Below are 143,229 nucleotides of genomic sequence, written 5' to 3' on the forward strand. Positions count from 1 at the left end.
CACGTGAAGGCGCTGGTGTTTGAGCTTTGCTGTAATGATGAGACAGACGAGGATGTGGAGGTGCCGTATGTACGTTACACTATCCGCTGAGGGGCCCCCGGGAGCCAATGCTGGAGCAGCCACAGGCACTGGAGCACATGGGGGCACAAGGAATTGCAATGACTGATCTACTGTTCACTAGTGGCCCCCACTGCCTGAGGTTAAACATCGTGTGTGTGTGTGTGGGGGGGGGGGGGTGCACGAGCCTCATGTGTAACTTGACTCCCCACATGTGCCCAGTACAGACCCCCATCCAATTTGCTTCATGTTAATGTCTCGTTGGCTTCCTGTGCCCCCCTCTGCTTTCAGCACATGCATGGGGGGGTAGTTGGGGTGCCAGCGCCCCTGAGTAGCAGGAAACTGCTCCTCATCTTTACAAACCTTTCTTTATACTGGCTTTCAATTCTGACAACAAATTAAAGTGACACAAACCCTTTTGGTGCTGTAGCCAATGATTTTCTGGGCTGGGGAGACTGCTGGCCAATCACTGCATTTCACTTGCTTAGATATTGGAGAGGGAGCCAATGGGCAGCCTGTAGCCTCAGTAGCAGCTGCAACACAATTGGAAATGAGTCTGTATTTGTGCAAGCCCTGCCCCATACCTTGCCCCATACCTTGCCCCATACCTTACCCCATACCCTGCCCCATACCTTGTCTCATACCCTGCCCCATACCTTGCCCCATACCTTACCCCATACCTTGCCCCATACCTTGTCTCATACCTTGTCTCATACCCTGCCCCATACCCTGTCTCATACCCTGTCTCATACCCTGCCCCATACCCTGCCCCATACCTTGTCTCATACCTTGTCTCATACCTTGTCTCATAACCCTGTTCTCCATACCCTGTTCATACCTGTCTCATACCCTTCTCATACCTGTTCTCATACCTGTCTATACCTTGTCCTATTACCTTCGTTCATACCTTGTCTATACCTTGTCTCATAACCTTGTCTCATACCCTGTCTCATACCCTGTCTCATACCTTGTCTCATACCTGTCTCTACCTCTGTCTCAATACCCTGTCCTCATACCCTGTCTCAATACTTGCTCCATACCTTGTCTCATACCTTGTCTATTATAACTTGTTCTCATACCTGTCCAATACTGTCTCATACTTGTCTCATACCTGTCTCATACCTGTCTCATACTGTCCTACCCTGCCCATACCTGCCCCATACCTGCTCATACCTGTCTATCCTGTCTGCATACCTGTTCATACTGTCTCATACATTGTATCATACCCGTCTCATATACCTTGTCTCATACCTTGTCTCATACCCTGTCTCATACCTTGTCTCATACCTTGTCTCATACCCTGCCTCATACCTTGTCTCATACCTTGTCTCATACCTTGTCTCATATCCTTGTCTCATACCCTGCCCCAATCTTGTCTCATACTCTTGTCTCATACCTTGTTCATACCCTGTTCTCATACCCTGTCTCATAACCTGTTCTCATACCCTGTCTCATACCTTGTTCATACCTTGTCTCATACCTTGTCTCATACCTTGTTCATACTGCCCCATCCTTGCTCATACCCTGCTCATACCCTGCCCATACCTTGTCTCATACCTTGTCTCATACCTTGTCTCATACCTTGTCTCATACCCTGTCTCATACCCTGTGTCTCATACCTGTCTCATACCCTGTCTCAACCCTGTTATACCTTGCCCATACCTGTCTCATACCTGTTCTCATACGTCTCATACTGTTCATACTTGTCTCATACCTTGTCTCATACCTTGTCTCATACTTTCTCATACCTTGTCTCATACCCTGCCCATACCTGCCCATACCTGTCTCATACCCTGTCTCATGACCCTGTCTCATACCTTGTCTCATACCCTGTCTCATACACTTGTCTCATACCTTGTTCATACCGCGTCCATTACCTGTCTCATACCCTGTCTCATACTTGTTCATCCGTCTCATACCTTGTCCATACCTTGTCTCATACCTGTGCTCATACCTTGTCTCATACCTTGTCTCCTATACCTTGTCTCATACTTGTTCTCTGTCTCATACCTTGTCTCATACCGTCTCATACGTCTATACCTGTCTCATACCCTGTCTGCATACCCTGTCAACCCTGTCTCATACCCTGTCTCATACCCTGTCTCATACCCTGCCCCATACCTTGTCTCATACCTTGTCTCATACCCTGCCCCATACCTTGTCTCATACCTTGTCTCATACCTTGTCTCATACCTTGTCTCATACCCTGTCTCATACCTTGTCTCATACCTTGTCTCATACCCTGTCTCATACCTTGTCTCATACCTTGTCTCATACCCTGCCCCATACCTTGTCTCATACCTTGTCTCATACCTGTCTCATACTGTTCTCATACCTTGTCTCATACCTTGTCTCATACCTTGTCTCATACCCTGTCTCATACCTTGTCTCATACCCTGTCTCATACCCTGTCTCATACCCTGTCTCATACCCTGTCTCATACCCTGCCCCATACCTTGTCTCATACCTTGTCTCATACCCTGCCCCATACCTTGTCTCATACCTTGTCTCATACCTTGTCTCATACCTTGTCTCATACCCTGTCTCATACCCTGTCTCATACCCTGTCTCATACCTGTCCCATACCCTGTTCATACCCTGCCCATACCCTGTCTCATACCTTGTCTCATACCCTGCCCCATACCTTGTCTCATACCTTGTCTCATACCTTGTCTCATACCCTGTCTCATACCCTGTCTCATACCCTGTCTCATACCCTGTCTCATACCCTGTCTCATACCCTGTCTCATACCCTGTCTCATACCCTGTCTCATACCCTGTCTCATACCTTGTCTCATACCCTGTCTCATACCTTGTCTCATACCTTGTCTCATACGCTCATACGCCCATACTTGTCATACCTTGTCTTAATACCGTTGTCTCATACCCTGTCTCATACCTTGCCCCATACCCTGTCTCATACCTTGTCTCATACCCTGTCTCATACCCTGTCTCATACCCTGTCTCATACCCTGTCTCATACCTTGTCTCATACCTTGTCTCATACCCTGTCTCATACCCTGTCTCATACCTTATCTCATACCCTGTCTCATACCTTGTCTCATACCTTGTCTCATACCTTGTCTCATACCTTGTCTCATACCCTGTCTCATACCGTTCTCATACCCTGTCTCATACCCTGTCTCATACCCTGTCTCATACCCTGTCTCATACCCTGTCTCATACCCTGTCTAATACCCTGTCTCAACATGGCTCATACCTGTCTCATACCCTGTTCATCTGCATACCCTGTCTCATACCTTGTCTCATACTCTTGGCCCCATAACCTTGTCTCATACCCTGTCTCATACCCTGTCTCATACCCTGTCTCATACCCTGTCTCATACCCTGTCTCATACCCTGTCTCATACCCTGTCTCATACCTTGCCCCATACCTTGCCCCATACCTTGTCTCATACCTTGTCTCATACCCTGTCTCATACCCTGCCCCATACCCTGCCCACCACAACTTGGCAAGATTGCGCCTCTGATCAAAGCTGCTGTCTGTCTGTCTGTCTGTCTGTCAGTTGTTTGTGGCGCTAACAAAGCAACGATTGGTCCAATCCCTTTACTGACTGACTTCATTAGCGTTGCGTTGTGAGTGAGAAGCAGCAGTGCAGAGAAGATGTTGTTACACACAGACAATTGCACATAAGTACTGACCATAGGGAATGAGGGGACACTGGCCAATTGCTTGGAATCTTCTTTCCTCTTGAAGGTTTTGGGGTGAGGGTATAAAATAATGGGAAGCCCTTGTTAGTGTGTGTGTGTATATATATAATACATACGTGTGTGTCACATGATCCCGGGGATCGCAGAGGTTGTTGGACGCTGCAGCTGTACGTGAGGGGGAGCCATTGATTGAGTAAAACACGTCATGATGTGACTTAGTGTTGTGTGTGGGTGACACGTGCAGTGATTAGTACAGAGGGGGGCGTGTCCCGAGTATTCCCCGCCCCCAGCATGCAGCCAATCCGTGAGTCGCTAATGCCCCACGTGACAGACACACCGCTCCATGTGCAGTAACATTGTGGGATTGGGATAAAGTTACTGCGGGCGCTCACACTGGGATATGTGTGTGTGTGTGTGTGTGTGTATACATAGAGAGAGATGTACAATACGGAGCTGCTTCAGCTCTTCCCCCGGTCACATGACCTTCCCAATGCGGAATTACGTCAGGGGAACTACTTCCGCTTTTCGCCATCTTTGTTTGGGGCGCAGAATGTTCACTTCAGGCTTCTCCTCCTCCCGGTAGTTTCCAGTGAGTGCACGTGGGGTGGAAGCAGCGCTGAAATGGTAAGTGATGCCTCGGCCGCGGATAACAGGAATGCCGGTTACTGGCTCTCTACTCCCGCCCCTTACACTCAAGGACTGCCTCTGCAGGGCGTGTCCCACCCGTTCTGACCAATGGGCGAGGGCTGAGGATCACGTGGGGAGGAGCCGGTCGCTGTTGTGTTTCAGGATTAGTGGAAGAAAGTGCAGGAGGCGGAGTGTGTGGCCCCTGCTCTTGCTCAACATTGGGACTAGGACATTGACTTTGTTGCTAAAGCTCTTTGGCACAGGCCCTATGGGGTTAACTTCTCCTAAACTCTGGGGGCAGGACAAAGAATGAATGAATTCTTAAGCTCCTCCTCTTCCTCAGTTGTCTGGAAAGTGTGTGAGGAGACGTATAAGAGTAGATAGACCAGGGGTCCCCAACCTTTTTTACCTGTGAGCCACATTCAAATGTAAAAAGAGTTGGGGAGCAACACAAATAAAAGAAGTCCCTTGGGTGCCAAATAAGGGCTGTGATTGGCTGCTTGGTGGCCCCTATGTGGACTGGCAGCTACAGGAGGTTCTACTTGGTTGGGGATCACTGAGATAGACTAACTCTGCACAGACAGTACTGGCCTACTATACACACACTAGACTCCATTCCTTTTATTCCTCCCGCCCCCTGGCAGGAAGAGGAGGAGCTACAATATTGAGGCCTCAGAGCTGCTGGCGGCTCCTTTAATAATGTGTGCGAGCAGCTAATGGGTAGGAAGTGACGAGCAGGTGGGAGGGCTCAATAACGTCCCGGGCAAGAAGGAGGAGTCACAATAAGATGATTCCTCATGGTCCTTACCCCCCCCCAGTCACACACAGTCAAGATCAACATGAAACACAGGACAACACTGGCATTTAATAGGCATATTCAGTGTTTCTTTCATAGTAACCCCTTCTTGTACAAGTCGTGTTCTGTTTTACACCCCACACTCATTTTCTTTAGTGGAAGATGAGAGCAAACTGGCTCTTTTGATGTCAGTGAAGGTCGCTGACCCCTGCTCTGGTCTATACACTGGGGCAGCACTGAAGAACTGAGGAGGGGCCGCTGGTCACATGATGGGACACGAGTCATGTGACATCATTTAGCAGCTTGGTGGGGGCGGGGTAGATCCACACTGACTCCCTTGTGACTCATCACAGAAGCAACTGATCCCCACGGGTCGCCGACCCCACACAAAGAGCTAGACTCTAATGATGAACAAGGAGAAGGTGAGTGTGGATCTCAGAAACACAAGAAAGGGTTAAATAGCCACAAACACAAGCTCCCCATTCCTTGTGCCTCCAGGGGGTGACGAGTTTTGGCTACGTGCCCCCCAGAGTGTGCAGAGGATTCATGGTGGGGCAAATCAGAAATGTTCATCATTCCCCCCACGTGGGCTGGGGTGGAAGAGCCCAACATCATGATTCCAACATGGAGGGACTCCGGCTCAAGATATTTGCCAAGGTGAGAGTTTCAGTAGCCCTTCTCCCTGCACCAGTTTGCCCACACTTGTATTGGCTCTCACTGTCTGCCCTGCAGGAAATGCCACTGATCTTCCCCAATGGCCAGCGCATGAACAGGGGCAAACACTGGGGCCACTGCTACAAGCCTGCGGGGCTAATCATGTCACTGCTCTCCTCTTTGTACTGAGCCACCTCCCTCCTCTTCCTCACCGCCCTTCACTGCTGCCCCCCTGTACTCACCTATAGTCGCCTGTACTCACCTATAGTCGCCTGTACTCACCTATAGTCACCTGTACTCACCTATAGTCACCTCTACTCATCTGTAGTCATCTGTACTCACCTATAGTCACCTGTACTCACCTATACTCACCTATAGTCACCTCTACTCACCTGTACTCACCTATACTCACCTATAGTCACCTCTACTCACCTATACTCACCTATAGTCACCTCTACTCGCCTGTACTCACCTATAGTCGCCTGTACTCACCTATAGTCACATGTACTCACCTATAGTCATCTGTACTCACCTATAGTCACCTGTACTCACCTATAGTCACCTGTACTCACCTATACTCACCTATAGTCACCTCTACTCATCTGTACTCACCTATAGTCATCTGTACTCACCTATAGTCACCTGTACTCACCTATAGTCACCTCTACTCACCTATAGTCGCCTGTACTCGCCTATAGTCGCCTGTACTCACCTATAGTCACATGTACTCACCTATAGTCATCTGTACTCACCTATAGTCACCTGTACTCACCTATAGTCACCTGTACTCGCCTATAGTCGCCTGTACTCGCCTATAGTCGCCTGTACTCACCTATAGTCACATGTACTCACCTATAGTCGCCTGTACTCACCTATAGTCACATGTACTCACCTATACTCACCTATAGTCACCTCTACTCACCTGTACTCATCTGTACTCACCTATAGTCATCTGTACTCACCTATTGTCACCTGTACTCACCTATACTCACCTATAGTCACCTCTACTCACCTCTACTCATCTGTACTCACCTATAATCACCTGTACTCACCTATACTCATCTGTACTCGCCTATAGTCGCCTGTACTCACCTATAGTCACCTGTACTCACCTATAGTCACCTGTACTCGCCTATAGTCACCTGTACTCGCCTATAGTCGCCTGTACTCGCCTATAGTCGCCTGTACTCGCCTATAGTCACCTGTACTCGCCTATAGTCACCTGTAATCGCCTATAGTCACCTATAGTCACCTGTACTCGCCTATAGTCACCTGTACTTGCCTATAGTCACCTGTACTCACCTATAGTCACCTGTACTCACCTATAGTCACCTGTACTTGCCTGTACTCACCTATAGTCACCTGTACTCGCCTATAGTCACCTGTACTTGCCTGTACTCACCTATAGTCACCTGTAATCGCCTATAGTCACCTGTAATCGCCTATAGTCACATGTACTCACCTATACTCATCTGTACTCACATATAGTCACCTGTACTCGCCTATAGTCACCTGTACTTGCCTATAGTCACATGTACTCACCTGTACTCACCTATAGTCACCTGTACTCATCTATACTCATCTGTACTCGCATATAGTCACCTGTACTTGCCTATAGTCACATGTACTCACCTATAGTCACCTGTACTCACCTATAGTCACCTGTACTCACCTATACTCATCTGTACTCGCATATAGTCACCTGTACTCACCTATAGTCACCTGTACTTGCCTGTATTCACCTATAGTCACCTGTACTCACCTATACTCATCTGTACTCACCTATAGTCACCTGTACTCGCCTATAGTCACCTGTACTTGCCTATAGTCACCTGTACTCACCTATAGTCACCTGTACTCACCTATAGTCACCTGTACTCACCTATACTCATCTGTACTCACATATAGTCACCTGTACTCACCTATAGTCACCTGTACTTGCCTATAGTCACATGTACTCACCTATAGTCACCTGTACTCGCCTATAGTCGCCTGTACTCGCCTATAGTCGCCTGTACTCACCTATAGTCACATGTACTCACCTATAGTCGCCTGTACTCACCTATAGTCACATGTACTCACCTATACTCACCTATAGTCACCTCTACTCACCTGTACTCATCTGTACTCACCTATAGTCATCTGTACTCACCTATTGTCACCTGTACTCACCTATACTCACCTATAGTCGCCTCTACTCACCTATAGTCGCCTGTACTCGCCTATAGTCGCCTGTACTCACCTATAGTCACATGTACTCACCTATAGTCATCTGTACTCACCTATAGTCACCTGTACTCACCTATAGTCACCTGTACTCGCCTATAGTCGCCTGTACTCGCCTATAGTCGCCTGTACTCACCTATAGTCACATGTACTCACCTATAGTCACATGTACTCACCTATAGTCGCCTGTACTCACCTATAGTCACATGTACTCACCTATACTCACCTATAGTCACCTCTACTCACCTGTACTTTCCTGTACTCACCTATAGTCACCTGTACTCGCCTAAAGTCACCTGTACTCGCCTATAGTCACCTGTACTCGCCTATAGTCACCTGTACTCGCCTATAGTCACCCAGGAACATGATATCAGTGCTGCATTTCATGAGCCAATCAGGGAGCTCCCTGCTCTTCTTATTTGCCTGAATGTAAATGTATTGCCCCCACAGACGGCCTTATTGCCTCCACGAGACACAACATCTATGATCTGACCGCCCAGGCCTGTCCCCACTCGTCTTCCACAAGTTCTCGGCTCGGCCAAAGGGTAAGTGGCACACGGCTTTCACATGGCGACATTCTGTTGCCTCGACTAATGGCTGTTTGGCCCACAGCTGGGCAACATCAGCAACTATTTCTTCCCTGTCCCATAAGATAAAAGCAAAAGGCTGGTAACGTTGGCTAATCAGGTGTATATGTCGCCTTCAGCTGCCCCCGACCTACCTATATGTGTGTGTATATATAGGTTCCTAATGGTTTCTCCCTTCCTGCAGTGAACATGATAAAGCTGACACTCTGCACAATGATGGCCCAGATGGAGAGGAGATGGCACCCCTGCACCAACACCACCAACAAAAGGAACTACCTCATCACTCAATGGGCCACGTGTCTCATCACTCAATAGGCCATCTTGGAGAGACTGCTTTTGTGTCAATCAACCTTTTGTAACTAGTTAGGGTTAGTACTTTCTATGCCAGTACTAGGCTCCTCCCTCCTTCTAGGAGGGAGGAGCCTAGTACTGGAATAGAAAGGCAGATTGTAAGCTCGTTGGGCTGCACACACACAGGGACATGCAACTTTCTTGTTGCTACTTGGGCATCACATGGATCTTCTCCAGGAAACACGAAAAAGAATCCGGGATCCCCCAGTCCGGCCACAAGACAGACTAGAAATGGCTGATCTCACGGGACTCCTGCACAAACTCCTCCTGATATTGCTCTTTCCTAAACTTTCTCTAAATACACTGTTTATAAAGGAGTACACTGTTTATTCTAAGCAACGTTTCAATTGGTCTTCACATTGTTTTCTATTTTGCTATACCACCATCTAGTGGCCAAACAGCTGCAGTGCAATGAGCAAAAGCAGATACTCACTACACTTGTTACTGTAGAACCTGTGTTACCCCACATAATGTCACTCTGTTACCCCACTAGAGGGCCACACAGGCCCAGGACACATTCGTACGTGATCCCTCTTACTTCCTTCAATGGCACCCTGAATTTTCAGTACATAATCTCGGCATTTACTCTGTAACAGTATGAATGTGTGATTAATGTCTCACTGCTGCCCTCCTGTGGCACAAGCCTGTAACAGTATGAATGTGTGATTAATGTCTCACTGCTGCCCTCCTGTGGCACAAGCCTGTAACAGTATGAATGGAGGATTAATGTCTCACTGCTGCCCTCCTGTGGCACAAGCCTGTAACAGTATGAATGTGTGATTAATGTCTCACTGCTGCCCTCCTGTGGCACAAGCCTGTAACAGTATGAATGGAGTGAATTAATGTCTCACTGCTGCCCTCCTGTGGCACAAGCCTGTAACAGTATGAATGTGTGATTAATGTCTCACTGCTGCCCTCCTGTGGCACAAGCCTGTAACAGTATGAATGGAGGATTAATGTCTCACTGCTGCCCTCCTGTGGCACAAGCCTGTAACAGTATGAATGTGTGATTAATGTCTCACTGCTGCCCTCCTGTGGCACAAGCCTGTAACAGTATGAATGGAGGATTAATGTCTCACTGCTGCCCTCCTGTGGCACAAGCCTGTAACAGTATGAATGGAGGATTAATGTCTCACTGCTGCCCTCCTGTGGCACAAGCCTGTAACAGTATGAATGTGTAATTAATGTCTCACTGCTGCCCTCCTGTGGCACAAGCCTGTAACAGTATGAATGTGTAATTAATGTCTCACTGCTGCCCTCCTGTGGCACAAGCTTTTAACAGTATGAATGTGTGATTAATGTCTCACTGCTGCCCTCCTGTGGCACAAGCTTTTAACAGTATGAATGTGTGATTAATGTCTTACTGCTGCCCTCCTGTGGCACAAGCCTGTAACAGTATGAATGTGTGATTAATGTCTCACTGCTGCCCTCCTGTGGCACAAGCTTTTAACAGTATGAATGTGTAATTAATGTCTCACTGCTGCCCTCCTGTGGCACAAGCCTGTAACAGTATGAATGTGTAATTAATGTCTCACTGCTGCCCTCCTGTGGCACAAGCTTTTAACAGTATGAATGTGTGATTAATGTCTCACTGCTGCCCTCCTGTGGCACAAGCCTGTAACAGTATGAATGTGTGATTAATGTCTCACTGCTGCCCTCCTGTGGCACAAGCCTGTAACAGTATGAATGTGTGATTAATGTCTCACTGCTGCCCTCCTGTGGCACAAGCCTGTAACAGTATGAATGGAGGATTAATGTCTCACTGCTGCCCTCCTGTGGCACAAGCCTGTAACAGTATGAATGTGTGATTAATGTCTCACTGCTGCCCTCCTGTGGCACAAGCCTGTAACAGTATGAATGTGTAATTAATGTCTCACTGCTGCCCTCCTGTGGCACAAGCCTGTAACAGTATGAATGTGTGATTAATGTCTCACTGCTGCCCTCCTGTGGCACAAGCCTGTAACAGTATGAATGGAGGATTAATGTCTCACTGCTGCCCTCCTGTGGCACAAGCCTGTAACAGTATGAATGTGTAATTAATGTCTCACTGCTGCCCTCCTGTGGCACAAGCCTGTAACAGTATGAATGTGTGATTAATGTCTCACTGCTGCCCTCCTGTGGCACAAGCCTGTAACAGTATGAATGGAGGATTAATGTCTCACTGCTGCCCTCCTGTGGCACAAGCCTGTAACAGTATGAATGGAGGATTAATGTCTCACTGCTGCCCTCCTGTGGCACAAGCCTGTAACAGTATGAATGTGTAATTAATGTCTCACTGCTGCCCTCCTGTGGCACAAGCTTTTAACAGTATGAATGTGTGATTAATGTCTCACTGCTGCCCTCCTGTGGCACAAGCCTGTAACAGTATGAATGTGTGATTAATGTCTCACTGCTGCCCTCCTGTGGCACAAGCCTGTAACAACATGAACATATGATTAATGTCTCACTGCTGCCCTCCTGTGGCACAAGCCTGTAACAGTATGAATGTGTGATTAATGTCTCACTGCTGCCCTCCTGTGGCACAAGCCTGTAACAGTATGAATGTGTAATTAATGTCTCACTGCTGCCCTCCTGTGGCACAAGCTTGTAACATAGTGAATGAATGTTGTGAATTAATGTTCAAGCTCACGCTGCCCTCCTGTGGCACAAGCCTGTAACAGTATGAATGTGTAATTAATGTCTCACTGCTGCCCTCCTGTGGCACAAGCTTTTAACAGTATGAATGTGTGATTAATGTCTCACTGCTGCCCTCCTGTGGCACAAGCCTGTAACAGTATGAATGTGTGATTAATGTCTCACTGCTGCCCTCCTGTGGCACAAGCCTGTAACAACATGAACATGTGATTAATGTCTCACTGCTGCCCTCCTGTGGCACAAGCCTGTAACAGTATGAATGTGTGATTAATGTCTCACTGCTGCCCTCCTGTGGCACAAGCCTGTAACAGTATGAATGTGTGATTAATGTCTCACTGCTGCCCTCCTGTGGCACAAGCCTGTAACAGTATGAATGTGTGATTAATGTCTCACTGCTGCCCTCCTGTGGCACAAGCCTGTAACAACATGAACATGTGATTAATGTCTCACTGCTGCCCTCCTGTGGCACAAGCCTGTAACAGTATGAATGTGTGATTAATGTCTCACTGCTGCCCTCCTGTGGCACAAGCCTGTAACAGTATGAATGGGGATTATGTCTCACTGCTGCCCTCCTGTGGCACAAGCCTGTAACAGTATGAATGTGATTAATGTCTCACTGCTGCCCTCCTGTGGCACAAGCTGTAACAGTATGAATGTGTGATAATAAAAAAAAAAAAAAAAAAAAAAAAAAAAAAAAAAAAAAATGTGCCCCCTGTGGCACAAGCCTGTAACAGTATGATGTGTGATTAATGTCTCACTGCTGCCCTCCTGTGGCACAAGCCTGTAACAACATGAACATGTGATTAATGTCTCACTGCTGCCCTCCTGTGCACAAGCCTGTAACAGTATGAATGTGTGATTAATGTCTCACTGCTGCCCTCCTGTGGCACAAGCCTGTAACAGTATGAATGGTAATTAATGTCTCACTGCTGCCCTCCTGTGGCACAAGCCTGTAACAGTATGAATGTGTGATTAATGTCTCACTGCTGCCTCCTGTGGCACAAGCCTGTAACAGTATGAATGTGTGATTAATGTCTCACTGCTGCCCTCCTGTGGCACAAGCCTGTAACAGTATGAATGTGTAATTAATGTCTCACTGCTGCCCTCTGTGGCACAAGCCTGTAACAGTATGAATGGAGGATTAATGTCTCACTGCTGCCTCTCTGTGGCACAAGCCTGTAACAGTATGAATGGAGGATTAATGTCTCACTGCTGCCCTCCTGTGGCACAAGCCTGTAACAGTATGAATGTGTAATTAATGTCTCACTGCTGCCCTCCTGTGGCACAAGCCTGTAACAGTATGAATGTGTGATTAATGTCTCACTGCTGCCCTCCTGTGGCACAAGCCTGTAACAGTATGAATGTGTATTAATGTCTCACTGCTGCCCTCCTGTGGCACAAGCTGTAACAGTATGAATGTGTGATTAATGTCTCACTGCTGCCCTCCTGTGGCACAAGCCTGTAACAGTATGAATGTGTGATTAATGTCTCACTGCTGCCCTCCTGTGGCACAAGCCTGTAACAGTATGAATGGGGATTAATGTCTCACTGCTGCCCTCCTGTGGGACAAGCCTGTAACAGTATGAATGTGTAATTAATGTCTCACTGCTGCCCTCCTGTGGCACAAGCCTGTAACAGTATGAATGTGTGATTAATGTCTCACTGCTGCCCTCCTGTGGCACAAGCCTGTAACAGTATGAATGAGGATTAATGTCTCACTGCTGCCCTCCTGTGGCACAAGCCTGTAACAGTATGAATGTTGATTAATGTCTCACTGCTGCCCTCCTGTGGGACAAGCCTGTAACAGTATGAATGTGTGATTAATGTCTCACTGCTGCCCTCCTGTGGCACAAGCCTGTAACAGTATGAATGGGATTAATGTCTCACTGCTGCCCTCCTGTGGCACAAGCCTGAACAGTATGAATGGAGGATTAATGTCTCACTGCTGCCCTCCTGTGAGGCAAGTGGCCATCGCCCTGTCCAAGCTGTAAGTATGAATGGGGATTAATGTCTCACTGCTGCCCTCCTGTGGCACAAGCCTGTAACAGTATGAATGTGTATTAATGTCTCACTGCTGCCCTCCTGTGGCACAAGCTGTAACAGTATGAATGGAGGATTAATGTCTCACTGCTGCCCTCCTGTGGCACAAGCCTGTAACAGTATGAATGTGTAATTAATGTCTCACTGCTGCCCTCCTGTGGCCAAGCTTAACAGTATGAATGGGATTAATGTCTCACTGCTGCCCTCCTGTGGCACAAGCTGTAACAGTATGAATGGATTAATGTCTCACTGCTGCCCTCCTGTGGCACAAGCCTGTAACAGATGAATGGGATTAATGTTCACTGCTGCCCTCCTGTGGCACAAGCCTGTAACAGTATGAATGTGTGATTAATGTCTCACTGCTGCCCTCCTGTGGCACAAGCCTGTAACAGTATGAATGGGATTAATGTCTCACTGCTGCCCTCCTGTGGCACAAGCCTGTAACAGTATGAATGTGTGATTAATGTCTCACTGCTGCCCTCCTGTGGCACAAGCCTGTAACAAAATGAAGGATTAATGTCTCACTGCTGCCCTCCTGTGGCACAAGCTGTAACAGTATGAATGGGATTAATGTCTCACTGCTGCCCTCCTGTGGCACAAGCCTGTAACAGTATGAATGTGTGATTAATGTCTCACTGCGCCCTCCTGTGGCACAAGCCTGTAACAGTATGAATGTGTGATTAATGTCCACTGCTGCCTCCTGTGGCACAAGCCTGTAACAGTATGAATGGTGATTAATGTCTCACTGCTGCCTCCTGTGCACAAGCCTGTAACAGTATGAATGTGTGATTAATGTCTCACTGCTGCCCTCCTGTGGCACAAGCCTGTAACAGTATGAATGGAGGATTAATGTCTCACTGCTGCCCTCCTGTGGCACAAGCCTGTAACAGTATGAATGTGTGATTAATGTCTCACTGCTGCCCTCCTGTGGCACAAGCCTGTAACAGTATGAATGTGTGATTAATGTCTCACTGCTGCCCTCCTGTGGCACAAGCCTGTAACAGTATGAATGGAGGATTAATGTCTCACTGCTGCCCTCCTGTGGCACAAGCCTGTAACAGTATGAATGTGTAATTAATGTCTCACTGCTGCCCTCCTGTGGCACAAGCCTGTAACAGTATGAATGGAGGATTAATGTCTCACTGCTGCCCTCCTGTGGCACAAGCCTGTAACAGTATGAATGTGTAATTAATGTCTCACTGCTGCCCTCCTGTGGCACAAGCTTTTAACAGTATGAATGTGTGATTAATGTCTCACTGCTGCCCTCCTGTGGCACAAGCCTGTAACAGTATGAATGGAGGATTAATGTCTCACTGCTGCCCTCCTGTGGCAGATGCCTGATACTGCTAATTCCCTGGCACAATATTACTGACCTTGCAGCAAACGTGCTGGTGTTTTTGCAACACCCATTGCAAAGCAGCAATACTTCTTACTGCAATTCTTGTCTAATCCACAATGTGGCACGCATGTCCATTTCAACTGCCTGTAGTTAACTCCTAATAAACCTCATGAATGAGCAATGAGGGGTTCGGTCACAAGGAGGAAGCCGAGCACAACAACTTGGCTACAGAGTGGTCAGTACTGTGTCTTGCAAACAGGCTTAGCTTTAATATAATCAGTACAGTCACTGAGACCCAGCACCCATCAATGTCAGTAAGCATGTAGTGGGGGGTGGCAGATTAGGGGGGGTAGAAGGTAAGGAGATGCAGGCTGTAGACTCCACTTAAAGAAGGGCAAGCCATTGTCCCGAAACGTCTGATTGTAACCCTTGTGTCATGAGCACTTCAATAAATCCTGGAACACCCCACTTTTGACTCCGGTATTGGCAATTATTTTTCTTTCTCTAGTCCAACCAGGGAAAAACACTGCACATGGGATAGACAGAACATCACCTCCACCAACAGCAGCACCATTCTTCTCAATGTAAATTCATCCTCTTGACCATGGAAAAGAGAGCAGTCCAGAAGCAGGAGGAAAAGGAATCAGAGCTCAGTACCTGGGTGCGTTAAGTTAGCAGCACTCAGCCCTGGGGACACTGGATCTCTAATAAGCACAAATGAACAGTCAGAGAACATGTTGGCACAGATTTGGAGACTGGTGGGGGGAGCAGGGGGTATCTCATTCACCCAGCTCCAGGCTGGCTACATTTCTGTTACTTCAGATCAGGTGTGGAGGCTTGGAAAGGTCAGCTCCTCTCATAGTGCTGGGGTAAAATAATGCTGCTGCTGCTTTAAACCCAAATCCTATCATAGCATTGGTCTGTGATCCTTTTGAAGTGCTACCAATATACAGCCAGACAGAATGGAGAGATTATATCAAGTGCTCGGATAGCACAGTGGCTACGTGTTCTGTTTCCTTCACAAAGGTTTTGAGTTTGATTCCTGCCAAAGAACTTTGGTAAATGATACATTTATAGTACTGGCTTATTGTGTTTGAACAATATATTTACAAAGAATGGAGGCTTCTTCCTAATTGCTTAGATAGCACAGTCCCTAGGTGCGCTGTTTGGTACATGAAGTTTTTGAGTTTGATTCCTGGCAAAGAACTTGGGTAAATAATAAATTCAAAATATTGTGTTTTAACTATCTATTTACACAGAAATGAGAGTTGGGTAAATGATACATTTATAGTACTGTCTTCACGTGTTTAACTATATATTTACACAGAATTTGCGATTTTCTACCAATAGCTGCAATAGCGCAGTCGCTAAGTGTTTCGTTTGGTGCGTGAAAGTTTTGAGTTCGATTCCGGCCAAAGAAGAGTATTGTCTTATCTAAATATTTACACAGAACTGAAAGTTGGGTAAATGATACATTTATAGTTCTGTCTTCAGGTGTTTAACTATATATTTACAAAGAATTTGCAATTTTCTACCAATATCTGCGATAGCGCAGTCGCTAAATGTTTCGTTTGGTGCGTGAAAGTTTTGAGTTCGATTCCCGCCAAAGAAGAGTATTGTCTTATCTAAATATTTACACAGAATCGAAAGTTGGGTAAATGATACATTTATAGTTCTGTCTTCAGGTGTTTAACTATATATTTACAAAGAATTTGCAATTTTCTACCAATATCTGCGATAGCGCAGTCGCTAAATGTTTCGTTTGGTGCGTGAAAGTTTTGAGTTCGATTCCCGCCAAAGAAGAGTATTGTCTTATCTAAATATTTACACAGAATTGAAAGTTGGGTAAATGATACATTTATAGTACTGTCTTAATTTGTTTAACTATATATTTACAAAGAATTTGCAATTTCTACCAATAGCTGCGATGGCGCAGTCGCTAAGTGTTTCGTTTGGTGCGTGAAAGTTTTGAGTTTGATTCCCGCCAAAGAAGAGTATTGTCTTATCTAAATATTTACACAGAATCGAAAGTTGGGTAAATGATACATTTATAGTTCTGTCTTCAGGTGTTTAACTATATATTTACAAAGAATTTGCAATTTTCTACCAATATCTGCGATAGCGCAGTCGCTAAGTGTTTCGTTTGGTGCGTGAAAGTTTTGAGTTCGATTCCCGCCAAAGAAGAGTATTGTCTTATCTAAATATTTACACAGAACTGAAAGTTGGGTAAATGATACATTTATAGTTCTGTCTTCAGGTGTTTAACTATATATTTACAAAGAATTTGCAATTTTCTACCAATATCTGCGATAGCGCAGTCGCTAAGTGTTTCGTTTGGTGCGTGAAAGTTTTGAGTTCGATTCCCGCCAAAGAAGAGTATTGTCTTATCTAAATATTTACACAGAACTGAAAGTTGGGTAAATGATACATTTATAGTTCTGTCTTCAGGTGTTTAACTATATATTTACAAAGAATTTGCAATTTTCTACCAATATCTGCGATAGCGCAGTCGCTAAGTGTTTCGTTTGGTGCGTGAAAGTTTTGAGTTCGATTCCCGCCAAAGAAGAGTATTGTCTTATCTAAATATTTACACAGAACTGAAAGTTGGGTAAATGATACATTTATAGTTCTGTCTTCAGGTGTTTAACTATATATTTACAAAGAATTTGCAATTTTCTACCAATATCTGCGATAGCGCAGTCGCTAAGTGTTTCGTTTGGTGCGTGAAAGTTTTGAGTTCGATTCCCGCCAAAGAAGAGTATTGTCTTATCTAAATATTTACACAGAACTGAAAGTTGGGTAAATGATACATTTATAGTTCTGTCTTCAGGTGTTTAACTATATATTTACAAAGAATTTGCAAATTTTCTACCAATATCTGCGATAGCGCAGTCGCTAAGTGTTTCGTTTGGTGCGTGAAAGTTTTGAGTTCGATTCCCGCCAAAGAAGAGTATTGTCTTATCTAAATATTTACACAGAATTGAAAGTTGGGTAAATGATACATTTATAGTACTGTCTTAATTTGTTTAACTATATATTTACAAAGAATTTGCAATTTCTACCAATAGCTGCGATAGCGCAGTCGCTAAGTGTTTCGTTTGGTGCGTGAAAGTTTTGAGTTCGATTCCCGCCAAAGAAGAGTATTGTCTTATCTAAATATTTACACAGAACTGAAAGTTGGGTAAATGATACATTTATAGTTCTGTCTTCAGGTGTTTAACTATATATTTACAAAGAATTTGCAATTTTCTACCAATATCTGCGATAGCGCAGTCGCTAAGTGTTTCGTTTGGTGCGTGAAAGTTTTGAGTTCGATTCCGGCCAAAGAAGAGTATTGTCTTATCTAAATATTTACACAGAATTGAAAGTTGGGTAAATGATACATTTATAGTACTGTCTTAACGTCTTTTAACAATATATTTACAAAGAAGCAAGAGTTTCTATCAATTGCTGCAATAGCACAGGCGCTAGAGGTGCGTCTTCCATCGTAGAGGTTCTGAGTTCAATTCCGGCCAAGGAGCTTTAACAAATAATTACTTTAAAGTGCTGTCTTAACTTGTTTTAACTATACCTTTACAAAGAATGGAGACTTTGCATCCAGCGCTGTGATGGCTCGGTGGCTTAGTGCGCTGCTTAACATACAAAGAATTCCAGGTTCAATTCCTCCAGATGTCCTTAACATAAGTTACTCAAAATGTCAGAATTCCAGGTTCAAAAATGGCCGAGTATAGAATGTCCAGGTTCCAAGATGGCTGAGTACAGAAGTTCAAAGGTGGGCGTGTACAGAAGGACAAGGTTCCAAGCTGGGCGTGTACAGAAAGTTGAGGTTCCAAGCTGGGCGTGTACAGAAAGTCGAGGTTCCAAGCTGGGCGTGTACAGAAAGTCGAGGTTCCAAGCTGGGCGTGTACAGAAGGTTGAGGTTCCAAGCTGGGCGTGTACAGAAGGTTGAGGTTCCAAGCTTGGGCGTGTACAGAAGGTTGAGGTTCCAAGCTGGGCGTGTACAGAAGGTTGAGGTTGCAAGCTGGGCGTGTACAGAAGGTCGAGGTTCCAAGCTGGGCGTGTACAGAAGGTCGAGGTTCCAAGCTGGGCGTGTACAGAAGGTTGAGGTTCCAAGCTGGGCGTGTACAGAAGGTCGAGGTTGCAAGCTGGGCGGGTACAGAAAGTCGAGGTTCCAAACTGGGCGGGTACAGCAGGCCGAGGTTCCAAGATGGTAGAGTACAGACAGTCCAGGTTCTGAAATGCTGAGTCTAGAAAAGCCAGGTTCCAAGATGGCGTGAGAAGATCTTTTAATTTCAAATTTATTTGAAAAAAATACAATAAAAACCACATTTTTCACCTCTTGCACTCCTCACCCTCTCTCCCACCTGTGTTCCTCACACCCTCGCTCTATCCTGCCTTCCGCACAGTCACACATTGGAATCTCTTGCCTTCTCTCACCTGCCTGTGATCCTCACAGTCAGGATTTGAACTCTCGCTCCCACCTGCCTGCGATCCGCACAGTCACAGGTGGGATTTGAACTCACGCCCTCTCCCACCTGCCTGCAATCCGCACAGTCACAGATGGGATTTGAACTCCCGCTCTCACCTGCCTGTGATCCGCACAGTCTCAGATGGGATTTGAACTCAGGCCGACAGGTTCTGCTACCCAGCAGTGCTACTCCATGAGCCACCTGTCCGCACAGGGTCCTACATTGTTTTTGGTAAATTTATCATGGATTATGTTGTTTGTTTAGCACTTTAAAGGGAAAAGACATTTCTCAATCGCTGCTGCAACTGGATTCGAACCCAAGTCCCAAGCGATCCAAGCCATGGGATTTGAAGTCAAGCTCACAGGTACTGCTACGCATTGAGCCACCTTGCCGCCCTGTAGTCAGCACTTGTCTTTCGTATATTTATAATCAATCATGTTTATTCAACACTTTATATATACATACATACATACATATACTTATATACTTATATATTTATTGTTCTTTCCCCACTACGTGTTACCCTGGTGTGTAGCTTGACATGCAGCTAAACTTCTTCCTTTATTAATCCACTGACACCAGATTGGAAAGATTCTGATTTTATTAACAAGGGGAAGGTGTGAAACTGGGGAACAGAAAATGATTTATATCATAACACAAGTACATAGACAGTGTGGAAAATAGCCGTATAATGCATAAAGGATGAGAGGCATCTGGATGCAAGTAAAGCCTAGAAGCCTGGGTATACAGCAGGACTATGAGGTGGCTGCACAAACATAACAGCTTATAAAACGTGTATAAAATGACAAAACAAGAAAATAATGGTATGGATTTATAAAGCAGGCTTTGTAGATCATTAACACCTAACAAGAATACTACCACAAGGCTGGATGGGGTAGGATTACTGCACATGATGTTGGGCAGTGACCAGTATAAAGATGGCAGCTACACTGATCATTTCCTGCTGTTACACATGCAAGTAGTGGAGGGCCAATAATGGAAGCCAGTGTTGATCACCCCCTCTCTTTTTAAACCACACCCATGTCATTTTAAGACATACCCTTAAATCCATATACCCCTTCACCCCCAGCACATAATTAAACACCTTAGGGGCCGCTAACACTAATTTATTTTAAATGCTAACAAACCCTCAGAACAAATACCAGGCTAATGTTCCACAGACAGAGCATGTCACAGACACACACACACACACACACAGAGCATATCACACACACACACAGAGCATGTCACACACACACAGAGCATGTCACACACACACACACACACACAGAGCATGTCACACACACAGACAGAGCATGTCACACACACACAGAGCATGTCACACACACACACACACACACACAGACAGAGCATGTCACACACACACACACACAGAGCATGTCACACACACACACAGAGCATGTCACACACACACACAGAGCATGTCACACACACACAGAGCATGTCACACACACACACACACACACAGAGCATATCACACACACACACAGAGCATGTCACACACACACACAGAGCATGTCACACACACACAGAGCATGTCACACACACACACACACACACAGAGCATGTCACACACACAGACAGAGCATGTCACACACACACAGAGCATGTCACACACACACACACACACACAGACAGAGCATGTCACACACACACACACACAGAGCATGTCACACACACACAGAGCATGTCACACACACACACACACACACACAGAGCATGTCACACACACACAGAGCATGTTACACACACACAGACAGACAGAGCATGTCACACACACACAGACAGAGCATGTCACAGACACACAGACAGAGCATGTCACACACACACAGACACACAGACAGACAGAGCATGTCACACACACACAGAGCATGTCACACACACACAGACAGAGCATGTCACACACACACAGACAGAGCATGTCACACACACACACAGAGCATGTCACACACACACACACAGAGCATGTCACACACACACACACACACACACAGAGCATGTCACACACACACACACACACACAGAGCATGTCACACACACACACACACAGAGCATGTCACACACACACACACAGAGCATGTCACACACACAGACAGAGCATGTCACACACACAGAGCATGTCACACACACACACACACAGAGCATGTCACACACACACACACACACACACAGAGCATGTCACACACACACAGACAGACAGAGCATGTCACACACACACAGACAGAGCATGTCACACACACACAGACAAAGCATGTCACACACACACAGACAGAGCATGTCACACACACACACAGACAGAGCATGTCACACACACACAGACAGAGCATGTCACACACACACAGACAGAGCATGTCACACACACACAGACAGAGCATGTCACACACACACACAGACAGAGCATGTCACAGACACACAGACAGACAGAGCATATCACACACAGGGAACATAGGGAAGGCAGAACAGAGCAAGAGACAATGAAAACTGCCAGGAGCAGTCTAATATGTACTACATACAGTGACACAGTGCTGGGGCCCCATTAGCATTTTGTATAAAGTGTGAACAGGTGAACAATGTGGCAGTTTCAATCTGGGTCTCAGGTAGAACAGTACAGGATTTTAGGGGAGTGAACAATAGAGGTGTCACAAGTGTGAACAATGCAGGGGGATCACAGGTGTGAACAATACAAGGTATGTTTAAACAATACAGGGGCCAGTTCATCTCTGTAGTGAAACCATTTAAATCTTACACATGGTAAGCAGACACAGCAGGTAGGTGGGGGAGCCACACAAAGGGGGGGGGGTCGCCAGTTGGACAGCCCTGTCCTAGGCAAACATAACCTGTGATGATCCATCTGAGGTCTAGCTTCTGTGCATAAGGTGCATTGTGAGGCCTATTTATCTGGTCCCTTGCTTTGTTGAACTGTAGGATATCTCTTCCAAGAAGAAGCATAATCTGGGCCTTGGGGTTGAGTTCAGGGATTAAGTGCATTGTATGTTTTAAATGCACATGGTGCATAGCCAGATCTGGTGTAAGAATTTCAGATCTATTATCAGGAACACGATTGCATTCGATCACAGTTGGCAAGGGCAAGCATATTTGTCCATATGGACTCCACTTGATAGTCACAGTATGGGGTGCTTGGGCCTTTGATATTGAATACATCAAAGAAAGATGGACAGGCTGCAGATCTGTTGTTCTGATCATCCATGATTGCATAAAGCTTAATGGCGTTATCATAGGAGCCTATGGCTCCTTTGCAGACTTTTGTGCATTGTGAAGTGGGCTCTGGTTTGGTTGTAGCAGTGTCATCTTCCTCCCTGTCAAGCTCACATGGACTTTATCTTGGTGTAAGATACAGTCCATAGGGCTGGCCCAAGGTGTAAAGCTGTGTTGTCATGTGTGCTGTCACATTCTGTGCATTTTACACTGACCTTACAGTCCTTGGCAAGATGAGATATAGTTGAGCAGCACTTGCAGCAGATGTTGCTTTCCTTTAAGAAGGCTTTGCGTCCACTATGGGCTTTTCTCTGAAGGCTCTGCATTTCAGAAGGGAGTGAGGCTTCCGTTGTAGGGGACACTGCTTACCAGGGTCTTTGTTCTTTGTCTCCTGGTGAGAGATGTCAACTGACCTGTAGGAAGAATCTGCAGAGAAAACATTTGTTTTGTGAATTGTTACTGCTATTTTGCAAGCGTTAGGTACTGAAAGGGTAGAACGTGGTAGAGTGATATCAAAACTGGCATCTTAGCTTGTCGGTATACAAAGTCTACAAATACGGTGAAGGGAGAAAATGGAACATCGTGCACCTCTTTGTATTGTGACCCATGTGCCATCCACTGCTCTTGTAAATTGTAGGGCAATTTTTGCACTATGGGGTTAACACCTCTGGCTGTGTCAAGGAATGCAAGCCCTGGTAAATCCCCTTCGGCTTTGGCTACTTGTAGTTCCATTAACAAGTCCCTTAGTTCCCTAAGTTTTTGGTAACCTTTATTAGATAGTTTAGGGATGTCACTGATTCTTTTAAAAAGTGTATTTGCTACTACCTCTCCCGAGCCATAGTAGTCGTTAAGTATGTCGTTAAGTATGTGCCAGATCATTCAGAGACCAGTCTCTTGGTGATTTATGTTGTGTACCCTGATCCCTTTGGCATGCTCTGCAGACTCAGTTTGTAGGTATTTGAGTAGGAGGTCTAACTTTATAAGTCCTTTTGTGACTAACTTGCTTCATACAAGGAACTTGGCAAAGACCATTGTGGCCTGGTTGGCACCAGGATAGGTAGTTAGATGAGTGTATTAGTGAGAATGTGGTGCATAGTCATACCTGTCTGGAGGTTCTCCTTCCAGCTGCTTTGTGACATACCTCTTTATCATAGCAGAGGGGGCAGTTGTGGGGATACCCCTAGGCTTGGATAGTTGGCTGGTGTGGTGACTGTATGCAGGTTCACTTTGCTCAGCATTGCCCTTTTGGTGCAGTTGTGACTTGCTGTTGGCGTGTGGAGGTGTATGGCATCCTTGGTTTGGCTATGGGGTAGCGTGTTGACCTGTTCCTTGTGCTAAAACACCATTTGGAGTGCTGCTAGACTTATGCAGACGTACACTGGGTCTTGGGGCTCAACCTTCAGATCAGGCACCCTGCTGTGTTTTGCGTTGTCAGGGTATGTGATTGTCTCCTCAGCAGCTTCCCTATCTATGCCCAGATTTTTTAGAGATGCTTCTAAGCGTGAGCTCTTCACTTTCATTTCTCTATTTTTGCTTCCATCTCCTTTTCAGCAAAGAAGGCCCGTGCCTTAGCCACTTCTGTAACAAAGGAGCACTGAGAGGAACCAGCAATTTGTCATCTAGTCAGGTCCGGATTTGTTGAGAGGCCACCAAGGCCCAAGTATAGGGCAGCAGGATCTGCCGAGATACAATCGTTTTTAAAATTTCCTGTGCACCCATCCTCATTGCTCCTGTCCTGATTATGCAAATGTGTGCGAATAAAGGGGAGGGGATGGGGGCGACAAATGGCAGCCGGCCTAGGGGTGCCCTGGATCTAGTTGTTAATGAAGGTGACATTATGTGACAGTGGATTAGCCTTTAGCCTGCTGTAGCTGTTGTGACTTCTCTTGGCTACTGTCACTTAGTAGCAGTGGCTGAATGTGGATCGCTGTCCTAGAATCTTGCCTGTGCAGTGTGATTTGCTCTGACTTTGTTTCACTGTGCATGCAGTAAAGCTACAGTTTGATCCACCTGCTTGATAACCATTGTTTTACTGTTCTGTCCTCACTACCTGTTACCCTGGGGTCGTGTGTAGCTTGACATGCAGCTAAACTCCTTCCTTCCTCAATCCACTGGCACCAGATTAGAAAGCTTTAGTTTTCAATAACAAGGGGAAGGTGTGAAACTGGGGAACAGAAAAATGACAGTGTTTAGTGAAACTATACAATATATATCATAACACAAGTACATAGACAGTGTGGAAAATAGCCGTATAATGCATAAAGGATGAGAGGCATCTGGATGCAAGTAAAGCCTAGAAGCCTGGGTATACAGCAGGACTATGAGGTGGCTGCACAAACATAACAAGTTATAAAACGTGTATAAAATGACAAAATAAGAAAATAATGGTATGGATTTATAAAGCAGGCTTTGTAGATCATTAACACCTAACAAGAATACTACCACAAGGCTGGATGGGGTAGGATTACTGCACATGATGTTGGGCAGTGACCAGTATAAAGATGGCAGCTACACTGATCATTTCCTGCTGTTACACATGGTCACATGGTAAAGGTACAGGAAGCAAAGAAAGTCATTTTTATAGCAATGCACATAAACCACTGACTAAACCACTAGGTGGTGCAAACAAACAATAAAATGATGCTGGAGGCAAAACATATATCATTATCATATCTATTCAGCACTTATAAGAGAAAAGACAGACAAACAAGGCTGGATTCAAGATCCCACCCCAGAGCTCATAGCCCTAACGCACTAGGACACGTTCACTAACCCCTATCCCTTATTTATATGGTATCGACCCAACACTCCAAACACAAAGAAGAAGGAGCAAACACTGCCAACCATGGCGTCTGTGAGCTGCTCACATATGTTACAGCAAGAAAACAAGCGACTTCTCCAGCCTTCAGCTTGGGTTGCTCCTGGTGGCACCACAGTCAGGAAAATCCCAGCTCTACGTGGCACAGTTGGGAATATTTTTGGCCTGGAAATGATTGCTCCCTTACAGAAGAACCCACATGTTAGTCATCCATAAAAAAGCTGAATGTGTGGCAATGGAGAGCCATGAGCAGAGAGTCACTGAGAGGATGGCTTTAAAGGGGCCTCCAGAGAGGCTGCTCTGTATGTTTCAATCTGCAAGTGCTGGATTCCCTCCTATAACAACATCTGCAATTACAGCAGGACGGGGCAGAATATGTGCAAGAGGAGCAGAGAGACCCACCACTGGATTGTAAGCTCTTCACACTAGTTCTTCAAAAAATATTATTCCTGTGAAGCACTGATTAATGATTATTTGACTTTTTGACTGTTGCTCACACCAGATATATATATTTAGGTAAATATGATTGGGGTTATGATTAATGGCTTACATGGTACATATTTTAACTTAGAGGGGTGTTTCACCTTTAAAGCGATACTTATACATTCCTATAAAAATCATAGGAACATGTTCATATCAATGAAGAGATGCTGCACGCCAAATATTTGCAACCAAAGGTCACGCCCAGCCCAGAGAACCTTAGTGAATCCGACCCTCCGACACAGCTAAGGGATCTTCTGCGGTTGGTTCGGTCACGCTGGGGCTGGGGGCGGGTGATCCTTCCATAGGCTGGAGCCCTGATTTCAGACATAGGGATCCAATCATTGGACCCTAGGGCCCACAATCGGATCAGCCCAATATCGCCCATTCAAGGTGGGTTTACCAGGGCAAGATACACTCATTGGGCAACCTCTCCAAACACGCAGATATCACAGGTATCGACTAGTGACTGAGTCTCACCAGAAGTTCCAGCTCAAGTTTTAGATCAAATGTTACTACTTATTAACAGTGAAAAAGGGACCCTATTACCTTACTCTCTACCCCCCAGAAATATTTGCAAGCAACAACATGTACAATCATTAGCGTATACTCATGACTCCCAGATCAGTGTATTTCAGCCAGTGGAGAAACACTTGATACCCCTCTGTGCCACCTGAACTATTGCCACATTGCAAGAAAATAGGTCTGAGTATTTTGAAACCAACTGTCACCTGTGATGTAATTGTGGGGATAGTCGCCCGCATTTGTACTACCAACAGTGTAGGAAATTGGCATCTTGGTTTTGTTTTCAGGGTAAAATGAGGTATTGTTGAGGCAGAACGGAGGCACGGGCAAAAAAATCACTGGGGCTCATGAAGGGGGAGGTTGACATATTTGAATATGCAAGAAGGAAAGTGGCAGTAAGGTGCGGTGTATGGAGGAAGGGGGCCACCATCCTGAGGTTGGCTAATGCAAGCATAAGGTGCTGTTAAACACATTCCGCTGGAACTTTACAAATTGGAGTCTGTATAAGCCTTATCTTTACTTGACTTATATCCAACCAGCACCGGGAGCATGTGTGGCCAATACATCATTGAGTAATATGGAGAGCAGAACTGCAGAATTGCACTATAGCGATTGCTATCCCGTCCAACATCTAACGGGACTGAACAGTTTGTTTCTGCCTTATGCACATGTTTGATCACGGGCCATTACACTTCAACTCCACGAATGATGCTTCAAATAGCACACTAGACAACACCAGCACCAGTAAGATTGCTTTGGATGACATTTAACCTGACCTCAGCCGCTGAATATATCTTACGGAACACGCTACATTCATTATTGTGCACCACAAGGAATTTACAACTTGGGAATTAACCCCTGCACACTAACATCGGACTAACTGGATTCACGTTGGCTTACTAACTTTGTTATGCTCATTAAAAAAGTGGCTATTATGCTCACTAACACATTGTAGCATGAATTTTAGCGAGCTACCAACACAGCGTTAAGTTCAAGTCCACACCATTCACTTCTCTTACATCTGGTTTCATTTATTAGGTGGTGTAGTCTAGGAACCTCAAAAAAGGGGAGGGGGATCCCTCCTTTCAGATGCAGTACTGCTTGTTTTTAACATGATTTTATATATATTTTCATGGCATGGTTGTGAATAAATATTGCCTTTTCATACTATATTGATTTATCTGTTGTCATATTGCATTACCCAGCAGCAGGAGTCTTTGGGGGTTAAGTCCCAATTTTGGCCTATTTATATTTCATTAATTGTTTGAGGACACCCCAGCCACTCCAGATCCTGGTTACTTCTTAATTGAATTTGCTCTGCTTGAGTTTCAGGTAGTTGGTAAAGTGGCAGTAAGCTGTCAGGGGGATAACAGTTTTTCTGTAGTCACAGGAGGTAAAAGCGTTTTTCTTCCACAAGAACGAGCACCAGTAAAAAGCTTTGACACAGGAACCAAAAGAAATTCCTTTCGAGATAGGAAGTTCCCCAGAGAGAGACGTCAATTTAGAGACGCAAGACAAAACAAAGAACAATTATTGGAGAGGAGGTCAAAGTTCAATTGTCAAGACACAAGGAAACAGGATTAATCCAAAAAGCGGTACTGAGGTCGAGGCCAATACCCAGAAGATTAGAAAAATTTGTAGGAGTCTGGACAAAGTCAGTAAAAGTTCAATGGGTAATCCAAATGTTGAGAAGAGGATATCTTTTGGAACTTGAGACTTATCCAAAGTACAGTTTGTTCCAATTATCAAGAATTCCTGGTCAGACAGACAAATGAAAAGTACTAATAAGTTACATTCGGCAAATGTTACAGGATGCAGCCATAATTGCGGTACCACAAGAAGACAGAGGGAAAGGTGTTTACACAAAACTTTTTTTACTGAAAAAGAAGACAGGAGACTTACGCCCAGTGTTGGATTTGAGACCAATAAACTCATTTTTAAAGATAGAGAGATTGAAAATGGAATCGATCCAATCTATAATTGCACAGATAGAACAAGGAGACTGGATGCTGTCATTAGACCTCAAGGACACATATCTCCACATACCAGTGGCTCAGAGACATCAAAAGTTTCTAAGATTTGCGATGGAACAAGACATGCATTACCAGTTCACATGTTTACCATTTGGTCTAGCAACATCACCTCGGGTGTTCACGAAGGTTTTGCAAACACTAATTGCAGAAATAAGAAAAACAGGAATCCAAATGTATCACTATTTGGACGACATACTCTTAAAGGCCAGAGAGCCGAAAGTTTTACACAAACACAGAGAGTTTGTGATACAGTTTCTTTGCGAACACGGATGGGAGATAAATCAGCAGAAGAGTCAATTTGTTCCAACACAAGATCTGATTTATTTAGGAGCAAGGTTTCTAACGAAACAAATGGTGGTTACATTGCCAGTACAAAAGAAGGAGAAAATAAAAGCCACACTAAATCAATTACTGAAGAAATCTACAAGAACGGCCAGAGAGATGGGCAAGATGGCACATAAGACCATTGCAACAGTGCTTCCTACGACAGTGGGAGAGACCAGAGGCAGATTGGGAATAGAAAATAATCTTGACACAAGAAGTAAAACAAGAATTGAATTTGGACAGAGGGGTATCTCTCAATCAAACACGTTGGACGATGTTAACGACAGATTCCAGTCCTCAGGGCTGGGGAGCCCACGTGAATCAATCCATTCTTCAAGGCACTTGGAGAAAAGAAGAACAAGTCTTGACAGCCAATGTGCTAGAACTCAGGGCAGTGTGGAGAGCGATGCAACAACTAGATCGCGGGTTAACAAGAACAGGCCTGTTCATAGGCGGAGGGTGCATTTTGTGTTTGGGAAGGCTAAAATTGACCACTCTCTAGCTGACTAAGGGCTCTTACACACGGCTGGTTTTTGGTGTGCTCCCCTGCGGCTGAACGGAAGAAAGTGCAACGCAGGGGAGTGCAGGAATAGACACACTCAATTATTGTGAATGGGGCTGTACTAGCAGGTATGACGCAGCATGTTGCGTTTCACCTGCATTCGGCACATACATGTGTCTGTGTGAGTACAGCCCCCGTCACAATAATTGCGTACGTCTAATCTTACGCTCCCCTGCAGCTGAACGGAAGAAAGCGGAACGCAGGGGAGCGCAGCAACAAACGCCTGCGTGTAAGAGCCCTTAATGCTAATGTCAGATATAGTATTAGATGCTGCTAAAAAAAATTAACCCTCGCAACTACCTTGTGCACATCCCACTGATTTCAATGAGAACCGTGCAGAAGGGCAGGTGAAAATGCTTTTCCAACCCAAAATGCTCAGGATGAGTTTACAGATGTTCCCCTTAATTCTGCTCATCCATGTTAGGCGACCTACTTTAAAAGGAAGGGGCTTTTTTTATTAATTTTTAATTTATTAATTTATAAATTGAAAATGTGCTGTAGACTAAAAATTGGTTGGTTTATTTTCATGGGTTTCGATGGAAGATTGAAGCATGTTGTCTTAGGTAGGTTAGCAAGTTTCACCTTTAAACTAAATTTTAGTATGATGTAAAGAGTGATAATCTGATTATTATTTGTGGTTTTTGAGTTATTTAGTTTCTTATTCAGCAGCTCTCCAGTTTGCAATTTCAGCAATCTGGTTGCTAGGGTCCAAATTACCATAGCAACCATGCACTTATTTGAATAAGAGACTGTATAATGGATAAAAGAGGATCTGAATAAAAATATGAGTAATAAAAAGTGGAAATAATAATTATCAGACGGGTTCAGTGAACCCCATTTGAAAGCTGGAAATAATCTGTTAATGCTTTTCAAAGTGGCTGGGATGATTTCTTGGACAGACAGACTATCAAAGGCTATTGTAATACTAAACTCTATAGTTAGTATAGATATGGGTATATATCATTTGTGTGAGTATATGGAGGGATCAGTGTGTACGTATGGATGCTGGGTTTCATTTGTCAGCAGGCATGAACTAGGATTCAAAATAGGCCTAATCACCAGCCCACTAAATAGTCACAGACTATGGCATTTTACAGCAGCCCTTTTGGCATTTGCCAGAAGCCACAGATTGTAAGTCTGGGTTTGACTTTAAGGTAGTGGATATTGACACTTTCAGTGGGTACTGGCACATCAGGTATTTAGGCAGGGTGCTAATACTGTAACATTGCCACAGAAACACTTGTTTATTTTTCAATATATACATAAACAAGCCTCTATACTTTCCCTTGTACAAAAAAAACAAAACATGTATTATCTATTCTGCACACTGCTCTTGTAGCCACATGTCCCCTTCTGCTCTCACTCTATTATCCTGCTTTTCATTTAATGTCACCATTATGCCTGTGTTAACCCTGTGTTTGCCAGACATGCAGTCTCGTGAGGACTCCAAACAAACCAGTTAAAAAAACTTTAAAAAAAAAACCTCAAGTGCTAAAAACAAAACAAAAACAAAACAAAAACCAAACACATAAACCCAAGCTCCTTTTTGACAGGAAAAGGGTTAAGCAGCCTCTAGAACATGTGCTGCTAATTGCAGTAAGAGATTTTTTTAACTTTTTTCTAGGTGCCAGCGAGGTTTGGGGAGGCTTAGCTTCCCCTAGCCTTATTGAAAGTCCACCCATGAAGGGGGAACTCAGAGTACAAATCTGTTAAGGGAATTACATCCCATCATGAATTGGGCAGAGACTCATTTGCAGGATTTAACAACCCTACACATCCCTGGGAGATGCAATCAGATAGTGGACTTTTTGAGTCGAAACTCCATTTGAACCAATAGAAACGGTGTCAGAAAAAAAAGTGACTTTCAGCGAAAGAACCGGATACAATTATACAGGCAGATAAGGTCTGTATGAGAACAGTGGCAGCATTTTTACCAAAGGTGGTATCAGAACAACATTTGAATAAAGAAATTGTGTTGCCAGCTTTTTTTCAGAATCCTGATTCGCAACAGCAAAAAGAATGGCATAATCTAGACACTGTTGGATGTCTAACGGTCTGTTTAAAGACAACGAATACGTGGAGAAAAACGAATAAATGATTTGTTATCCCTACAGGAAGTAGGAGAGGACAAGCAGCTGCAACCTCGACAATAAGTAGATGATTGTAAGCTGTATTTAAATGGCTTATGAAGAAAGTGTAAAATGCTTACCCAAAGGGGTGAAGGCACATTCCACAAGGGCAATCAGTGCTTCTTGGGCATTCCAGGCTGAAGTACCAATGGGGGAAGTATGTCAAGCAGCAACTTAGTGTCACGGCCGGCACCCAATACCAGAACAGGTGCCAAGTACCCTGGTCTCGGCTCGGCTTCACCAGTAGTGTGACCACCGTTGGGCTTCGGGAGGAGCCCTCAGCTTACTTGGGTGCCACCTGGACTTAACGAGGGGTACAAGGCGAGATGTTCTGGCTAGCAGAGGGGCACGGCAGGTAGATAGTCTTTTGGGCCGAAGGTCACGGTACAAATGCAGCAGGCAAGAGAATCGTCAGACAGGCAGGGTCGAGGCAGGCAGATATCGAGAATCGTCAGGCAGGCAAGGTTCAAACCGGGTAATCAAACAGATGGGGTCAGGCAGAAGAGTAGTCGAGATGCAGGCAAAGGTCAGGATTCGGATATCAGAATAGTCAGGAAAAGGCAGGGATCAAAACCAGAATAACAGATACAAGTTTCACAGGAACAGACAGCACAAGGCTTCAGGAACCACCAGAATCAAGATTCTATCACGGGCACTGGCTGGGAGTAAGAATGGGCCTTAAATACCTCCAAATTTCACGCCAAAACGTGCCCAATGCGCGCTGGCGTAATCGCGCCAGCGCGCCTATACCTTTAAGAGGTGCACAGGCGCGCCCTAGAGAACCAAGATGGCGCCGGCGCTGGAGGCCGGAACAGGAGCGCGGCGGCGTGGCGGCCGTCCACGCCACCGCACCACTAGACCACCAGGTAATTTTATTACATTACTCCCCCCTCTAGGGGGGGGCCACTGGACCCCCAGGCTTCCCAGGAAATTTTTTATGGAATTTCTTCCTGAGTTGATCAGCTTTGATATCATCGACTGAAACCCAGCCCTTCCATAGCCCTTCCACTTCATAAGATACTGGAGCTTACCCCGTACCAGACGAGAATCGAGGAACTCCTGGATCTCAAATTCAGGCTGACCTTCGACTAACACTGGGGGAGGAACAGGAATATGACGGACTTGAGTGGCTGGTTTTAGAAGAGAAACATGAAAAGAATTAGATATTTTAAACTCTGCAGGTAATTGGAGATGAACAGAAGAAGAATTGATTATTTCAGTTATTGGGTATGGACCAATAAACCTGGGCCCCAGTTTGAGAGAGGGGACCTTCAACTTAATATTTTTGGTAGATAGCCAAACAGAATCTCCCACCTTGTATTGAGGAGCCCCTCTACGAGATCTATCTGCAGCTTTCTTTTGAGCAGAGGAAGCTGCAGAAAGAGAATGATGAACTTGGGACCAAACTTTAGAAAAGTGATTGACTGAGGAATTAGCAGAGGGTACAGAGGAATCTAAACCAGAAAAAGAAAATACTTTTGGATGTAGCCCATTTACAATAAAGAAAGGAGACTCCCCAGAAGAGGAGTGAGTGGCATTATTGTAGGCAAACTCTGCCCAGGGCAACAATTCCGCCCAAGAGGACTGGTTATCAGATACATAACACCTGAGATATTGCTCCAGGGATTGATTCACTCTTTCCGTTTGTCCGTTGGTTTGGGGATGGTAAGCAGTTGAGAAGGATAAATCAATACCAACTAAAGAGCAGAAAGCTCTCCAAAACTTTGAGACAAACTGAACACCTCTGACAGACACAATGTTAACAGGAAACCCATGTAACCTGAAAATATGAGAGATAAACAGATCGGCTAAGGTTTTGGCAGAAGGGAGGTGTGGAAGGGAAACAAAATGGCTCATTTTACTAAACCTATCCACCACCACCCAAATTACATTTTTATCCTGAGAGGGAGGCAGATCTACAATGAAATCCATCGAAAGATGGGACCATGGCCTCTCAGGGATTGGTAACGGATTTAACAAACCTTGTGACAATTGACGAGAGGTTTTTGACCTTTGACAAATTGGACAAGAATTTACGAAAACCTTAGCATCCTGTTTAAAAGAAGGCCACCACACATGACGGGCTAACAAAGAAATAGTTTTGGCAATGCCAGGATGCCCAGCCATTTTGGAGTTATGAACCTCTTCGAGAACTTGTTCCCTCAGCTCCTCAGGCACAAACATTCTCCCAGCGGGAGAATCTGCTGGAGCAGAAGATTGGACAGGGGACAACAAGGTGGAGAGGTCAGAATCCAATGCGGCTACAATCAACTCCCTAGGAATGATGGGGATGCACTCACTCGAGTCAGAGGAGGTAGATTCAAAACTCCTAGAGAGTGCATCAGCTTTGGTGTTTTTAGATCCAGGCCTATATGTTAAAGAAAAATGAAACCTGGTGAAGAACAATGCCCATCTAGCTTGCCTATGGTTTAGCCGTGTGGCCGATTCTATGTAAAGCAGGTTTTTATTGTCTGTATATACGGTTACCATATGTTTAGCACCTTCAAGTAGATGCCGCCATTCCTCAAAGGCCCACTTGATAGCCAACAATTCCCTGTTCCCAATATCATAGTTTGCCTCCGCAGGTGAAAACTTCCTAGAGAAAAAGGCGCAGGGATGTAACTTGTTGGTAATCGGATGCCTTTGGGAAAGGACTGCCCCAGCACCCACTTCAGAGGCATCTACCTCCACAATGAATGGTAAAGCAGTATCTGGATGCTGCAAAATAGGGGCAGAACTGAACTCTTGTTTGAGGCGTTCAAAGGCTCGAACTGCTTCTGGGGGCCAAATACTAGGGTCAGCACCCTTTTTGGTCAAGTTAGTGATAGGGGCAACTACCAGGGAAAAATTCTTGATGAATTGGCGGTAATAATTTGCAAAACCAAGGAATCTTTGGGTTGCTCGTAAAGAAAGGGGTTGGGTCCACTCCAGGACTGCTCTCACCTTCCCTGGATCCATCTCAAGACCCCTGTTAGAAATGTTAAAACCCAAAAATTGAACAGAAGTAACTTCGAAAGTACACTTCTCAAGTTTTGCATACAGATTATTTTCTCTTAGACTACGTAAGACCTCACAAACATGATTCCTGTGTTCAACCAGATTAGAAGAGAAAATAAGAATGTCATCAAGATAGACCACTACGAATATCCCCAGCAGGTCCCGAAAGATGTCATTGACAAATTCCTGGAACACTGCGGGGGCGTTACAAATACCGAATGGCATTACCAAATACTTGTAGTGGCCATCCCTGGTGTTGAACGCTGTTTTCCACTCATCCCCTTCCCTGATTCGAATCAAGTTATAAGCCCCCCTAAGATCAAGCTTGGTAAAGACTTTTGCATTTTTAACTTGATCGAAAAGTTCAGAAATTAGAGGGAGAGGATAGCGATTTTTTATGGTGATCTTATTGAGCCCCCTATAATCAATACAGGGGCGAAGACCACCATCTTTTTTCCCAACGAAAAAGAAGCCCACCCCCGCAGGGGAACTAGATGGTCTGATGAAACCCCTTTCTAGGGGTTTCTCTTTTATATACTCTTTCATTGCCTGGGCTTTGGGCAATGAAAGAGGATAGGTTCTACCACGAGGAGGAGTTGACCCAGGGACCAGATCTATTGGGCAGTCATACTGCCGGTGTGGGGGTAAGGTTTCTGCTGCCTTTTTAGAGAAGACATCAGCGAATTCTGCATATGCAGCAGGTAACCCTTCAAGTGATGTAGTTGCAACTACAGAGGGAAAACATACCCCACCACACATAGTACCCCATTGAACCACCTCCCTTGAGACCCAGTCAATCAGAGGGTTATGTCTCTGGAGCCACGGTAACCCCAAAATAAGAGGAGAGGAAGCACCCTTTATGAGGTAAAAAGCTATCTCCTCACAATGCAAGTTATTAATACACATGGAAAGAGTTACCGTCTCCTTAGAGATTACACCTGACCCTAAGGGTCTTCTGTCCACTGCCATTATTCTCATGGGGGCACTTAGAGGAACTACAGGGATACAGAATTTAGCTGCAAAAGCAGTATCCAGAAAATGCGGACAGTTTAACAGAGCCCGTAGGCCAAGTTAGTTTAACTGGTAACAAAACTTTAGAGGAAGATTGGGGAGAGGAAACTCCTGCAACAAAATGGAGCTCCCCTTCTCCATTTAGGCTTCGGAGTTTCCCGGCCTCTTAGAACATTGGTTCAGAAAATGTCCCCTCTCACCACAGTACATACAGAGACCCATGGAACGCCTGCGTGCCTTTTCCTCAGGAGTTAGGTGGGATATGCCTAATTGCATAGGCTCCTCCTGAGGCAGAGGCACAAAGGGGTTAGGAGATTTTACATTGGCCACCACATTGGATCTTATATTGGTAACCCCAGAGAAGTTTGTACTCCTCTCACCCCTTCTCTCCCTTTGCCTTCTATCTACCTGGATGGCGAGGGACATGAGACCATCCAGGTTAGAAGGCAGGGGGTAATTAACCAGACTATCCTTTACAGAATCGGATAACCCCAACCGGAATTGACTCCTTAGAGCCAAATCATTCCACCCAGTTTCCACTGCCCACCGGCGGAATTCGGTGCAGTACACCTCCGCATCCCTTTTCCCTTGGCGTAACTTACGAATCGCGGTATCGGCAGATGATGCACGATCCGGGTCATCGTAAAGAATGGCCATGCTGTTAAAGAAGGTGTCTAGGGAATAATGAGCAGGGTCTGAAGAAGGCAGGCAGCCTAAGGGCCCAAATTTGGGGGTCACCCAAAAGCAGGGTCATTATGAACCTTACTTTCTCCTCATCAGATTGAAAAGAATGAGGAAAGAAACTAAGGTACAGCTTACAAGCCTCTATGTAAACAAAAAATTTAGTGCGATCCCCACTGAACCTTTCGGGGAACACAATCTTGGGTTCATGGGGTTTAGATGAGTTACCCCAACTGGCAGAAGAACCCACAGGAGGTGCAGGAACAGGATTAGGCGGCTGCTGCGAAGGCCCCAACTGGCGGGTCAGATTGTGGAATCCTTGAAGCAAATAATTCTGTTTTTGCTCTTGCTCTTCCATACGTTGCAGCAAGGTAGTGAGCAACATCTCAGTGGAAGTTTGGGGTGTAGCAGAGGCAGCAGCAGCTTCATGACCGTCGTCCTCCATGGCCCGTGATAATGTCACGGCCGGCACCCATATACCAGAACAGGTGCCAAGTACCCTGGTCTCGGCTCGGCTTCACCAGTAGTGTGACCACCGTTGGGCTTCGGGAGGAGCCCTCAGCTTACTTGGGTGCCACCTGGACTTAACGAGGGGTACAAGGCGAGATGTTCTGGCTAGCAGAGGGGCACGGCAGGTAGATAGTCTTTTGGGCCGAAGGTCACGGTACAAATGCAGCAGGCAAGAGAATCGTCAGACAGGCAGGGTCGAGGCAGGCAGATACCAAGAATCGTCAGGCAGGCAAGGGTCAAACCGGGTAATCAAACAGATGGGGTCAGGCAGAAGAGTAGTCGAGATGCAGGCAAAGGTCAGGATTCGGATACAGGCAGGGATCAAAACCGGAATAACAGATACAAGTTTCACAGGAACAGACAGCACAAGACTTCAGGAACCACCAGAATCAAGATTCTATCACGGACACTGGCTGGGAGTAGGAATGGGCCTTAAATACCTCCAAATTTCGTGCCAAAATGTGCCCAATGCGCGCTGGCGTAATCGCGCTATTGCGCCTGTACCTTTAAGAGGCGCACAGGCGCGCCGCGCGCCCTAGAGAACCAAGATGGCGCCGGCACTGGAGGCCGGAACAGGAGCGCCTGGTGGTCTAGTGGACCGCCACACCACTAGACCACCAGGTAATTTTATTACACTTAGAGTTCTGCACATACCTTCCTTAAACATTATCATTTAGACGTAAAGTCTACTAATAAGGCAAATGTAGGCTTAAAAGTATTAGAGTCGGTGTTTAACTCAAAATAAAGTGTTCTTCCAAGCAGAAAAAATTGGAATTGTTATTGAGACCAACCCTAATATATTGCTCAAGTATATCACCCTTAGTGGTCATGGCTGCCACAGTGACCAGGGAAAATGGAAAATTTCACTTCATACTTACCGAAATTTTCTTTTCCTGGTTACTGTGGGCAGCCATCACAATAAGCCCTCCCAAAAGCACAGCTCGGACAAACAGACTAGAGAAAGGGAGCGGAAGGAGTGGATAAGGGAGAGGTAGGGGGCTCATTGGATGAGTTTGGAGGAACTGTCCTATCAGCGTGTGGGAGTGGGAAAACACCCTTAGTGTGATGGCTGCCCACAGTAACCAGGAGCCAGGAAAAGAGAAAATTTCAGTAAGTATGAAGTTACATTTTCCATTAAGGCTTCTTATAATGAAAAGCTTTTCATTTTTGGCTAACTAACTATATTAGAAACATTTTTTATTTTGCACAGCCTATCTATTTACCCACTTTTTATTTTTACACTGAACAATTCCTTTAAAAATAGAACTTTTTCATTATTTGGTATTTAGAGCTCTAAATCTTGTTCCAGAAGTGGAAAACTTAAACACTTAAAAAAGGTATCGTTTTCCTGGATAAATTACCGCCCCCCCAGGAGAGCGCACAAAATGTTCAAAAAACCTACCTGCCCTCAACACTGCTCTGCCTGTCACCTCACCCCTTTTAAAACCAAACACATATGAAATCCACAGCCTGCATGGCTAATTAGCAATTCATGTATTTGCATGATACATGGCTGCACAGAAATCAGTTCAGTCTGCAGCATCTAAATGAGTTGATAATTAGCCATGCAGCCTGTGGATTTCATATGTGTTTGGTTTTAAAAGAGTGAGGTGGCAGCCCTACTGTCCCTGCTAGATGTGTAATTTACATACGTTTCTAAGCAAGTCACTGCTGGTTTTGTTGCAATTTTGTACAATTATGCTTAATGCCAAAGGTATTAAAAGATAAAAATATAGAAAATAATAAAATAGTATTTATTCCCAGAAAAGGTTGCACCCCTTTGGCACTCCATTCAGTTTTAGTGTAGGCAGAAGGAGAGGGCCAGAATTGGGAGAACAATGTTGCTCCTTCCTTTTCTGCAGTATTTGTCTGCATGGCTGTGTGATTGTTACAAAGCAGGTTTATTTATATGCTGCGTCTGTTAACCTCTGCCATTACAATTGAGTAATCAACCAATAATCATTCAAATTATGTGACTGGTTACAGTTCACAAGCACCCAATAAATTACTAGGAGGAGGGCAGTATCAACATCCAATAGGAAACAAGTAAGGGCAAAGCCTGGGCATGATGATGTCATCATATAATAAGTTCTTGGTGTGTCAGGTTCAAAATAGGCCACTCCCATCACTTCAGAAAACTGGTCAGAGAGAAGGACTGAGTTAATAGGTATAAAAATGTTTCCTTTTACATTGGCATTTTTACTTTTTGTTATGGAAAATGTTTTTTCTAACACATTGAGAGCATTGTTAGTGGTTTCATAAGATTTGTACATTGAAGGTGAACAACCCCTTTAATGTCTCACTGCTGCCCTCATATGGCTCAAGCCTGGAAGAGCATGAACAGGTGTGTTTTTTTTGTGTCTCACTGCTGCCCTCTTGTGGCACAATCCTGGATCACCACACATTGCCAGGGTAGTCTCTCCTTCATCTCTGCTCTCATACTGCCAATGCCCTGGCACAATATTACTGACCTTGCGACAGACATGCTGTTGTTTTTGCAATGTCCATTGAAAAGCAGCACACTATGGGGCAAATTCACTAAGCGCCGAAGCGCCGAACGCTAGCGTTAATTCGCTAGCGTTTGGCATTTTCATTACTGCGCAAATTCACTAACGAACGCTGGCGTAGTTTCGCTAGTGTTACTTCGCACCCTTACGCCTGGCGACGTTTCGCTAGCGACGTAACTACGCAAATTCACTAATGCGCGCAGTGTACTGAACGCTACCTTTTACGCTAGACTTCCTTCGCCACCTCAGGACAGGCGAAGCGCAATAGAGTAGATAGGGATTGCTTCAAAAAAAGTCAAAATTTTTTCTAAGTCCCAAAAACGCTGGCGTGTTTTCTACATTATGGGTGATAGGCTGAAAAAGATCGAAAAATTTTTTGGAGCTCCCCTCCTTCCCCCCTACATTTCCTGACTCATGGCAACTTACCTAGACAGTGGGCACATGTGTAGGGCAAAATAAACATTTTTATTTGATGTTTTTCAAGGTTTTCTAGCCATTTGTAGTGCTGATACGTATTCCTCCATTGAAATTTGAATTTGGCGCCGTATGCAAATTAGCCTTCGCTAGCGTAACTTCGCTTCACTAAGCGAATTAACGCTAGCGCAACTTCGCAACCTTACGCTACCCCTGTGCGCAACTTCGGATTTTAGTGAATTTGCGGAGCGCTGGTGAAACTACGCCTGGCGAAGTGCGGCGAAGCGCGGCGAAGTTGCGCCTGGCGAAACTACGAATGTTAGTGAATTTGCCCCTATATCTCCATATCTACTTGAGTACTTTAATAGTATTTCGGAGAAAGGTAGATTCCACCCACAAGCTGTGGAGGCCCAAATTACTGTAATCCCAAAACCAAATAAAGATCCTCAACAATGCCCTAGCTACAGACCAATCTCGCTGATTAATATAGATATGAAGATTTATGCAAAAATATTAAGCAACAGAATTAAAGATTACTTACCAGAATTAATACATACTGACCAAAAGGGATTTATTCCTAAAAGAGAAGGGAAAGAAAATACATATAAAGTGATCTCATTGATTAATCAGGCTAAAAAGATTGACATTCCATCAATTATACTTACTACGGACGCCGAAAAAGCTTTCGATAGGGTGTCATGGAGATTTCTGAGGGAAACTTTAGTTGGTTTTGGATTTGGCCCAGCTATTATACACAGAATATTTGCGCTATACAATACTCCAACTGCCAGAATTAAAATTAATGAAATTGAAATATTTAATGAAACAAGACAGGGGTGCCCGCTCTCACCAATCCTCTTCACTCTTGTTATGGAAACCCTATGAGCACACATTAGGAAGGATAATGACATCTCTGGTATCACAGCATATGGCAAAGAATACAAATGCCTGGCTTTTTCAGATGATCTATTACTATATATTAACAGCACCAAAAGAAAAAGGAGGCTTAGGGCTCCCTGATCCTTACCTTTACTATGTAGCGGTCCACTTAGTACGAATCTGGGATTGGTGTGAATTGAACTATCACAACACCCCTACCCCTTAATAGGCACTACTTTGAAAATATGGCACAAAAACAAATTAGAAAATGGGTTAACAAAAGCCCCATATATATTACAAACTTTAGTACAGAATCCAGAGTTCCAGCCAAGTATGGAGTACAGGGCATTTAGTAGATGGGAGAATTGGGGCACTACAACTACCAAAATAAGAGACTTCATCAGAAACAAGAGAATGATGCCCTTGACAGAATTCTAAAAAAGATGGGGTTCACATCCGAGAGATGGCTGGAGCTATACACTCTAGACTGAGCTCAGATTGGGAGAGAGCGGAAACCCTTTGGGAATCAATAATTACCGCTCCAAAGGACATTAGTAAACCTCTATCTACAATGTATAAGCTACTCCTTGAGACTTACCATCCTAGCTTCGATTCACAACGTAGGCATTGGCCAAACGGGTTAATGATTGAGATTCCTCAAGATCTATGGAAAGATGTCATTAAAACTATTTACAAAACTTCTATAGCTGCAAAAACAAATTATTAGCAAGGTGGCATTACACCCCAATGAAACTTAACAGGATGTACCCTAATAACTCGGGGAGGTGCTATGAAGAAGAAGGTAACCATACGCATATATGGTTAACATGCCCAGTGTTGAAGTATTATTGGGAAAATACTGTATAATAGATGCCATAGGAAAGATAACACAGAAGAAGATTAGGATAGATAATCCAAGTGGTATTATTTTACATTTACATGAAAATACAAGGAAAATAATAAAAGACCCACTCACTCTGCAATTACTATAATCAGCAAAGGCGATAATCCCTAAGCGATGGAAATCAGCAGTCCCACCAACATTTAGAGAGTGGCTTGTAAAAAGAGAGGAAATTAGACAGATGGAGGAAATCACATTGCTAGAACATAACCAAAGTGAAAACTACTGGGAAATATGATCACCTTGGGAAAAATATATGAAATCATTAAACCCTTAAAGGGGAAGGAAACCTAGTTGGCGCAAACCCCCCCCCCTCCCGTTTGTTGCCCACCCTCCCTCCTCCCCCCTGGCCTACCCGTCCCGCTGGGCAAATGCCCCTAACTTGTTACTTACCCTTCTGCGCAGGTCCAGTCCAGGGAGTTCACCGACGACATCTTCTTCCACGCGATCTTCTTCCTGCTTTGAACGGCGCATGCGCAGTAGGATCGTTTCGCCGGTACGATCTACTGCGCATGTGCGTGACTTTTGGCGCATGCGCAGCAGATCCGTACCGGCGAAATGATCCTACTGCACATGCGCCAAAACGCCGTTCACAGCAGGAAGAAGATCGCGTGGAAGAAGATGTCGTCTGTGAACTCCCTGGACTGGACCTGCGCAGAAGGGTAAGTAACAAGTTAGGGGCATTTGCCCAGCGGGACGGGTAGGCCAGGGGGGAGGAGGGAGGGTGGCAACTCTAGTTGCGGCCAAGGTTTGGTGCGGACTCGGAAACTTTTTAAAGGAGCGCTAGCGTTTAAAGTGCTTTCTTCTGAGCAGCTTAGGCTACAGGGTGTTTGTGATCACAGGTACATTTCTATCTGACTGATCTTTTTTGGTAGTTTCTTTTCTCTTTGGCAAATATAAGATCGTTGTTTGTAGATATGGAGTCTAACCCACAAGTGCCGAGTAGCACAGCAAATGCTGCCATAGAGTAAGTTTGCTTAAAACAAAAAGTGTGCACATATTGATATTTTTCTCCATATTTTCTTGCTTCCTTTTAGTGTGCCTACCCCAAGGAAAACTTTATCTAAGGAGAAAAATAGGAATTGTGTGGCTTGTGAGAAGCCAGCCCTTAAACAGTGAAAGTTGTGCGAGAGGTGCACAAGAAGATTGGCAGGGGATGCGGCAGCAGATGCTGCTAATGAGATGGATCAGAGAGGCAACTGCTGAAGGTATCAGGCCTGGATTTACAAACGGGCGTCCCAAGGCCATCTCTGCTCATCTCCCCCTCTCCATCCGTGTCCCTTCTGCTTCCCCCTCCGCATCTCTCTCCCCTTCGCCTCCTCTTATGCTTCCCCCTCCGCATCTGAGTCTCTCTCTCTCCCCTTCCCATCCTCCTCCGCGTGTCTCTCCCCTTCCCCTCAGCCTCCCCTTCTGCTTCTCTCTCTGCATCCGAGTCTCTCTCCCCTCCCCATCCGCCTCCTATTCTGTTTCCCCATCAACTTCTGCTTCCCCCTCCGCGTGTCTCTCCCCTTCCCCCTCAGCTTCTCTCTCCCCTCCCCATCAGCCTCCACTTCTGCTTCCCCCACCGCGTCTCTCTCCCCTTCCATTCCCCGTCCGCCTCCCCTTCTGCTTCCCCCTCCACGTCTCTCTCCCCTTCCCTTTCAGCTTCTCTCTCCCCTCCCCATCCTCCTCCTCTTCTGCTTCCCCCACCGCGTCTCTCTCCCCTTCCATTCCCCGTCCGCCTCCCCTTCTGCTTCCCCCTCCACGTCTCTCTCCCCTTCCCTTTCAGCTTCTCTCTCCCCTCCCCATCCTCCTCCTCTTCTGCTTCCCCCTCCGTGTCTCTCTCCCCTTCCTGTCTGCCTCCCCATCAGCTTCTGTGCCCCCCTCCACGTCTCTATACCCTTTCCCTCCCCTTCTGCTGCCCCATCAGCTTCTGCTTCTCCCTCAGCTTCTCTCTCCCCTTCTGCTTCCCCATCAGCTTCTCTCTCCCCTTCCCCTCCCCTTCTGCTTCCCCCCTCCGCATCTGCGTCTTTCTCCCCGTCCGCATCCCCATCCCCTTGTGTGTGTATATACGTATATCTTGAATATGTGAAATTGCGCATGCGCAACTGACTTTAAAGCTGCTGGGTGGCATGCCGCCCCTGAATTTCTGCCGCCCTTGGCCCGGGCCTGGAAGGTATAAAAAACATGGGAAAGTTGTGCTCATCACTAATTTTTAAAAACATTAAAGGAATTATTCAGTGTAAAAATAAAAACTGGGTAAATAGATAGGCTGTGCAAAATAAGAAATGTTTCTAATATAGTTAGTTAGCCAAAAATGTAATGTATAAAGGCTGGAGTGACTGAATGTGTAACATGTCAGTCAGAACACTACTTCCTGCTTTTCAGCTCTCTTGCTTTACACTGACTGGTTACCCTGGTTACCAGGCAGTAACCAATCAGAGACTTGAGGGGGGGGGCACATGGGTCATATCTGTTGCTTTTGAATCTGAGCTGAATGCTGAGGATCAATTACAAACTCACTGAACATAAATGTCCCATTCAAGTCGCTGACTAACTCAGAGTTAGAGAGCTGAAAATCAGGAAGTAGTGATCTGGCTATTATGTTACACATCCACTCACTCCAGCCTTTATACATTACATTTTTGCCTAACTAACTATATTAGATACATTTTTTATTTTGCACAGTCTATTTATTTACCCAGTTTTTATTTTCTCACTGAACTGTTCCATTAATCTGGGGTGCAATGAGGCTGCGACTACAAAATTCATACAGACAAATACATGAGGTCCCGTGCACTCAATCCATTAATAATAATATTATATGTAAGACATTGAGACATTTTGTGCCTTAAACTACCACAAACGCTTCCCCTTTAAACAAAACAGGGATTGTTTGTCCATATATTGCAATGTAGTTAAGCAGAACAACTACGTCCCACTCACCCCCAAACTCAACTTTCATCTGATTCACTAACAATTCTATTGCTACATTATACACTTTATACAGAGACTAAGTTTTACCTGCAACTGACTTGCTGCTTTCAAGGTTAAATCTCCCAAACGTGGTTGCTCTTTTATTGGCCACCAGCGGGATCACGTGACTACAGCTGGTCTAGATATCTAAGTGCCATATATTTCGGAACAATCACAGGCTTGTTTCATGCAACAGAATGACTCAGGGCTTGATAATTCTTCCTTGTAGGGATTTAAAGTTCAGCTCTTCTCATAGTGCTGTGGTAAAACACTGCTGCTGCTTTAAAGTGTAAGGCTTCTTAATTCCTATCATAGCACTGCTCTGTGATCCTTTTAAAGTGCTACCGCTATATATTTACACAGAATGGGAGGCTTATATTAAGAGCTGTGCTGGCTCAGTGGCTTTGGCTGTTGTATTTAACACAAAGGTTTGAGTGCTCGGATAGCGCAGAGGCTGGAGGTTCCTTCACTAAGGTTTTGAGTTTGATTCCTGCCAAAGAACTTTGGTAAATGATACATTTATAGTACTGGCTTAATGGGTTTTAACTAAATATTTACAAAGAACGACAAGAATTTATCAAGTGCTTGGATAGCACAGAGGCTAGAGATGCTGTTTCCTACTCAAAGGTTTTGAGTTTGATTCCTGCCAAAGAACTTTGGTAAATGATAAATTTATAGTACTGGCTGAATGTGTTTTAATTATATATTAACACTGAATGTAGAAGTTCTATCAAGTGCTCGGATAGCGCAGAGGCTAGAGGTGCCGTTTCTTTCACAAAGGTTTTGAGTTCAATTCCTGCCAAAGAACTTCGGTAAATGATACATTTATAGTACTGGCTTAATGTATTTTAACTTATATATTTACACAGCATGAATACTTTTTATCAAGTGCTTGGATAGCGCAGAGGCTAGATGTGCCGTTTCCTTGACAAAGGTTTTGAGTTTGATTCCTGCCAAAGAACTTTGGTAAATGATAAATTTATAGTACTGGCCTAATGTGTTTTAAATAAATATTTACAAAGAATGACAAGAATTTATCAAGTGCTCAGATAGCACAGTGGCTATATGTGCTGTTTCCTTCACTAAGGTTTTGAGTTTGATTCCTGCCAAAGAACTTTGGTAAATGATAAATTTATAGTACTGGCTTAATGTGTTTTAACTAAATATTTACAAAGAATGACAAGAATTTATCAAGTCCTCGGATAGCACAGAGGCTAGATGTGCCGTTTCCTTGACAAAGGTTTTGAGTTTGATTCCTGCCAAAGAACTTTGGCAAGTGATAAATTTATACTACTGGCTGAATGTGTTTTAACTAAATATTTACAAAGAATGACAAAAATTTATCAAGTGTTCGGATGGCGCAGAGGCTAGATGTGCCGTTTCCTACTGAAAGGTTTTGAGTTTGATTCCTGCCAAAGAACTTTGGTAAATGATACATTTATAGTACTGGTTTAATGTGTTTTAACTAAATATTTACAAAGAATGACAAGGATTTATCAAGTCCTCGGATAGCACAGAGGCTAGATGTGCCGGTTTCTTCACAAGGGTTTTGAGTCAATTCCTGCCAAAGAACTTTGGTAAATGATAAATTTATAGTACTGGCCTAATGTGTTTTAAATAAATATTTACAAAGAATGACAAGAATTTATCAAGTGCTCAGATAGCACAGTGGCTATATGTGCTGTTTCCTTCACTAAGGTTTTGAGTTTGATTCCTGCCAAAGAACTTTGGTAAATTATAAATTTATAGTACTGGCAGATGTGTTTTAACTAAATATTTACAAAGAATGACAAGAATTTATCAAGTCCTCGGATAGCGCAGAGGCTAGATGTGCCGTTTCCTTGACAAAGGTTTTGAGTTGGATTCCTGCCAAAGAACTTTGGTAAATGATAAATTTATAGTACTGGCTGAATGTGTTTTAATTATATATTAACACTGAATGTAGAAGTTCTATCAAGTGCTCGGATAGCGCAGAGGCTAGAGGTGCCGTTTCTTTCACAAAGGTTTTGAGTTCGATTCCTGCCAAAGAACTTCGGTAAATGATACATTTATAGTACTGGCTTAATGTGTTTTAACTTATATATTTACACAGCATGAAAACTTTTTATCAAGTGCTTGGATAGCGCAGTGGCTAGATGTGCCGTTTCCTTGACAAACGTTTTGAGTTCGATTCCTGCCAAAGAACTTTGGTAAATGATAAATTTATAGTACTGGCAGATGTGTTTTAACTAAATATTTACAAAGAATGACGAGATTTTATCAAGTGCTCGGATAGCACATTGGCTAGGGGTGCTGTGTCTTTAAAGGAGAAGGAAAGATTAAAACTAAGTAAGCCTTATCAGAAAGGTCCATCTAAATATACCAGTAAACCCCCAAAGTAGCGCTGCTCTGAGTCCCCTGTCAAAAGAAACACTGCATTTCTTTCCTTCTATTGTGTACTCATGGGCTTCTATATCAGACTTCCTGCCTTCAGCTTAAACCTCACTGCCCTGGGCAAGAGCATGCTCAGTTTGCTCCCCCCCCTTCTCTACTGTAATCTGATCCCAGAGCAGGGAGAGACTCAGGCAGGAAGTGATGTCACACCATGGTAATACTGCAGCTCCTATGCTAAACAAACAGAGAGCTTCTAGAGCGGTTTACTCAGATATGGTAAAACATTCTACAGAATAAATATAGAATTCTAGCTTGCACTATTGCAGCTAATCTACTGGCAATAAAATGCTTCTGTAGCTTTCCTTCTCCTTTAACAAAGGTTTTGAGTTTGATTCCTGCCAAAGAACTTTGGTAAAAGATAAATTTCTAGTACTGGCTTATTGTGTTTTAACTAAATATTTACACAGAATGAATAGATAATTCAAGTGCTCGGATAGTGCAGAGGCTAGATGTGCCGGTTTCTTCACAAGGGTTTTGAGTCAATTCCTGCCAAAGAACTTTGCTAAATGATAAATTTATAGTACTGGCCTAATGTGTTTTAAATAAATATTTACAAAGAATGACAAGAATTTATCAAGTGCTCAGATAGCACAGTGGCTATATGTGCTGTTTCCTTCACTAAGGTTTTGAGTTTGATTCCTGCCAAAGAACTTTGGTAAATTATAAATTTATAGTACTGGCAGATGTGTTTTAACTAAATATTTACAAAGAATGACAAGAATTTATCAAGTCCTCGGATAGCGCAGAGGCTAGATGTGCCGTTTCCTTGACAAAGGTTTTGAGTTGGATTCCTGCCAAAGAACTTTGGTAAATGATAAATTTATAGTACTGGCTGAATGTGTTTTAATTATATATTAACACTGAATGTAGAAGTTCTATCAAGTGCTCGGATAGCGCAGAGGCTAGAGGTGCCGTTTCTTTCACAAAGGTTTTGAGTTCAATTCCTGCCAAAGAACTTCGGTAAATGATACATTTATAGTACTGGCTTAATGTATTTTAACTTATATATTTACACAGCATGAACACTTTTTATCAAGTGCTTGGATAGCGCAGAGGCTAGAGGTGCCGTTTCCTTGACAAAGGTTTTGAGTTTGATTCCTGCCAAAGAACTTTGGTAAATGATAAATTTATAGTACTGGCCTAATGTGTTTTAAATAAATATTTACAAAGAATGACAAGAATTTATCAAGTGCTCAGATAGCACAGTGGCTATATGTGCTGTTTCCTTCACTAAGGTTTTGAGTTTGATTCCTGCCAAAGAACTTTGGTAAATGATAAATTTATAGTACTGGCTTAATGTGTTTTAACTAAATATTTACAAAGAATGACAAGAATTTATCAAGTCCTCGGATAGCACAGAGGCTAGATGTGCCGTTTCCTTGACAAAGGTTTTGAGTTTGATTCCTGCCAAAGAACTTTGGCAAGTGATAAATTTATACTACTGGCTGAATGTGTTTTAACTAAATATTTACAAAGAATGACAAAAATTTATCAAGTGTTCGGATGGCGCAGAGGCTAGATGTGCCGTTTCCTACTGAAAGGTTTTGAGTTTGATTCCTGCCAAAGAACTTTGGTAAATGATACATTTATAGTACTGGTTTAATGTGTTTTAACTAAATATTTACAAAGAATGACAAGGATTTATCAAGTCCTCGGATAGCACAGAGGCTAGATGTGCCGGTTTCTTCACAAGGGTTTTGAGTCAATTCCTGCCAAAGAACTTTGGTAAATGATAAATTTATAGTACTGGCCTAATGTGTTTTAAATAAATATTTACAAAGAATGACAAGAATTTATCAAGTGCTCAGATAGCACAGTGGCTATATGTGCTGTTTCCTTCACTAAGGTTTTGAGTTTGATTCCTGCCAAAGAACTTTGGTAAATTATAAATTTATAGTACTGGCAGATGTGTTTTAACTAAATATTTACAAAGAATGACAAGAATTTATCAAGTCCTCGGATAGCGCAGAGGCTAGATGTGCCGTTTCCTTGACAAAGGTTTTGAGTTGGATTCCTGCCAAAGAACTTTGGTAAATGATAAATTTATAGTACTGGCTGAATGTGTTTTAATTATATATTAACACTGAATGTAGAAGTTCTATCAAGTGCTCGGATAGCGCAGAGGCTAGAGGTGCCGTTTCTTTCACAAAGGTTTTGAGTTCGATTCCTGCCAAAGAACTTCGGTAAATGATACATTTATAGTACTGGCTTAATGTGTTTTAACTTATATATTTACACAGCATGAAAACTTTTTATCAAGTGCTTGGATAGCGCAGTGGCTAGATGTGCCGTTTCCTTGACAAACGTTTTGAGTTCGATTCCTGCCAAAGAACTTTGGTAAATGATAAATTTATAGTACTGGCAGATGTGTTTTAACTAAATATTTACAAAGAATGACGAGATTTTATCAAGTGCTCGGATAGCACATTGGCTAGGGGTGCTGTGTCTTTAAAGGAGAAGGAAAGATTAAAACTAAGTAAGCCTTATCAGAAAGGTCCATCTAAATATACCAGTAAACCCCCAAAGTAGCGCTGCTCTGAGTCCCCTGTCAAAAGAAACACTGCATTTCTTTCCTTCTATTGTGTACTCATGGGCTTCTATATCAGACTTCCTGCCTTCAGCTTAAACCTCACTGCCCTGGGCAAGAGCATGCTCAGTTTGCTCCCCCCCCCTTCTCTACTGTAATCTGATCCCAGAGCAGGGAGAGACTCAGGCAGGAAGTGATGTCACACCATGGTAATACTGCAGCTCCTATGCTAAACAAACAGAGAGCTTCTAGAGCGGTTTACTCAGATATGGTAAAACATTCTACAGAATAAATATAGAATTCTAGCTTGCACTATTGCAGCTAATCTACTGGCAATAAAATGCTTCTGTAGCTTTCCTTCTCCTTTAACAAAGGTTTTGAGTTTGATTCCTGCCAAAGAACTTTGGTAAAAGATAAATTTCTAGTACTGGCTTATTGTGTTTTAACTAAATATTTACACAGAATGAATAGATAATTCAAGTGCTCGGATAGTGCAGAGGCTAGATGTGCCGGTTTCTTCACAAGGGTTTTGAGTCAATTCCTGCCAAAGAACTTTGCTAAATGATAAATTTATAGTACTGGCTTAATGTGTTTTAAATAAATATTTACAAAGAATGACAAGAATTTATCAAGGGCTCGGATGGTGCAGAGGCTAGAGGTGCCGTTTCCTACTCAAAGGTTTTGAGTTTGATTCCTGCCAAAGAACTTTGGTAAGTGATAAATTTATAGTACTGGCTTAATGTGTTTTAACTAAATATTTACAAAGAATGACAAGAATTTATCAAGTCCTCGGATAGCGCAGAGGCTAGATGTGCCGTTTCCTTGACAAAGGTTTTGAGTTTGATTCCTGCCAAAGAACTTTGGCAAGTGATAAATTTATAGTACTGGCTGAATGTGTTTTAACTAAATATTTACAAAGAATGACAAGAATTTATCAAGTGCTCGGATGGCGCAGAGGCTAGATGTGCCGTATCCTACTGAAAGGTTTTGAGTTTGATTCCTGCCAAAGAACTTTGGTAAATGATACATTTATAGTACTGGCTTAATGTGTTTTAACTATATATTTACACAGAATTAATAAACTTTATCAAGTGCTCGGATAGCGCAGAGGCTAGATGTGCCGTTTCCTACTGAAATGTTTTGAGTTTGATTCCTGCCAAAGAACTTTGGTAAATGATACATTTATAGTACTGGTTTAATGTGTTTTAACTAAATATTTACAAAGAATGACAAGGATTTATCAAGTGCACGGATAGCGCAGAGGCTAGATGTGCCGTTTCCTACTCAAAGGTTTTGAGTTTGATTCCTACCAAAGAACTTTGGTAAATGATACATTTATAGTACTGGCTTAATGTGTTTTAACTATATATTTACACAGAATTAATAAACTTTATCAAGTGCTCGGATAGTGCAGAGGCTAGATGTGCCGTTTCCTTCACAAAGGTTTTGAGTTTAATTCCTGCCAAAGAACTTTGGTAAGTGATAAATTTATAGTACTGGCTTAATGTGTTTTAACTAAATATTTACAAAGAATGACAAGAATTTATCAAGTGCTCGGATAGCACAGAGGCTAGATGTGCCGTTTCCTTGACAAAAGTTTTGAGTTTGATTCCTGCCAAAGAACTTCGGTAAATGATACATTTATAGTACTGGCTTAATGTGTTTTAACAATATATTTACACAGAATTAATAAATTTTATCAAGTGCTCGGATAGTGCAGAGGCTAGATGTGCCTTTTCCTACTCAAAGGTTTTGAGTTTGATTCCTGCCAAAGAACTTTGGTAAGTGATAAATTTATAGTACTGGCTTATTGTGTTTTAAATAAATATTTACAAAGAATGACAAGAATTTATCAAGTGCTTGGATGGCACAGAGGCTAGAGGTGCCGTTTCCTTCACTAAGGTTTTGAGTTCGATTCCTGCCAAAGAACTTTGGTAAATGATAAATTTATAGTACTGGCAGATGTGTTTTAACTAAATATTTACAAAGAATGACGAGATTTTATCAAGTGCTCGGATAGCACATTGGCTAGGGGTGCTGTGTCTTTAACAAAGGTTTTGAGTTTGATTCCTGCCAAAGAACTTTGGTAAATGATACATTTATAGTACTGGCTTATTGTGTTTTAACTAAATATTTACACAGAATGAATAGATATTTCAAGTGCTTGGATAGCGCAGAGGCTAGATGTGCCGGTTTCTTCACAAGGGTTTTGAGTCAATTCCTGCCAAAGAACTTTGCTAAATGATAAATTTATAGTACTGGCTTAATGTGTTTTAACTAAATATTTACAAAGAATGACAAGAATTTATCAAGTGCTCGGATGGCGCAGAGGCCAATGAACTTGGGTAAATTATAAATGTAATAGTACTGGCTTAATGTGTTTTAACTATATATTTACACAGAATGAACAGATTTCATAAAGTACTGGGATAGTGGAGTGGCAAAGTGTGCCATTTCCTTCACAAAGGTTTTGAGTTTGATTCCTGCCAAAGAACTTTGGTAAATGATACATTTATAGTACTGGCTGAATGTGTTTAAATATTTACAAAGAATGACAAGGATTTATCAAGTGCTCGGATAGCGCAGAGGCTAGATGTGCCGTTTCCTACTGAAAGGTTTTGAGTTCAATTCCTGCCAAAGAACTTTGGTAAATGATAAATTTATAGTACTGGCTTAATGTGTTTTAACTAAATATTTACAAAGAATAACAAGGATTTATCAAGTGCTCAGATAGCGCAGAGGCTAGAGGTGCCGTTTCCTACTCAAAGGTTTTGAGTTTGATTCCTGCCAAAGAACTTTGGTAAATGATAAATTTCTAGAACTGGCTGAATGTGTTTTAACTAAATATTTACACAGAATGTAAAAGTTCTATCAAGTGCTCAGATAGCGCAGAGGCTAGAGGTGCTGTTTCCTTCACAAAGGTTTTGAGTTCGATTCCTGCCAAAGAACTTTGGTAAAAGATACATTTCTAGTACTGGCTGAATGTGTTTTAACTAAATATTTACACAGAATGAATAGATATTTCAAGTGCTTGGATAGCGCAGAGGCTAGATGTGCCGGTTTCTTCACAAGGGTTTTGAGTCAATTCCTGCCAAAGAACTTTGGTAAATGATAAATTTATAGTACTGGCTTAATGTGTTTTAACTAAATATTTACAAAGAATGACAAGAATTTATCAAGTGCTCGGATGGCGCAGAGGCTAGAGGTGCCGTTTCCTTCACAAAGGTTTTGAGTTCGATTCCTGCCAAAGAACTTTGGTAAGTGATACATTTATACTACTGGCTTAATGTGTTTTAACTAAATATTTACAAAGAATGACAAGAATTTATCAAGTGCTGGGATAGCTCAGAGGCCAATGAACTTGGGTAAATTATAAATGTAATAGTACTGGCTTAATGTGTTTTAACTATATATTTACACAGAATGAACAGATTTCATAAAGTACTGGGATAGTGGAGTGGCAAAGTGTGCCATTTCCTTCACAAAGGTTTTGAGTTTGATTCCTGCCAAAGAACTTTGGTAAATGATACATTTATAGTACTGGCTTAATGTGTTTTAAAGAAATATTTACACAGAATTAAACGATTTTATCAAGTGATGGGATAGTGCAGAGGCCAAAGTACTTGGGTAAATGATAGATTTATAGTACTGGCTTAATGTGTTTTAACTATATATTTACACAGAATGACAAAATTTTATCAAGTGATCGGATAGCGCAGAGGCTATATGTGCTGTTTCCTTCACAAAGGTTTTGAGTTTGATTCCTGCCAAAGAACTTTGGTAAATGATAGATTTATAGTACTGGCTTAATGTGTTTTAACTAAATATTTACACAGAATGACGAAATTTTATCAAGTGATTGGATAGCGCAGAGGCTATATGTGCTGTTTCCTTCGCAAAGGTTTTGAGTTCGATTCCTGCCAAAGAACTTTGGCAAATGATAAATGTATAGTACTGGTTTAATGTGTTTTAACTATATATTTACACAGAATGAAACGATTTTATCAGGTGCTGGGATAGCACAGTGGCTAGTTGTGCCGTTTCATTTTTTCAGATATACTGATAGAAACAATACAATTCTACCGATAGCTGATGATTCAGCACTAACAATGGCCTATGTCTGGGTGCCATCAAAGGCACCCAATCTAAATTTTCCATCCAGCCCGATCCCTGAGCCGACCTATATCCAAGTCTTCTGCCGATAACGGTCGGCTCTTTTCCCACCATACACACACTGAATTTCGTATGGAAATTAGTTTTGTCTAATCTGTGCGTCTATGGCCACCTTTAGGCTCCCGGCTACTTTCTTTTTGATCAACTGATCAAAGAACTGAGTGGCCCGGCTTCCTTGCCCAAATGGTATAACTTTGAAGCGTCTTAGAAGGCAGATACGGATAGCACCTTTGCATAGCCCCCCTGTGGAAATGTCTAATCTGAGAGACTGGCTGGACTTTCCTTGTCGGGTTCTTCTGTCTCCACAAAACCTTCAGGCTTGGGGGGCGGCTTCCCTTGTCACTGCTGCTGTGGCACTCTGGGTACCCAAGTACAAGTGCTCCTCCTTCTCCCAGGTAAGATGCTTCTGTTTGGGCAGGTGGCACAAGCCATTTCAGGTTGCAGTACAATAAGAGGGGTCTCATTGACTGCAGGCTACGAGCTACATTACAGCCCTTACAGCTGGAGGAAGGAAATTTCAATTCAGATGGAGTTTATATTATCCCTAATGCTGGTCGCTATTCCTCCACTGAGATCTTTTGAATCCACTGTAGAACTGCAAATTTCATTTTCAGGTAAAGTTAGTTAAAGGGGTTGTTCACCTTCAATGTACAAATCTTATGAAACCACTAACAATGCTCTCAATGTGTTAGAAAAACCATTTTCCATAACAAAAAGTAAAAATGCCAATGTAAAAGCTAATTTCTATACCTATTAACTCAGCCCTTCTCCTGTCTCTCTGACCAGTTTTCTGAAGTGATGGGAGTGGCCTATTTTGAACCGGACACACCAAGAACTTCCTATATGATGACATCATCACGCCCAGGCTTTGCCCTTACTTGTTTCCTATTGGATGTTGATACTGCCCTCCTCCTAGTAATTTATTGGGTGCTTGTGAACTGTAACCAGTCACATAATTTGAATGATTATTGGTTGATTACTCAATTGTAATGGCAGAGGTTAACAGACGCAGCATATAAACAAACCTGCTTTGTAACAAACAATCACACAGCCATGCAGACAAATACTGCAGAAAAGGAAGGAGCAACATTGTTTGGCAAACCTTTGGCATTAGGCATAATGTCAGTTATTTACAAAATTGCAACAAAACCAGCACTGACTTGCTTAGAAACGTATGTAACTTACACATCTAGCAGGGACAGTAGGGCTGCCACCTCACCCTTTTAAAACCAAACACATAAGAAATCCACAGGCTGCATGGCTAATTATCAACTCATTTAGATGCTGCAGACTGAACTGATTTCTGTGCAGCCATGTATCATGCATCTAAATGAGTTGCTAATTAGCCATGCAGGCTGTGGATTTCATATGTGTTTGGTTTTAAAAGGGTGAGGTGGCAGCCCTAAGTGACAGGCAGAGCAGTGATGAGGGCAGGTACGTTTTTTGAACATTTTGTGTGCTCTCAAAAAATAATAATATATTTCTGGAAAGTACAAGTGTCATCTCCCATAGTAGCCATTATAATCCAATAATTAAAATTTTTTAAAATTTCTTTTTCCTGTGTAATAATAAAACAGTCGATTGTTCTTGATCCCAACTAAGATATAATTAATCCTTATTGGAAGCAAAACCAGCCTATTGGCTTTATTTAGTGTTTACACCATTTGCTAGTACTAAGATCCAAATTACAGAAAGATCTGCTATCCGAAAGACCCCAGGTCGCAAGCATTCTGTATAACAGATGCCATACCTGTACCTTGTACTTGATCCCAACTAAGATATAATTAATCCTTATTGGAAGCAAAACCAGCCTATTGGGTTTATTTAATGTTTACATGATTTTCTAGTAGACTTAAGGTATGAAGATCCAAATTATGGAAAGATCCATTATCCATAAAACTCCAGGTCCCAAGCACCTTGATCCCCCCATCTGCACAGTTGAAGTCTCTGCAGTACACAGCCCACACTCCCCCTCCCTCTCACAAACGTGTAACAGTTTCTCTTCAGTACCTGAATACTGCTCAAATTCCCCAGCACAGGAAGCAGTGGCAGATTGACAGCAGACATAGCCAATAGGAGTTAAGTTAGCTGCCAGTACAATGTGTGATGTCATATAAGGAAGAGGAAGTGAACACTGTAGTGTTTTTGGGGGTCAGTGACCCCCTCCCAGCACAGGGTCTGTGTGGAACTGAAGGATTAGTACAGGGACACTTCTGGGGTGAATATCTCTTGAACTGTACTTTTTCTGTTAACTATTTCTATGGAAAAGTTTGTTCTATTCATGTGAACTGTTAGATTTGTCATTTTGTTACAAAGGTGAACAACCCCTTTAAGTGTAGGGTAAGCATTTCAGACTTGAAATTGCCCTATTTTGTGTTCCCAGTGGGAGCTGTCATGTTGTTGTACAGTTTCCTTCTCTGTATATTTGTAGTTAAACATATGAATGGCAGCTGCTATACTTTCCTTCAGTACAGTTTGAGGGTAGACCCTATTGTTTGCCCACAGATATTATGAAGCCACTGTGGGGCAATTCCATTAGCTGGGGCTGTTCCCCTTTGCCCACTTTCTCTGTCCTGGCCAGGGAAACGAATGGAGGATGTTGACAAGCAAGTTGGACAGTCCGCGAACCTACTTGGATCTCTGGACGCAGCAAAGTCACAATCCAGCTGAGATGGTGTTAAAAACATTTATGGTAACTATATCCACTGTAGCCCTATAGGAGCCCTCCTGCTGCTGGTGAACTACAGCTACCAGCATTCCAGACAAAGCCTTAGGCTGTCTTTGGGAAAAAATGCTGCTAGTTGTAGTTTGACAACATCTGGAGCAAAATGCAGCCTTCCCACCACAGACAGATGCTAATTTCAGCTCTTCTTGTGCAGGTTTGGGTGAGTGAGGCGGCGGTACGTCGACTCTTTGACTTAATGATTGAAATGGAGAGAGAAGACCTCATGTTATGACTGGCCCACCAATGTCTGCTCTCCCCCAGAAGGAATTGGAACATTCTGCAGAGTGGGGAGATCACGTGGTGTGAGGGGGATAATGTCTGACAAAGGGGCGGGCCTGCTGTTGAGTGGGTGGAGACTGGTGGGAACATGGGAGGGAAGCAGAGCACATGACAACCAGGGTGTTCAGAGAAATGTATGGACCTACATTGTGAGCAAAGGAATTCCACGCTCTCGGGGTCATTTCATGTTAAAGGCCTGTAAAAATCCATTCTATGAAGGATCATTTCTGTCTGTCCTGCTGGCCTTTTCTCCCTTTCCAGGGACAGGGGTGGTGGAATACTTTGGGGGTCGCGGATAAAAAGACAGTCCTCCTCCTACTTAATCCAGCACAGAAGTTTTGTTATTACATTAATAGCCCCCACCTTTGTCACAAACAAGCTAAATGCTGTGTATAGTTTAAACTTGCCTGTCACCTAGAGACACAGAATAGAGCGGCAACGTGATTACACAATACCCTAACTAGCACTCTAATCCTCAAGGTACAATACCCTAACTAGCACTCTAATCCTCAGGGTACAATACCCTAACTAGCACTCTAATCCTCAGGGTACAATACCCTAACTAGCACTCTAATCCTCAGGGTAGAATACTTTAGCTAGTACTCTAATCCTAGGGGTACAATACCCCAACTAGGACTCTAATCCTCAGGGTATAATACCATAGCTAGTACTCTAATCCTCAGGGTACAATACCATAGCTAGCACTGTAATGCTCGAGGTACAAAACCTTAGCTAGTACTCTAATCCTCAGGGTACAATACCATAGCTAGCACTCTAATCCTCAGGGTACAATACCATAGCTAGCACTCTTATCCTTGGGGTGCAATACTTTAGCTAGCACTGTAATCCTCAGGGTATAATACCATAGCTAGTACTCTAATCCTCAGGGTACAATACCATAGCTAGCACTCTAATGCTCGAGGTACAAAACCTTAGCTAGTACTCTAATCCTCAGGGTACAATACCATAGCTAGCACTCTAATCCTCAGGGTACAATACCATAGCTAGCACTCTAATCCTCAGGGTACAATACCATAGCTAGCACTCTTATCCTTGGGGTGCAATACTTTAGCTAGCACTGTAATCCTCAGGGTATAATACCATAGCTAGTACTCTAATCCTCAGGGTACAATACCATAGCTAGCACTCTAATGCTCGAGGTACAAAACCTTAGCTAGTACTCTAATCCTCAGGGTACAATACCATAGCTAGCACTCTAATCCTCAGGGTACAATACCATAGCTAGCACTCTAATCCTCAGGGTACAATACCATAGCTAGCACTCTTATCCTTGGGGTGCAATACTTTAGCTAGCACTGTAATCCTCAGGGTATAATACCATAGCTAGTACTCTAATCCTCAGGGTACAATACCATAGCTAGCACTCTAATGCTCGAGGTACAAAACCTTAGCTAGTACTCTAATCCTCAGGGTACAATACCATAGCTAGCACTCTAATCCTCAGGGTACAATACCATAGCTAGCACTCTAATCCTCAGGGTACAATACCATAGCTAGCACTCTTATCCTTGGGGTGCAATACTTTAGCTAGCACTGTAATCCTCAGGGTATAATACCATAGCTAGTACTCTAATCCTCAGGGTACAATACCATAGCTAGCACTCTAATGCTCGAGGTACAAAACCTTAGCTAGTACTCTAATCCTCAGGGTACAATACCATAGCTAGCACTCTAATCCTCAGGGTACAATACCATAGCTAGCACTCTAATCCTCAGGGTACAATACCATAGCTAGCACTATTATCCTTGGGGTGCAATACTTTAGCTAGCACTGTAATCCTCAGGGTACAATACCATAGCTAGCACTCTAATGCTCGAGGTACAAAACCTTAGCTAGTACTCTAATCCTCAGGGTACAATACCATAGCTAGCACTCTAATCCTCAGGGTACAATACCATAGCTAGCACTCTTATCCTTGGGGTGCAATACTTTAGCTAGCACTGTAATCCTCAGGGTATAATACCATAGCTAGTACTCTAATCCTCAGGGTACAATACCATAGCTAGCACTCTAATGCTCGAGGTACAAAACCTTAGCTAGTACTCTAATCCTCAGGGTACAATACCATAGCTAGCACTCTAATCCTCAGGGTACAATACCATAGCTAGCACTCTAATCCTCAGGGTACAATACCATAGCTAGCACTCTTATCCTTGGGGTGCAATACTTTAGCTAGCACTGTAATCCTCAGGGTATAATACCATAGCTAGTACTCTAATCCTCAGGGTACAATACCATAGCTAGCACTCTAATGCTCGAGGTACAAAACCTTAGCTAGTACTCTAATCCTCAGGGTACAATACCATAGCTAGCACTCTAATCCTCAGGGTACAATACCATAGCTAGCACTCTAATCCTCAGGGTACAATACCATAGCTAGCACTCTTATCCTTGGGGTGCAATACTTTAGCTAGCACTGTAATCCTCAGGGTATAATACCATAGCTAGTACTCTAATCCTCAGGGTACAATACCATAGCTAGCACTCTAATGCTCGAGGTACAAAACCTTAGCTAGTACTCTAATCCTCAGGGTACAATACCTTAGCTAGCACTCTAATCCTAGGGGTACAATACTTTAACTAGTACTGTAATCATCAGGGTATTATACCATAGATAGCATTCTAATCCTCTGGGTACAATACCTTAGCTAGCACTCTAATCCTAGGGGTACAATAGCCTTGCTAACACGCTAATTGTGGTACATGTAGCCTCTAGCACTCTAATCAAAATACAAGTATACCCAAGTCAGCACTCTAATCAAGGTACACAGATGCCCCAGCTAGCACTCTGCCCAGGGTACAAGGATACCCAAGGTAGCACCCTAAAAGTCCAGATCCCCAGTCTAGCTTTAAAGGCATAGCACTTTCAGATTTAAAGGGTTAAGCTAACCAATGGACAAGGATGCCTGTGCTGGCACTGCCAAGTGTTAAAGAGACAGCCAGAATAACTTTAAGGGGAGCATTAACAAAAGTGTCAGCTTTATGGCACAGGTATACATTACACTCCAGGGAAGCTGCCATCAGGGGGGGAGTTTCTGGGGGTATGAATGCAGAATGCAGATTTCAAAACACTCACGCTCCTTGGAAACTTGCTCAACACCCCACTATGACACATACTTGGTCCAGCCCCCCCAAGTAACCAAAGAGATAATTACCCATGCCAGCAGGGTCTCCTTCTCAGCCACATGGTAGATGAGGCGCAGGGGGCGGGAGGAGTTGTGCATGTGACAGTACAGGTAGCGGTACACATCAAATAACCTCTGTCTCTCCTGCTCGTTGCTGTACGGACTGTCAGCTTCTGGGCTGCAAAAGCACAGAGACAATTTACTCGCACGGCGGTCATGGAAATCTTTGTGCACCATCTTCCTGGCATTCATATGCTCATTCAATGCAAGTACCCAATATAACACCTATATGGCACCCCTCCCAACAGCATATTGTATCATGGGGTAATCCTGGGTACTACAAGCCAGGCATGGATTATCATGGGATGTGGGTGGGACTGAAATCAGCGTGCCAGGTATAGTAACACCTCTTCCACCCAGACCCATGGGATCTCACTAAATGTACTGGGACAGGGCTAGAAGCTATAAACGACAGCATTTACGGGTTAGCCTTGGAACAAGTGGCAATATGTCTAAAAGGAAAGTGAGGAGACAAGAGGGGTGCCCCAGGAATGAGAACCCACCTGATGAACTGAGGGAGTTGCTGGTAAGTCTCCGATACATCCAGGGGCTTATAAACAAAGTGCAGTAGCTGTAGGATTCCCACCAGGGAGGCGCTATAGGAGCAGTATCGTATAGCCCCAGCCAGGGCTTGCAGGGATCCCTGGTATTCCATAGCACTTTGGATCTTCCTCTTGCAGCCAGACACAGCATAGAAGGACTCCTTATCGGTGGAGAGCAGCACCAAGCACACAGTGCATTGTGGGTCCAAGTAGGAAATATAGGCATAAAAATAACCATCAGGGTTGAAACGAGGAAGGCAGATGGGTGTCCAAATCTCCCCCGCCTGAAATGCAGAAGAAGCCCCGATGAGGTTGAGCAGGAGATGGAGGTCAGCAGGATCTAGGCGGCAATCCTCAATGACGGCTTTCTCCTGCACCATGGTCACTAGCTGCTGCTGGGCCACCAAGATGGAGAACACCAGGTTGGGTGTGATGGCCTTGGTCAGAATGGAACTGAGCGAGTCCCTCAAGGTGGTGGGAATAACCACACAACGCACTGCCCCAAACAGAACCCCCAGGTCCATCTCCATCATGTCCAGCAGGCTGTCCAGGATCTTTTCAGAACCGGTCAGTAGCCAGCGCAGGTCGTTATCCTTACTGATTCTTTAACCCCCCCCTCAAACCAGCTCTTCATTCAAAGTCCACATAATGTTACATGTATGATCACATGATGCAGAGTCTTCCTGTCACCATTCACTTTATGGTTTGGGAATTACATAACAAAAGCTTCACTTGATGAATCACATTTCAACCTCAACTGCTCTGATGGGGCTCAGCAACCAACCCACATGAGGAAATACTTAAGGTATAAGAGAATCAATATGGCACCTCCCTCCTCCCATATGTTTAAATACAAATATACAGAGAAGGAATGTTCTGGGCACACAATAAGCTATACCCTAATACTGTACTGTCTAAGGGAATCAATATGGAACCTCCTCCTCCCATATGTATAAATACAAATATACAGAGAAGGAATGTTCTGGGCACACAATAAGCTATACCCTCATACTGTACTGTCTAAGGGAATCAATATGGCACCTCCTTCCATATGTATAAATACAAATATACAGAGAAGGAATGTTCTGGGCACACAATAAGCTATACCCTCATACTGTACTGTCTAAGGGAATCAATATGGCACCTCCTCCTCCCATATGTATAAATACAAATATACAGAGAAGGAATGTTCTGGGCACACAATAAGCTATACCCTCCTACTGTACTGTCTAAGGGAATCAATATGGCACCTCCCTCCTCCCATATGTATAAATACAAATATACAGAGAAGGAATGTTCTGGGCTGTAGACATTTCAGCATGTATAGGGATGTAGAAAAGAAAGGTGCAGGGAGCATAAGAACTGCCTAGGTTAGGTGCACCAGGAGCAGAAGAAGTGCAGGAAGGTACCTGAGACGATGGAGCAGATACAATTATCCCCACTGTGTACAAAGCTGACGAAAGCCATCACGACCCCTATGATGGAGGACAAGGCCTCCTCGTTGCCATAGCGAGAGTAAATGGGCTTCCCGACCTCACTCAGTACAAAGACGTGTGTTCTCCTGGTGTGCCTCGTCTCGATGAATGGGACTGGTGGGCGGGGATACATCAGAAGCACCTCCTCCAACCACTGGCAGGAGGCTGGGAAAGTCTCCAGAGTCTTCCAAAGTGTCCTCTGTGTAGGCTGAATCAGTCAGTTCCCTAGTGCTGTCCTCACAAGGCACAGGGCCCTGCTCTGAATCCTCCTCTGTCCCATGTGCAAAACCTAAATTCTCACATTCCTCCATAAGGCTCTCCCCCACAATGCATTGCTCTATGTCCTCACCATTCCCCTCTTCTACAGGCTGCTTGCAGAGAGTAACTGTGTGCCCCAAAATAGTTGTCTCCAACTCTGTATCAACAACAGGCCAAAGAGTACTCGGCTCTAGCGTTGAACTGATATTGGCTGCCAGAGTACTGGGCTCTAACACCTTACTACTAGTAGTTCCCAGAGTACTGGGCTCTAACACCTTACTACTAGTAGTTCCCAGAGTACTGGGCTCTAACACCTTACTACTAGCAGGTCCCAGAGTGCTTCGCTCAGTGGGCCCCAGACTTCTCGGCTCCAGTTCCACAGAAAGACTGGGCCCTAACATGCTTGATAATAACTCTGTACTAACAGCAGGTCCCAAAGTACTTGGCTCTAAGTCTGCACTAACAGTGGGCCCCAGAGTAGTTGATTCCAACTTGGCACAAACACTGGGTCCCAGAGTACCGGGCTCCAACACCATACTACTAGCAGGTCCCAGCGTGTATTGCTCCAGTTCCTCTCTAACAGTGGGCCTCAGAGTGCTTGGCTCTAAGTCCCCACCATCATGAATTGCCACACTGAATGGCTGGAGGTCAGTGCACAAAGTCTCCATTGAGGTTCCTTGGGGAGAAACTTCAGTAAGTTGACCCGGTAGTGTGTCTGTTGGGTGGGGGTGTCCCTCCTATGAGGAGCATTCCTGGGGTATCACCTGCTCCTCTGTATTATCTGCAGAGAAAGGACAGAGACAAATGTAAGATGCCCAGTGAGGCCTGGCTTGCCGCCCAGTACAGATCAGTGTTGGTAACACGCTTAGCCAGTAGCCCAATGGCATCAGTATCAGCACAAATCTGCTCCATTAGCCTCCCCCTTCTCACAATTGTTTCCTGGTAACACTCACTGGGAGCGGAATTGGCCCTACCTGTGCATGGAGGGGGCAATAACAGAACAAACGCAAACAATAACAGACCACACGCAATCAATAACAGAACACATGCGATCAATAACAGAACACATGCGATCAATAACAGAACAAACAGTGATCAATAACAGAACACATGCGATCAATAACAGAACACACGCGATCAATAACAGAGCACACAATCAATAACAGAACACGCAATCAATAACAGAACACACGCGATCAATACCAGAACACGCAATCAATACCGGAACACGCAATCAATAACAGAACACGCAATCGATAACAGAACACGCAATCGATACCAGAACACACAATCAATACCAGAACACGCAATCAATAACAGAACACGCAATCAATAACAGAACACATGCGATCAATAACAGAACAAACAGTGATCAATAACAGAACACACGCAATCAATAACAGAACACACGCGATCAATAACAGAACACATGCGATCAATAACAGAACACACAATCAATAACAGAACACACAATCAATAACAGAACACGCAATCAATAACAGAACACACGCGATCAATACCAGAACACGCAATCAATAACAGAACACGCAATCAATAACAGAACACGCAATCGATAACAGAACACGCAATCGATAACAGAACACACACGATCAATACCAGAACACGCAATCAATAACAGAACACGCAATCAATAACTGAACACACGCGATCAATAACAGACCACACGCGATCAATAACAGACCACACGCGATCAATAACAGAACACGCAATCAATAACAGAACACATGCGATCAATAACAGAACAAACAGTGATCAATAACAGAAAACAAAGTGATCAATAACAGAACACATGCCGATCAATAACAGAACTGACCCCAATCATGTAAAGGGACCCCAGATCTTGTATGTATAGTCTGACCCCAGTCATGTAAAGGACCCCAGATGTTGTATGTATAGTCTGACCCCAGTCATGTAAAGGGACCCCAGATCTTGTATGTATAGTCTGACCCCAGTCATGTAAAGGACCCCAGATCTTGTATGTATAGTCTGAGCCCATCATGTAAAGGGACCCCAGATCTTGTATGTATAGTCTGACCCCAGTCATGTAAAAGGACCCCAGATCTTGTATGTATAGTCTGACCCCAGTCATGTAAAGGACCCCAGATCTTGTATGTATAGTCTGACCTCAGTCATGTAAAGGGACCCCAGATCTTGTATGTATAGTCTGACCCCAGTCATGTAAAGGACCCCAGATGTTGTATGTATAGTCTGACCCCAGTCATGTAAAGGACCCCAGATCTTGTATGTATAGTCTGACCCCAGTCATGTAAAGGACCCCAGATCTTGTATGTATAGTCTGAGCCCATCATGTAAAGGGACCCCAGATGTTGTATGTATAGTCTGACCCCAGTCATGTAAAGGGACCCCAGATCTTGTATGTATAGTCTGACCCCAGTCGTGTAAAGGGACCCCAGATCTTGTATGTATAGTCTGACCCCAGTCATGTAAAGGACCCCAGTCATGTTGTATGTTTGGGGTGACAGCTGAGTGGTTGCAGATGTGGCAGTTATTAAGAGTGTCAGTATGTGACAGACAGACATACAGGACAAGCAGGAGTGACAATGTGAGGGGCTGCTGAATGTTTCTATAGACAGTCAGTATTTATTGGGGCCTATTTTGACTGTGAGTCCAGACGTGGGGGGTACAGGTGTACTGAAGCAGAGTTACACACAGAGTTAGTTACACACAGAGTTAGTTACACACAGAGTTACACACAGAGTTAGTTACACACAGAGTTAGTTACACACAGAGTTAGTTACACAGAGTTAGTTACACAGAGTTAGTTACACAGAGTTAGTTACACAGAGTTAGTTACACAGAGATAGTTAGACACAGAGTTAGTGACACACAGAGTTACATACACAGAGTTAGTTACACACATAGTTAGTTACACAGAGTTACACACATAGTTAGTTACACAGAGTTACACACAGAGTTAGTTACACAAAGAGTTAGTTAGACACAGAGTTACACACAGAGTTAGTTACACAAAGAGTTAGTTACACAGTTACACACAGAGTTAGTTACACAGTTAGTTAGACACAGAGTTACACACAGAGTTAGTTACACACAGAGTTAGTTACACAAAGAGTTAGACACAGAGTTACACACAGAATTAGTTACACACAGAGTTAGTTACACAGTTAGTTAGACACAGAGTTAGTTAGTTACACAGTTAGTTAGACACAGAGTTAGTTAGACACAGAGTTAGTTAGACACAGAGTTAGACGTATCACAAGAGCCCCCCATGACATTGCTGAAGCCGTGAGTTCAATACTACTGACACCAATATGTGTCTTTTTTTCTTTTACTAATCCCCCCACCCCCAATGTATTACTTTAATACTCTACAGGCTCCTCCCACCAATGGTTTTGTATAAAAATAGTCTCGGGCCCAACATTTTTTGTACTTGTAAGTAAGGGGGGCCCTGAGCACCTATTTTTTTTTAGAAAACAACTTTTCTGGGGGGCCCTGGCGCCACCGCTTATTTGTAAGTCCCACAATTGTGAGTGTGTGAGAGGGGAGTTGCCTTTAGATCCGCTCATGTCTGTGTGACGCATGTAGGGGCGGGGCTTGGGGTAAATGTTCTTCTAGGGGCCCAGTGATGTGTAATGGCCGCTCTGCACACGTGACACACCTCATGACGTAGCCCAGTAGGCTCCAGTCCCGGGTAAAATAAAACGACCCACATATCGGAAGAAGAACCGCTTTTTCATGGGCGCGCGCATAATCACAAAACTCACCAACGAGGCCGCGCAGCCTAACTTCCAGGACGCAGAGCTGAGCTGGAGGCGTGATCTTAATCAGCCAATCACACAGCACGGAAATGTAAACGGCGGGTCAGCTGCTCCTATAGGGGAAGAGAGAAAGAACAGGGGAGGCGTGGCAATCAGCATTACGTCATTATTCCTTCAGTTTATTCACTGATGTCGCCATCTTGGTTTGATCTGGAAAAGGATTGTGGGTAATTGTTGGCCTTAAAGGGGCAGCAGCGTGACAAGTCATGTTACTTAGAGTCCCTGTAACCTCCCTATTACCTACTTTATATTTACTGCAGGTAGCGGAGTATTGTAACTCTTTCATCCCCACACGGCTCTTACTTTGACTTTTGAGGCAGAAGACTCTATAATAATAGCCACACACTTATTACACATTCAACTAACATTGTCCTTGTGCTCCAGTGTCCCCCAAACTCACACTAATGGGGTACATAACAGCTCAAATAATAAATACTGACCTTCCTATATATTTATCTTTATTCCCTATTAATAACATTGGGATCACTGACCTTCCTATATATTTATCTTTATTCCCTATTAATAACATTGGGATCACTGACCTTCCTATATATTTATCTTTATTATTCCCTATTAATAACATTGGGATCACTGGCCTTCCTATATATTTATCTTTATTCCCTATTAATAACATTGGGATCACTGACCTTCCTATATATTTATCTTTATTCCCTATTAATAACATTGGGATCACTGACCTTCCTATATATTTATCTTTATTCCCTATTAATAACATTGGGATCACTGACCTTCCTATATATTTCTCTTTATTCTCTATTAATAAACATTGGATCACTGACCTTCCTACTATATTATCTTTATCCCTATTAATACATTGGGATCACTGACCTTCCTATATATTTATCTTTATTCTCTATTAATAACATTGGATCACTGACCTTCCTATATATTTATCTTTATTCCCTATTAATAACATTGGATCACTGACCTTCCTATATATTTATCTTTATTCCCTATTAATAACATTGGGATCACTGACCTTCCTATATATTTACTCTTATCCCCTATTAATAACATGTGGGATCACTGGACCTTCCTAGGTATAATTGATCTTTTATTAATTCCCTATTAATAACATTGGGATCATCTGACCTTCCTAGTATATTTATCTTTATTACCCTATTAATAACATTGGGATCACTGACCTTCCTATTATTTTATTTTTCCCTATTAATAACATTGGGATTCACTGGCCTTCCTATATATTATCTTTATTCCCTATTAATAACATTGGTTTCCTTTTTTATCCTTTAATGGGATCACTGACCTTCCTATATATTTATCTTTATTCCCTATTAATAACATTGGGATCACTGACCCTTCCTATATATTTATCTTTATTCCCTATTAATAACATTGGGATCACTGACCTTCCTATATATTTATCTTTATCCCTATTAATAACATTGGGATCACTGAACTTCCTATATATTTATCTTTATTCCCTATTAATAACATTGGGATCACTGAACTTCCTATATATTTATCTTTATTCCCTATTAATAACATTGGGATCACTGACCTTCCTATATATTTATCTTTATTCCCTATTAATAACATTGGGACTCACTGACCTTCCTATATATTATCTTTATTCCCTATTAATAACATTGGGATCACTGACCTTCCTATATATTTATCTTTATTCCCTATTAATAACATTGGGATCACTGACCTTCCTAATATATTTATCTTTATTCCCTATTAATAACATTGGGATCACTGACCTTCCTATATATTTATCTTTATTCCCTATTAATAACATTGGGATCACTGACCTTCCTATATATTTATCTTTATTCCCTATTAATAACATTGGGATCACTGACCTTCCTATATATTTCTCTTTATTCCCTATTAATAACATTGGGATCACTGACCTTCCTATATATTTCTCTTTATTCCCTATTAATAACATTGGGATCACTGACCTTCCTATATATTTCTCTTTATTCCCTATTAATAACATTGGGATCACTGACCTTCCTATATATTTATCTTTATTCCCTATTAATAACATTGGGATCACTGACCTTCCTATATATTTATCTTTATTCCCTATTAATAACATTGGGATCACTGACCTTCCTATATATTTATCTTTATTTCCTATTAATAACATTGGGATCACTGACCTTCCTATATATTTATCTTTATTACCTATTAATAACATTGGGATCACTGACCTTCCTATATATTTATCTTTATTCCCTATTAATATCATTGGGATCACTGAACTTCCTATATATTTATCTTTATTCCCTATTAATAATATTGGGATCAACCATCATTTTTACCAGCCTAATGGTATTTCCAGGGAAGTAATGGGGATCTTCTGAACCTGTCCAGTAATTAAGAGTTCCCAGGGTGCAATTCTTGGAGGAGATACTGGCTCTCCCCAACATTTGCTCCTAGGGCCAAGTGGGAGAGAAACAGGTGGGAGACTAACAGGTAGGAGACTAACAGGTAGGAGACTAACAGGTAGAAGACTAACCGGAAGGAGACTAACAGGTGGGAGACTAACAGGTGGGAGACTAACAGGTGAGAGACTAACAGGTAGAAGACTAACCAGAAGGAGAGTAACAGGTGGGAGACTAACAGGTAGGAGACTAACAGGTGGGAGACTAACAGGTGGGAGACTAACAGGTGGGAGACTAACAGGTGGGAGACTAACAGGTGGGAGACTAACAGGTGAGAGGCTAAGAGGTAGAAGACTAACCAGAAGGAGACTAACAGGTGGGAGACTAACAGGTGGAAGACTAACAGGTGGGAGACTAACAGGTGAGAGGCTAAGAGGTAGAAGACTAACCAGAAGGAGAGTAACAGGTGGGAGAGTAACAGGTAGGAGACTAACAGGTGGGAGACTAACAGGTGGGAGACTAACAGGTGGGAGACTAACCGGAAGGAGAGTAACAGGTGGGAGACTAACAGGTGGGAGACTAACAGGTGGGAGACTAACCGGAAGGAGAGTAACAGGTGGGAGACTAACAGGTGGGAGACTAACAGGTGGGAGACTAACAGGTGGGAGACTAACAGGTGAGAGGCTAAGAGGTAGAAGACTAACCAGAAGGAGAGTAACAGGTGGGAGACTAACAGGTAGGAGACTAACAGGTGGGAGACTAACAGGTGGGAGACTAACAGGTGGGAGACTAACAGGTGGGAGACTTACAGGTAGAAGACTAACCGGAAGGAGAGTAACAGGTGGGAGACTAACCGGAAGAAGAGTAACAGGTGGGAGACTAACAGCTGCTCTGCTGTATAAATTCTTCCAATAGGATAGGAATGGGACGCAGGCATTGCTGCATTACTGGATTGGATTGGATGGCAGTACTCTGGTTTGGAATCATGTAGTGCAAGGTGCCAGGTCACATGATTGAACTGACCCACTTGTTGGCTTTGTGTTGTATTAAAAGCTGATTTGGGTTATAAACACTGATAATATAAGATCTGCGGATCCCAAACATGTTGCAAATTGTGCAAAAAAAAATGGTAACTTGCTGATTTCTGTGCTTCTCCAGAGTGATATGTACCCCCATATCAGCCCAATGGGGGCTCCCCAAATAAACAGCAATGAATACACATTCTCTCAATTTATTTTTGACACAGACCTGCAGTGCCAGAGACAGACACAGCGCTGGGAATTGTGGGAAGTCAATCCAGATGGACGGATCTTGATCCTCTGGGGCAACCCCCATATAGACAGTGTGAAAGATACGAAGCAAAGCTTTCCCTGTAGCAATAACAGTCTTATGTCACTTTCCCACTGGGCCCCAGTCTATGTAAACACAAGGGGCAAAGGGCAAATCAGCCAAAGATAAGAAAATCCGCAGTCAATTTTAAGTAACAAGATCTGTACCAAGTGACTGGCCCTAATGATTCCTGCCTGTACCTACAGTATGTAATAGCCACAGAGCCAAGGCCTGGGAGCAGAACTGTGTGCCAGTGAGAGCTATGCCCGGCCCAATCAGGAGAATGCTCAGTAATTGGGCTCAGCTTGCTGTAATGTTCCCGGTGTTCCTATAGGGGGCGCTGATGCTTCATTTCCTCTTTGCCTTGGAGGAAGGGGCGGCATCACACAGCCTCTGTGCCTGACTCAATTGGAGCCAGGAATCCACGATGAGGATGGAGGGGATGATGATCCACAGAGCATTCATGAAGACAAAGTAAAACCAGAAGTAGAGCGGGTGCCACATCTCACTGTGGCGGAACCCCTCCCGATACTCCGTGTAGAAATACAGCACATCCCCATACAGCTGGCCTGGGGGCGGGACATCAAGCAGCCAATCAGATAAAGCATACCAATAATGTAGTCCTCTTGCTGTGTCTGTATTGCCCTACTGTCTGTCTCCCCTGTCCCGCCCTACTGTTGCCAAACTTCCCCACTGCCTTGGTCTTGTTCTCCTATTTGCCACAACCCCTTGCTATCACCCAGCCATACCTGTACCCCACTAGGCCCAGCTGTGGTGCCCCTCACCCTAACCTACAGGAGAAAGAGCTGAGCAAGTGATCCATGAGCCCGTCCCCGAGGAGCACTTACCCAGAGATACAATCAGCTGGAGCACATATCGCTGGGGGTTCTGCTGCAGGAAGGAAATGACAGTCCAGGCGCTGAGGGGGCCCCAAGCCCAAGCCGTTATGGTCTCCATGCACACAGTGAAATTATCTGCCCTGGGGAGCAGAAGGGAATATATCACAGAGACAGAAGGGAAGATATGACAGAGAGAGAGAGAGACAGAAGGGAAGCTATCACAGAGAGGGCAGTATGGGCAGAGAGACAGTGCTCAGGGAGCATATGACACAAGTACTCACGAGACATATCTGCTGTCTCCTTTGGAATATTCCTTCCCTATAAAGAGACAGATAAGAGAGGCTCCATTAGTGCGAGACAGAGAGAGTGTAAAAGACTGGGTGGCACAGAGGCAACACATCATTACTTAGTGCCCTCCCCTCTCCCACCCAGGGCAAAGGAAATCCCCCGGCTGTGCCATGGCATGAGATTCAACTGGTAGAAACATATGAGCTTCCCCCCAATTGCTCCCTCAGTAGTAGCCTCCACTTGCCTAATGATGCCGTCCTGGGAAACATCAAAAGGAGGCTGGCACAAACCTGGTCCCACAAAGTAGTGAAGCCGGAGTCAGATTGTAAAAGGTTAAAAAGCTTACATTTTATTCTCTATAATTAAGAACCAGGGCCTGGCGCGTTTCGTGTCTACCAGGGACACTTGCAATAGTTTAGAGAAAAACGCTCCAGAATAAATTGTAAACGACTCACCAAATAGTGAATGTGGTCCGGGTGCTCCAGCCCCAGACCCCCAGCTTTACAGAGCGGTACAGCAAAGGCGGATGGAGATGATATAGATTTTCTAACTTTGCATAAATAAAAATATTTTTTAACTAATCCTCTCTGGTCCTGTGGATCCGTTTGAGTGCTGGTTGGTCTAGCTTCTCCTTATCCTTTACCAGGGATACTTAGTCATAGTGTAGACACTAAACACGTCAGGCGCTGGTTCTTAATTATGGAGAATAAAATGTAAGCTTTTTAACCTTTTACAATCTGACTCTGGCTCTACTTCTTTGTGGGACCAGGTTTGTGGCAGCCTCCTTTGATGTTTCCCAGTGCCTGCTCCCCTTGCTGAAGGTCTGGGCCGTGTGCATGAGTGGTAAGCTCATGCTACATATTTATAACACTGCATGTACTGGTGACATAACTGTAATGATGCCCCTCCAGCCCACTTGCATACCCACCCAAGGTGGCAGTGCCCAGAGACCTAGTTCTTACAGAGTTGGGAGAGGAAGGCCTGGTCCCAGGGGAGGTCCTCGTGGTACAGGGAGAACCAGCCTTCAATGACACCGTGGATAAAGGCGCACACAGTAAACCAGCAAATGACCAATCTACGTCCGGTCCCCATCCCACGGGCCCTTCCCGTCAGGAGCCACATGGCAGCCAGCAGCACCCCCGACACAGAGAAGAGGAAGGCCAGGATCTCCCCCACGTAGCGGTCATTGGGGCGGTACCCCTCCAGGCGCAGCTCCCGGGGCCAATAAGGATGCAGCACAGCAGGGGACGACTCTGAAGCCATAGTGACGATTGAGAAGCACAAGATCAGTCTGTCTGCCAATGAGAAGTAAAGGATCAGTCTCTCTGCCAATGAGAAGTAAAGGATCAGTCTGTCTGCCAATGAGAAGTAAAGAATCAGTCTGTCTGCCAATGAGAAGTAAAGGATCAGTCTGTCTGCCAATAAGAAGTAAAGAATCAGTCTGTCTGCCAATAAGAAGTAAAGAATCAGTCTGTCTGCCAATGAGAAGTAAAGGATCAGTCTGTCTGCCAATGAGAAGTAAAGGATCAGTCTCTCTGCCAATAAGAAGTAAAGAATCAGTCTGTCTGCCAATGAGAAGTAAAGGATCAGTCTGTCTGCCAATGAGAAGTAAAGAATCAGTCTGTCTGCCAATGAGAAGTAAGGGATCAGTCTGTCAGTGATGCACCCCCAGTCATAACATAAGAGAATCCCAATATAGTCACACACACAGCTACATCCCCATATATATCTAGTATAGGTAAATCTAAAAGCAACTGGACTTGCTGAGTAATCAATGAAGACGTTTCACATCCGAGCAGCTTCTTCAGTACAACTGACTGGTGTGGGAAGTTCTGGGCATATAAACTCTTCCACTAATCCAATCCCAATGGCACTGATTGTAACTCCTGAAATTGATTGTGTGTAGTTACTGTGATAGGATTATCCAATGTGTCATGTGACTCCTAGATACAGCTGTTACTTGTGAGAGTTGCATGAATGGATGTGTGACGTGTTGTGGAACTGCCAGGGTCACATGACACATTGGATAATCCTATCACAGTAACTACACACAATCAATTTCAGGAGTTACAATCAGTGCCATTGGGATTGGATTAGTGGAAGAGTTTATATGCCCAGAACTTCCCACACCAGTCAGTTGTACTGAAGAAGCTGCTCGGATGTGAAACGTCTTCATTGATTACTCAGCAAGTCCAGTTGTTTTTAGATTGAAAGGATCCCCATTAGCAGGGAGTCCCCCTACATTACATACAGAAAAGCCTCACACCCGGCGCTCTCTCTCTGTTTCTGCCCGGACAGCTCGGGTACAAACTCACCGCACAAACCTCTCCGTCTGTCAAACAGCGACCAATCACTGAATGAAGATCTTCTCCGGGGCGCGGTCTAATCCACTATTGTAGCCAGGAATCCCCGCCCTTTTAAGCAATCAGTAAGTGTACGAGTTGTCTCATTGGCTGCTTGGTTAGGGGGCGGGCACTGAGCCGATATCGGTCAATCGCCAGACACTCGTTTCATATCGGCTGATTGGCCGAAGCGCGCAGAATGGGCGGCTAAAGCTTTGATTGGCTCGCGGCTTCCCTGGTCGCCATAGAGACTGACATTACTTCGCGCGTCAGACTTTTGAACCGCGAGAGAAGGGAGTCGCGCCGCCATTTTATTGGCTTCTTACGTAGACTTGACGTTAGCAATGGCAGGCTAGTGCTGCGCATGTGCAGGGACCCTTGTCACGTCCTAGGAACCACCGGCCATTAAGATAAGCGTGAGACCAATGGCCTATTCCATATACCCCTCAGCCCTTCCCTTACTTCAGCACATAACAGACGCCTGCCAGTAGCCCAGCTGCAGAGCCAGAGGCGACCATACCAAGTAGCAGACAGGGGGAGGCAGCCTTTCCCCAATCAGTCCAACCTCCCTCTGCACTGGCCTATTGGTACAATCCAGTGATAGTTGCACACAGACCATGATATTTGATTGAGCAGCCAAAGGGCACAATGTACCTGTTACTGCAGGAGCAATGGTTTCCCTCAGGCCACATAGTTATAGGGGAATAAGTGAAAAGAAGACTTCCAGGACAGAGGGCTCCTCACAAAACAACTTTATTGGCACGGCCAGTGTTGGCCTTTACTCCATGGTATGACATAGAACAAACGCCCCCACCCCCCCCCATACGGGGCAGTTACTGCGCAGAAGAAGGGGCATCACACGGGGTGACAAACACACATTGACAGGGTGCTTTATTCACAGTGTTCTGTAAGATCCGGCATGCCCAGGAAGGGGGGCTGTGCCAATCTCAGGGTTGTCCTGCACCCACGTTCCCCCACATGCCCAAGTGAAGGGTGCTGCACCCACATTACCAAGGCTGGAGACCCACTCCCCAAACAGCACAGATGTCTCCTCTGTCAGCCAATCAAACGGTAGAACAACCAGCACCCCAACGTCAGCCAGTGACCGGCCCAGGCCAGCTCCGACCACTTGTGTATGGTGTGGGACATCCCGTAGCCCTGCCACAAGGGACAATGAATGCGATTAGACAAATGCATGTCAGGGTGGGAGGGAGACAGCAATGCACACTAATCAGCTTATTGGGGTGACGGCTGGACAAATGTAACACCAGAGAAAAGGAAAGCACCCGCCATCTCACCTCTTCCTCTGGCGAGTCCTCGGAGTCGGTATCAAACAGGGAACCCAGGTAGGTGAGCTGGAAGATAGCCATGGCTCCAAACATAAGGTTCAAGAAGTACACCAGGGGCCCCTGCAGGGAAGAAAATACTCAGTATATACACCCGGGTCCCACACGCATAGAAACAGCACCCACATACCCACACTTGGCATCACTGGGCTAACATCCCAGGGTTGGCACCTACTGTTCCCACCACCCCTATCATTGGAGCAGAGTACTCAGTAGAACAGGCAATGGAGTAGCAGTGCTATGGGCCTGGCATGAGTTCTGAGCATTGGCACATGGAGTCTGACCTTTTTATTGCGGTGGGTACAGCCGGACGGACATTTCTTGGAGAGGATACAGGCACTGAATATCTCGGCCAATCTCCTGCGCAGGACTGTGAGGGAAAGACAGAGGGGATTGGTGGGATGGAGCAGGAAGGTGCTGCAGGATCAGGCCAAGGTTGTAGACTCACCGTGTTCCACGTATGTGATGAAACCCAAAGACAGAAGCACAGCCGCCAGATGGAAGCTCATCCCCTATAACACACAATATGGCAGTCACGGTATGTCTGCTCCAGATCTGGCCCAGTGCCCGAGTGTTATACAGGGGTACATGAGGCACATGCACTTACATGGAGGAGGGCACTCGCCGCGTAGGTCACAATGATGGCATGGAACTTTCCCAGTTTTAAAGCGTTCTTGAAAACATCTGAGAAAAAAATCCATCAACAAGAAAGAGTGATCCTTTGTATTTGGGGGTCCCCAATTTGTGTCCCATGCACCCCCAAACCCAGGGTCCCCAACAACATGAGAAAAAAATCCATCAACACGAAAGAGTGAACCTTTGTATTTGGGGGTCCCCAATTTGTGTCCCATGCACCCCCAAACCCAGGGATCACCAACAAATGCCGCCGTGCCAGTGCATTGGCCCAAAATTGTTTGGATTCTGTTCATTCCCAGTCACCTCCCAGGGAGGTCTCCCCAATACAATAACAATATGGAGCCTCGTGGGAGGAGCCTTACACGTGTGCAACCAGCGTGACATGGGCAGATTCCAGCTGGTCACAACCTCCACCATAGAGCGCGGTAACTCCACATTTAGTGGTCGAGAGACTGTCAGATCCCTACAAGGGAGAAGAACAAGGAGAGTTTCCAGTGGGATCCCTATGCTCCCCATTATCTCTGCCACCCTCACCAATCAGCTGCACTTACCAGCGAACGTGATCTTTCTCCTCGGAAAATCCCACCCCAGACAGCACGGCGGTGACCTCCGACAGAAAGCCCACAAAGTAATTGCTGAAGTGGAACGAGGAGGTGTTCTCATAGGCCCGAAGCCATCTGCAGAGAGAAAAGGGGGAGGAGACTAAACTGGAAATAGGGGAGACACTGTTAGCGCCACCTTCAGAGAGAGGAGTAGGGGGAGGAGCTACAGATGAGCTAGAAGGAGGAGACTAAGAAAAAGGGGGAGACATTGTTAACACCACCTGCGGGGAGACAAGGAGGGGGAGGAGCTACAGGAAGAAGACTAAGCAGGAAATGGGGGAGACATTGTTAAAACCACCTGCGGGGAGACAAGAAGGGAGGCGCTAGAGGGTGGGAGGGTGCAGGATGAACATCACATCAGCACTGAAAATGTTAATGAGGATATTCAGGAAGAAAGATAAGATGGACACTGGCACTTACAGTATGGGCACTTCAGAATCACAATGTGGTGTCCCTTCCATACAGAACAATGAAACCCACACTGCACAGGGGTAAATGTTACCTACCTACCTGTGTTGGATACTCACCGTACAGCCAGGCCTCTGGCAGAGGAAAGAGCAGGCAGTAAGATTTTAGGTATAAAGAAGGGCACAGAAATGAGTGACAGACACACAGAACCCAGAAAAATGGCTAGGGGTACACACAGAGTCCTATGGGGGGGCAGGAGAATTTAAGTGTCAGTGATTAATACATTGGACTGTGATAAAGTGACGTTCTCTGTGCCAATGGAGCCAAGATGCAGAGACGGGAGAACCTACCTGGCTTTGTGCTTCTTACTGAAAGATCCGGGGAAGCGGAACAAGGAGGGAAAGGAAGGTGAGTGACAGCAGATAAAAGGACAGTAGACAGACAGATATTGGGAATGGGTTTTGGCAATATCAACAGCTACCAAGGATGGCACAGAGAGTAAAATGTCAGAGTCTGCCACAGAGAAACCCCCAGAGCATGGGAGCTGATGCCCAGCCATTGGGATGAGGTGCCACACAATAAGGAATCATGGGATCTACAAGCAGCGGGTGGCCAGAGAAGCGTGATACTAGGGTGGCACACTCACTTCCTGAGCAGCTGATCCCCATACAGTGGGATGAAGTAGGGGAAGAGGTAGGGCGACACACAGGTAGACATGAGTAGGCACAAGATACTCAGCGCCAAACTGCGGGACACGCGCCACAACCAGGAGATGCTCTGCCAAGTAAAGAACAAGAGTCCGTCAGTCCTGCCAGCTTATTCCCAGACCTAATACTGGCATTCCCACATGCCTCCACTTATTTATTGCCCCTACCCCACCTATATTCTGCCCAGCACCCCAAATTTCTTCCCATCCATGCATCTACAAATACTCCTCAATTTCTCTCCGTAACTGTACCCCAGCCCAGTGCATCCTTCTATTCACCAGCTTTCATCCCAACCAGGAATTCACTCTGGTCCCCCAATTCCTTCAAACCCCCTTTATCTCCCCCGAACATCTCAATGCAGTAGCCACTCACCAAGCGTTGGCCTTTGACTGCCTGCAGGTAGCTGCTAAAACTGGTCCATGGCCCAAAAATGACTGTGCCGACAAAATACACATATCCCATGAATTCTACTGGCGACGGGATGGAGCGGACGGCACCTCGATCCACATCGAACCCCAACGACACGGCTTTCATGGCTACAATCATTTGGGCTCCTGCATGGAGAAAGGACAGCAGGGGGGACTGAGTGAGGGGACAGCAGCACTTCATTCTCTGCCTATGGATCATGGAAGGGTTGGGGAGGAATGAGACAAAAGGGGTTGATGGCCATGAATAAAGCACACGAGAAAGGGGCAATAAGAGAGGTGTGTGAAGGAGAATGACAGGGGAGTTCCCAAGAGGTCCGAGTACAAAACGTGATGCCAAGAGCTGATCCAATTGCAGCACCAACCTCTCATCTTGTGCCAGCTCACTGTGTCCACCATGTGCATCTCCCTGGGGGGCAAACACAGAAAGGCAATGAGGACGCAGGCGAGTACCTGTGTGTGTCCATGTTGTATATATGTGTGTGTGTGTGAGAGACTGAGGGGCCCCGTCACTCACCCCATGAGCAGATAGATGAGGATGGTTACAGACAGCAGGACGCCCCGATGCTGGGAGTGGCGGCACAGAAACAGAACCAGGTAGCACAGCAGGCTCAGCAGGACCACCCAGATCATCTGCAGCTGGAAGAAGTGGTAGAGGCAGAAGAAGCCGCCGGCAATGGTGAGCAGGTGCTTCAGGTGGGAGGGGAGAGCTGCCAGGGGGCAACAGGGAGAGCCAGTTATTCGTTTATTAGTCTTTCCCCATTATGTAAATAACAGGGAGCACTGCATATTCCAATGGCTTTGTGTGCCTTATTAATCCCCACCAAATTGTCAGTTCTTCCCTGTAGGAAGCCCTACTCATCCCCTGGGTCTATGCCGTGTCTTGGCTCTGCCGTGTGTGTGTGTGTGTGTGTGTGTGAGCCTTACCCAGAATCCACAGCAGGCGACATGTCAGGCACATGAGCAGTAGAAGCCAGATCTGCTCCAGGCCCTGCTGCACGGTGGGCAAGATACAGCCGTACAGAAGCTGCTCATAGAACTCCCTGCGGCTGAAGGCAGACATCTCCTGGGGCCCCTGGGTTTAAACTGCAGAGAGAGAGAGGACACAGTCAATAACTCACACACACTGATACACACACACTGATACACACACTGATACACACACACACATATACTGACAAACACACATATACTGACACACACTGATACACACACACTGATACACACACAGATACACACACTGATACACACACACACACACAGATATACACACACACACTGACACACACATACTGACACACACACACTGTTACACACACTCACACTGATATACACACACTCTGTTACACACACACACACACTGATATATACATACACACACACACACACACACATATATACTGACACACACACTGATACACACACACACACATATACTGACAAACACACATATACTGACACACACACACTGATACACACACACACAGATACACACACATATAATGACACACACACACATACTGACACACACTGATACACACACACACACTGATACACACTGATATACACACACACACACACATATACTGACACACACACTGATACACACACACACTGATACACACACACACTGATACACACAAATATACTGACACACACACACATATACTGACACACACTGATACACACACACACACACACACATATACTGACACACACTGATACACACACACTGACACACACACACATATACTGACACACACTGATACACACACACATATACTGACACACACTGATACACACACACTCTGTTACACACACACACTGATACACACACACTCTGTTACACACACACACACACACACACACACATATACTGACACACACACTGATACACACATATACTGACACACACACACACTGATACACACAAATATACTGACACACACACACATATACTGACACACACTGATACACACACTGATACACACATATACTGACACACACTGATACACACACACTGATACACACACACACACTGATACACACACATATACTGACACACACACTAACACACACTGATACACACACACACACACTGATACATACACACACACACTGATACACACACTGATACACACACACTGACACACACACACATATACTGACACACACTGATACACACACACTCTGTTACACACACACACACTCTGTTACACACACACACACTCTGTTACACACACACACACTCTGTTACACACACACACACACACACACTGATATACACACACACACACATATACTGACACACACACACATATACTGACACACACTGATACACACACACTGATACACACACACATATACTGACACACACTGATACACACACACTGATACACACACACATATACTGACACACACTGATACACACACACTGATACACACACACATATACTGACACACACTGATACACACACACTGATACACACACACTCTGTTACACACACACACACACACACACACACACACACACTGATATACACACACACACACACACACAAATATACTGACACACACACACTGATACACACATATATACTGATACACACTGGCCTGTGCAGTCAATGTAGCGGCTAATGGGGACACACACACACACACGAAGAACTGTGCCCCCGTGAGCAGACAAGCCCGCCCCATATTACCGGCACGTGCAGCTACTCCAGTCTTTCTCCCATCATCTCTCCTTTTCGGGGTTCTGTCAAAGATTCGGGTTCCAGCGCTCAACCAATCGTCAATTCGCCTGTATGAATTCAGCCAATGACTCGGTGACCCCGCAGAAATCAGCCAATCGCAGAAATGAAACGGAACAAGCTTCCTTTTACTCGTCAATGGCGAGGCAGTATTGGCGGCAGGGTCTATAGGAGAGGCTAATCAATACTCGACAAGAACCAATCGGTTTCCCAGAATACACGTTACTGATGGGCGCATGGGCCAATGACACGACAGGACTGGAAGAAACTGCCCAATCGCAGAGCAGGAAGTTGAGATACAATAATGGGAGACAGCCAATGATAGCAACCTTAATTCTGTGGCGACTGACAGGATAATCACCCAATCATTGTTTAGCAGTAGACATATCTCTGACTGTATTCATATATATTCCATAATAAATACATTAGGTTATATATTAACCTCTTGAGCCTCCAAACAACTTTAACCCCACCCACTATCCCTGATACCCCCTCCCCCAGTACCACCCACTATCCCTGATACCTGGGGATGTTATTAATAGGGAATAAAGATAAATATATAGGAAGGTCAGTGATCCCAATGTTATTAATAGGGAATAAAGAGAAATATATAGGAAGGTCAGTGATCCCAATGTTATTAATAGGGAATAAAGATAAATATATAGGAAGGTCAGTGATCCCAATGTTATTAATAGGGAATAAAGAGAAATATATAGGAAGGTCAGTGATCCCAATGTTATTAATAGGGAATAAAGAGAAATATATAGGAAGGTCAAGGATCCCAATGTTATTAATAGGGAATAAAGATAAATATATAGGAAGGTCAGTGATCCCAATGTCATTAATAGGGAATAAAGATAAATATATAGGAAGGTCAGTGATCCCAATGTTATTAATAGGGAATAACCATAAATATATAGGAAGGTCAGTGATCCCAATGTTATTAATAGGGAATAAAGATAAATATATAGGAAGGTCAGTGATCCCAATGTTATTAATAGGGAATAAAGATAAATATATAGGAAGGTCAGTGATCCCAATGTTATTAATAGAGAATAAAGATAAATATATAGGAAGGTCAGTGATCCCAATGTTATTAATAGGGAATAAAGATAAATATATAGGAAGGTCAGTGATCCCAATGTTATTAATAGGGAATAACCATAAATATATAGGAAGGTCAGTGATCCCAATGTTATTAATAGGGAATAAAGATAAATATATAGGAAGGTCAGTGATCCCAATGTTATTAATAGGGAATAAAGATAAATATATAGGAAGGTCAGTGATCCCAATGTTATTAATAGGGAATAAAGATAAATATATAGGAAGGTCAGTGATCCCAATGTTATTAATAGGGAATAAAGAGAAATATATAGGAAGGTCAGTGATCCCAATGTTATTAATAGGGAATAAAGATAAATATATAGGAAGGTCAGTGATCCCAATGATATTAATAGGGAATAAAGATAAATATATAGGAAGGTCAGTGATCCCAATGTCATTAATAGGGAATAAAGATAAATATATAGGAAGGTCAGTGATCCCAATGTCATTAATAGGGAATAACCATAAATATATAGGAAGGTCAGTGATCCCAATGTTATTAATAGGGAATAAAGATAAATATATAGGAAGGTCAGTGATCCCAATGTTATTAATAGGGAATAAAGATAAATATATAGGAAGGTCAGTGATCCAATGTTATTAATAGGGAATAAAGATAAATATATAGGAAGGTCAGTGATCCCAATGTTATTAATAGGGAATAAAGATAAATATATAGGAAGGTCAGTGATCCCAATGTTATTAATAGGGAATAAGATAAATATATAGGAAGGTCAGTGATCCCAATGTTATTAATAGGGAATAAAGATAAATATATAGGAAGGTCAGTGATCCCAATGTTATTAATAGGGAATAAAGATAAATATATAGGAAGGTCAGTGATCCCAATGTTATTAATAGGGAATAAAGATAAATATATAGGAAGGTCAGTGATCCCAATGTTATTAATAGGGAATAAAGATAAATATATAGGAAGGTCAGTGATCCCAATGTTATTAATAGGGAATAAAGATAAATATATAGGAAGGTCAGTGATCCCAATGTTATTAATAGGGAATAAAGATAAATATATAGGAAGGTCAGTGATCCCAATGTTATTAATAGGGAATAAAGATAAGTATATAGGAAGGTCAGTGATCCCAATGTTATTAATAGGGAATAAAGATAAATATATAGGAAGGTCAGTGATCCCAATGTTATTAATAGGGAATAAAGATAAATATATAGGAAGGTCAGTGATCCCAATGTTATTAATAGAGAATAAAGATAAATATATAGGAAGGTCAGTGATCCCAATGTTATTAATAGGGAATAAAGAGAAATATATAGGAAGGTCAGTGATCCCAATGTTATTAATAGGGAATAAAGATAAATATATAGGAAGGTCAGTGATCCCAATGTTATTAATAGGGAATAAAGATAAATATATAGGAAGGTCAGTGATCCCAATGTTATTAATAGGGAATAAAGATAAATATATAGGAAGGTCAGTGATCCCAATGTTATTAATAGGGAATAACCATAAATATATAGGAAGGTCAGTGATCCCAATGTTATTAATAGGGAATAAAGATAAATATATAGGAAGGTCAGTGATCCCAATGTTATTAATAGGGAATAAAGATAAATATATAGGAAGGTCAGTGATCCCAATGTTATTAATAGGGAATAAAGATAAATATATAGGAAGGTCAGTGATCCCAATGTTATTAATAGGGAATAAAGATAAATATATAGGAAGGTCAGTGATCCCAATGTTATTAATAGGGAATAAAGATAAATAGATAGATAGGCCGGTATTTTTTTCCATAAAAGTTGGCAACCCTAGTACTGGTGGCAGGAGAGTGCCAGGCAGGTATATAGTGGGCAGTGCAATGCTCCCAGGTGTATGTGGAACAGTATTGGTGGCAGGTGAGAATTCCCTGTGGACTTTAGTCAGGCCCAGGAGAGGAGCAATTGACGATGATTAATGTAGGATGGGCTGGGAGTCAGATCCTGTGGCCCCTGTGGGCAGGGTTGGTAAGGAGACAATGGTTTGGCAGCAGAAAGCGAGAGGAAGAGGATGGAGGGAGACCGTGCCCAGTGGGACTAGGGAATCATGACAAGTCTCATGTCCAAGCGCTCCAACTGCTCCCTCAATGGAGGAAACTTCCCACTCTCCTCTGAGTTTTTTGATGGTAAGTTGGAACCTCCCGGGGGCCCCAGTCTAGGGCAGAACCTCACACCCTCTGCCCCTCTTGCCCCTGGTGAGGAAGCTTCTCTTTAGCCAGCAGGTTGTTTTTCTTCATGAAACAGGTCTCCTCCGTATGTGTGGGGGCACATAGATATAGTCTTTATCAGGCTGCAGCTGCACAAAATGAGACACCTAAGTGAGTGCATGGAGCAATGAGCAGGGTACAGGAGTGGGTATGTACAGTACACAGGGGTAGTCTATATAAGCACCACCTGCAGGTATATTACACTCCTATGCATTCCTACGCTCCAGCCTCCAACATACCTTTAGTGGGTATCTTCTGTCAGAGTCATAGGCGCTCAGATCCCCGCAGGCCAGGGACGGCACGATCACCCTATTGGGGCCCTCCAGTTGATTAAACTGCAAATCTAATGGGGGGACAGAGAGGAGTTTAGTGCAGCCCTCCTTCTCCCCCAGCCCATTATATGGCTCAGCAGTGCTACAGCCAATCACACTCTCCCACAGTTCCCTCAGCTCTTACCGTCCCCTCAGAACTATAGCCCCCAGAGACCTGGCTACACTTGGGCACTTTATTACCAATGCTCCGGGGTTTGGCACAGGTCACCTCTTCTGCAGCCGTGAATACAGGAGGGTCACATCCTTGCCCCAGAAGCTGTAAAGGAGGGTAAAACTGTTCTTAGACACAGCTACAATTGGGGCAAGTAGTAACGGTGCCACTGGGCAGCAGCCACTCACCTTGGCACAAAAGTGCCGCCCTCTCTGAGCACGTGGGTGCGGATATTCAGGGCCTGGGGAAGGAGAAGAAACCACATTCCAATACACAGGGGTATCGGCACTACACCACTACACGGGGGAGCAGTTACCGCCAGCAAGAGCTGTGCCTGAATATTCTCATCACTGTCATGTAGTCCAGTCATTGCAAGGCAACAACAAGCCTCCCCCCTACATACCTACAACATTCTACTCCTGAGCTGCTCTCGTTCCCTGTGTAAACAAATGCCATCTCCCCTCTACATAACCAGCTATAAAACTCTTTTTATCTACACAGCCTCATGTCATTGGCCTTAACTTTAAGTCTTTCCCTTTAAATGGGATTGGCACATGTGCAGGTGCAACAGGGTGGTGCCATATAGAAGAGACTCTGCTCAAGGTGTATAATGGGCACCACAATGCACTCTAATCTGGCACTATAAATATCCCAAGTCATTCTTTACATTACCAACGGGGGCACCATCACACTGCTGTGTAGCCATGGGGCACAGGATACACAGCAGATAGATAATAGATAAGTACTACTATAGTTTATATAAACAAGCTGCTGTGTAGCCATGGGGGCAGCCATTCAAGCACAGGATACACAGTAGATAACAGATAAGTACTACTATAGTTTATATAAACAAGCTCAGGTGTAGCCATGGGGGCAGCCATTCAAGCACAGGATACACAGTAGATAACAGGTAAGTACTACTATAGTTTATATAAACAAGCTGCTGCGTAGCCATGGGGGCAGCCATTCAAGCACAGAATACACAGTAGATAACAGATAAGTACTACTATAGTTTATATAAACAAGCTGCTGCGTAGCCATGGGGGCAGCCATTCAAGCACAGGATACACAGTAGATAACAGATAAGTACTACTACAGTTTATATAAACAAGCTGCTGTGTACCCCTGGGGGCAGCCATTCAAGCACAGGATACACAGTAGATAACAGATAAGTACTACTATAGTTTATATAAACAAGCTGCTGTGTAGCCATGGGGGCAGCCATTCAAGCACAGGATACACAGTAGATAACAGATAAGTACTACTATAGTTTGTATAAACAAGCTGCTGTGTAGCCATGGGGGCAGCCATTCAAGCACAGGATACACAGTAGATAACAGATAAGTACTACTATAGTTTGTATAAACAAGCTGCTGTGTAGCCATGGGGGCAGCCATTCAAGCACAGGATACACAGTAGATAACAGATAACGTTATTAGGAATCAGAGTTGGTACATTTTTGGGGACTCCGGATAAAACTGTGGTTGTAGATAACCCAAAGAACATGGGTTATCTACAACCACATCCATGAAGCCTGGTCTAATGACAAAGCCCCTCAGGTAAGAAGTACATGTCCCACATCCATGAAGCCTGGCGCGTCAGTCAGTAACATGATACTAAGCGCTTTAGTTAGTATGGGTATATAGAATTTAATTAAAAATAGGGAGGGGTGTATGTATGGGGCTGGGTTTTCATTTGGAGGGGTTGAACTTGATGGACTTTGTCTTTTTTCAACCCAATTTATCTATGTAACTATGTATGTAACTCGGGTGACTAAGGGCCCCATTAGCACAACTAGCCGATAGAGATCCGGAGTGAGACCGTGCAAAGAGGAGCTAACGCTATAGAAGCCCAGCCAATCAGTTATGAGGGCGGAGCTAGGCGTTACCAAGACAGCAGCCTTTTTATATAGACGCATACTGATGACGTAAAGTTGCCGGAAGTTGGTGCTGTCATGGCGGACCTGGGCCGGCAGCTACAGGAGTAGGTGGCGCAAAACACATCGGGGAAAAGTGGTTCGGTTCCGGTAGCAGCAGCCAATTCCCCGGTAGGGGAACGAGCCGAGCCTGCATGGAAGGCATGGATAGGCCATCACGTAACGAAGCTTAGCGCTCTGGAGCCCGATCCCCTTCTGGCCGGTTTATCCAGCTGTCAGAGACTGAACGGAGCGGCTGTGTGGCTGTAGCCGCTCTGTGCTTCGGCCTGTGCCCATCCTGCTGCTCCGGGCCCGCAAGTTCGTTCCTCTTGGGCGGGGCCGTATTCAGCCTGTGCGGAGCTTCCTGCGGAAAGGGGCGGCCAAGGCCCTGCCAGTGCGACCTGCTGATTGGATCAGGCTCCTCCCATTAGACACAAGGAAACTAGGGACAGACTAATGTTACTGCCTGGGAGCAAACAGGGGAGGGGGAATAAAGGTCCAGTCAGCTTTCCCTGGGGTTGGAACAAACCATGGCGGGGGGTGGATTCTCCCCAGAATGTTCCATGGAGCAGGGATTGCAGGGAGTGTCCTGTCCCAGTTGACTGCTCTCCATAGGCGAATGCACAGGATACAGATGATTGATTTGTCCTATTCCTGCAGCTCTTGCCTCTCATCATCCTGAGTCCCCCTGAGTGATGGGCAGCACAGAGTCATGTGACTGGGAATAAACCTCCTACATTGTCTGTATAAAGTGACCAGTCATTGTACCACTAAACACACACACACACACAGTGACTATTATTATTGTTATTAGGCTTCAGGGCCCTCTCCCTGGGCAAGTGAGTTTAGCTGGGGCCCCAACATGAACCTCACACTGATTTCTGTATTATCCTCCCCAACCACAGAGAAGAAATTGCTGCCCCAGATCCGTGTCGGTGTGTGAGCTGCCCCCGCCTGTCTGTATATTGTACACAGTGCTGATACCAGGGACACGTTGCAGACATTATTCAGGTTAAATAACATTTGCTCCTGTTTGTCAGACAGAGGCAGCCCAGAGAGCCTGCTGTTTATGTAACTGCGCCCAAGAAATTGGAGGGAGTTCAGGGCTGTGTGAGTTGGGGCTCTCTACTTCCAGGCATGATGAATTACCTCATTGGCTGAGGGATGGGCAGGAGCCAGAAGGGGATTGGTTTGCGCTACAGGGGCGGGGCACATGTGGGACTGGGATACTGAGTTTGTGCCACATATTGGGAGGAAAGGACCGGCTCCCTGAGGGGCTGGGCCAATAATAGAGTCTCAGGCAGCGACACAGACAAGTTACGGGCAGGCCCCTCCCCTGGAGGTCTGATAAGGGGCGGGGCTAGAGCGCTTCGTGGCAGCTGACGCGGCATGGACAGTGTTGCCGGAAGTGACGAGCCGGACGTGAGGAAGCGAGAGGCGGAAGGAGGGCGGACATGGAGGAGGAGGAACGGGAGGTGGTTCGCGTCCGTGTCCGGGTGAGTGAGACGGGGGGGGTTGTTGTACCCCAAAATTGTATCTCACTATAAACAACATATCCCCTCCCTCACAGTCATTACAGGAATCTCTCCATCCCCTCCTCTTCCTTCCGCCCCGTCACCTGTCTCCCTCCGCTTTACTGGATCTCATCCTCTGATCCCTCATAATCTCATCCTCTGATCCTCATAATCTCATCCATAATCTCACCCTCTGATCCTCATAATCTCATCCATAATCTCACCCTCTGATCCTCATAATCTCATCCATAATCTCACAATTTGATCCTCATAATCTCATCCATAATCTGACCCTCTGATCCCTCATAATCTCATCCATAATCTGACCCTCTGATCCCTCATAATCTCATCCATAATCTGACCCTCTGATCCTCATAATCTCATCCATAATCTGACCCTCTGATCCTCATAATCTCATCCATAATCTCACCCTCTGATCCTCATAATCTCATCCATAATCTCACAATTTGATCCTCATAATCTCATCCATAATCTGACCCTCTGATCCCTCATAATCTCATCCATAATCTGACCCTCTGATCCCTCATAATCTCATCCATAATCTGACCCTCTGATCCTCATAATCTCATCCATAATCTGACCCTCTGATCCTCATAATCTCATCCATAATCTGACCCTCTGATCCTCATAATCTCATCCATAATCTCACCCTCTGATCATCATAATCTCATCCATAATCTCACCCTCTGATCCTCATAATCTCACTCATAATCTCGCCCTCTGATCCCTGATAATCTCCCACCTAATTTCACCCTTATTCCTTTCCCCATCTGATCCCTGTGTCTCCCCAGAAGTGTGAGGGGGTTCAGCAGCCGGAGTCGCGCTCCTTCGCGGTCGATCCGCAGATCACTTCCCTGGACGTCCTGCAGCACATCCTCATCCGAGCCTTCGACCTCAGCGGGTGAGACACCGCCCACTCCCTATAGGAACTCCTGTCTGGCGCTCCTCAGGGGAGGGGACTCCTTCCTACACAGGAGATATGAGACCCACCCACTAGGATGATGGGAAATATGATAATGTTGACCCTGCGCATACAGTATAGAACCCTTCCTATGCTGATGGGGAATGTCTGTATAAGGGGCACATACACAAGCAGCGCAGTGATTGGTACACACACAGAGGGAGCATTAGATTGTAAGCTTATAGACAAGGTGTGTGTGGTACAGGTGGGGCTGATCATGTGTCTCTGGTGACTCTGCAGGAAGAGTTTTGGCATCAGTTACCTGGGTCGGGATAAACAGGGCCATGAGATGTACCTGTCGCTGGTGTCCGAGTGGGATTTGGGCAATGCCTTCTCCACAGCTTCCAAGCCTTACCTACAGCTCAAGATTGATATCAAACCCTCGGAGGACAGTAAGTCTTGCCTTTCCGTGGTTAGTCTGAGGCACAGGCTGGGGGTTTGTGGAATGATTACGGCTCTGTTAACTTGATGATCTCTTTTTTGCAGGCCCCCTGCTGGAGGACTGGGACATCATCAGCCCCAAGGATGTTATTGGGACCGATTTGTTTCTGGGGGACAAACGAGCACTTGCCTCTGCCCTGCCATTTACACAGTCCATCCTCTCTCAGGTGAGGCAGCACCCCCCAATCAGCAGTCTCTCAGTTCTAAGGGGGGAGAAGGGTAACTGTGATGCATATGGGGGGGGGGGGTAAAGTGTCATCTGTTTGCCCCTAATGCAAAAAGCCAAAAGTGTAAGAAGCTTAGAGGCCAGGAGTCTGTACCTGCTGGACCAGGCGCAGTTGCTCTGTTTATTCCCTGATACGGGACATTGCTCCAATAGCACAAGTCTTCCCCTTATGTATTGCAGGTGGGCCGCACCTTAACCAGAGTGCAGCAGGCATTGAGTTGGACCTACAGCGAGGATGTGAAGCCTTTCAAGCCACCCCTAAATGATGCTGAATTCCACACCTACCTGAACCACGAGGGGCAGCTGACTCGTCCGGAGGAACTGCGTCTGCGCATTTATCATGGCGGTGTGGAGCCGTCCTTGCGGAAGGTGAGTGTTTTTGGGTTTCTGGTCTGAGCTTTACACTGATTGGCTGTGGTGCAGGCTCTACTGTGATTGGCCTGCTGAGTGATCTCATTGGTGACAGTGCTGTGCCATAATGATTGTTCAACCATGTGTGTAAAATAGTAACATAGTAAGTGAGGTTGATAAAAGACACACGTCAATCAAGTTCAACCTTAAGTCTATATATAACCTGCCTAACTGCCAGTTGATCCAGAGGAAGGCAAAAAACCCCATTTGAACCCTCTCAAATTTGTCTCAGAGGGGGAATCATTCCTTCCTGACTCCAAAATGGTAATCGGACTAATCCCTGGATGAACTTGTACTATGAGCTCTCTCCCATATCCCTGTATTCCCTCACTTGCTAAACACCATCCAACCCCTTCTTATAGTGTGTGCGTGTGTCTATCAGTGCTTGCTTTACCCTTTGCTGTGTGGTTGTTGATGGGTCTCCTGTCTATGTAGGTGGTCTGGCGGTACCTACTGAACGTGTACCCGGATGGGCTCAGCGGACAGGAGCGCATGGACTATATGAAGTGCAAGACGCGCGAGTATTACCAGCTGAAGGGGGAGTGGCTTCAGCGCTGCAGTGCCGAGGACCTGGAGTTAATTCAGGGCAATGTGATGAAAGACGTCCTGCGCACAGATCGCACGCACCCCTATTATGCGGGTTTTGAAGATAACCCCCACCTGCATGCTCTCCATGACTTGCTAAGTACTTACGCCGTTACCCACCCGCAGGTGTCCTACTGTCAGGGCATGAGTGACATTGCCTCCCCCATCCTAGCCGTGATGGACAACGAAGCCCATGCCTTTATCTGCTTCTGTGGCATTATGAAGCGCCTGGAGGGCAACTTCCGTATGGATGGCGAGTGCATGTCCATCAAGTTCTCCCACCTTAAACTCCTGCTTCACTATTCCGACCCCCATTTCCATTCCTATCTGTTGTCCCGTGGGGCAGACGACCTTCTTTTCTGCTACCGCTGGCTGCTGCTGGAACTCAAGAGGGAATTTGCTTTTGAGGATGCCTTGCGCATGCTGGAGGTGATGTGGAGCTCACTGCCTCCTGACCCCCCTGAGAAGGAGGTGGAGTTAGTTGGGCCGCCGTGTCTTCCAGGGGAACGCCGTAAAAACTCCCGCACGCGACATATGATGCGGCCTGATCGTGGCCTGAGTGCTGAAGGGGAAGAAGAAGAAGCAGGGGGCGGAGAAGGAGGAGAATTGGAAGGGGAAGAAGGAGAAGAATTGGAAGGGGAAGAAGACGGTGAAGAAGGGGAAGAAGGAGGAGAATTGGAAGAAGGAGGGGGAGCAGAGGAAGAAGGAGGAATAGAAGGGGAAGAAGGAGTGGGAGGAGGAGGAGAAGCAGGAGAAATAGAAGGAGAAGACGGCAACTTAAAGGCGGAAGCTGTTGTTCAGAAGGAGAAGAAAGCAGAAGCAAGCAGAGAAGAAAGCTGTGCTCTGCTGAAACAAGGAAGCTTTGGTGAGTTCAAGTGCTATGAGGACTCCGGGGAGGAAGACTGTGTGGAGCATGCGGATGCCATCCCTTATGGCCAAGTCCGACAGCCTACAGAGGAAGATGAAGATGATGAAAGTGTCTGGGAGGAAGAGCCTCTTATCAAACCTCCTGACTCTCTGGGAGTGACCACGTCAATATCTGCCCCTTCTCTAAGTTCCTGCACCCAGACATCTCAGAGTTCCCCTTCTTTTGCAGCAGAAGAAAACATTACCCCATCCTCTGACACAGAGGGCAAAGAAAACCAAGAGCTGGAAGCCGATGCCCCCGCCATTGCTTCCCCCAGCCCAATTAGCCTCCCCCCGCCGCAGGAGTTCGGCCGTGGAAACCCCTTTATGCTCTTCCTGTGCCTCTCCATTCTGCTGGAGCACCGCGAGCAGATCATGAAGCAGAACATGGGCTACGACGAGTTGGCCATGCACTTCAACCGGCTGGTGAGGAGGCACAACCTGAACCGGGTGCTGCACCGCGCCAAGACCCTCTTTGCTGACTACCTGCAATCCAAGGTGTGGGACTCGGAGGAGGGTGACGAGGCAGCTGCTGAATCCCCAAGCACCTCTTGACCACGCTCTGAGCTCCAATCACACTTCTACCTGATCCCCAGAGGTGCATTTAGTTTAGTGTGATGGGGGCTACTTTGCCGATTGGGCTGGAAAGGGGGGGGGGACTGGCTACCAATTAACTGAAATATCTGTAGAACTAGTTCTATTAACTAGTAAATTACTACCTGCACTCGAGCAGTGAGGTTCTAGGTCTGCTCAAACTGGGTCACATTGCAGGTTCTTTCTGGGATTTCCGAGTTCTCTACCAGCCCGAGTGCATAGTGTAACTCTGGGGCTCCTCGGGCCTCCGCCCATTAGAGTGTTTAGCACGGCAGGTTTCTGAAAGCCTCCGGGGGGGGGGTAGCTGGGTTGCTTAGGGGTCTTCAGAAAGGGATGTAGGACACATACTGGTTTTGTGGCTCAGTCAATCAGAAAATATTTTCTGTTAGATGGAGCTTTTCTTAGGAAAAGTTTGTACTCCCAGCAGGGGATTTCAGCTCAGTTCTAGGCAGGAAAACCTTCATTCTGCCCCACTGAGCTCCTTAGCAGATGAAGATTGTGTAAGGCCTATTTATTCCAGCAGAGGCAATGCTCCTTGGCTTCATATTGCTAGAGGCTTGTTAGACCAAGGAAGGTCCAGCATCTCCGTAAGAGATGGAGATTCCCCATAAAATGGACAGAGAAGAGAGTACGGGCCCAGTTTATTCAGAGCTGGAGGCTGCAGGATCAGTTTATTTAGAGCTGGAGGCTGCGGGATCAGTTTATTTAGAGCTGGAGGCTGCGGGGATCAGTTTATTTAGAGCTGGAGGCTGCGGGGATCAGTTTATTCAGAGCTGGAGGCTGCAGGGATCAGTTTATTCAGAGCTGGAGGCTGCGGGATCAGTTTATTTAGAGCTGGAGGCTGCGGGGATCAGTTTATTTAGAGCTGGAGGCTGCGGGGATCAGTTTATTTAGAGCTGGAGGCTGCGGAGATCAGTTTATTTAGAGCTGGAGGCTGCGGGGATCAGTTTAATCAGAGCTGGAAGCTGCAGGGATCAGTTTAATCAGAGCTGGAGGCTGTGGGGATCAGTTTATTCAGAGCTGGAGGCTGCGGGCCAGGTTATTTATAGCTGGAAGCTGCAGAGGTCATTTTATGCAGGGTGGGAGGCTGCTAACTGCCATAGGATAGAAAGGGTGGAGCATGAAGGTAGATTGATCATCTCCTGATCAAATGGGCAATCAGAAGGAATATTAAATTATGGGGGTATTTAATAAGGTAACACGGGAATCCAAGTTAAGGGGGTATTTAATTTGCACATTTAGCCAAATTAGTCTTGTATGTGTATTTATTTTGGAGGAGGGGCTGGGGTAACTCGGTTGATGAGGTGTCAGGCTGTCGGCCGGACCTTCAGCTCCATCTTTTAAGGAAAGGGGGATCCCAGTAGGAGTGGGTCACCCCATTGCTGGGAGTGTGTGTTGCTGTATTACTTGCCATTAACGCAGATCAGTCCTGCAGCAGGTCAGGACTTGGCCAGAATATCCTTCATGTCCCGACTGTGCGGGTGCTCTGTAGGCACCCTTTAGCTGCAGGTGGGCCGTGGCTGGGGGGAGTAAGGAAAAGCAACTGTCAGAAGCGATTCACCCTGTTACAGCAGTGGGTCGGGTGTAGCGGATTATAGAAAAAAATGCGGGTTGGGCTGTACAGTCTGGCACTCACTCCTACTCGGGGCACAATGTGATTTAATGCTGCTTTACTGTGTAATGTTATAGTAATGTGTGTTTTTGGGGGGGGGGGCGATACTCTGCCAAGTTGGATACAGTGGCCTTGTTGGACTGTGCCACCCGCCCTTACATTCCTTTGTGCCCTCCATGTACCAATGTTCTGTTACACTTTTTGTTAATGTTTATTGGTTTGCACATTACAATGAGACGTCCGTGTGTACTCATGTCTGCCCACTATTTATTTTGCTGAAGAATGTGCCCGTCACTCAAGCCAAGGCTTGCCCTGCAGTCCGCTCCTCCCTGCATTTCATTTTGGCTGTTGCCCTAACTAAGCAGCCAGTCCAGGTTCTGCCTCGTTTGTTGCACAAGTTCTGGCGACTCATTGTGCCCTCATGTGGTTTAGTGACATTGGGGTGCCTTCATTGGTAGCTACTCAGCAGTTGGGGGCTGTGCCAGTGCCTTTTTTTAGTGCTCGCTCAGATGAGTTATCCATTGGGTGGGCAGCTCTGGCAGCACTAAATCATTGGGTTGGCTATGTTGGCAGTGCCTTTACTGAGTGGCCAATCAAGTGGTTGGCATTGGATGGGGGGTGCATTTTATTGGCCAATGAGATGGCTCATTCATTGGGTTGTTTGAACTGCTAGTACCTTTGAGTGGCCACTTGAGTTACTCTTGAGTTTTGGGGTGTGGAAGGGGCCACTCAGCTGGGCAAAGTGTCAGTTTTGTGTATTGGAAGAGGGCGGAGACTGTGCGGGACATGACTGCAGGGGCCTCTGCCCACTTCTTCCCATAATTCCATAAATCATTCCCTGAATAAGGATTTCCCATTCAAGAGGACTAGGAAACCAGCTGGGCCAGGGGCAGAATCTCACAATGCTGCTGGGGACAATAAGTACTGCCCCTTCTGGTTCTGTGATTGGCTGAGAAATAAAATCATTCCTCATAAAGTCTCTTGTGTTTTGTACTTTCTGATCCCATTGGGTACAATATGGGGGGGGATTTGGGGTTCTTGAAAGCGCAAGTAGCAGCAGCCATGAAAATGATTGATAAGATGGGGGGTGTAAAAATGGCCCGTTACTTACAGGTATGTGATCTGCCAGCCAAGTGCCAAGAAAATGGCAAAAGTGATATGTTCCTTTTAAAGGAAAACTATACCCCCAAACAATGTAGGTCTCTATAAAAAGATATTGCATAAAACAGCTCATATGTAAAATCCTGCTTCGTGTAAATAAACCATTTTCATAATAATATACTTTTTTAATAGTATGTGCCATTGGGTAATCATAAATAGAAATTTGCCATTTTAAAAAACAAGGGCCGCCCCCTGGGGTCGTACGATTCACTGTCCACACAAATATACCAACAAATATACCAACAAACATGTTAGGTCACATGAGCCAACTAACAGACAGAGTTGTGTCTTTTGCTTCCTCACTTCTTCCTGTTACAGTTAGAGTTGTAGTATTTCTGGTCAGGTGATCTCTGAGGGACCACACAGACCATCATGAAATGGTGGCTCAAGGCAAGAGATATAAAAGGGCAAGATTTACTTAAATATATATTCCAGTTTGGTAAGATTCTTTAATATGCCACTTAATATGATATGAACGATCTGTGTTCATTTTGGTGGTATAGTTTTCCTTTAATATCACACAGAGAACCCTGGTTCCTATCACCTCCTGGGTGCCCCCCAAATGCACAATCACCGCTCACATGCCCTCCCTTTATCTAGCTGAGTGGGACTGAGGCCAGTGCTAGTCGCTAGCCCAATAGCACATAAAGTTACAGATACTGGAAAATCTCGGGGTGTCATATCCCAGCTGTCGGCTAAAAGCAGCAGGCCCAGAGCTAGGGATCCCCTGAATCAGAACAAGAAGAAATGCCAGACTGGTGCTCTCTAGCTGGGAGTGGTAGTTCTGAGGGCACATAATAAAAAGGCCAGAGAGGTTGGGTAGAGAAATGCTAGAAAGACTTTATTTATAGAGGAAATGGGATAAGGATAAAAATGGAATTAGGAAAGAAATTTACATTTTGCAAATTTCATCTTGCGCGCAGGGGGAGGGGCCTCTATTCTTCGTTGTCACCTTTCTGTTGGAGGAAATGGAGATTGTCAAACATGAACTAGCGCTGTGATTCTGAGCCAAAACCAAGTGCAGGAAGCACAGGCATTCCACTCCCTAACTGCCCCCTGATATATATATATAGGGAGATGTGAAGAAATCATGATGTTACCCCCAATCCCTTATGTACCCTAACTTGAGCCCACCTTGCTGCCAATGTCTCTGCTCTTGACTCGGAGCTTGTTGACTTGGGACTCTGCAATGTCGGCCCTTTCTTCAGCCTCCTCCAACTCGTGCTGAACCTTCCGGAAGCGTGCCAGGTGGGCGTTAGCCTGCTCCTCCTATCAGAGAAAGAGATGAGAAACTGTAAGTCACAAGCATGCTGGGTTCTTGTGGCGTCTCCAAGTGCAACGAAACGGCCCGCGGTTCAACTACAGCTTTAGTACATGAATACAAAGATATACCTATACCAAGTGCCCTTTAATAACCCAGAGTACATGCCCCCGATGCCTACTTACCGACTCCTCAGCCTGCCTCTTGTAGGCCTTGACTTTCAGCTGCAGTTTGTCCACCAGATCCTGCAGTCTCAGCACATTCTTCCTGTCTTCCTCAGTCTATAAGAGAGAATGCCATAGGCTGATCAGAAACCATGTGACTGATGATAACAAGTGTGTGCGGATACATGGGTATTGCATGCTGCCATGTGTTGGCAGGGATCAGTAGTGAAGCCAATGGGATGTACCTGGTAAGTCAGTTCCTTCACTCTCCTTTCGTACTTGCGCACACCCTTTACTGCCTCAACGCCGCGTTTCTGCTCATTGTCCAACTCATTTTCCAGTTCATGTACCTGTTTGTGGAGGGGGGAGATACAGAAAAGAGTTAAGTACCTGGCATCCAACTGCCTCAACAAGCCTTTCCAAACTGCTGTTCACTCTGCTTACCCGAGACTCCAGTTTCTGGAGTTGCTTCTTGCCTCCCTTCATTGCCAGCTGCTCAGCTTCATCCAAGCGGTTCTGTAGGTCCTTCACAGTCTGTTCCAGGTTCTTCTTCATCCTCTCTAAGTGGGCACTGGTGTCCTGCTCCTTCTTCAGCTCCTCTGCCATAAGGGCAGCCTAAGAAAAGAGGGAGAATGTAATTAGAAATATGAAGATATACTGCTCCCAAACATGCACCTCACCAGAGTCCGAAGCTTACATCTGTGATGGCTTTTTTGGCTTTCTCTTCAGCATTTCTGGCTTCCTGAACAACCTCTTCCATCTCATTCTGAAGCTGACCAGCATCAGTCTCCAACTTCTTCTTGGTGTTAATGAGGCTAGTGTTCTGGGCCACAGGAAAGTAGGAGGCGGTTATTTACACGTTACTAACTATAAAAGCTGCTTCTTTGTATATTGTGTAGGGTTCTACCTGCGAGTGCAAGAGCTGAACACGTTCACTTGCATCCAGAAGTTCCTGCTCAGCCATCTTGCGAGATCTCTCTGTCTGTTCCAGAGCCGACCGCATCTCCTCAATCTCAGCCTGCTGCAGGGTGGTTCTGCGGTCAACCACAGCCAGCTGCTCCTTCAGGTCTTCCTGAGCCCTGATTGAATCATCCAGGTGTATCTGTGTGTCCTGAGTGGGAAATAAAAGCCAAAGATTTGTGTTTGGCACTGTGAAAAGTTTAGCTGAAACCCAGATTTTTCATCTAAACTCATAATCACATGCAGGGGGATTGTGATCTTCCCTCTCTGGCTCTGGATCCAAAAATATAAAAAGAGCCTAAAATGTGGTTGTGTTTATTCAGCTTTAGGTCAGATGCCCTTAGCAAGTACAACACAGACAGAGGCATAGTCTACCCAAGTTTCCCAATTACAATGGACGTTGACCTCATCACAAGACCTGCCATTAATACCTTAAACTGTGCCTGCACATTCCTCAGCTGCTTCTGTGCCTCTCCTGCTTGGCGGTTGGCGTGGCCCAGTTGGATTTCCAGTTCATTCAAGTCACCTTCCATCTTCTTTTTGAGCCTGAGAGCATCATTTCTGCTTCTGATCTCTGAGTCCAGTGTGCTCTGCAAGGTGTCTATGACTCTCTGGCTGTTCCTCTTCAGCTGCTCAATCTCTTCGTCCTTCTCTGCAATCTTGCGGTCTACCTCTGATTTCACTTGGTTCAGCTCCAGCTGGATACGCAGGATCTTGGCTTCCTCATGCTCAAGAGATCCCTATGTGAGCAAATGAAATACATCAAACAAGGGACTCCCTCTACCCTTCACCTAAGTGTGTTATTTATGCAGATGCCAGTCTTGCCTCAGCTTCCTCCAGTGCAGCTTGCAGGTCTCCCTTCTCCTGGTCCACCAGCTTTTTGGCCTTTTCAAGCTCAATGGTTGTCTTGGCCGATTCTCCGATCTGTTCACTGAGATCAGAAATCTCCTCTGCAAAATGACAAAGCAAAGAAGCCAATGAGATACAAGTCGTTAGATTAGACAGAGAAAAGCACCAGGAGTTACTGGTCAGACACCCCACTAATTTCAGGCCCCAATATATAGAGTGCTTACGCTGCAAATTCTTGTTCTCCCGTTTCATGGTTTCAAGATGTTCCAGGGCCTCCTCATAAGCATTCTTCATCTTGAAGATCTCAGTGCTCAATGATCGGGATTCCTTCTGTGATGCCTCCACCTCAGCTTGGCTCTCCTCAAACTTCTGTTTCCATTCTATAAGCACCTGTACAAGAGTAAAGTTCAGTGTCAGTATATGTAACAAACAGGAATTGTAGCTCACAATGTTGAGGTGTTTGGTGTTACCTTATCAAAGTTTCTCTGTTTCTTATCTAGAGCAGCAGCTGAACTGTTGGCTCTCTCCACATCCACCATTAGGTCCTCCACTTCAGCCTGGAGCCTCTGTTTGGTCTTCTCCAAGGAGGCACATTTGGAGTTTACAGCTTCCACCTGCTCCTCTGCTTCCTGCAGGCGCTGAGCAAGTTTCTTCCTGAAAACAGATTTAAACAATATTGAGAGTATATTTAGAATTCATTTTTGGTGTTCTTTGTTTAGTTCTCTACCATGATCATACTTGGCCTCTTCCAGCTCCTCTGTGCGTTGAATGGCGTCTGTCTCATATTTCATTCTCCACTGGGAGACTTCGCTATTTGCCTTAGACAGGGAGCGTTGAAGCTCAGCCTTTGCCTCTTGCTCCTCTTCATATTGCTCACGAAGCAAGTCACAGTCATGGCGAGAAGACTGCAGGGCATGCGCCAGAGCATTTTTGGCCTGTAAATTCAGAATTCAGTGTTACAATCTGATATCAAAGTTATTTTGCAAAGTAGAACAATAAGGCAGAGCAGGAAGCAACTTTCTAGCAACTTAGTGGTATCCTGGTGCATTTACCTTTGTTTCCTCCTCCAGTTGTCGCTTAAGCTCCTCCGTCTGCTGAGTGAAACCTTGTTTTCCTCTTGTCAGCTGAGAGACCAGGGATTCCTTCTCTTCCAGCTGTCGACTTAATTCACCTGTGCAATTAAATAACCTGTTTATTAATTCAATTATTAAAGTCTTGGAGAGAGTATTATCTGGCAGCTCTTTTGTATGGATCTTATCTGGAAGCTCGTCTTCTTGTTGGGTTTTATACACTAAATTTATTTTTTAGATTTCTGATGACAATTTGTTGTTATGGGCAGGCGTACGTACCGTTTTCAGTCTGCAATCTGGCCTTCTGCGCAGTGAGGTCATTAATAATACGCTGGTGCTCATCATCCTTGGACTTTATCTCACTGAGCTGGTCCTCGAGCACACGGCTCAGCTTTTCAAGATTGGCCTTCGGGAGAAAAAGAAAAATATTATGACTGGGATATATATTATAAGTCCTATGCCTGGCAGCGATAACTGTTGTTCTGGTACCTTTGATTTGGAGACGTTCTCTAAGTTACTTGCAAGGTCATCAATTTCCATCTTTAGTTCACTCTTCTCTTTCTCTAGCTTCTGTTTTACTCTCTGCAGGTTGTCAATTTGTTCTCCCAGTTCGGCAACGCTATCGGCATGCTTCTTGCGCAGAGCAGCAGCAGTGGATTCATGCTGCAGGGTGGATTCTTCCAGGTCCCGTCTCAGTTTCTGGAATTCAGCTTCACGTTTTTTGTTCATCTCAATCTGTGCAGATGTTGCACCTCCTGCCTCTTCGAGCCTTTCACTGATCTCTTCAAGTTCCCTGGATAGATCAGATCTTTGTTTTTCTACTTTAGCACGAGCAGCTCGCTCAGCTTCAATCTCTTCCTCAACTTCTTCTATACGGGCCTAGAAGACAGGAGAAAAAGATTAATTAAAGAAAGAGAAATCATTTTGCATAATGTAAGCTATAACGCTGTTCTACCAATGTTACATACCTGCAGTTCCTTGATCTTCTTCTGCAGTTGGCACCCTATGGACTGCTCATCTTCAATCTTTCCTTGCAACTGACTTAATTCAAAATCTTTCCTGTTTTAGGGAAGAGTGTTTATAATATGATCTTATTTCAATACTAAACTAAGAAAGGAACAGCTGATGGACTGGACACTTACTTTTTGAGTTTTTCGTCGGTTTGCTGTTTGTCATTTTCAAGATCCATGATTGTCTCCTGGGCCAGCTTCAGATCCCCTTCCAGCTTCCTCTTTGCTCTTTCAAGGTCGAGACGAAGTTTCTTCTCTTGCTCCAGGGAACCTTCCAGCTGTTTGTTTATAAAATGATAACTTCAGTGCTGATATAGACTCTCTGATGTCATTTATAATGAATTCTAATTGTTACGTGCACTTACATCATCCACTTGCTGCTCCAACTTAGTTTTAGCCTTTGAGAGTGAATTGACTTTATCCTCTTCTGCCTGAAGGTCATCGAGCGTTTGTTGATGTGCCTCTTGAAGGGCTTTCTTCTCTTTTGAGATCTTGGAAATCGTCTCATCAAGAGCAGCCATTTCCTCGGTAAGGTTTTTAACCTGTATGCATTGATGCAAACCTGATCAATGATTTTTATTTTTCCTAACAGAACCCTAAGTGTTTGGAGAGCACCCCTGTTCCACGTACCTTGTTTTCAGTGGCATGCTTTTCCTTTTCCACTTTAGCTAAGGTCAGCTCCAGATCATCAATGTCTTTCTTCAGCTCAGAACATTCATCCTCCAGTTTTCTCTTCTTGGCTGTGAGTTCAGCATTGCTTTCCTCTTCATCCTCAAGCCTCTCAGTCAGTTCCTTAATCTTGGCTTCCAAATGAATTTTGTTTTTAATGAGACCTTCACATCTCTCTTCTGCATCAGCTAGACTTTCATTTTCCTATTAGAACATAATATTTTTTCATAAATGTATGAAATGTAACAAGCTTATTTTTTAATATGTAAGAACATTTCTTCTCTTACTGTCTGGCACTGCAACGCTAGATCGTTCTTTTCCTGCAGAAGAGACACCATCTTTTCCTCCAATTCCTTCCTCCTTGCTTCTGACTTTGACAAAGCTTCCTTGGTCTTCTCAAACTCCTCTTTCATGTTTGCCATTTCCTTCTCAGTCTCTGCACTCTTCAGGAGAGGCTTAATCTTGAAGTATAACTTCATCCATGGCCAGTGCTTGACATTCATGAATGACCGGACATTATACTGAATGACAAAAATGGCGTCTCTGTTGGACAATAGATGAGATTAACTTCAAAGTAAGCAGAAACATTCCCATAATATGACTTCTCTACAGGAGAATATAGTTAAGTGTGTACCTTCTCTCCACCATCTTTTTAAACTCAATCCTCATCAAGAATCCCCTGCAGAGGGCCTGAGTACGTGTGATAAGTTGTGCCAACTTGTCATCTCTCATTTCTTCAAGTGTACCCAGGAGACCAGCTTTAAAGAAGACCTGCAAAAATGGCAGGTTAGTTAGGTATCGCCACAGGCTGATTTATCTATGTGCAGTACTGAAGTGAAAGAGTTCCAAACCTTGGTGTGTCCAAATCTGTACTGAGTATGATCAATATCGATGGAACCCAGCAATTTCTCACATGCCTTTTTGCTGTCAATAAACTGTCCATCAGGGATGGCGCTGGCATTCAAGACCTTGTAACTGAAAGTCAAAAAACAAATTCACATAGCATTGTCCGATTCAACAAACTGAAGGTACTACTGGGCAAGATAAAGAGATCAATCTACTCTAGTTTCATAACTCTTATAAGGAGCAAAGACAACTTAAAGGAACATTTCAGTGTAAAAATAAAAACTGGGTAAATAGATAGGATATGCAAAATAAAAAATGTTTTTAATATAGTTAGTTAGGCAAAAATGTAGTGTATAAAGGCTGGAGTGAGTGGATGTGTAACATAATAGCCAGAACACTACTTCCTGCTTTTCAGCTCTCTAACTCTGAGTTAGTCAGTGACTATAAGGGGGGCCACATGGGACATAACTGTTCAGCGAGTTTAGTTTTAGCATGCAGCTCAGATTCAAAAGCAACAGTTATGACCCATGTGGGCCCCCCTCAAGTCAACCAATCAGTTGAAACCAAGAGACCTGAAAATCAGGAAGTAGTGTTCTGGCTATTATGTTACACATTCACTCACTCCAGCCTTTATACATTACATTTTTGCCTAACTAACTATTTTAGATACATTATTATTTTGCATAGCCTATCTATTTACCCAGTTTTTATTTTTATACTGAAAAATTTCTTTAAGCAAATAATGATGAAATGTTTGAAAGTGAAGGAAGACAAATGACATGTTATAGTAAATGATATTCAAAATATCTACCGTTGCTTAAAATCTCCATATAAGATTCTGCTTGGGAATCCCTTTCTGCAGATTCTGATACCTTCCAGTACACCGTTACATCTCAGCTGGTGAATGATGAGATGATTCTCCATGATCCCTGAGGGAAAGAGCAAAGGAAACTCCATATTCAGGCCAATGGGGGAGATTGTAATATTGACACAACCCCTAAAATATGTCTGTTGATTTGTATTCCCATTGGATCAGTATAATAACATTCTTGTGTAGGACATTGTATCAGATGGGAATACTTTACCAGGAGTCTTGCTCTCATTGGGAATCAGGCAACGCACAAAGTGAGGGTGAGTGCTCCTCAGATTGGTCATCAGCTTATTGAGATTTTCCTGTTTTCAGAGCAGAGATGGCATGTCTTAGTTTGATATAAAAAGTACTCATCTTGCTGAAGTACAAATAATGCAAAAATACTTACTCTGAAGAGTGCAGACACAGTTTGGAAAGATGAACCTTTCTTTTTCTTTCCACCTTTTGCACCAGCATCACCTAAATAATAAGAAAATTGCTAGTAAGATGTGTACAAATTCAAATGAAAAACAAAGTATTTTATAGAATAGAATTATTGCCTTCAGATCCGGCATAAGAAGAGTACAGGAAGGACAGGAGTTTAAGAGGAGACTTTTGGTACAGCCCCACAACTGTCTCATTCAGTGGGTCCTTGTTCTTGTCCAACCAGCCGCAGATGTTGTAGTCCACAGTACCGGCGTAGTGCACCAGAGAGAAATGAGCCTCAGCTTTGCCTTTGGCTGGCTTTGGTTTCTCAAAGTTCTTGCACTTGCCCAAGTGCTGGTCATACAACTTGTTCTTGAAAGAGGTGTCGGAGGCCTTGGGGAACATGCACTCCTCTTCAAGGATAGAGAAAATGCCCATGGGCTGCAAATAACAAAAGGCAGAATTGTGAGTTGTAGGACCAGCTCTTTGTTTGTGGGCTTTGCAGAAAGTCAGCAGACACCCACCTTTTCAATGAGCTCAATACAGGCAGCCAGATCCATGCCGAAGTCAATAAACTCCCAATCAATGCCTTCCTTCTTGTACTCTTCCTGTTCCAGGACGAACATGTGGTGGTTGAAGAACTGCTGCAGCTTCTCATTGGTAAAGTTGATGCAGAGCTGCTCCAAGCTGTTTAACTGGAAATATACAATGTGGTTTGGTAAGCCAATGGTCTCTCTATTGGGTAATGGCACAGGCTACATACCATCTCTAGTTACTTACATCAAAGATTTCAAACCCAGCGATATCCAACACACCAATGAAGTACTGTCGTGGCAATTTGGTGTCCAATTGTTGGTTGATACGCGTCACCATCCACAAGAAGAGCTTCTCATATACAGACTTGCTGAGGGCACCAATGGAATTGTTCACCTAAGGAGAAGGGCTATTAGTTTTCTGAGAAATCCTGACACCATTTGAGGCTTATTCTGTTTTTCTTTCCCTTACCTGTTGGACAGTTTGTCCTTTTGTCACAAACTCATTTCCAACCTTTACCCTCGGGTAGCAAAGAGCCTTCAACAAGTCGGCCGAGTTCAGTCCCATCAAATAACCAATTTTGTCAGCAACTGCCATAAGCACATTATTAATGCATGAGACTTTGCTAAAATAAATGAATCTATGGCAAAGATAGAGTTTGCTTGTGTGATGTACCTTCTGTGCCATCAGGCTCAGCTTGTTCCTCTCTCTGCTTTTGCTTAAATTTCATATTTCCCTTGTGCATGACTGCTCCAGTCATCTTGTAGATGCCCATCTTTTCTTCGAGATTGAAGCCCAGGATATCTATGGCACTCTGTGGGTACAGATGGGGGTAAGTGGGGGCACCCAGTCCTAAGACTTTTTCATTAATGTTCTAAGCTCATGGATATTACTGCTTACATCAGTTGCCATCAACTCCTCTTCATCATCGATACTCTTCACTACGATCTCACCTTGGCTGATGAAAGAATAGTCGTACGGGTTGGTGGTCAGAAGGAGCATCTCTAAAAGTAAATGTAGATTTAAGGAAGAGATGAAGCCATAAAATCAAATATTCCCTTTGAATTTTCAACAAATGTTCTCTTGTTAACTTTTTATTCTAAGAATAACGTAGAAAAGGGGTAATTACCAACAATCTCTGGTTTCTTGTTTGTCAGGATCTGGTAAAAAATGTGGTAGCTTCTCTCTGCTGAGAGTTGGAATGTAACTCTGGATTTCTCCAGGAGATCTGTAAAAGTAAATGATCAAGTACCAGAGGGCCAAATAAAATTCTGAGTCACATATTCGCACATGAGATGAATAGAAGCTTACAGGTTTCAATATCAGCAGAAGACAGTTTTCCGGTGGTTCCAAAGTGAATCCTGATGAATTTACCCTATGGATCAGGATGGTGGAAAGGGAGGTTAGTACAACTGACACAGTGAGAGGAGAGACCACAGACGAGAGGAGAATCTTTTCAACTTACGAAGCGAGAGGAGTTGTCATTTCTGACTGTCTTGGCGTTACCGAAGGCTTCCAGCAGGGGGTTAGCCTGAATGATTTGATCCTCCAGTGTCCCCTGAAATCAGAGCAGTGGCTGATATTAATGTTTATGAAGCTGATGCCCCTCTGCAGAGAAGCAGCTTATAGCAGTTTCCAAACTGTAGGGCTAGCATGGCCCAGAATAGTGGCTGGGGTGTCCAGACTGAAGGCTGATTACAATGAAATTGGGGTAGAGTTGGGCTGAACACTGGTTTGCTGCCAGATATTTGTGCATCTGTTACTAAATGGCTCACGTACTTTGGTTAGTAGGTAAGGGGGGACCATGACCAAATATTGGCAATTAAAGGTAGGCTTAAACCCAAATAGTTCAAAAGTACTGGTGTACAGTTTCTAGAATAGGAGCCTGTTGGACTTAGTGTAGCTGCACCTTGCAGGGAAATTGTGTGAGGCAGTTATGCATACAATAATACCAATGTTGGCTCCTATGACAAAAAGGATTGGAAGGGAAGTGGAGGAGATACTGGTACTGTGCTCCTAAACCTTTCTGATAAATAATTGTGCCTCCTTAGGGGCTGCTAATGTATAATGGTGGGAATGTGTAGGAGACATGCATTACCTGCAAACTGTTGCTCGGCTCCTTCTTCTTTCCACTGTCGCCAATAGCTGCAATTGTTGCAAAGTACTGGATGACACGCTTGGTATTCACAGTCTTTCCAGCCCCAGATTCTCCCCTGAGGAGCAGAAGATGTGACACAGAATAATGAAGGTCTATCTAGTATAGGTAAATCTAAAAACTATGCCGAGAACTTCCCACACCAGTCAGTTGAACTGAAAAAGCTGCTCGGATGAGTAGTGAAACGTCTTCATTGATTACTCAGCAAGTCCAGTTATTTTTAGATTTACCTGTACTAGATATACCATGACCTGGATGAATGAAAATCTTCATAGTCAATAATGAAGATCGTGTTAACACAGGCAGTGCCACATTATAGCTTGATGGAAAGCAGTACTTACGTAATCAAGATGGACTGGTTCTCCCTGTCTGTGAAAAGAAAGAATGTGGGGAGTGAATGGCAGCTTTTATCTCACTTGGGGGGGCAGAGATAGGCAACAATATAACAACGCTACCTTGCAACATGAACTGATAGGCATTATCAGAGATGGAGAAGATGTGGGGTGGAGCTTCTTGGCGCTTCTTCCCTCTGTAACCAGCTACGACCTCGGGGTTGTACACTGGCAGCCACTTGTAGGGGTTCACAGTGACGCAGAACAGGCCAGAGTAGGTCTGGAAAGAAATAGAGCAATGTCACTACATATTGACAATATACTCATACTGCCCCGAAAATATGCCGTTAATGCCCGACAATATACCCATACTGCCCAGACAATATAGCCATACCGCCCCAACAATTTGCCCTTATTGTCCAACAGGACACTCTGCCACTGAAATGCAAACTAGCAATGTAGGGTTGCTATGAGGGAAGAGGCCAGCTCACGTAGATCATCCAGGCTGCGTAACGCTCTTTGAGGTTGTACAGCACTGAGGCCTCATTCAGGTGGGTCATCATGGCCATGTCTTCAATTTTATCATATTTGGGAGGATTCTGGGGGTACACCTGGTTGTCTTTCACCGTTAGAGTCTGCAAGACAGAAAAGCAGTAATTGGTTTGTGTACAGGTTCAAAACACTCTCTATTTTTCGCCCTGGATAAGACTTAGTAATTACCCTTGCATCTTCAGTCTTCACAGTGACTTTGCCACCTTCCCGGGCAGTAATTAACCCTTTAACATACAGCTCTTTCTCATCTTCTACAAAGCAGGTGTTTTTGGCATCAAAGGGCTTGTTCTGGGCCTCCAATCTTTCCTTGTCAGATTTACGCAGGTAGGAAGCGGCCGCGCCAAACACCGCCATTTCCCCGTCTCCCATGGCTGCGTCAGTCTGCAACATGAAACATTTAAACAGTCAAGAACATTATATAATATAACTGTAGTATTCTCCCTCAAGAACAGCGGACAAGCATCACTGTGCAAATATGCCCCTGAAAGATTCATGTATGTGCTTATTGGTACATGTGTGGATACACCATAAAAACTGAAGTTATTCTGCCTCAAGCCTGTGATTCTTATGCTTAAATATCTACATGAATATTCTTATTGGTTGCCAGCGACGGAGCACCAATATCTACATGAATATTCTTATTGGTTGCCAGCGACAGAGCACCAATATCTACATGAATATTCTTATTGGTTGCCAGCGACGGAGCACCAATATCTACATGAATATTCTTATTGGTTGCCAGAGACGGAGCACCAATATCTACATGAATATTCCTATTGGTTGCCAGCGACGGAGCACCAATATCTACATGAATATACTTATTGGTTGCCAGTGATGGAGCACCAATATCTACATGAATATTCTTATTGGTTGCCAGCGACAGAGCACCAATAGCTACATGAATATTCTTATTGGTTGCCAGAGACGGAGCACCAGTACAGTAGTCTAAAAGCATCTGTTATTGTGTGATATCCTGAAGTTTGTTATTAGTACATCTATCCTTTGGCTAAGAGCTAAATATAAAACCATTGTGAGGGACTGCTGCAAGCAAATGACTCCTGCTGTTAGCTCAATGAAAGGGCAGACAGGGTGAGTTGTTTGGTTGCAAGTGGGTAGCACAGATAACAAACATGAAATAAAGAGTCATATATATATATATACATACACAGTATATGTGTGTGTATAACCCTCATATCACCATAGACACACACATTTCCTGGGATACACACTTACCTAGTAGCTCTGATTCAAGAGAAAAGAAAACAGAACCCCCTGTAGAGAAAGAATGGAAGGAATGAGTGGTGGTAAAGCCAGGAATGTACTCTTGCTTTAAACTGCACTATTTAGCACTAAAATAATTTCACAACAGATTCTCTGCAGTTTGGGCAGACAAGAGCCTCTTGAACTTTCCATTCAGATGCCATAGAGATCCCATGCTGGGGGCGAGAGTAACTGTCCCGTGCATAGTCAAAGTGGGAATAGAGTTTCTCCTAGAAATGAATGAATCGCTTGTGCATCTGGCTGGAAACAGAGGTTCTGATCCTACCAAACTGTGAGCCTGTCATAGGCTAGAAGCAAGCAATAGTCTCTCTGCTAGAATGTCAGAGAGATGGGGGGGACTCCAGACAGACAGGCAAGCAAGCAGGCAGGGTGCATTGGGATCAACACTGTATACCAACCAACAGATTATAAATACTGTGCGTGATTATTTGTCACAATGAAGCAAGAGCCCAGAGAGACACTGGCATAAGCACATAGATGGCACATTGATGCACCAGGCATAGTGTTAGTGGCACCAAGGAGTGGAAGGAGCACTAGAGTGAGTTATGTGACAGAGAGAGAGAAGCAGTGAGTTAGAGAAAAAAGAAGAATAAGAGAACTGAGAGAGAGAAGAGTTAGCATGACAGAGAGTGAGAAGAGAGAGTGAGAGAAGAGTGAGAGAGAGAAGAGAGTGAGGAGTTAGAGAAGAGAGAGTGATAAAGAGAAAAGCGTTAGAGTCATACAGAAGGCTGTGCTAGTGCATGAGATGTAGGAAGATGTGGTGTGTAGGGTGGGAGTCCTGGCTGCCCGTTCCCTCCTTGCCCAGTTAGTGCCCAGGTTACTCACCAGAAGCTCACTGCTGACAAGTGCCAGTGTCAGTTTATATAGAGAGAGCAACAGCACCACTCCCCTCCTCATTTGCCTTAACTGTGCATAGAAACTCACCCAAAAATAACTGACAATCACTGACCTCCCCACACTGACAGCTCTTCCTCTCACCAGCCTCCCTTTCTCTCCATTCAAAATAACCCACACAAATGCTCTGTGGTTTTTTTTATCCCCCCAGAGCAGTTGCTCTCCACTTGTGTCAGGCTGGGAATGTGCCCCCCATGTTATATACTCCTGTTATCTCTCCAGCATTAATAGTTTGTCTCCATCCCTGTCTATAGCACCCCATCAGCCCACCCTGGTACCCCCCTTCCCTCCTGCACAAATAGTGTATATCCCATCCCTGTCTATAGCACCCCCATCAGCCCACGCTGGTGCCCCCCATCTTTATACACGGAGGGACGTCGAGAGGAGCCACACCCTGAGTCTTATTCCCAAAGTGTAGGAGCCTAAGATGTTTTTGCTGTGGGGCCCAGTAACTTTCTCCTACAAACCCTGTATGGGAGTATTTTGGGGGTTACAGCCGTGCACTGATCATCCTTAATCAAGGAACCAATAGTAGGGCTTATTTACTATACTACACTTGCACCAAGTTTGTACCCACACAGTAAGGGGATTACCCAGCATTCCATTGTGGGTGCCATGAATTATTAAACACACCATTACTTGTTCCTGATATATCAGTCCCGGTGCACAGCTTGTGCACATTGTGGGGTGCAGCTTGCAAGGGCACTGATGTGGGTGCAGCATCAAAGAGGCAGTTGGCAAGTGATTGAGATGGCATGGAGTGTATATGGGCACAATGCTCTGTACTGAGCAGGGGTAAGGGGCAAGCAAGTGCCCAGTGAAGGGGTGCAACTGGTGCCCAGTTTAGCCAATTGAATGATATTGATTGCTGTGCCAGTGTGTTATTGAGTGCTGCCAGCTGATTGGCTATGGCTCCTGCTGGATGCCCATATGTGCCCATTGTCTTCCCATGCAGCTAAACTTAGCCTGACGGATCATTTACTAAGAAGCCATTTGTTATTGGAAAGCCAAGGAGGCTCGAGACATTTATAGATCAGGGACATGGCACAATCCTGGCACAATGACTGGGCCACTTTCATTTACTGCATTGCTGTAGGGATACGGGGAACATGCACTGCCTCACTGTATATAGAAACCAGTCATAGGGTACAAATCCCCAGTCGTAGGGTACAGATCCCCAGTTCTAGGGTACATATTTGGTGGAATCAGAAATAACTGGCATGTGCATAAAGCATAAAGTGTTCTGTCAGTCAGACATCGATGCAAATGTTCTTAGTTATTTGGGGTTCAGATCTGGTTTGGCCAGGCTCTTGGATTTGGCTGAACCCTGCTAAAAATGACTTGGATTTGGCTGAATCAGAACCAAGTCTGGAATATAGTGCCCCTCTAAAAAGCAGAGAGGATGGAACATAGGTAAGGCCCCCTTATGTGTGTCCCTTTGATCATTCTTTCCTTTGGGGGTTACTGTTTGTGTGTGAGCTCCCCAATTATACATCCTGGGGCCACAGCTTCTGCTTTTGATGACACAGTGCTGCACATTCTGGGGGGGGGCGCTATATGGAATTGGGGCATTATGGGTCAGCAGAAGGAATGAGCTGGGTAAAGTGGGGTTATATGTGTGCCTGGGGGGTGCAGTTACTGTATTTACTCATTACTGCATGGGGGAGGCATTACATGAGACTTTACACAAACATTTTCTTTTTAACTTCAGGGGGTAACATGACCCCAATGCCCTGCATGAAGGGGATGTGAGTGAGTGCATATAGTGAGGGGTGAGTTTGTGCAGTGGGAAGAGCTCACGTGAGATGGAGCAGCTGCCTGTTTGCCATTCCAGTCACCTGCCCCGGGGCCCTTGGGCACACTCACACCCTATTCTTGCTATTACTGTGCACCTGCTTGTAATTACCAAGCGCTGGTGCTACCTGTACCCTTCCTGCTGCCTGTGTCTATATCTGCCAGGGAGCCCATGCCTTTATGTTGGAGCGGTCGCTTTGCCCTTGAGCTCTATACAACTGCAACTCTCAAATGCAGTTTGCTGTGGCTTGGAGAACATAATGCATCTTGTGCTAAAGGGAGAAGTGGTGCTATGCTTGGGGTACAGGGGCTCTTGGCCTCTGTCTCTTGCATGTTCCTCCCAGCAGTGCCAGACCTTTCCACTATAAGAAAATAATAGCCTGGTATCCATCAGAAAGCCATTGTATAGATGTGCCAGAGCTTGTCTGTGGGTGCCCCTTGCCCTGATAATGTTCTTGGAATAGTTACAAATAATAAGCAATAGGGAAATAAAGAATGAGTGGCAGGAAATTCTTCTCACCAGTGAGAGTCCAGATTTTCTGCATTGCTGAGGCCTCTCTAATTCCAGTGGGCTCACCCCCCCCCCCCACCATACTTGGTACCCATATTTTGGGGGAGTGAAAGTGCCCAGTCTGGCAGGAGACCTGATGCTCCTTGGTATTTCCCTATTTGCCCTTTATAACTTCTGCGGCTCCTTCCATTTGTGGAGGGTCCATTTGCTGTTGGTGACAGCTGGGAGGGACACTGGTAGAGACTGGGGAGCATATCCTCCCCTCTTACTTAGTGAAGGAGGTCACAGGAAGGTTCTTGGTATTTGGAAAATATTTGGGCAGGTTTGTCAGCTGTTGTCCCCCCCCCCCACATAAGGAACATAGAGAGAAAAAATATTTCAGTAAGGAGCAGCCGGCTGGAACCCGCCCCTTTAAGAAGCGTGGCATATTTAGCAGCACAATTAAGAAGCGTGGCATATTTAGCAGCACAATCTCATGCCCCAGTCAAAGAGTTGGCAGGAAATTCAATTCTCCTGTGCTATAACCCTGCAATTAGTGCTCTAATTAGGTGCAGCAAAAGAGGGAGGGGGTCCTTCTGCTTAATCTACTGGGGTCTTTTGCTATTAAAGCACAAGGGTGCAGCGCTCACCTGTAAGCAAAATGTATAAAGCACCTTGTTTTTTGTCCACAATGGACCTTAAGCTCTGCAGTTTTATTGGCCAAAGGCTAAAGACTGTGTGTTGTTTTGACTGTTGCTGTCACCAGCTGGGGGTCTAAACGCCCCTCTCCACCTGTCACCGCTTCCCTTAATGATCTGTGGGAAATGCTGGGCCTGGGGCACAAGAATTACGGAGCTTACCCTTTGGACAGAGTCTTGTGTGCTGGGCAGAGGCAGCCTGTAGCTGAGGGGACTGGCAGTGGGGGCTGAGGAAGAGGCAATGAGAGACAATGGAGGCTGGGTGATTGTGTCCTGACACTTTGCTCTGGGGTATAATTTGCTTTGGATAAAGGCTGTAGTATATGGATTCCTATATTGTCCTGTTATTTTCATGAAATAAAAGTGGTGGACCTGCCTCCTGCTATGCTCAGTGCTTACACCTCTAAGTCACAGAGTTTTTGGGACGTGTCAGGCAGCCAATCAGAGGGGTGCGTGTGTGTGTGAAACATGGCTACCGTGTTGGATCTAGAGAGGGTTTCTGTGTGGACAGATATGCGTTTAGTGATTCCCATACAAACCACTTGTCAGTAGTAACTAGATCCCCCTGCTAGGTACAGTATCAGGCCAGTGGCGTAACGCAGCACCTATGGGACCCCTTCTCATTCAAACACAGCCCGGCTGCAACATAGCGCCACCCTGGCAATAGGTCCTGGCACTTCTGCATCACTCACAATTTTGAATTGGAGTGTGTTGCTTTAATGAGATGATTGGGCACTCCTAGGGTATACTTTTAGTTTCCTACGGGGCATCCCCACAGATCCCAGAAGCACTTAATGAGCCAATGGGCCTGTATATATAGTCCATGTTGCACAGAGGCACCCATATCCCAAAGGAATGGCAAGTGACAGAGATGTGAGCTCCCAGTGAAAGGCTTATTTATTGTACAAACATACAGAGGAGAACAAGATGGAAATGACAGAAAGAAATCAAAGGAGAAAACCTGCACTTTGTGGTCCTCCCAGGCACCTGTATTCCAGGCGGATTTACTCATTTTCTCCTTTCTGTAAAGAAAAAAAAAAACAGTCCTGTCAGTGTGATGTGCATTCCTGCAGGAGCAACCATTCATCAGAATATGTCAGTGTGCCAGCTGCCACCAATAAGCATCTATAATGCAACTGGTGCATAGTGGTGCATCTGTGATCCAGAGCCTAATCTGTTCCTCATTTTACATTACCTTGCCAATGTCCCGGCTCTTAGCTCTCAGCTTGTTAACCTGAGATTCAGCAATATCAGCCCTCTCCTCCGCTTCTTCCAGCTCATGCTGCACCTTCCTGAAGCGGGACAGGTAAGCATTGGCCTGCTCCTCCTTAATATTACGAGAGAAAGTGGTATTTATGAAGGTGCCAAAATAACACAGCTGCTTCTTTTATAAATGGGCCACCTGGGGCTGGAATTGAGAACTGCCATATTTTACCCAGAATTCATATCAGCCCCTGACAGATGCTACCCCATGGCTTCTAATGAGGCTTGCTGTACAATAGATAGAGGTGGTCTCAAAGCGTACCAATGTTTCCTTTTATACTGGCCCTTTAATGAAAGTGAAAAGGCTGCTGGAAGCTACAGGGCAGGGTTAGTTGTAGGGGTTTCAACTTGGCAGTGCATGATCAGGCACACACTTTCATACTTAGACTGCACAGCAGATCAGGGCCAGTGATGTTGCTTCCCATAAATAAATTAGTCCCTTGATTTCAATCAGCAGCAGTAGCAAGACTGGAGGCCCCCCCCTGCCTTTATAACAAATATATAGATATTTCACACTATCTGAACTTGGCATCACATAAACATACCGACTCCTCAGCCTGCCTCTTGTAGGCCTTGACTTTCAGCTGCAGTTTGTCCACCAGATCCTGCAGTCTCAGCACATTCTTCCTGTCTTCCTCAGTCTGTTGGCAGAATCAGGAGGGTAAATTGATCTGGAAGGTGAGCTACAAACCCAGTACTGGGAAACGGATTCAGTCGTACCTGGTATGTCAGTTCCTTCACTCGTCGCTCATACTTCCGCACTCCCTTGATACCTTCTGAGCCTCGCTTCTGCTCAGCGTCCAGTTCATTCTCTAGCTCACGAACCTATGACATGAATTAATATTAGCTACCCTTAGGAAACCAAATCTGGGGAAATCTGCCCACCCTTGGGTTACAGTACATGCCTGAGCCCCAGGTTGAGCTCTTAAACCTAATACATTGCAGTACCTGTTTGATGTAAACAGACATACCCGAGACTCCAGTTTCTGGAGTTGCTTCTTGCCTCCCTTCATTGCCAGCTGCTCAGCTTCATCCAAGCGTTGTTGTAGGTCCTTCACAGTCTGTTCCAGGTTCTTCTTCATCCTCTCTAAGTGGGCACTGGTGTCCTGCTCCTTCTTCAGCTCCTCTGCCATCATGGCAGCCTACAATACCATCATTGGTTTAGAGAGAGATTGTGCTTTACATTACATTACCAGGCTTGCCCATGTAGAGTTATGCAAGCTCAAATCCTTACATCTGTGATGGCTTTTTTGGCTTTCTCCTCTGCATTCCGAGCTTCCTGAACAGACTCCTCAACCTCACTCTGCAACTGAACTATGTCACTCTCCAGCTTCTTCTTGGTGTTTAGGAGACTTGTGTTCTAAAGGGGGAATTAAGAAGACATTTTGCAAAAGGGCCTTTTTATTACCTAAAAACCTTTGGTGTGTTTTAGCCATGGCACTGAATGATCAGACCTGTGAGTGCAAGAGCTGAACACGTTCACTTGCATCCAGAAGTTCCTGCTCAGCCACCTTGCGAGATCTCTCTGTCTGTTCCAGAGCTGAACGCATCTCCTCCATCTCAGCCTGCTGTAGGGTGGTTCTGCGGTCAACCACAGCCAGCTGCTCCTTCATATCTTCTTGGGCCCTGCTTGCATCATCTAACTGAAGCTGTGTGTCCTTTAAGGCAAAAAGGGGGTTTTTATTATCTGTATTGATCAATGTAGAACTACATGACTAAAGGAGCAGGCAAATAAAAAAAAAAACCCTGCTCTGCATTGAACACATTTCTAGTCCTTTACAGCTACATTTTTCATTATACTTTAATTTCATGATGGACTTGCCAGTTGTACCTTAAGCTGTGCCTGCACGTTTCTCAGCTGTTTTTGTGCTTCAGCAGCCTGGCGGTTGGCGTGACCCAGTTGGATTTACAGCTCATTCAAGTCACCTTCCATCTTCTTTTTGAGCCTGAGAGCATCATTTCTGCTTCTGAGTCCAGTGTGCTCTGCATGGTGTCTATGACTCTCTGGCTGTTCCTCTTCAGCTGCTCAATCTCTTCGTCCTTCTCTGCAATCTTGCGGTCTACCTCTGATTTCACTTGGTTCAGCTCCAGTTGGATACGCAGGATCTTGGCTTCCTCATGCTCAAGAGATCCCTATGTGAGCAAATGAAATACATCAAACAAGGGACACCCCTTTACCCTACAGCTAAGTGTGTTATTTATGCAGATGCCAGTCTTGCCTCAGCTTCCTCCAGTGCAGCTTGCAGGTCTCCCTTCTCCTGTTCCACCTGCTTCTTGGCCTTCTCCAGCTCATGTATATTTTTTACAGTCTCTCCCATTTGCTCAGTCAGATCTGAGATCTCCTCTGAAGGAAAGAAAAGTGCAATGTATTTATATTGCTATAATGGTCAAGAGACAGAAATAAATGGGCTCTTCTAACATCCCAAACATACGCTGCAAGTTCTTGCTTTCCCGTTTCATGGTTTCAAGATGTTCCAGGTCCTCCTCATAAGCATTCTTCATCTTGAAGATCTCAGTGCTCAGTGAACGAGCTTCTTTTTGGGCTGCTTACAACTCAGATTGGCCTTCCTCATACTTTTGCTTCCATTCTACAAGCACCTGTTCAAGAATGGAGACTTAAATGTGCTGCTGGCCTTGGGAGTTCATTTCAATATTTATGTAAGAAATCACATTTATTAGTCGCAGAAGGAATGTCTTTCACTTACTTTATCAAAGTTCCTCTGTTTCTTATCTAGAGCAGCAGCTGCACTGTTGGCTCTCTCCACATCCACCATTAGGTCCTCCACTTCTGCATGGAGCCTCTGTTTGGTCTTCTCCAAGGAGGCACATTTGGAGTTCACAGCCTCCACCTGCTCCTCTGCTTCCTGCAGGCGTTGGGCAAGTTTCTTCCCAGGAACAGATTTACACAATATTTAATTTGTCTTAGTATTTCATTCTGCCTTTCTGAGAATTATTTGTCATTTAGAATCATACTTGGCCTCCTCTAGTTCCTCTGTGCGTTGGATGGCATCTGTCTCATATTTCGTTCTCCATTGGGCGACCTCACCATTTGCCTTAGACAGGGAGCGTTGAAGCTCAGCCTTTGCCTCTTGCTCCTCTTCATATTGCTCACGAAGCAAGTCACAGTCATGGCGTGAAGACTGCAGGGCATGTGCTAGAGCATTTTTGGCCTGCGAATATTACAACAAAATATTTACTTTTTTATTAAGTATTTTATTTCATGTCTTGCACATTTTAGGAATACCTACTGCTTATTGTAGAAGAAAAAGTTTGCAAATGTATTGCTCAAAATGGTTAATTGTTAAAGGAAAACTATACCCCCAAAATGAACACTTAAGCAACAGATAGTTCATATCATATTAAGTGGCATATTAAAGAATCTTACCAAACTGGAATATATATTTAAGTAAATATTGCCCTTTTACATCTCTTGCCTTGAGCCACCATTTCGTGATGGTCTCTGTGCTGCCTCAGAGATCACCTGACCAGAAATACTACAACTCTAACTGTAACAGGAAGAAGTGTTGAAGCAAAAGACAGAACTTTGTCTGTTAATTGGCTCATGTGACCTAACAAGTATAGTTTGTTGGTATATTTGTGTGCACAGTGAATCCTACGATTCCAGGGGGCGGCCCTTATTTTTTAAAATGGCAATTTTCTATTTATGATTACCCAATGGCACATACTACTAGAAATGTATATTATTATGAAAATGGTTTATTTACATGAAGCAGGATTTTACATATGAGCTGTTTTATGCAATATCTTTTTATAGAGACCTACATTGTTTGGGGGGTATAGTTTTCCTTTAAGGTCACTAAAAAAGCCCTTACTTTAGATTCCTCCTCCAGCTGCCTCTTCAGTTCCTCAGTCTGCTGGGTAAAGGCCTGCTTTCCTCTACTCAACTGGGAGATTAGTGGCTCCTACTCTTCTAGCTGACGTGACTGCTCACCTATAGTAATATTTATACCAGATCACTTTAACATGAGGTAATGGCAATGTTTGAACTCTATTCAATTATTATATACACTTAATATATCCCTAGAGAACTTGATATGTTGTGCAGTCTAGTGACTATAACATAAGGTACTGTTGGTTATAGGCAATTGGTCTTCCTCTTGTTTAAAAATTTCATGGGCGGACATGCGTACCATTCTCAGTCTGCAATCCGGCCTTCTGCGCAGTGAGGTCATTAATAATACGTTGGTACTCGTCATCCTTTGACTTTATCTCACTGAGCTGGTCTTCAAGCATACGGCTCACCTTTTCAATGTTGGCCTTTTGGATACAAATCATCATATTAGAACTGGAACAATTCGAAAGGGCTGTAGGTGCAAGCAACACATGAGTGCCTATATGCCTCACCCAGCCTGTTCCTTTAAAATCTTGGGAGCCCAACACACTCCACACAAGATTCAAATTTTAGTCCATAGGTCTCTGCACTCCAAAATGGAGAGAAAAGACCTGCGGCTAGTCACACTATTCCCCATGCAGTGGACAAAGGTTAAAAAAATGGCTAATTGAGGACTTTAAGTCCTATGCCTGACACAGCAAATCGGTTTTTCTGGTACCTTTGATTTGGAGACATTCTCTAAGTTACTTGCAAGGTCATCAATTTCCATCTTTAGTTCACTCTTCTCTTTCTCTAGCTTCTGTTTTACTCTCTGCAGGTTGTCAATTTGTTCTCCCAGTTCGGCAACGCTATCGGCATGCTTCTTGCGCAGAGCAGCAGCAGTGGATTCATGCTGCAGGGTGGACTCTTCCAGGTCCCGTCTCAGTTTCTGGAATTCAGCCTCACGTTTTTTGTTCATCTCAATCTGTGCAGATGTTGCACCTCCTGCCTCTTCGAGCCTTTCACTGATCTCTTCAAGTTCCCTGGATAGATCAGATCTTTGTTTTTCTACTTTAGCACGAGCAGCTCGCTCAGCTTCAATCTCTTCCTCAACTTCTTCTATACGGGCCTAGAAGACAGGAGAAAAAGATTAATTAAAGAAAGAGAAATCATTTTGCATAATGTAAGCTATAACGCTGTTCGACCAATGCTACATACTGTACCTGTAGTTCCTTGATCTTCTTCTGCAGCTGGGATGCCAGTGTCTGCTCATCTTCAATCCTTGACTGAAGCTGACTTTTTTCAAAGTCTTTTCTGGGTTAAAAGAGAGGGTTTTATGCAAATCATGTGTTTAGTTAAGCTATCTAATGATGATTTTTAGACAAAGGACACTTACTTTTTGAGTTTTTCGTCGGTTTGCTGTTTGTCATTTTCAAGATCCATGATTGTCTCCTGGGCCAGCTTCAGATCCCCTTCCAGCTTCCTCTTTGCTCTTTCAAGGTCGAGACGAAGTTTCTTCTCTTGCTTCAGGGAACCTTCCAGCTGTTTTTTCACAAAATGATAACTTCATTGCTGATATAGACTCTCTGATGTCATATAATGAATTCTAATTGTTACGTGCACTTACATCATCCACTTGCTGCTCCAACTTAGTTTTAGCCTTTGAGAGTGAATTGACTTTATCCTCGTCTGCCTGAAGGTCATCTAGCGTTTGTTGATGTGCCTCTTGAAGGGCTTTCTTTTCTTTTGTAATCTTTGAGATGTTCTCATCAAGAGCAGCCATTTCTTCTGTGAGGTTTTTAACCTGTACACATTGATGCAAAGCTGATCAATGATTTTTACCTTTCATAATTAAAACAAATAAATAAAGTGTTGGAGAGCATCCCTGTTCCACGTACCTTGTTTTCAGTGGCATGCTTTTCCTTTTCCACTTTAGCTAAGGTCAGCTCCAGATCATCAATGTCTTTCTTCAGCTCAGAACATTCATCCTCCAGTTTTCTCTTCTTGGCTGTGAGTTCAGCATTGCTTTCCTCTTCATCCTCAAGCCTCTCAGTCAGTTCCTTAATCTTGGCTTCCAAATGAATTTTGTTTTTTATGAGACCTTCACATCTCTCTTCTGAGTCAGCTAGGTTTTCAGATTCCTGAAGAGGAAACACTGACAGCCATTAGGTGGTGGCCTTGTCACAACGCAATATATTACTTATCTAGACTAATTGTCCACTTAGAGTTTGACATTGCAGTTGAAGATCATTCTTCTCCTGTAGAAGACCAACCATTTTCTCCTCTAATTCTTTCTTTCTTGCTTCTGACTTAGACAAGGCTTCCTTGGTCTTCTCAAACTCCTCTTTCATGTTTGCCATTTCCTTCTCAGTCTCTGCACTTTTCAGGAGAGGTTTAATCTTGAAGTATAACTTCATCCATGGCCAGTGCTTGACATTCATGAATGACCTGACGTTTTACTGGATAATATATATGGCGTCTCTGTTCAACAGCATTTTAGAAAAATTAAAAAATATATATATATATTTTAAAAAAAACATCACACACATATATATATATATATATATATATATATATATATATATATATATATATATATATTTATATATATATATATATATATATATATATATATATATATTTATCATTGTTTCATTACCTTCTCTCCACCATTTTCTTGAATTCCACCCTCATTAGGAATCCTTGGCACAAAGCCTGGGTCTTTGTAATAATTTCTGCCAACTTATCATCTCTCATTTCTTCCAGAACACCCAAAAGACCAGCTTTAAAGAACACCTATTCACAATAAATTACATATTTAATGCAACTAGCAAAGAGCACTGTGGAATATCTATATAAATACAAAATAACAGTGTACCTTGGTGTGCCCAAATCTGTACTGAGTATGATCAACATCAATAGAACCCAGCAATTTTTCAGATGCCTTCTTGCCATCAATAAATTGCCCCTCTGGAATTGCATTGGCATTTAGGATTTTGTATCTGTACCAAAAATTAATTTTAGGAAAGTAATTACAATTGAATGTCCTTTAGCCTCTACTTATTTCTTAACTGAGTCATCAAGCAAACTCAAGCCACTGAATTTTGAATTACCGCTGCTTAAAATCTGCATATAGAATTCTGCTTGGGAATCCCTTTCTGCAGATCCTGATACTTTCCAGTACACCGTTACATCTCAGCTGGTGAATGATGAGAGCATTGTCCATGATCCCTGAGGGAAAGAAACACCATATTCAGGCTGAGGGGTGGGGGGCTGATTCAAATACTAGCACAGCCAAGTATATATGTCTGTATATATGTAGTAGATTTGTATTTTCATTTTATCAGTATAATAACATTCTTGTGTACTTTACCAGGAGTCTTGGTCTCATTGGGAATCAGGCAACGCACAAAGTGAGGGTGAGTGCTCCTCAGATTGGTCATCAGCTTATTTAAGTTTTCCTGTATGAAGAATACGTGCATAGATGAAGCAGGCAGAGAATGTTTCAATCATGATAAAGCACAATTATGTTATTAGTCCTAAGTCCTAAGACTTTTTCATTAATGTTCTAAGCTCATGGGTATTACTGCTTACATCAGTTGCCATCAACTTCTCTTCATCATCAATACTCTTTACTGAAATTTCACCTTGCTGATGAAAGAATAGTTATACGGGTTGGTGGTCAGAAGGAGCATCTCTAAATATTGGAATAGAGTAAAGTAGAATTTAGGTTATTACTGTTTTATCAACAGCAGAAAACATAGCCAGAGTATAATGAATGATTAAGGAGGCTTTGCTTCCCCAAACATATTTATATGCAAGGCCGGAACTAGGGGTAGGCAGAAGAGGCAGCTGCCTAGGGTGCAATGATAGGGGGGCAATGGGAAGCTACCACTAAAATTGTCTTCTACCTACCCCTAGCCAGTTTTGCACCCCTTACTCCCATTCCTTCCCTCTGTCAACCACCCCTCCGTCGCTCTCCCCTCCCTCCTGAAGTTCTTCAGTAGCCTAGCAGTAAACACCATAGTTCTTCTGGATTCATTGAGGTTAAAACTAATAAGTAATGCTAAAGAGAGAAATTACCAACGATCTCTGGTTTCTTGTTTGTCTGGATCTGATGTGGTAGCTTCTCTCTGCTGAAGTTGGAATGTAAAAGTAAATGATCAAGTACCAGTGGGCCAAATAAAGTTCTGAGTCACACAGGGCACCAGACAGTTATCCTGGGCCCAGAGCTTTTCGGGTATTAGGGGGGCCCGGCCGCTGTACTCACTCTTTACCCAGGCCCCCACTGCTGTCAGAGAGCTGCAGAATCGGGTGGGAAGGGCAGAGCTTCTTCTGCACAATTCTTTCCTCTCCCCAGCTAGCTAGGCATTTTTTTCTATTATGTCCTTTACCCATGCTTAGGAACATGTGAGACTGAAACATGTGAGAAAGTATTTGCTATGTTATGAAAGTTATTAACATAAAATTGATTGTTAGTGAAGCTAAACCCCACACAATTGTATTTTAGTAGAAATGATTCTTTAAAAAAAAGTTTTTAACATAGATAAAATTGGGCTACTTAGGACTGTATAAACATTTCTGAATCTTGCTATCTGTGCCACTAATGTGTGGTTTGTTTGATAACTTTTAGGATGGGGGGGCCCAGATGATTATGTTGTACGGGGCTCCATGATTTGTGATGGAAACCCTGTTTGCACATGAGATGAACAGGAGCTTACAGGTTTCAATATCAGCAGAAGACAGTTCTCCCGTGGTTCCAAAGTGAATCCTGATAAATTTACCCTATGGATTGGGAAAGAGAAAAGGCAGGTTAGTACAAATGACATTGTCAGAAGTGTCAGCATGGAAGAGTTGAGAAAACCCTTTATCTTACAAAGCGAGAGGAGTTGTCATTTCTGACTGTCTTGGCGTTACCAAAGGCCTCAAGCAGAGGGTTAGCCTGAATGATTTGATCCTCCAGTGTCCCCTGCAAGCAATGTACAAAGAATCTAATGTGAAGGAACAGTTAGCATAGGTTAAATACTAAAAAAAATTGGTATATATGATTTTATTCTTTGGCAATGCCTATGAAACCCCACGGAACCTGGCATTGAGGGCCCACTCTAACAAACATTAGAAACAGTTAGTGCTACTGTACATTACATAGTCGTTATATGGGACTATGGTAGAAGTTAACCATTTACTGGCTGAGCTGCCCATCCAGAGTTGGCAGGTAATTGGCCTATGTATGGAGCATATTGCTTGACCTGCCTGTTCAGTTCTTTTCAATTGAGCAGGTTGGGCGAGTAATGCATCTGATCGTTGTTGTGTCCCTCCCCTATTCATAAGTGGATCTATCAATATATGGCCAGCTTAAGATAGGACGTGTTTCAGCTCTGATTCCCATTGGGAAATTCTTTGGTCTAAAGTAACAGATGTAGAAAGCAGCAACAGGGCCAAGTACTGAGCATAGGAAGCCCAAGCCACTAGTGTTCTCCCCATATTACCTGCAGTTTATTGGCTGATTCCTTCTTCTTTCCAGGGTCACCAATAGCTGCAATTGTTGCAAAGTACTGGATGACATGCTTGGTGTTCACAGTCTTTCCAGCCCCAGATTCTCCGCTAAAGAGAGAAGGGAGACAATATATTAATCAGAACTACAGAATGAGGCAGAAGTTATATGGGCTCAGAATGCAGTTTTTTGTTTGCACTTTGCATTCCCTATACTCCCGCAGGTCTCTGCACTCCTTAGCAAGAACTTGTGCTCTGGGTAAACTGCAAATTGCTCCAGATGTCTGTTTCAGAGAACAGAGACCTGCCTGTATATTCTAACTGATTCTATATTAACATTCCTATTAAATGGAAAGAGTCCAGCTTTGTATACAGCGGGCAGCCTCCAAGAAAATTGAGTGTGTGTTTTCCATGACACACTTACGTGATCAAGATTGACTGGTTTTCACGATCTGAAAAAAAGATGGAATAATGTAACATTAATGAAATATGCACAATGAATCCAGTGTTGGTACAAATGAATGTTGCTATGATTCAAGTCCTGTGTGAAATGACACATATATCCAGACAAAAATGGAGTCCCTACATGGAATAAACTGTTTCAATTATAAATCGACATTACTAATAGTGAGTGTCTGCTTGGCATCAGCAGCAGATACTGGATGTACCCTGTAACATGAACTGATAGGCATTATCAGAGATGGAGAAGATGTGGGGTGGAGCCTCTTGGCGCTTCTTCCCTCTGTAACCAGCTACGACCTCGGGGTTGTACACTGGCAGCCACTTGTAGGGGTTCACAGTGACGCAGAACAGGCCAGAGTAGGTCTGAAAGGGGACAGTATAGTTGGGTAACATTTGTACAGTCACATGTGTGGGCACACAGTAAGCTGCACCTATATGCTATTGCCTATGTGCAACTGAATGGTACAGAAACACTGTTTAGAAAAATTAGAAAATGGCAAGCATGTGCTTGAGAGAAAGCCCAGCGAGGGGGAATGATGTGCCCCCGTGTCATGCGAGCGACTCACGTAGATCATCCAGGCTGCGTAACGCTCTTTGAGGTTGTACAGCACCGAGGCCTCATTCAGGTGGGTCAGCATGGCCATGTCTTCAATTTTATCAAACTTAGGAGGGTTTTGGGGGTAAACTTGGTCTTCCTTGACTGTAACAGTCTAAAATAGAGGGAAAAATGTTACGCAAACATTTGGCAAAGAGGGATTTAATAAAAGAAAAAAGATACTATGAACTCAGTATCACAAGTATGGCCTATACAGTATATACAGCACTTACTGTATATAACACTCTGCATTTTAGTGGCTGGTAGAGGATTCTGGAGACTGTGGACTCACCACCCCACCTTCCTCTCATGAATAACCCTATATAACAGCATATGGCATTACCTTATCATCCAGCGTATTGACGTTAACTTTGCCGCCATCACGGGAGACGATGGTTCCCTTCACATACAGTTCCTTGTCATCATGAACAAAGCAGGAATTCTTTGCATCAAACGGCTTGTTCTGAGCCTCCAATCTCTCCTTCTCAGGCTTGCGCAAGAAGGGTGCCGCCACCCCAAACACCACCATCTCTGCATCTGATGCCATGGCTGCTGCTCGCTACCACAGAAAAATAAAGTTAGCTGATAAATAACTAAGACATAGGGCCTTACTGGGGGGGGGGGGAATATGCCTGAGCTCTTTAAGTAGATAGGGGAAGGGACAGACTAGATGGGACAGACATAAGACAGTACTGGGGGAGGAATAAGTGTGAGTTCTTTAGGTAGATAGGGGAAGGGACAGACTAGATGGGACAGACATAAGACAGTACTGGAGGAATAAGTGTGAGATCTTTAGGTAGATAGGGGAAGGGACAGACTAGATGGGACAGACATAAGACAGTACTGGGGGAATAAGTGTGAGTTCTTTAGGTAGATAGGGGAAGGGACAGACTAGATGGGACAGACATAAGACAGTACTGGGGGAATAAGTGTGAGTTCTTTAGGTAGATAGGGGAAGGGACAGACTAGATGGGACAGACATAAGACAGTACTGGGGGAGGAATAAGTGTGAGTTCTTTAGGTAGATAGGGGAAGGGACAGACTAGATGGGACAGACATAAGACAGTACTGGGGGAGGAATAAGTGTGAGTTCTTTAGGTAGATAGGGGAAGGGACAGACTAGATGGGACAGACATAAGACAGTACTGGGGGAGGAATAAGTGTGAGTTCTTTAGGTAGATAGGGGAAGGGACAGACTAGATGGGACAGACATAAGACAGTACTGGGGGAATAAGTGTGAGTTCTTTAGGTAGATAGGGGAAGGGACAGACTAGATGGGACAGACATAAGACAGTACTGGGGGAGGAATAAGTGTGAGTTCTTTAGGTAGATAGGGGAAGGGACAGACTAGATGGGACAGACATAAGACAGTACTGGGGGAGGAATAAGTGTGAGTTCTTTAGGTAGATAGGGGAAGGGACAGACTAGATGGGACAGACATAAGACAGTACTGGGGGAATAAGTGTGAGTTCTTTAGGTAGATAGGGGAAGGGACAGACTAGATGGGACAGACATAAGACAGTACTGGGGGAGGAATAAGTGTGAGTTCTTTAGGTAGATAGGGGAAGGGACAGACTAGATGGGACAGACATAAGACAGTACTGGGGAGGAATAAGTGTGAGTTCTTTAGGTAGATAGGGGAAGGGACAGACTAGATGGGACAGACATAAACAGTACTGGGGGAATAAGTGTGAGTTCTTTAGGTAGATAGGGGAAGGGACAGACTAGATGGACGACGATAAGACAGTACTGGGGATGAATAAGATGGAGTTCTTTAGGTAGATAGGGGAAGGGACAGACTAGATGGGACAGACATAAGACAGTACTGGGGGAGGAATAAGTGTGAGTTCTTTAGGTAGATAGGGGAAGGGACAGACTAGATGGGACAGACATAAGACAGTACTGGGGGAATAAGTGTGAGTTCTTTAGGTAGATAGGGGAAGGGACAGACTAGATGGGACAGACATAAGACAGTACTGGGGGAGGAATAAGTGTGAGTTCTTTAGGTAGATAGGGGAAGAGACAGACTAGATGGGACAGACATAAGACAGTACTGGGGGAGGAATAAGTCTGAGTTCTTTAGGTAGATAGGGGAAGGGACAGACTAGATGGGACAGACATAAGACAGTACTGGGGGAGGAATAAGTCTGAGTTCTTTAGGTAGATCACAGTACCCTCACAGCACATCATCATGTATCCCTATAAAATAATGAGTGTGTATGGCATATGTGCACTTGATCCCTGCTGGTGGCAGACAAATAAGAGACATTAATAAGGGATTAGTAACAGTGAAGACTAAGCAGGTTCACGCACAAATGTTTTGGTGGATAAGTATCCATGTTTCTCTAATAAAAGCATCATGTAGATCTGCCATGAAATGTGCATAAGTGGCCAATGGTGAAGTGGCCCCCCAGATGGTGTGAGGGAGAGAAGCGCTGTTAGTGGGAGCATGCACACCATTGGTGGGGAAGGCAGACAGACTCACCTAGCAGAGGACACCTTGCAAGTGTCAGGACAGGCTCTCTCCTGGTTATATACTGTAGGTCTGTCCCTTCTACGTAGGAAACCTTTTTGTTGCAGGCATGACAATGGAATCCCATTCTTCTTTGTGTTAGTCCTATTTTTATCCCTACTTGCTTGGTTTTAATGCCCACAGACATTCAGGATGCTTTTGCTACGCTCTTTAAGGAGGGGGTGCACATTGGCTATGGAGAGAGGATTTTATGGGGCATACCAAGAAGATGGCAATTATTTCTGGAGCTCAGATGCTGCTCATATCCCACTGGGAACGTCACACACAATAAAATAAGGTCAGGTTTAAGTGTTTGTCTAAGTGTTCTCTTGCCGGGCCAGACTGGCAGCCCCCAGGGACTTGCTGTTATTATTGGTGCCAAGGCCAGAGGGCACCTCAGTGTCATTGTTATAAAGAACTGTAATAGGGTTAACATTACGCCCCCCCCCCACTAGTGGCCTGGCTTGAGTCTTCCATAATAATTACTGGTGGCCCATCCTTGGATCTAATTAGCCATGGGGTCCATAGCACATAGGCCTGCATGGTAAGTTATATGTGCTGACTATATATACATTTATATATACTGGTGCCCCAACCTTGGATCTAATTAGCCATGAGATCCATAACACATAGGACTGCATGGTTAGTTATATGTGCTGACTATATATACAGTACATATATATACTGGTGCCAGTGTATTAGGGTTAGGCTTATGCAACTTCCTGTGTCCCTCAGAGGCAGCCGAGTACCCTCAGTAACACAACAAGTCTGGGTGGGGTGCTAGAAGCCACAGAAAGCCCAACTGAAACCCATTAAGATTGGACTGCAACAAGGCGCCAGTGTGTTCCTTACCTGCCTGATAGATATGTGGCCAATATGACTGGGGCAGATACCATTGATTAGGATTAGGATGTCTGCCGAAACCTCAGCCAAACTTGGTTAATGACGTTTAGGCTACGCTGGAGATACAGGTAGGCATGCAGACAGAAGCACAGAGTTGCACATCTCAGATTTTTTGAGTTTAGGCTGGGACCCCCCTTTAGCTCATAACAAAGTTGCATATTCACAAAGCTGCCCTGCTACAGATTCAGGGGTACCTGGCACATCTGCACTGCCCCCAATTCCACTGCTTTGTACCCCCATTAAGAAGCAGGACATGGGAGCACTGGCAGACGACATGCCTACAGTGGCATTTGTATGGCCGAGTGCACAGAGTAAAGCAGTTATTTTATCCACAACGGATGCCCACGCCTTGTCACATATCACATATCACATGTCACATACTGTGGATGTGTGGCTTTGTCCGCTGTGCTGCTGGCTTACAAGTACCCACTATTGCTATAAGTCACACATGTACCCTCTGTGGCTGCATTGATATCAATGACTGTTTGGGCCCCCGAGGGCCACACCCCCATTTCCCCAAATAGAGTTTTATTAAAGGGGTGGTTCACCTTTAAGGTAACTTTTAGCATGTTATAGAATGGCCAATTCTAAGCAACTTTTCTATTGGCTGTCATTATTTATTTTTATATATAGTTTTATAATGATTTGCCTTTTTCTTCTGACTCTTTGCAGCTTTCAAATAGGCGTCGCTGACCCCTTCTGAAATGGATCCAATGGATCTGCACATGTGCTCTAAATGTACTGGGCAGATGCCAATTGGGTAGGAGAGGAGACAGGCAAGGGGCTGTGCCTAGGACATAGCTGGATGCCCTACACTTTGCTGCACAGGGGTGCCATGACGAGTGCAGGAATGATGGTACATACGTAGTAAAAAGTCCTCAGTGTTGGCCATGTTGTGCTGAACTCTGGGGAGCAGAAATAGGCAGTGTTGCTTTAATAATGCTAGTGCCTCGCTGCTCACTAAATTGCCCCCAGTCTGTTAGATGCTGCTGCTAACTGGCGGGCGCTGGGTGTAAGTGTGCAGCCAGTCCCTGTATATGTGTGGGGGTGCACAGGCAGTCACCCCATAAGGAACACACACAGGGTTCTATGTTTATTCTCCAAGATGGCAGAACAGATGCACCGGTGCCCTTGCCAGAGGAGAAGAAGGAGAGCACTTTTAGCCGCCCTTTATTGCTGGTAATTTCATCCCTGAGTGTCGACTTCTTCCCCCCCCCCCACATACACACACACTGACATTAAAGGAATTCCAGGCGTCTTCAGGGGACAGATGATCTGGGGCAACAGAGCTGACAATGAATGGAATATGAGCGCTATTCTTAGTGCCACAAGCACATAATAGATTCAGAGCCTGAGATTTCCTGCACCGGGCCCCGGGGAGCCAACAGTACAGACACACACATATATAGTCAATAATGTACCCCCTATTGTAAAATATAAGGACAACACAAAAACACACACACACACACACACACTATATACAGTTCATTCCCTTCCCCATGTTCTACTGTAGTGAGTTTCTTTATATTGTAACCATTACTGTGCACCTCTGTTATATACGTACACCTTGCTACCTTCCATTCATATTCTTACACCATATATATATATATATATATATATATATATATATATATATATATATATATATATATATACACAGTATATACATTACACACACAGGGTGGGTGGGTGTCACTATATAAACAGTTGCAGATTAACATTATCCCCGACCTCAGTGCTACTCGGATTGTTGGGAAGAAAGGGTGATTCTAGCAAGGAGCACCATTAGGGGTGTACATGGGGGGCCGTGGCAGGTTGCACAATGACAGAATAGAGAAGTGTATGGGGATGTACCTGCTGCAGTGCTAACAGGTGGGATATGTGCTATATTGGGAATACACTTGTGTCTTGCCCAGCGCCGCTGCCGCTCCTGTGTCCCTCAGGAATGCCAGGACCAACAGGAGGGGTCTCACTTGCAAGGAGAAGGGGCTTTACATGCTGACAGCTGCTTGACATAAGTCTCCAGTGGGGAGAGGGTTAAGATAATAGTTATTTAACTGCAGTCGACCTGGGAGGGAGAGTCTGACACCCTCTGTCCTGTAGTAGTGAGTGTCTGTCTTAACCAAGCAGAGGGGAAGGCAGAGATAGGGGAAGACATAGAATTATATACATATATATATTCCAGCAAGCAGAGGCTACCCTACCTACTGTGCCCAGCATACCATCCTGTCTTGTTCTACCTTTTCCTTCTTTACCTGCTGCTGCCACTTGCCCTAATGTTGCCACACAGTGCCCATAACCCAGCCTCAACGAATAAGGGCTGAGTGAGCGGGCAGGGTGTTGGGGGTCCCTCATACAAGGCTTAAGTACCATATGTAAGTGACATGTAAGTGATGAAGACATGCAAGGACTGGGCTTGGTGGGAGATGGGTGTCTGTGATTAGGGTGGGGGTGCAGAGTCATGAAGTCACAGTGGAACAGGGCCAGATGGGAGAAGCTGAATGGGCACCAGGTTTGACAGGGTCCCATAAGGGAGAGAGAGAGATCCTTGGCTGACACAAGAAGGTATCTCAGGGAGGAGAATTTGGCTCCTGGTCAGTATGTGCTGCCCCAACACAAGAGCCATTGATAGCTGCTTATTAACATCTGTCATGTTCTTGGCCTGGGACCTGGCATTTCTGAACCCTAATCCATTGATCCAGGGCATCCCTACAGGAAACATTCCATTCATATTGGATCAGGTTCAGCTCTTCTCGTGTAGGTCTTGTATTATTCAGTTCTCACTGTCATTTCCCTCCACACACGTTCCACCGAGACATAATGGACTAGGATGCAGGGGAATGCACTACAGAGGGGCTAATACATTTTTTTAGTAGCTTATGACATAAAATGTCTCAATGTCCTTAATATATTGGTAATGGGTTGAGTGCAGAGGACCCCTTGTATTTGCCCATCCTGCCCTACTGTCAGTGCTGGGCAAGGCCAGGTGCCCTAAGCAACTTGGTTGTGTCACCTCCCACCACTGACGCGCGCACAAGTGAATAGGCACACATGAACAGATGTGCACAGGCACAGTCTCTCTCACTTCTGTGGACTGGAGACTGGGGATCGGACTAGGCGGAAGAGAGGGTAAGTGTCTGACGCCCCTCCCCCAGCTCCTAGGCACACGCCTCTTCTACCTACCCTAGTTTCATCCCTACCTACTGTCTCTTTCTTGTCCTACTGTCCTCATCCTGCCCCACTGTCTCCATCTTGTTCTACTGTCTCCATATTGCTGTATTGTCTCCATATTGCTGTATTGTCTCCATCTTGTCCTACTGTTTCCATCTTGCCCTACTGTCTCCATCTTGCCCTACTATCCTCATTCTGCCCCACTGTCTCCATCCTGTCCTACTGTCTATATCTTGTCCTACTGTCTCCATCTTGTCCTACTGTCTCCATCTTGCCCTATTCTCTCTTTCTTGTCCTACTCTCCTTATCCTGTCCCACTGTCTCCATATTGTCCTACTGTCTCCATCTTTTCCTATGGTCTATATCTTGTCCTACTGTCTCCATCTTGCCTTACTGTATCCATCTTGCCCTCCTCCTCCATGGCCACTACCCCTCCACCCCAGCTGTCACTTCTTGCTTGTCCATCTGCATACTGAAACAGTGCCCTTCTCCCTTCTATACCTTAGCCAGGTGCCTACCCCTAATTCTGGTCTCGCCCTAATGTGTCTTGTGTCCCCATCCTGTCTAACTGTTGCCATCTTGTCTTACTGTCCCTCTCAGTGTCCTACCGCCACAATCTTTTCTTGGCCTGCAATCTCTACCTTTGAAGTACTGGCTACCTAGTCTGTGTGTGTGTATTTTGCCCAACTGTCCTAGTTTCGCCCTGCAGTTTCCCCCATGCTCTTCTATGTACACCTTGCAGGAGGAGCACCCAATCTGCTGCTTCAGGCACCCTAAGTCTCTGACACGCGAGCGTTTGCCCATATGTTCCCATAGGGTGACTTTTTGATGCGTTACACACACACAGGAATGCATGAGCACACACGTGTAAGTGCCCTTAGGCTGCCAGCCCCACTGATATTATGGTACTGAGTATCTATCCACTGATGAGTGCCTTGCTGCGGATTTCATGCCCGTCTGTTCTACCATCTGTGTCTGTGTGGCCTGCCTTGTGTTCCTGTTTATAAGACCTGCCCTGCCTGCACCACACTTCTGTTTCCTCATTGGGCCTCACTCCAACCCTTTATGGATCCATGGCTCCTCCTGCCGTTCCAAGTTGCTCCAACAGTAAAAACTGACCATGGACCCCACTGAAGAAGCAGTGCTGGCTCTTCCCTCCAGCCTATTCTGATGCCAGCTCCTCTCCAGCTTTTACTAGTGCCAGCCTGTCCCAGTGCCAGCATCCCTCCAGTCTGTTCTAATGCCAGCATCCCTTCAGCCTGTCCCAGTGCCAGCATCCTTCCAGTGCCAGCTCCTCTCCAGTTTTTTCTAGTACCAGCTTCCCTCCAGCCTTTTTCTATCTTTGTGCCAAACTGGTTCTAGTTTTGAAACCCCAGTTAATCAGTTCCAGTCACTACCTTTGCCATATGTATGTCCTTATGCTGGCTTTTAAATCTATCCCAAACATATGGGGTCCTGGGCCCTCCGTGGGGAGAGGGGGTTCTGTAAGGTGCCCCCAAAAGAGTTGATGACATCACAGAGGCCTTTGCACAGTGTTGTTATCATATCTGTGATACAGAGTCCGGATGTGGCCGCTGATGACAGAAGCATAAAATGTCTCTGCTGCCTTTGCTCTCTAAATTTAAAATATACATTTTTAAGACATTATTTTTGTTCTAAAACCATTCCCTAGACACCTGGCAGGAAGATAGGAAAGTGCAACCACTTGAGAGAAGTGCTGCCTCTCATCCGATTAAACTTGAAATGAAGGCGATTTTGAAGTGACAGATTTATCACAATAATCTTATTATAAGATGCTGCCGTAGTGTCCCAAGAACTGTGTTCTGCTGCCCCTGCTGCTCACTCACAGACATGGCAGTTACATGGCTAGAAGTGGAGCCACTCACATATTAGGCTGAGAAAGCCAACCAAGAATCCTCTCTTTCCTGACCTCTATATGAAAACAGAGGAAGAAGCAATGTGCAGATAGAGAAAATCCCTGCAACCCAGAAACTGCACATGAGATCTCTGAATGATATACATCCCCTGGGTGATATTACTCATTCTAGCACTAGGGGGCACTGGAGCCCTGTACAAACTGGCACAAATTTGAAGCACTAGTCAAATAAATGGTGCCCTCACAGTACAGAAACAAGCACTTTACTTATTTGCAGGCAGACTGACCAGGGGCCCGTGTGCCAAAACACTTTAAAGGTGGCCATCATTAACCACGTGTGCTGGAGACCTACAATGAATGATTTTATGTACAATACCATCTATTTAAATAATTTCCATATGGGCTGCTGAGGGCTGAATCAGTTATATGTCTGTCCCTGAGACTGAGCCTATGAGTGTCCCGTGATTGTAACACATACTGTATGCAAGGCCAACGGGGGGCAGGCAGGAGTCTGACCAGGGTGTGGACAATGTCAGGGCCAGGCCAGTGTTGGACAAAGAAAGGTGCCAAAGGGAAGGCCTGGCATGACCCACCCACCTCAATCGTGCAACTCACCCCACCACCAGCTCACCAACTATTCCTTCTTCCGCTGCTGCTGCCCCTCTGCTGCTTTCCAATCTGAAAAGAAGCAAATGACCAGAGGTAGAGGCAGCAGAGAAGTTGGCCCCTTAGCTAGGGTTGCCACCTGGCCAGTATTTTACTGGCCTGGCTGGTAAAAATTATGCTTGATGCCAATGTTATTAATAGGAAAAAACGGCAAGAATATAGGAAGGCTGGTATTTTTTTTCCAAAATAGGTGGCAACCCTACCCTTAGCTCATAACAAGGTTACAGATATATAGAAACATTGGGGTAACAGTCACCCTGCTATAGTTCCAGGGGTACGCAGGGCACAAATAAGCACTCACCCCAAATCTCCCCCTAACTGGCCTTCAGACTGGGCCCCCTTAGCTCATAACAAGGTTACAAATATATAGAAAAATTGGGGTGTCACCCTGCTATAGTTCCAGCGGTACCCAGGGTACAAATAATCACTCACCCCAAATCTCCCCCTAACTGAGCTTCAGGCTGGGCCCACTGAGCTCATAACAAGGTTACAGGTATATAGAAACATTGGGGTGTCACCCTGCTATAGTTCCAGGGGTACCCAGGGTACAAATAAGCACTCACCCCAAATCTCCCCCTAACTGACCTTCAGACTGGGCCCCCTTAGCTCATAACAAGGTTACAGGTATATAGAAACATTGGGGTGTCACCCTGCTATAGTTCCAGGGGTACCCAGGGTACAAATAATCACTCACCCCAAATCTCCCCCTAACTGACCTTCAGGCTGGGCCCCCTTAGCTCATAACAAGGTTACAGATATATAGAAACATTGGGGTAACAGTCACCCTGCTATAGTTCCAGGGGTACGCAGGGCACAAATAAGCACTCACCCCAAATCTCCCCCTAACTGGCCTTCAGACTGGGCCCCCTTAGCTCATAACAAGGTTACAAATATATAGAAAAATTGGGGTGTCACCCTGCTATAGTTCCAGCGGTACCCAGGGTACAAATAATCACTCACCCCAAATCTCCCCCTAACTGAGCTTCAGGCTGGGCCCACTGAGCTCATAACAAGGTTACAGATATATAGAAACATTGGAGTGTCACCCTGCTATAGTTCCAGGGGTACCCAGGGTACAAATAATCACTCACCCCAAATCTCCCCCTAACTGACCTTCAGACTGGGCCCCCTTAGCTCATAACAAGGTTACAGGTATATAGAAACATTGGGGTGTCACCCTGCTATAGTTCCAGGGGAACCCAGGGTACAAATAAGCACTCACCCCAAATCTCCCCCTAACTGACCTTCAGACTGGGCCCCCTTAGCTCATAACAAGGTTACAGGTATATAGAAACATTGGGGTGTCACCCTGCTATAGTTCCAGGGGTACCCAGGGTACAAATAAGCACTCACCCCAAATCTCCCCCTAACTGACCTTCAGACTGGGCCCCCTTAGCTCATAACAAGGTTACAGGTATATAGAAACATTGGGGTGTCACCCTGCTATAGTTCCAGGGGAACCCAGGGTACAAATAAGCACTCACCCCAAATCTCCCCCTAACTGACCTTCAGACTGGGCCCCCTTAGCTCATAACAAGGTTACAGGTATATAGAAACATTGGGGTGTCACCCTGCTATAGTTCCAGGGGTACCCAGGGTACAAATAAGCACTCACCCCAAATCTCCCCCTAACTGACCTTCAGACTGGGCCCCCTTAGCTCATAACAAGGTTACAGATATATAGAAACATTGGGGTGTCACCCTGCTATAGTTCCAGGGGTACCCAGGGCACAAATAAACACTCACCCCAAATCTCCTCATAACTGACCTTCAGACTGGGCCCCCTTAGCTCATAACAAGGTTACAGATATATAGAAACATTGGGGTAACAGTCACCCTGCTATAGTTCCAGGGGTACCCAGGACACAAATAATCACTCACCCCAAATCTCCCCCTAACTGACCCCTTAGCTCATAACATGTTTATGGATATTTAGATGTTTATGTATAATAGATTTTTCTCCCATAAGCCAGGACCCAGGGGCTACAGGTCACTGCTGCAGATGTGTGAATGCACATTGGTGCCCAGCCAGATCCTTCCCAATTATGGCAGTCGGTGCTGGGAGACAGTTTGGACACTGTAGAAAGGGTAGATATACCCCATAGGGCTATACACAGTCCTGCTGACTCCCCTCAGACAATGGCAAAGCACCAGATCTATATGAGAGAAGCTGTGAGACTGACCTTTGGGGGATACCTGTGTCTACGCTCCATTGTTCTTTATTTCCCGGATGTGATACAGGTCTGTATATGGGAAGTAGCAGCTCCTCAGGAACTGGCGCCGCTCACTGCAGGGGGGTGAAACAGTGCAGCTAAGTACAAAGAGAAATGGGAGAGGAATGGATCAGTCAAGCATCCCTGCAGCTCCCGGCTCTATTACGTATATATATACAGTATATATATATATATATTTATTTTATACGGAAGTGCAACAGGCCTATGTAAGCAAGGGAGTGAGCGTCAGGACCCCAATTCCTATCCCCCTTCTGTCATTCCACAAAACTGAGAGGTGCTGTCTAGGGGTCAGAGTTCTGTCCTGATGCCCATGGGTCACACCAATACACTGGGAAACTAGAACACATGGCATAAGATCATGGGGATAGGTAGCACCCATCTTGGATTGGAACAGACTTGTAGGGGAATCTAGATCCCTCATCTGAGGCCCTTCCAATACTGATGATGTGCAACCTAGCACCCCAAACACCTCTCCTTTAAACGAATTGGCGAGACTCTCCATACATCATTGTACTATGTCAGAGACGAACAACATGTTGAATCCAATACACCCAGCAGGTGCCAAATCTACTGTGCATGGCTGATTAGCTACCAGTGCGCCCCACAGCATACACCCTGTTCCCAAGAAACACACAGAGTTGAGTGAGAGGATTGAGATACAGTTGTGCTTTATGAAAGACAAGTGTCTGTACCCAGTGCATGGGAAGAGGAGCCCTCGCTGGCTGTTTCTATAGCAGAAGCCCAGTCATGTGTCAGTAGCTACACGGGGGGCTCATATAAACACGTGTGTGTGTGTGTGTGTGTGTGTGTGTGTGAGCAGGGTGGCACAGCTCAGCAGTATATACTACCCCCAGACAGAGCAAGTCACACAACTCTGCAAGTCAGTTTACAGCTTATTAGCATTGAGTATGTAGTAGAAGGACACAGCCCAGTAATATATATTTATACTGTATATCTATATTAATAGGATGTGCCTCAACAGTCTGTCACTTGCTGTGTGATTTATAACACGGGCTGCACTGAGTATGGGTGTAATGCAGCATTTCTCACCGTCTCCCCAGCAAACAGGTTTGTTCTGTTCAGTGAAAATACTAGTTGGGAAGACAGGTCCATACGCAGTGTAAATATGTAGCGTGCCAGGCCTACACGCACACACGTGCAACACGGTGTCATAGGAAACACTGAATGAGGAAGAACACTGATATTAGCTGGCTAATTTCAACATCGTACCAGGCATGGGATGGGGCACCAAGCTCCCCAAAATTCCTCACACTCTGCAAGCACACAAACCCCAAATTATTTGGTTCAAAAGGATCTAAATCTGGGAATAAATCCAGCCCCCAAACAGAGCAGGAGGAATGTGAGTGTGAGCAACACTGTGAGACTCAAGGCCACCAGGCAGATAAGCAAACAGCCAGCTGGAGGGCCTGCCATCCTTATCTGCTATAAATATGTTATCATAGTATATTCCTGTATCAATGAATGAAGCTGAATGATGGTGTTACTCCAGAGAATGTTACTATGTATCAGTATAAAGTACTCTCAGCAGGAGGGATACAGTGAATGATGGTGTTACTCCAGACAATGTTACTATGTATCAGTATAACATAACAGCAGGAGGGATACACTGAATGAAGCAGAATGATGGTGTTACTCCAGACAATGTTACAAAGATTACAGTGTTTAGGGCAGTAGAACAAAGACAAAGTTTTGCCTATAGTCAGTGTGTGTGTGTGGGGGGGGGGGCTTCATCTGATTGGCTGGGCTGGATGGCTGTGATAGGTTGCTTTCTTTTTGTGAGTGTGAGTGTGACAGCAAGCACACTGCCTCCGTCCTCTCCACTGCTTCTGCTAAAACAGGGAGGAAATCTCCCCGGGACTGGAGGGCTCCCTTTGTTGGGATGAGCTTGGTGAGTACTTGGGGTGCTGGGGAAGGGGTAACGAGGAGTGGGGAGTGTGCAAAGGGGAGATTAAAGCTGCCCCCCTTATTGTAACTCCATGCGGCTCTTGCATCAGCCAGCACCTCCCCTAACTGAAAGTGAAGGGGGGGGTCTGTTCTCCTAAAATGGGGACATCTCTACATGGGAAGGCATCTTCTTATAAGGGGTGTTCTAAAAATGGTCAGGAAGTAGGTGTTGATGTGGGGTGCAGGCCTTTGTGTGTGAGCACATGTTTCAGTTCCCCAGAAACAGAGGATGTGTGTGTATAGGGGTAATTCCCTCACTTTCAACTGTCCCCCACATAGAAAGGGGGAGTTTAGTCCTCTGATCTTGAGAGACCGGGGGAGTTCAACTTGCCGAGAGAGAGGCATTGCTGGGGGGTAATTCTGTGAGCTCAGGCTGAAGAATCCACAGGGAGTTTCCTAAGATGTGTTTGACAACGTGTCCAGTCCCTGTGAGATCTGCCCTATAGGTAATAAACAGAGAGGAGCCAAAGAGCTCACTACTGGCAACCTTCCCTGCCACATCAGTAGAGAGATTGTGCCCCTAATAACTGGGGTACAGAGGTCTATGTATATGACTTGTAAGGAATGCTGCCTGTGTTTGTAGTACAATGCTGTTGGTGTAAAGTGATGGCATCCCCTGTGTTTCCCCTGTGTAGCAGTGAAGGACAGAGCAACTCTAGGGAAGTGTGGGGAGTGCAAGAACCTTTAATAAAAGTGGATTCAGGTGCAACTCTCATAAGCATTTCCTCACTAAAGCTCCCTAACTTTTCCTCATTATACCACCCAAATGCACGTTGCAAATGTCTACAGATGTATCAGTCACGTCTCTATAACACACATTATGGTCAGTTTCACTTAATCTGCCTGTACATTTGTCAGAGGAAAGCCACCCAGACATGGGGAGAATCTAAAAACTCCAGTACTGTAACAATAGGCTTTTGATGGACTCTGGGTGCAGTTGTTAGGACTCCCCAGGACTCTATGAGCTCTTTTCAGACACAGCAATTCCATTAAGCCAGTTATGTTTCAACAAATAATAATAATAGCTTATTATGTGCCCAGAACATTTCTTTCTGTATATTTGTATTTATACATATGGGAGGAGGAGGTGCCATATTGATTCCCTTAGACAGTACAGTATGAGGGTATAGCTTATTGTGTGCCCAGAACATTCCTTCTCTGTATATTTGTATTTATACATATGGGAGGAGGGAGGTGCCATATTGATTCCCTTAGACAGTACAGTATGAGGGTATAGCTTATTGTGTGCCCAGAACATTCCTTCTCTGTATAATTGTATTTATACATATGGGAGGAGGAGGTGCCATATTGATTCCCTTAGACAGTACAGTATGAGGGTATAGCTTATTGTGTGCCCAGAACATTCCTTCTCTGTATATTTGTATTTATACATATGGGAGGAGGAGGTGCCATTTTGATTCCCTTAGACCAAGGGTCAGCAACCTTTACTATCAAAAGAGACATTTTGCCCCTCTTCCACTAAAGAAAAATAGTCAGGAGAAAAATAGTCAGGAGAAAAATAGTCGGGAGCCGCAAAACATAAACTTTTAAAAGTCTTCTGTTTCTGAAGCTCCATGCTGATCTTCCCTCTCTTGTCTTGAGTGTGTGACCGGGGGGTAAGGACCATGAGGAATCATCTTGCTGCGGCTCGTTCTTGCCTGTCACTCTTGGGACATCTATACAGCCCTCACACCTGCTGACGACTTCCTGAGTGTGCGACCACAGTAAGCTAACCATTAGCTGGTCGCACACTCAAGAAGCCGCCAGCAGGTGTGCAAAGCCACAAGAGCGAGCCGCAGCAAATAGGATGAAGAGCCACATGAGGCCCTGGAGCCGTGGGTTGCCTACCCCTGCCTTAGACAGTACAGTATGAGGTATAACTTATTGTGTGCCCAGAATATTCCTTCTCTCCATATTTGTATTTATACATATGAGAGGGAGATTATTATGGGTTAGTGCTGTGGTATCAAGCCCAAATCCCCAACAGCTGGCTAAGTGCAAGAATTATGGAGGAGAAGAAAAGCACAAAACAAAAACTGTGGTACTGTGTTAGCCAGTAGCAAAAATAACAAATAAAATTCGAAACCTTAAGCTGTGCGAGACATGGAGGAGATCAATCGATAGTAGGTAGGAGAGAAAGCACGTGTGGGTGTCCAAAAATGCCCTGATGTCTCGTGTGTCTCCCTTGAAGGTCATCTTACACTCTACAACTCTTTCTCCTGTACCATCCTACTGTAAGCAGCAGCTCGCTGAACCCATTTGGCGCCCACCATGGAACTGGATAATCTAGGGGATGGAGAAGATGCACACATGCTAAATGGCAGCGTGTCAGAGAGCCTGAATACAGACAGACTGAACATGGAGGACGGGTGAGCATGATGGGTGGGTACGGTACATTATGTGATTGTGGAATGTGATAGGGAAGTGGCAGTATACCTTGTTGGCCCTGTGGGTGGAAGCCAATCTAGCCTAGAACCAGCCCTAGTTAGCAGAACCGTTATGACTCCACTTGGTCACTAGAGGGCATGTGGGAGAGCTAATATGATTATTATTATTATTATAATATTTAGAGACAAAAAGAAATCTCTGTGTCCAGACCAGGCAAACAGGTGGTTTTCTGGTCTAGTTCTGTAGTGTTTGGGCCCACAATATATTTTAATCGTACAGTTGATTATTGTGCCAACTTCCCACCTCCCCGATGAGGCCCTTCTGTGCCACTTAAGTATAAAGTTTCCTTTGGTAAAGAGCACCAGTGAGTAATGATGTACTACAGGGCCAGCTATCTGGCATGTTTCCCCTTGCTCTCAGTATGTAGGCTTAATTGAGCATATTTTGACTGTCCCAGGGTCCCCCTAGGAAGGAACATTCTATTTTCTCAAAGCCGCAAAGTGTCACCCACAGTAGGAAATTCTGCACCACACTTGCTGGTTACAGATGCAGCAGGCTTCATTGAGGAATCTGGTGCATGGGATTCATTTAGTAAGGCTGCACTTATAATATATATATATATATATATATATATATATATATATATATATATATATATATATATATATATATATATATATATATATATATATATATATATATATATATATATATATATACGGTGCCGTTAGATAGTAAGACTTTGGGGAGGCCTAGGATGTTAATCACCATTTTTCCCAGACATGGAAAAGGAGAGAAGGAGAGAAGGGGAGAAAAGGACTATCCCCTCTCGCACACCAGGAACAGATATATTTGAGAGGAAATTTGGTCCAGCCCCATCCATTCCCATGAACAACTCCCAACTGGGCTTCTTTTCTAGGGATGAAGCAGAAGAACCAGCCCTTGAAGAACGGGAAAGGTTTCTGTCACATGTGGTTGCCCAGAAATCCAACTTCACCGATGTAAGAACTATGGGTATATTTCATACATGTCCCCTCCCCTCTGCACTCATTCTTTTTATGCCATCAACTCCCTACATCTCTCCAACACAGCTGAATTCCTCCATATTGCCCTCCCTGCACCCTCCTCTGCATGCCCCCAACCTCCATATTCCTCTCCTTGTATCTTCCTAAGCCAACTGCTTCTATTTTGTTCCAACAGTTTGAAGGGAAGACGTCATTTGGCATGTCTGTGTTTAACCTGAGCAATGCCATTATGGGCAGCGGGATTCTAGGCCTGGCCTATGCCATGTCTAACACAGGCATCATTCTCTTTGTGTGAGTACCCCTGCTGCACTATTGCACTTAGCACTAACCCTCCAGCCATGCCCTCTGCTCGGCTCACAGCTTATCAGCATGGGAAAGAACATTCTGTTGACACATCGTCTAGTTCAACAGCTGCTTGGTTTCCACAGAGGCATATAGACAGGCTAAAGGAAGGAAAGAATGGTGCATTGTGGGCAGAAATATGCGCCAGCCGTCTGCACAAGGTGCCCTGCTTATATTTTATAAATAAGCTGTACAGATACACAAGCAAATCTTGTGCCATAACCTAATGTACACAATACATATTATCATAGGGTACAGCGGAGACACGATTCATATACATCATACTATTAGCTGAATGTACATATGCATGACCTTGGTTGGTATTACTGTGTTGAGTTGATGTGCTGAGCTGGCCTAATGACTTTTTCTGCTGTACAGAATCCTTCTGATCTCCATCGCTCTACTGTCTTCTTACTCCATTCATCTGCTTCTCAAGTGCTCCGGAGTTGTGGGTAAGCACATTGTAGGCGTCTTCACAACACCCCTGCATCTTCTTCTCCTCAACCACTTGGTACTTTCTTGGATCTATTAAAGTGTAAAATCTTCCATGTTCTCACCATTTCAAACAACCCACTACTTGTCCCTCCCTTATAGGAATCCGTGCTTATGAGCAGCTAGGATTAAGAGCTTTTGGCACTGGTGGGAAGATTCTGGCAGCAACGATTATAACAATGCACAATGTGGGAGGTAAGGAACCCTACTACTTTGTGCTGTCTACTCAATTATATTATTTGCTTTCACCATTTGTTCTTATATTCCTCCGTGCTCTTCTTAGAACTAGCCTTCTCTTTCAAATCTGCCCACGTGTTGTTTGTAACTAACATTTTCCCTTCTTCCTAGTGACACATGTCATCCTCTTTCTACAACTTTCTTTTCTCTATCAACAGCCCTGTCCTATAAAACATTCATTGACCCATACCCACTATACTTCTCTCCAATATCAATCTTCCGGTTGTATCAGATGTTCTGCCTTCCTCTCACACATCTGTCCTAACATTCAGCCTTCTCTGTCATGTCAGTAGTCCTGTTGTAGCAAACTGCTTTCCATTATCCTTATATACATTCTGCATTCCAGCAATGTCCAGTTATTTGTACATCATCAAATATGAACTGCCACTAGTTATCCAAACCTTCATGGGCCTGACCAGTAATTCCGGGTAAGAATGGTTGCCATATATGTAAGATAAGCATGTCCAAGCACTTACATGTGAGCCAAATCTTGCATTTCCTCGTCCCTGTGCCTACTATGTAAGTTTTCTAATCTCTACAGGGCCTGGTATATGAATGGCAACTACCTCATCATTATAGTCAGTGTCCTCATCATTCTTCCTCTGGCTCTTATGAAGCATCTAGGTAAGGTGTGAAATCTGTCAGCTCCCTCTTACAGGCTAATGGTTAGATGCTCTAGAGAAACTTGACAGTTTGGGAGTTTACTGTAGCACACCAAGCAACCCTATAATGTTAAGGGACAAAAAGTTACCCAGCACACTAGGTGGTTTCTCTAACTGGGTTGTATTGAGTGATAAAGAGCCTAAGTCTGTGTTTAGTCTTTGCCGGTTGACAGCCGGGTGTGTTTAACTATAGAATTTGCTAATGGACAGCAAGACGCTTTTCAACTTATATGTTTGGAACAGATGGGTGGGCAGCATTCTGATAGCACCCTGTCCTTAATTCTGCAGGATACCTGGGATATACCAGTGGTTTCTCCCTCACTTGTATGGTCTTCTTTTTGTGTTCGGTGAGTGAAAACACCTTTAAAGACTACAACATTTCTTCCTTTACTATTACAGGGCAGCAAACTGGCGTAGCTTGCCATTCCCTAATCAGTACATTTAAGCCAAAGCTCCAGCCATTTTCTACTTGCAATTGTTTCATGAATGTACCCTTTTAAGCTGTGCCCATTTCCACATCCACAGAATAGAATAGCAATATTTCAGGTTTTCATGCTGCCACACTCTTGGCTCCAATCCAAGTGTCCCAATGACTCATGACACTTCCTTCTTCCCAGGTTATATACAAATACTCTGTAATTCCTTGCCCACTGAACACCACAATAACAGTAGACCACTACACCAATGGTCACAATGTGACTGAGAAGTGGAAGGATGAAGACAATTGCACAGCTAAACTGTTCACAGGCAATTCTCAGGTGAGTGTGAGTAGCTCATTTTACAAATGTGCCAGTAACACAACACAAATCTTCCATTGTCATATAATGCCCTGTGTAAGGCAGCTGTGCATATGCACAGCAGAGAACAGAGAGCTGTCACTTCATGCAGACTCTCCTGCTGAGTGTTGGATAATTCTAACTCCATTTTACTCTTGCAGACAGCTTACTCCATCCCAATTGTGGCATTTGCCTTTGTGTGCCATCCCGAGGTTCTGCCCATATACACAGAGCTACGCAGGTAATGTATACATTCATATGCAACTATGCCAGTTATACAATTCTTACTGACTAGCCACATTATTGTTTTATTTTCCACCCACAGGGCTTCCAAGTCACGAATGCAAAATGTGGCCAACGTCTCCATCTTTGCCATGTTTATCATGTACCTGCTGACTGCCGTCTTTGGCTACTTAACCTTTTATGGTCAGTGGCAAGTAGGAACCCTTTCTTTGGGTGTGATGGGGAACATTTTTGGGTGTCTGTCTGCTGCACTCTATAACATCATTGCAGGGGTTCAGAGAGATAAAAGAGGGTAGAATGAAGCAAACAGCAGCAGGGTGTGGTGAGAGGAAAGCATGATTTTGCTTTTTAAAGAATTCCAGTGGGTGAATTTGTTATTACAAGGCATATAATCATGCCTATGGTCTTTCACTGCAGGTAATGTTGAAACAGAGATGTTGCACACTTACAACAAGGTGGATCCCCTGGACAAGCTTGTGCTTTCTGTACGTCTTGCTGTGCTGGTGGCTGTCACACTTACTGTACCAGTTGTTCTGTTCCCAGTAAGTACAATCTTGCACTATATTTAAACTCTTTGTTACAAGAATTGCCCAGCCTCACATTGCTCTCCCATCTCTAGATCCGTAGAGCTATTCAGCAACTTCTTTGTCCAATGGCGGATTTTAAGTGGTGGCGTCATATTGTCATAGCTGTGGTGTTGCTTATTGCTGTCAATTTTCTCGTCATCTTCGTCCCCAACATCAAGGATATTTTTGGAGTTATCGGTAATGATGCCTTCATTCATCGCTTTGCACCAGAGGGAGACCCCCACACACACACATACACCCCGTAGATTGTTGATTATTGATAACCTCGTTCTCTGCTATTACAGGAGCCACATCAGCCCCCAGTCTTATTTTCATCCTCCCAAGCATATTCTACATCCGCATCGTCCCCAATGATAAGGAACCGCTCCGGTCACGTCCCAAGATACAGGTCATTACGGTCTCCTTTCTCCATACTTGCACTTGCTCTCTCTTTATCCTCCATAGTCCTCCCCTTTGTTTTTCACTCTTACTGCTTTTCTCCTCAATAACCTTATTCTCACTTTGTCTCTTTCATCCAGGCTGCCGTGTTTGCATTTCTGGGATTCATTTTCATGATAGTGAGCCTGAGTTTCATCATAGTCGACTGGGTGACGACAGGAAAGAGCAACG

General features: G+C 44.6%; 8 protein-coding genes, 1 long non-coding RNA gene and 1 pseudogene across 22 annotated transcripts in view; 4 read left to right on the forward strand and 6 right to left on the reverse strand.

Annotated features, from left to right (window-relative positions):
• uba1.L (ubiquitin-like modifier activating enzyme 1 L homeolog) overlaps positions 1-475 on the forward strand; it is a 25,227-nt gene extending 24,752 nt beyond the window's left edge. Inside the window, exon 26 of one of the 2 annotated variants that reach the window (XM_018228723.2) lies at positions 1-475. This exon is cut by the window's left edge and continues 46 nt beyond it. In XM_018228723.2, the coding sequence (XP_018084212.1) occupies positions 1-90 (90 nt within the window). In that variant the 3' untranslated portion in view covers positions 91-475. 2 annotated transcript variants of the gene reach the window in all.
• A 2,882-nt stretch (positions 476-3,357) lies between these two features.
• On the forward strand, positions 3,358-9,305 carry LOC108698088. Of its 4 annotated transcripts, XR_005963175.1 has the most exons (4): positions 3,358-4,353; positions 8,483-8,577; positions 8,804-8,987; positions 9,042-9,305. It is a non-coding gene; the product is annotated as an uncharacterized LOC108698088 (long non-coding RNA). The 4 variants fall into 4 exon arrangements; XR_001932557.2 differs by having other exon boundaries at positions 3,359-4,353; positions 8,804-9,305; XR_001932558.2 differs by lacking the exon at positions 3,358-4,353 and adding an exon at positions 4,367-5,574 and having other exon boundaries at positions 8,804-9,305.
• A 9,039-nt stretch (positions 9,306-18,344) lies between these two features.
• On the reverse strand, positions 18,345-61,768 carry LOC108698836 (vacuolar fusion protein MON1 homolog B). The gene is made up of 9 exons (XM_041572863.1): positions 61,711-61,768; positions 61,018-61,072; positions 60,263-60,904; positions 59,730-59,877; positions 41,536-41,614; positions 41,158-41,223; positions 40,222-40,257; positions 22,905-24,853; positions 18,345-19,230 (listed from the first exon to the last, which is right to left on the reverse strand). The coding sequence occupies exons 1-5, from the start codon at positions 61,766-61,768 to the stop codon at positions 41,585-41,587; spliced, it is 933 nt and encodes a 310-aa protein (XP_041428797.1). The 3' UTR covers positions 18,345-19,230; positions 22,905-24,853; positions 40,222-40,257; positions 41,158-41,223; positions 41,536-41,584.
• On the reverse strand, positions 61,501-66,302 carry LOC108698089. Of its 2 annotated transcripts, none has more exons than XM_018229314.2 (2): positions 65,799-66,302; positions 61,501-62,815 (listed from the first exon to the last, which is right to left on the reverse strand). In XM_018229314.2, the coding sequence occupies exon 2, from the start codon at positions 62,700-62,702 to the stop codon at positions 61,836-61,838; it is 867 nt and encodes a 288-aa protein (XP_018084803.1). In that variant the 5' UTR covers positions 62,703-62,815; positions 65,799-66,302; the 3' UTR covers positions 61,501-61,835. The 2 variants fall into 2 exon arrangements, with proteins under 2 accessions (XP_018084803.1, XP_041428162.1); XM_041572228.1 differs by having other exon boundaries at positions 65,693-65,809.
• Positions 66,303-69,446: 3,144 nt separating this feature from the next.
• Positions 69,447-73,631, reverse strand: ebp.L (EBP, cholestenol delta-isomerase L homeolog). Of its 3 annotated transcripts, none has more exons than NM_001087000.2 (5): positions 73,005-73,034; positions 71,652-71,984; positions 70,683-70,719; positions 70,411-70,541; positions 69,447-70,131 (listed from the first exon to the last, which is right to left on the reverse strand). In NM_001087000.2, exons 2-5 carry the CDS (start codon positions 71,950-71,952, stop codon positions 69,911-69,913), a joined length of 690 nt encoding a protein of 229 aa, NP_001080469.2. In that variant the 5' UTR covers positions 71,953-71,984; positions 73,005-73,034; the 3' UTR covers positions 69,447-69,910. The 3 variants fall into 3 exon arrangements, with proteins under 3 accessions (NP_001080469.2, XP_041427852.1, XP_041427853.1); XM_041571918.1 differs by having other exon boundaries at positions 69,451-70,131; positions 71,652-71,980; positions 73,005-73,631; XM_041571919.1 differs by lacking the exon at positions 73,005-73,034 and adding an exon at positions 72,941-72,997 and having other exon boundaries at positions 69,451-70,131.
• Positions 73,632-73,768: 137 nt separating this feature from the next.
• porcn.L (porcupine O-acyltransferase L homeolog) lies at positions 73,769-79,898 on the reverse strand (the record flags this gene model as incomplete). Its single annotated transcript, NM_001087954.1, is given in 15 exon segments — positions 73,769-74,189; positions 74,330-74,440; positions 74,662-74,747; positions 74,826-74,889; positions 74,985-75,061; positions 75,376-75,476; positions 75,565-75,690; positions 76,143-76,157; positions 76,374-76,391; positions 76,670-76,800; positions 77,103-77,284; positions 77,521-77,564; positions 77,673-77,865; positions 78,083-78,241; positions 79,858-79,898. Coding segments are annotated over 14 exon segments (1,386 nt in total). The 5' UTR covers positions 78,219-78,241; positions 79,858-79,898.
• A 5,724-nt stretch (positions 79,899-85,622) lies between these two features.
• Positions 85,623-93,876, forward strand: tbc1d25.L (TBC1 domain family member 25 L homeolog). 4 transcript variants are annotated; one of them, XM_018229317.2, is made up of 6 exons: positions 85,629-87,125; positions 87,959-88,065; positions 88,366-88,517; positions 88,612-88,733; positions 88,973-89,161; positions 89,639-93,876. In XM_018229317.2, the coding sequence occupies exons 1-6, from the start codon at positions 87,084-87,086 to the stop codon at positions 91,247-91,249; spliced, it is 2,223 nt and encodes a 740-aa protein (XP_018084806.1). In that variant the 5' UTR covers positions 85,629-87,083; the 3' UTR covers positions 91,250-93,876. The 4 variants fall into 4 exon arrangements, with proteins under 4 accessions (XP_018084808.1, XP_018084807.1, XP_018084806.1 ...); XM_018229316.2 differs by having other exon boundaries at positions 85,631-87,125; positions 87,956-88,065; XM_018229319.2 differs by lacking the exon at positions 88,366-88,517 and having other exon boundaries at positions 85,623-87,125.
• A 1,005-nt stretch (positions 93,877-94,881) lies between these two features.
• Positions 94,882-111,918, reverse strand: LOC108698090 (myosin-4). The gene is made up of 41 exons (XM_018229315.2): positions 111,858-111,918; positions 106,973-107,011; positions 105,908-106,120; positions 105,679-105,822; positions 105,311-105,467; positions 105,197-105,224; positions 104,799-104,913; positions 104,166-104,258; positions 104,012-104,075; positions 103,830-103,928; positions 103,601-103,704; positions 103,376-103,514; positions 103,172-103,290; positions 102,947-103,096; positions 102,691-102,861; positions 102,301-102,607; positions 102,150-102,220; positions 101,976-102,063; positions 101,702-101,819; positions 100,896-101,019; positions 100,679-100,815; positions 100,332-100,587; positions 100,006-100,248; positions 99,741-99,917; positions 99,508-99,653; positions 99,334-99,424; positions 98,855-99,244; positions 98,645-98,771; positions 98,348-98,466; positions 98,034-98,230; positions 97,766-97,949; positions 97,520-97,685; positions 97,272-97,396; positions 96,878-97,186; positions 96,394-96,597; positions 96,184-96,309; positions 95,931-96,101; positions 95,732-95,836; positions 95,508-95,603; positions 95,196-95,330; positions 94,882-95,017 (listed from the first exon to the last, which is right to left on the reverse strand). The coding sequence occupies exons 3-41, from the start codon at positions 106,106-106,108 to the stop codon at positions 94,997-94,999; spliced, it is 5,817 nt and encodes a 1,938-aa protein (XP_018084804.1). The 5' UTR covers positions 106,109-106,120; positions 106,973-107,011; positions 111,858-111,918; the 3' UTR covers positions 94,882-94,996.
• LOC108698838 lies at positions 111,776-123,162 on the reverse strand (annotated as a pseudogene).
• A 12,527-nt stretch (positions 123,163-135,689) lies between these two features.
• Positions 135,690-143,229, forward strand: part of slc38a5.L (solute carrier family 38 member 5 L homeolog) — an 8,507-nt gene continuing 967 nt past the window's right edge. The window contains exons 1-16 of one of the 4 annotated variants that reach the window (XM_018229322.2): positions 135,690-135,812; positions 138,060-138,237; positions 139,176-139,257; positions 139,457-139,572; positions 140,002-140,075; positions 140,218-140,310; positions 140,699-140,780; positions 140,894-140,976; positions 141,303-141,361; positions 141,632-141,772; positions 141,952-142,031; positions 142,116-142,216; positions 142,451-142,575; positions 142,653-142,797; positions 142,905-143,008; positions 143,139-143,229. The exon at positions 143,139-143,229 is cut by the window's right edge and continues 967 nt beyond it. In XM_018229322.2, the coding sequence (XP_018084811.1) occupies positions 138,140-138,237; positions 139,176-139,257; positions 139,457-139,572; positions 140,002-140,075; positions 140,218-140,310; positions 140,699-140,780; positions 140,894-140,976; positions 141,303-141,361; positions 141,632-141,772; positions 141,952-142,031; positions 142,116-142,216; positions 142,451-142,575; positions 142,653-142,797; positions 142,905-143,008; positions 143,139-143,229 (1,474 nt within the window). In that variant the 5' untranslated portion in view covers positions 135,690-135,812; positions 138,060-138,139. Of the gene's footprint in view, positions 135,813-138,059; positions 138,251-139,175; positions 139,258-139,456; positions 139,573-140,001; positions 140,076-140,217; positions 140,311-140,698; positions 140,781-140,893; positions 140,977-141,302; positions 141,362-141,631; positions 141,773-141,951; positions 142,032-142,115; positions 142,217-142,450; positions 142,576-142,652; positions 142,798-142,904; positions 143,009-143,138 lie in introns of those variants that run through there. The other 3 variants (XM_018229321.2, XM_018229324.2, XM_018229323.2) reach the window with 3 other exon arrangements.

Source organism: Xenopus laevis, chromosome 8L, assembly GCF_017654675.1.
Source record: "Xenopus laevis strain J_2021 chromosome 8L, Xenopus_laevis_v10.1, whole genome shotgun sequence".
In the NCBI taxonomy this organism is placed as follows: Eukaryota; Metazoa; Chordata; class Amphibia; order Anura; family Pipidae; genus Xenopus; species Xenopus laevis.

Excerpts from the sequence above, each read along its gene's own strand:
- LOC108698836 (XM_041572863.1), bottom strand. The coding sequence starts at position 61,768 with ATGGCTTTCGTCAGCTTTGTACACAGTGGGGATAATTGTATCTGCTCC. Across the intron at positions 61,073-61,710 it reads TATCTGCTCCATCGTCTCAG|CCCCATCAGAGCAGTTGAGG; the intron begins GTACCTTCCTGC and ends TTGGTTGCTGAG. Across the intron at positions 59,878-60,262 it reads CAACTCCCTCAGTTCATCAG|CCCAGAAGCTGACAGTCCGT; the intron begins GTGGGTTCTCAT and ends GTGCTTTTGCAG.
- LOC108698089 (XM_018229314.2), bottom strand. The coding sequence starts at position 62,702 with ATGGAGACTTTGTGCACTGACCTCCAGCCATTCAGTGTGGCAATTCAT.
- ebp.L (NM_001087000.2), bottom strand. The coding sequence starts at position 71,952 with ATGGCTTCAGAGTCGTCCCCTGCTGTGCTGCATCCTTATTGGCCCCGG. Across the intron at positions 70,720-71,651 it reads GGCCTTCCTCTCCCAACTCT|GGAAGGAATATTCCAAAGGA; the intron begins GTAAGAACTAGG and ends GTCTCTTTATAG. Across the intron at positions 70,132-70,410 it reads CCAGCTGATTGTATCTCTGG|GCCAGCTGTATGGGGATGTG; the intron begins GTAAGTGCTCCT and ends TCCCGCCCCCAG.
- tbc1d25.L (XM_018229316.2), top strand. The coding sequence starts at position 87,084 with ATGGAGGAGGAGGAACGGGAGGTGGTTCGCGTCCGTGTCCGG. Across the intron at positions 88,066-88,365 it reads CGAGCCTTCGACCTCAGCGG|GAAGAGTTTTGGCATCAGTT; the intron begins GTGAGACACCGC and ends GTGACTCTGCAG. Across the intron at positions 89,162-89,638 it reads TGGAGCCGTCCTTGCGGAAG|GTGGTCTGGCGGTACCTACT; the intron begins GTGAGTGTTTTT and ends CTGTCTATGTAG.
- LOC108698090 (XM_018229315.2), bottom strand. The coding sequence starts at position 106,108 with ATGGGAGACGGGGAAATGGCGGTGTTTGGCGCGGCCGCTTCCTACCTG. Across the intron at positions 99,918-100,005 it reads AGCATGCCACTGAAAACAAG|GTTAAAAACCTTACCGAGGA; the intron begins GTACGTGGAACA and ends CAATGCATACAG. Across the intron at positions 98,467-98,644 it reads CAGATTGCAGACTGAAAACG|GTGAATTAAGTCGACAGCTG; the intron begins GTACGTACGCCT and ends TTAATTGCACAG.